Source organism: Pleurodeles waltl, chromosome 2_1, assembly GCF_031143425.1.
Source record: "Pleurodeles waltl isolate 20211129_DDA chromosome 2_1, aPleWal1.hap1.20221129, whole genome shotgun sequence".
Taxonomy (NCBI): Eukaryota; Metazoa; Chordata; class Amphibia; order Caudata; family Salamandridae; genus Pleurodeles; species Pleurodeles waltl.
Genome location: NC_090438.1, coordinates 258,638,453 through 258,782,631, shown reverse-complemented (window position 1 = coordinate 258,782,631; position 144,179 = coordinate 258,638,453). Strand labels below are relative to the sequence as shown.

Sequence of the window (144,179 nt, the reverse complement as noted above, 5' to 3'; positions counted from 1 at the left end):
TCCATTGCACGGGTGCTGGCAGACATGGCTAACATTATGAGGGAGGCAGTCTTACAACAGTGGGCCCCTGCCACTAGCCAGACATTTGAACTGCCTTCTACCGCTGCTGCCGCTAGTGGACAGGAGGCCCCTCCACAGGACCAACAGGCCACCAGCACCCCTCCCCTGCAGAAGGAAAACCACCCTGCAAATGTTCCCTGTGATCCAGGCAAAAGCCAGAGACTATTCCCAAGACCCCCGCCAGGAAATGCGACTCTCCTGATTGTCACCCTTGTGTCCCACTCTGTCACCCTGTTCATCTTGAACTGCCATTGCTCCCCTTCCTATGTCCCCATGGACAATGCACATGTGCTACAAATAGACTGGAACTCTGCCCTGGACTTTCCTTCATCATCACCTCATCCCAAGGCACTTGCCCCACTCCTCCTTATCACTTCAGTAAATACCCTTTGAACAAATATGTATGGAGTATGTCAAATGATTTAAGTATGTATTCGTTTAACTAGGTTCAAAAATTGTAATTCAACTGTACAGTGTTGTTCACATAGGATAGACCTATAGTTGGCTACAGTGATCACACCACGAGCAATAGTGGGGCACAAACATCTGCAAAAAGATTTGCCAAAGGGTACAGTGAGAATGCAAAGAAGTGTGAAATAACAGCCTGCCAGTGACAAAGTGAAACAAAAAAATGTCAATGAAATATAAAGTAACACTGTCTTACTTATATGTCATTGGACGTATTGTCAAATCACTGTAGTTCTGTTGTCCTCATCCTCATCCTCTGCCTCCTCATCCCCACTGTCCACAGGGTCCACTGCTGCCACACAGCCATCTCCAGCCTCCTCCTCCTGCAGAAAAGGCACATGGCGTCTCAAGGCAAGCTTGTGCATCATGCAGCATGCCACGATTATTTGGCAGACCTTCTTGGGTGATTAGCACAGGGATCCACCTGTTAGATGGAGGCACCAAAACCTGGCCTTCAGGAGGCCAGAGGTACGTTCAATAATCCTTCTTTTTCGCCCATGTACCTCATTGCAATGGTCCTCTGCCCTTGTTCTGGGATTTAGCCACACACTATCCCCTATGGCCCACACCATACCCATAGACCAACATCCACTGGGTGGAAACTATGGCTCACCTATTAGCCAGACCCGGTGCCTCTGTAGTTGGCCCATCACATTTGGAATGCTGCTATTCCTCAGGATAAAGCATCATGCACTGACCCAGGATACTTAGCATTGACATGGGAGATGTACTGGTCTGCCAGGCACACCATCTGGACATTCATGAAGTAAAAATTTCTGAACACCTGTTCAGTTTGCCGGGGGGAGGGGACAAATGCAATATGTGTTCCATCAATTGCCCCAATGATGTCCCATTGCATAGAAGTCAGCCTTCACAGTGGCCAAATCCTCCACCTGGGGGAAAACAATGTAGCTGCACATGTGTTTAATCCGGGCAGACGAGACTCTGGTCAGCACTATTGAGAAAATTGGCTGTGACATTCCTGCTGCAAAGCCCACTGTCACTTGGAAAGAACCCGTCACCAGGAAATGGAGCACTGATAGCACTTGCACAAGTGGGGTGACGGATAGCAGATATCAGGTCTGGCTTCAATTGAGCACACAGCTCTGTGATTGTGGCCCTGTCAAGTCTATAGGTGAGGATGATGTGCCTGTCCTCCACTGTTGCCAAGTCCACCAGGGGTCTGTACACAGGGTATGTCTCCATCTCCTATGCATCCACAGCCGTAGCAATCTATGGGGCAAAAGAGTGGGAGCCGGTCACAAACTGTACATTGTAGCCTCACAGTACAATGTATGATGTCCATTTTTAATGTATATGTTGCATTTGTCCTGTATGTCCTATTGTGCACTGTGATGCAGTTATAATTCAGGGCCTGCCCTCCCCCCCTGAAATGACATCCGCTTGTCCTGTGTGGAGGGACAGGTGGAAGTGAGGTAATTCTGCTGATATTGTGTGCCGTTGCGGGAGGTGGTCTTGAACAGCCGTGCAACTTCTCATTGGAAATTATTGGCCCCTATTGGGTACAGTGGCCAATGGTGATGTATGCCGGCAGTGACAATATGCACCTCCACGGACGTGAATGCCATTTTTTGTCTCGTCATTCACTTGCTACATGACCTTCAACAGGAGATGACCTACACTGCATGCGCTGCTGTGACCTGTGTCTGGAATCTACCATAGCTCGTGTGACTGGGGAAAGGGCCCTGCCTTGACCTCAGCGGAGTTGGAGAGACTGGTGGATGGGGTCCTACCCCAGTACCGACTGCTGTATGGGCCTCCAGACCAACAGGTGAGTACACTGTGTGCACGATGCATGGAGCATGAATGCATGGAGTGGTGTGTGTGAAGGCCTCGTGTAGGGAGGGGTGGTGCATGGCCCTGGGCGGTGGACAGGTTGTGTGCTGGGCCCTGTGTGTGCAAATGGCAATGGGAAGGGGCATGGTGGGCCATGAGTGTAACAGGCAGGACGGTCTACTAAATACCTTTCCCTGTGTGTATTTCTCTGCAGGTCAGCGCCCATCAAAAGAAGGGTATATGGTGTGCCATCGCCAAGGACGTGCTGACCCTGGGGGTCTACGGCAGGTGGAGCACCAACTGTCGGAAATGGTGGGAGGACCTGAGACGCTGGGCACGGAAGACAGCAGAGGCCCAGCTGGGGATGGCCTCCCAATGAGGAAGGGGTGCCTGTCGAACCCTGACCCCCCTGATGGCCCGCATACTGGCGGTGGCCTATCTGGAGCTTGATCGGGGCGCTTGAGGGCATCACAGCACCCACAAGGGGGTGAGTAAAGTCCCCATCACTACGAATTACGCATGGTAGGGGGGTACCCAGGTAGGGGATGTGTGTTTGTGGGTTCCCTTAGGCCATTCCTGGCATTGTAGAGTAGGTCTCATGTTGGGGAGGGTTCAGAAGTGATAATCCTGCTACCTAGCTTGGAGGCATCCACTACTGGGCAGGGCTGTGTGGGTCCCAGGTGTGCTGCAGTTGGCGCTATGTGTCCATGCCCATGCCCTGGTGCCACGCATTATTACTGGTAGTACATTGCATAGTGTTTAGGCCTGTACCCTGTGTGTGAGTGTGCTGTGTATACCAACTGTGGTGTTGGTGCAGCCATTGACCAAATGTATGCTTTGTCTCTCCTCCCCTTTTTGTTTTATCACCATGTCCCTATGTGCATTAGCATTATCTGGCGGAGAAGCAGAGGCACCGGCAATGGGGGGAGCTGCATCCCACAGGACCCAGGAGGCAGAGGCCACAGACGTTGAGGGCACCAGTGGGACAGAGGACGAGGGGAGCACCACTGCAGAGACTGGAGGGGACAGTTAGGACACAGATACCTCCTCCGATGGGAGCTCCCTGGTGGTGGCGGACGATTCTGTGACCACCCCAGCTACAGGTACAGCCGCCACCCCGTACTGGCACCGCCCTCCAAGCAGCCCCTCAGTGAGTTGCCCGTGCCCGCTTACCCAGGAGGGTGGGCATCACCTTCACCCCAGGCACCTCAGGCCCTGCCCCAGTGAGCTCTGCTGCCCTGAGTGAGGAGTCTATTGACCTCCTGTGATCCATCTCTGTATGCCAGTCAACCATTGTAAATGCCATCCAGGGGCTGGCAGCCCAAATGCAACAGACAAATGCATTTCTGGAGAGCATTCACACTGGCTTGACAGCCCAACAGAGATCAATCCAGGATCGGGCCTCCTCTCTGATGGCAGCCATTGTTCCTTTTTCCACCCTCCAACTTCCTCTTCCCAGTCCCATTCTCCTCAACCCCAACCTATCCCAAACACACAGGCAGACATGCATGCACATAGGACAACACAGGAGTGGCACAGTCAAACTCAAACACCACAAATCATCCCACAAACACCATCCAGATACAGACATACCAACATCCACTGCCTCCACTGTGTCCCCCTCCTCTTCCTCCTCCACCTCCTTCCCAGTTCCGTCTACACTCACACCTGCATGCACTACATCGTCATCCACTACCAACATCACCACCACACCTAGCAGAACACACACCTCACTTGCAGACACCACTACAACAACCATGCAGATGTCTCCTGTGTCCTTTCTCACTGTGTCTGTCCCACCCCCCAAGGTACACAAACGCAATCACTCAGACACCCAACAGCCATCCACCTCACAACAGCATCCCGCTCATGCACCTGCACCCAAATACAGTAGACAGATATATCCTAGAACCACTCCCTTTTCCTCCACTCCCAAACCTTCTCCCTCTTCCAGCCCCAGTGTCCCTAAGAAGCTTTTCCTCTCCACCATTGACCTCTTTCCTACCCCTCCCCCCATCCTTCACTACTTGCCAGGGTAGCAATAACCCAAGTAAGCACCTCAGCCACCCAGTCCACGGGCCCAGTATTCTCTACACCCACTTGTAGTAGGAAAGGATCCAGGGCACCAGCCAGCCTAAAAAAAAGTGTGCCTGCCCCAGCTGTTAGCAAGGGCAAGGAGGCTGCCACAAGTGCTGCCAGGAAGGGCAAGGAGCCTGTTCCATGTGCTGCCAGAAAGGACAAGGAGGCTGCCACAAGTGCTGCCAGGAAGGGCAAGGAGGCTGCCCCAAGTGCTGCCAGGAAGGACAAGGAGGCTGCCACATGGGCTGCCAGGAAGGGCAAGGATCCTGCCCCAAGTGCTGCCCGGGAGGGCAAGGAGCCTGCCACAAGTGCTGCCAGGAAGGGCAAGGGGCCTGCACCAGCAGGCAGGAAGGACAAGTGGCCTGTTGAAGGGACTCACTCGGAGACCACACCACCAACCATGGTTGTGCAGCCGTCCGAGGCTGCAGGGGATGGGCTGGAGCCTCCCCCACCACTACAGGCAGCAGCACCACCACCACCAGAAGTAGGCAGCCGTCTGAGGCTGCAGAGGATGGGCTGGAGCATCCCCCCACTCCTACCAGCAGCAGCAGCACCACCAGCAGTGGGCAGCCATCCAAGGCTGCAGGGGATGAGCTGGAACCTCCCCCCACCAGCAGCTGCAGCATCAGCAGCATCACCACTGATCAGCCATCACTGCCGGCGAACAGTCTTTAGTCCTGCCTCCATGGGCTGTTGTGCGGCCTGTCCCCTGCAAATCCTGTGGGAATGACACCCAGCTGAGAGACTGTGACCTTGCACTCCCCAGGATCTAAGGCACAGGGTAAGATGCCCCCTCCAGAACCAGTGGGTATGGCACTCACTCACCCCATCCTAAGCTGGATCAAGAGCACAGGGCACAATACCCCATCCAGAACCAGTGGGTATGGCACCCACTACTCCCATCCTCAGCAGGATCCAAAGCACAGGGAACAATGCCCCCTCCAGAACCAGTGGGTATAGCACCCACTCACCCCATCCTCACCAGGATCAGTGGGTATGGCACCCACTCACTCCATCCTCACAAGGATTCAAAGCACAGAGCACAATGCCCCCCCAGAACCAGTGGGTATGGCACCCACTCACCCCATCCTCACCAGGATCTGAAGCAAGGGCATGTTGCCCCCTCTAGAGCATGTGGGCAAGTCACCCACTTGAGAGACTGTGGCCTTGCACCCCCCAGGACCAAGCACAGGGCATGTTTCCCCCTCCAAGACCAGTGGTGTTGTTCCATCTGCCAGCTGAGGTGCCCCCCGTTCCCCATCCCCCTGAGGTGCCTGCCTATTTTCCAACTGATGCCCCTGCAGTGTTCTCTCCGTGTTGCTGCAGGAGACAAATGGGGCCTTGGACTTTGTCATGTGGCCCTGTGGCCCACGTGCAATGAGGACTGGGTCGTGTCCCTTGAACTGTACATATGTATACACCATTAGGCTGTATTTTCTTATTTCTACTATATTTATATTATTACACTCACATTCATCTATTCCTGTTGTCCTTGCATTATTCCTGAAGGGTACGGGGTAAATATGTTTTCTTTCTGCATCAGATTGTGTGTTTGGTGGGGGTTAGGGTGTGTGTGCTGCGTGTGTGTCAATCTCTTTTTCCTCCCCCCCTATGTGCTAGGCGGCTGTACTCACTGTGGTCATGTTCGTCATCATTGGTGTTCGTGGTGGAGCAGGACGTAGAAGATCATTGGAAAGATCTGCAGCTTGGGCTCCATGGCAACGTGGTTGTTCCCCGTGTCTCCAATGGTGAGTCCTTTCCCTTCTGTGCAGTGTTTCCACCAGGCTTTGGATGTCGTTGGTACTGCCCCAGAAAAGGTGGCGGATTGAGTTGTCTTAATACGGTGGGTGGAACATTGGCTTCCGCCTGCCTGTAGCTGGTTACAGCCCTGGTGGCTGTTGTTTCTGCCCTGGCGGTCGGTGTGGTAAAGTGACTGTCTATCTGAGTTCTCACCACCATGGTCATAATTTGGCGGTAATTAGTGCCAGACTGTTGGCGGTATTTCCGCCACTTTATCACTGACTGCCAGGGCTGTAATGAGGGCCTAAGTCTACTCCCACTTGCTGGGAGTGGAGTTTTCATCTCTTTCTCTACCTGTCATGCCGGCAGAGAAAGAGGTGAAAAGATTTCTCCTGCATGCAGGGAGCTGCATTTTCAGCAGATCCCTGCGTACAGGAGCAATGCTGGCTCCCACAGGAAGTGGAGAGCCGGATGGGACCATAGGGGCCTTGAGACTCTCCCCTTGGTCTCCCTCGAGGAGTAGTGGGTGACCTAGGTTGGGCCATGCCACCCTTGAGAGCATGGCTGGGCCCTGGGGCCAAAATCAGCCTAGGTAGGGGGGAAGAGTGGCCCCCCACTCCTTTGAAAAATAAAAAATGGCCAAGGGATGTGGTGGTCCCTGGGGCACGGGTGGTCTGACCGCCCGACCTAAGTATTTTTAATTAATTGTCCAATAGAGGTGATGGTCCTCAAGGCCTTGGGGGGTGTCTGTGTGGCCACCCAAGAATGTATTTAAGGTAGCCCCGGGGAGGTAGTGGACCCCAAGGCCCAGGGGGATCAGTGTGGCACCCCCATATAATTATTTAATGTAGATCTGAGGAAGTGGTGGTCCCCAGGGCCTGGGGGGATCAGGGTAGCCCCCCTAAAAATGATCTTTTGTAGCCCTGGGAAGCTGTTTGTCCCTGGGGCCCAGGGGGTTATGCACGGCCCCCTAATTATTTTTTATTTCATGCCCCAGGGAAGGCAGTGCATGGAATGGGGTTGAGGCAGTATAGGGGGTTGGCTGCAGGGTCTGGCAGCATGCCAGGCCCTGGAGGGAATTCCCACTCTGCATACCCACAGGACATGCGTGGCACTGATTTGGTGGTTACAGAGGGTTGGTTACAGGGCCTGCCCACAGTACAAGCCCTGCAGCCAACCCCCACCATGCATGGCTGATTGCTGTGCATGGCGAGGGTTTGGGTGTTTATAGGAGGTTGGCCGCAGGACCTGGACAAAGGCCAACTGTAGGAGGCTGGCCCTTTATGTAGTCTGCAAAGCTAGGTGAGAAGGACTGGACTTGCATCTCTCTTCAACCGACAACCAAGAGTGATTACAGCTAGTTTGCTGGCCAACTGATCTTAAGTCTCAGGGACAAGACAGGCTTCCAACAAGCCTACCTCTGTATCTGGACTTTGCTGTCTGTGAGTTTTCCCTGCCAAGTGGTGCGAGCCCAGTCCTCAACCCTTGGAAGTGGGCCTGAGATGCCTACCAGCAGAACCAATGCATCTCCTCTGCTGAGTGATGCATCCCTGAGCAGAACTGATGCATCTCCTCTATGGATGGGCACATCTTCCAGCAGGACTGAGATATCACAACTGCTGTGTGGATTGGACCCATCATAAAAGACCCTCATCGTCACTTTATAGCTCATCTTGGGTCTGACTCATCACCTTTGGATCCCCTGCTGTGTGATGTTTTCCGGAGAAGATCCTTGCATCTATCATGGACACAGCCATGATGAAAAACATTCCCATCACACTTCACTACTCCAGAATTGACTCATGCTCCGACTCGCTTCACATCTCCTACACCAGCCTTCATAGTGCAAGCCCCTTTGAAGGGATCCTCGACATTGATACAACAAGACCTCGCACCTCAGCCTTGCTGCATCTCAGAACTGATGCATTTGCTCAGCTGTGCGAAGCATCTTCCACACGGATCCATGTAACGCTCTACAAACCAGGATTAATGGTACTTTTATTCAGTGGGCATAACTGGGTCCCTGAAGCAGGCCCGTGCTCCATCATGGTTGGCCTGAACTTGTGACTTTGTACCGGTTCTACACAACCAGATATCCACAGTTTGCGCTTTACAACTTTTTGTGCTATTTTTACCTAAAACTTTACAATTAAGTATCTCCAGTTCTACTGAGTGGATTTTTGTTGTTCTGGTCCTGTTTTCTTTATTAATATCTGTTCAATGTTTCTAACTCTGTTGTGGGCTCCTTTTGTGGGCTGCAGTTTCACTGTGTTACTATTTTTAGTGCTACACAAATACTTTAGACATTGCTTCTAAGTTACCCCTGACTGTTCTGTGTCAAGCTATCAGGGGGCTGAGCACAGGTTAATTTGGGGTTTGCTTGTGCCTTACTCTGACAAGGATTATGATTGCTGCTTTACCAAGGCTCAAACCCCAGTCAACCAACAAGCCAGTTTCTTACACACACTAACTCGAGTGTCAGTATCTCATCCATGGCGTTTTAATGCCTGAAAGGTGGTTTGATGCAAAGTGCTCAAAAACCCCTAGGGATCTGGACCGTGCTCTGAAACAGGTCCCCAAAGTTAAAGGTATAGTTAGAGCCTGTAGGGTGAACTACAAACCAGCAATCACTGAAAGGAAGAATATTAAAAGGAGGGAAGCCTGGGAAAAGTTGCATGCTGCAACAAATAGTAAGGACACCCGGCTTTTTTGGAAAGTGGTAAATGTGCCCTACTTTCCTAATACCCATAATAGCTCCATTGATGTGGTTATCACTCCAAGAATGTGGGTGTAACACTTTTCAAAGTTTTATGGGAGTGACCTGGGTGAGGTCAGCTCTATGGCCACATTTGAACAATGCTATACCCAGGTAGGCACGAGGTTGCTAAGTGCCTTGCTAGGTGAGGTACATTCTGCAGTCAGTGCCCTGAGACCCTCACGGGTGAATAGTGGACTTTACAAATTCCCTGATTGATCCCTGATTGATTGCCTTGGAGAAGAGTGTGCAAGGAACAAGACCCCAGGGCCAGATATGGTGCCCGCTGACATCTTTCTGGGATAATCCCAGTCATTGGGTGCCAGTTTTGACTAATTTATTGAGCTCTGCGATTGTGAATGGACCCCCTAAATCTTGGTCCAATGCAACTATTGTGCCTATATATAAGAAAGGCAACAGGGCAGACCTGTGTTGTTGTCACCCTATCTCACTCATTGATTCCACAAGTAAAATCTTGGGAAGAGTACTGCTGACCAGGCTTGAATCGTGGGTAATGGAGCAAAGCCGTCTTTCTGAGGACACGTATAGCTTCAGGAAAGGATTGGGTACGGTGGAACAGTGCTTTAACTTGCACCTGATTATTAGTAAATACACTTTGATCAAGAAAAGGCGATTGCACCTTGGGTTCATGGACTTAACATCTGCATTTTTTTGGGAGGACAGGGACAAGTTGTGGGCCAAAATGTTAGCAATGGGTATTGATGAATCATTGGTCTTTTCTCTCGCCAAGTTACATGAGGATGTAATGGGTTGCGTCAGATATGTTGTGGATGGGAAGTGTACAGACCCTTTTAAGATGACAAGTGGAGTGAGGCCATGGTGAGTGCTTGGCCCATTTTTATTTTGTCTCTACATGAATGATTTAGATAAAGGTCTGAACGAGGTGGAAACAGATTCACCAACAGTAGGCGTTAAGAATGTATCTGCTCTTCTTTCTGATGATGACTGTGTACTGATGCTGAGGACAGGGTTTGGGCTCCAAAAGCTTTTAAATAAATGTGTACACTTCATGGGTAACCTGGGCCTAAAGATAAACTCAACCAAGTCTCATGTGATGGTTGTGGACGATGCCCATATGAGCCTGAAATTGTATCACATTTAGGGAGAAAAACTAGAAGTGGTCCATACATTTACGTAACTAGGTCTCCCTTTTGACAGTAAGCGTAATTGGTCACACCTAACTGACACCAGGTCCCTAAGACTTGTGCAGACCATGGAGGGTCTCTTTAAGTTTTCAAGGAACCTGGGTCTAGGATCCTGGACACTTTGTTTGCCATCTATAAGGCATGATGTTGTTCAGCAGTTACCTACAGGGTTGATGTGTGGGGCTATAGGGACGTGTTAAAAAGCAGGCAAAAAAAAATGTCTTCCTGAGGAGGCTACTCTCAGTTCCTAATTGTGTCCCAGGTCTTCTATGTCAAATAGAGCTAGGCATTTCCTCTCTGCAGGACCGTATTGGGCTAGCACCAGTAATGCTGTGGCGCTCACTTTGCACTAAGGATGAGACCTTCCTCAATCGGGAAATAGTGCAAGATTGTTTACTTGTAGAACAAGTCTGTAGGATTCCTTCAGTTAGATACAGGAAGGGTCTCTTGGTAGCTCTGGGCAGAGATGAGTGGTTTATTTCACCAACAAGCCTGGCATTGGTATCTAGACGGCAGCTGAAGCAGGATTTTTTTAGCTTGTTTCAGCACACAGAATGCCAGCTATGAGGCAAGAGGAGGGTTGAGGAGTTTCTACCGTTGGTCACTACGGAGGGTATTAAGCCTTACCTGCGATTTCCATTGGCGCCCTATCAAATGTACTACCTTATTAGATTTAATTTGGGTATAGCTCACTTCTTAGTTGCCTACGTGAGTAAAATGCATTCGGAGCCTGCTCTTGACCCCGTCCCTGTGACTCCGTTTCCCCTCACTTTCTGCTGCACTTTATCTTTTTCTGCACTTTATATTCAGTCCCCAGGTTAAAGTTTTTAGTACCGATATTGCAATGTTTGAAAATTAACAGGTGTAGACGTGCTTTATTTTACCTACAGCTTTTACAGTCTGACTATATATGTATGAGCATTTATAAGTTCATCTCTGCTGGTGTGAGACTGAGAGGCATGCTGGGGAAGTAATTGTTTTTTGACCATTTATATATGAAGTGCTTGATGATTTTCTAATTGGTTTTATGTCTTTTAGTATTTTTACTTTCTATGTCATTTATGGTTTTCTAACTGAGTAAAGAGTTGTTTGACTTGACTAGAAAAGGAAGGATAGATTTAGGACTTCACAACTGTGGAAACAGTTGCCCACCACTTTACCTTTATGATGCTCACTGACTTAGTGTTCAGCGAGGTCGTCATGTGCAGAGCATCAACAACTCCCATGACTTTCCTTCTGAAGATGAAGATTTTTTTTTTTTTTAATGTTGACTTTAATCTCATTGTTATGCGTCCAGCTCTTGATATTAGTTCAGAATCCTTGCAGTCAAACAAGGTTGGCACAAGTTCTGGCTACCTGGATGTACATTTGGGTAGCATGGATATAGAACTGCACCTTCACATCAGAGATATGAACCACATTGTCATGCAAATACTGAACAAGACTGGGGATGAAGGGCACTTGGATGGCTCCATAATCTAGAATTTAGGTGGAGGACAGAAAAGGGCCTAGTTGCATTTGACCTTGTAAATTTGGACAAGTAAAGATTGCGCAAATAAACAGTGTTACAGCTCAAAATACTTTCGCATTTGAACCACTTTTCAACTGTGGCTAGAACAGAACATGACCATCTTGTTTGCACAGTATATTCAAGTCAGTAGACAGAGCGCACTGAGTAATGAAGCAATATGCGCTTCTGAGCTAATTACAGGAGAGTGCCTGTGCACACTTTTATTTTTAAGTGTACAAATCCCAGAAACGCTCCCACACAATAAAGATGTAGGTAATAGGTGGACCTTAGGCTAATTCATTGCAGGTTGTAGGGATGTGCAATTTGAAATACTCAGTGGTTTTCTAATGTTTTTAATATCTATTATGTCTGCTGAAATGACTACATTTCCATCATTTTGTTACACAAAGCATAATGCCTCATCGTGTTTCCTTTTACCATTTTTAAATTTGGTTGGGGTGTCGATATTTAACTTGATATTTTATGTTTTGTATATTGTGTATGTTTTTAAATAATTGAAGCATTAAAATATTGTCAATCAATTACCTCACTGTTGGTCCAAACATATAAGTAGCTTCTCTATGATCATGAGTGAAATGGAAGAAAATCAGTCATGAGTCATACATTGAACATCAACATGAAATAGTCAGAAATGAACACAAAAACGTCTTCTTTGACAACATCAAAGTCTAGTGACATATAACATTCACTATACAATATGCCTGCTCTCAGATCACTCTCAAAGCATCTTAAAGAAACTGGTACTGTAAAATTCCTGAAAGTCTCTATTACTTGTATTAGAGTGGTTTTCAAGTTTGCTTGCATGTGCCTTAGCGTATGAATCCTTTCTCGGCTACTACCTCACTACTTCCTCAGAATTCTATTTAGACTGCCGTCCATAAACAAAGTAGTCCTGCAGTAACTTTCGTCTGGTTTCAACGAGTCCACTCACTGCCTACCTGCACTGGCAGAGATTTAAGAGTATAGCACACCCTAGTAGAAATCTACTTCACAGCTATTATTGAGGTAAATAATTTCTGGTGTTTAACCTTGGTATCATATCTGGAAGCGAAGGAGGGCATTGCAATTAGTCTATGTGAAGCACATAATCACATATAAATGGGAGTCAGATTCATAAGACCACTTCCAAATGGTCATGTGGTTCATAGTTTATCTTTTCATTGGAGTCCATCTGAGACATTGTGGCTAGTCATTCATCGTAAGTTGGGATATTAGACGGTTGTCAGTGTTTAAATACACACACCTTGGCCATGCCAGTCTCCTCGTTAGCCTTATTTTCAGGTGTCAGGAGACCCCAGATGATCAGCAATTACAGTCAGTATTGCCAGCCTGGCATATGAAACCATGGATGAGGTCACCAGCCTAATGTAATGACCTCTATCGACACGCCTAGTATGCAAGTTATTCCAGAGCAAGACCAGAGTGCATGTAGGAGATACCAGTACATCTGGAAGTATTGCTAACTCAAGGATTCACTAAGGAGACCTGCCCTTTAGAGTTCAGCCAGCATCCAGGATCAACTCTGTAGAATTTTTAAAATAATTTGACTTTATTAATTTTGCCCTTAAACCTAATGCATGAATTCAGACAACTGTGATGGGCCTTCTCTCTTATAGTCATGTAATGTCACCTGCCACTTCAAAGGTAATGACTCTTTTAGTGGTTTATGTAAGAAGCTGGCTCTTTATATAGTATACTGAAATTAGGTATATTGTGCGAAGAGTTCAGAGGCTTCCTTACTAGTGGGATTGTTCTAGCAATCCCAAGGTAGTGTGGTCGAGCAGCCTCAGGCTTTTTAGAGAGGTGTCTTAGACATTTACCGTAGACACACAGTCAATAAAGTGAGGCTCACAACTCAATAAGGAGAGCCAAACCATTTTACAAAAATAACAAGTATCTTTATATATGTTAAGGCACCAGAATCAATCTGATTATGTAAGTACATTTTGCAATAGAGATTATTATAAGTTTTAAAAGTTGACAGTGCAATTTTCTAAAGCTGCTATGTTATCATATGGAGGAAGAACAAATATAGCAAACAGGTACTCAACAGTGACTTACAGGACCAATCTTTCAGGATTAAGGTGAGTAGGGGCAGGGTCCTGGGTTACACCTACAGGTCACCTCAGGTGGCACTGGGGCGACCGGGTGCAGAGATGTAGTTCAGGATGGGCTGCCTCATTGAAGCCAATGGGGATCGATCCTGTCATAAAGGCACTGCAGTCAGAGACTAGGGGACCAGTCGGGTGAATCAACAAGAGGTTCAAATCTTGAAATGTTCAAGGATAAGGTGATATCTTAGGTTCTCTTCTCCTGAGGCCAGGACAGGACAGGTGCAGGGGTCTCCTTAGGCGTTGTGTCTTTGTCACTGGATCAGTCGCGTAGAGGGAAGCCTACAGAGAGAGGCTACAGGCTTCGAATGGAGGTCCAATCTGAGCAAGTGGGCTCAGGTTTCACAAGGCTGGAATACAGTGGGACACCCTTGGTTCTCTTCTCCTCGGTCCAGGGCAGGTGGGTGCAGAGGTGGCCTGAGTCATCAAGTCTTTGTCTCCAGGTTATTCATGGTAGGGGGGCCTGCAAATAGAGGCTGTAGGTGTCAGTGTGAAGGCTGTAGTGGGGAAACCCACAATGGCCTTTGCTCTGGAGAGGCTGGAGACCATGCTGGCACCATTGGCCCACTTCAACTCAGGCTAGGGGGCACGGGTGCAGTAGTGCTGCCTGGTGTCAGGTTTTGGCGGTCTAGAGTCCTTTTCAGGGTTTCTTGGGAGCCTGCAAGGATCCAGGGGAGAAGCCATGTTATTCCATGGAAGTTCTTTATGCTGTGGTGAAGGCTGGAAGTCTTTTCAGGCTTTTGGAAGTTTCAGCAGCTGGAGGACGAGGTGTCTTTCTCGCAATTGTCAAAGTCAGCAGGCAGGATGCAGGGTTGGTGCTGAGTCAAGCATTGATCTTCACTTCTTGTCTTTTGCATCTCTGGAGTGTCCTTCTTCTTCAGGGTAGCAGGATCTGATTTCATAGTGCCAGGGACCCCTTAAATACAGAATCTAGGGGAGTGTAGGAGAGTAGCTAATGGACCATTCACGAACCCCTCCTATATGACCACTTCTTGTGGGAAGTGGGCATAACCCTGTCCCAGAGTTCCTAATTCTGCCAACACCAAGATCGCAGATTTCTAAATGTTGTGTCCACATTTGGCAGCTCACTTTAGGGGTGAGACTGACCTGAGGGGTGGACATACTTCTCTGACTACTAATTGTCCCACCTCTCCAGGTGCCAAATTGGCCCTGGGGCAAGGGGGATGGCATCTCCCTTCTGAAGGAAGCCAAATCTGCATACCAAGGGTGGTGAGCTTCTTTGAAGCCCCCTGCCTTGGAATGTAGATTTGCAGGTCATCCTATTAGGAGGGATGTATTAACACCCCTGCCAAGGCAGACTTTGTTCCTCTCTGCCCGAGAGTGAAGACTCTCACCTTTGGGTGTCATAAACCTGTCTGTTGGTGGCAGGCTACTTAAAACTGGTCAGCCAGTGCACGGGTAGAAGGTAGTTTTTCAGGGGTTACCTCTAAGGTGTCCTCTGGGTGCATGTATGAATAAATAAATCGCTAGTTTATTAATACGAGATGTCTGATACCAAACATCCCTATTTTCAGTGAAGCCATCATGTAGCTGGCCATTGTCCAGCATGTGTATTTAAAATGGCTTCCCTGTTCACTCACCATGTCTACGAATTGACAAAGATGTAACCAGGGAATATCTGCTCTTGCAGATATGTCCTCACATGTAATATCATGTGCCCTGCCTTAGGGCTGTTAGTCCTGCTGTAGGAGCAACTTCCCTATATCGCATGCATTGTTAAGGGACATGGCACACAGGCTGTATACCATGTTGTGTTTTCCCTTTTAGCTGAACCAAGACATGCAGCCTGCAATAACAGCCTGCCTGCACTAGGTGAGGGGTCCCTGAGGGTAGCACAATACATGCTGCAGCCCTTGAGGAGCCTCTTGGTACCCATGACCTGGGAGCAAGGGGTACCATGTACTGGGGATTTACAGGGGTGTCAAAGGTATGGCCAATTGGGGAACATTTGCACAGTTTTAGGAAAACCGATCTGGCACTGGGGACCTGAGTAGCAGGAACCCAGTGCACTTTCAGTCAAAATGTTGTCAAATACCAGGCAAACAGTGGGGGTGACTGTGTCAAAAAGGGCACTTTCCTACAGTATATGGAAAGTGTGAGGTATGAGGGTCCTAGACAATCATGGGCCAAATTTTTATCTTTTGAGAGCAAACTTCCAAGCAATCAGAGTGAAGCAGATGTTTGGCTCATGTCAGAATGTGACAAGTGGGGGGGCCTCTTACCTTTACATGCCAGCCCTGCATGATGCGCTCCTCCCAGACTCCTGAGCATGCATGTTTTCATTAGCACAAGAAGATGGAAGGGTGAAATTAGTAAGGGCATTGTTTGAACAGAAGCCTTTTGTTTCAGAAAGACACTTTTTGCAAAACACCTGAGCAAAGGTAAGAAGGATTGCATTTCATATGGGACGCTGAGGAGACATGCCAGTGGTTGTGGCCATCTTGAATAACTAGAATATTAGCTCCTCGTTGTCCATAGCATCCCTGGTAGGCAATCATGATACATACCTAGTGCTTGGTGTTAGAATCTCTGACAACTGTTCTTGTGTGAGGTCAACGAAAAACATCTTGGAACTAAAGAACCATCTTAGGATACAGACTTACAGTTGTGTGTTTTCACAAAGGAGTGATCATTAGGATTATGAACTCTTGAACGCTTAATTGTTTTCAGAAGTAGGCATTCATTAGAATCACAAGCTGTTTGCATGTGTTTATTTCATAAGGAGATACGCATACATGTGTGGATATGGTATTTCTATAGGCTATACGTAGCCAAAAGGCAGCAGAGTAATGTACAGGGTTAACACAAACTATTGCTCTAAATAATCCACATGTAGTCTTCCATGTGATTTTTAAATAATTTGTATTGCAAATTGCAGCTGAATTCTTTTGACACAGATTTATTGTTGCATGGAAATATGATAGCAATACTAGTACATTTATGATTACCAGGGGTATATACAAAAAAAGCAATGATAATGAATGCTTTTCATGATAGTTTTTCACTTATCGCATTGAGAATAAACAACTCTTGGAACGTTAGTTCCTAATAATGAAGGTGGATCCCCTGAGAAAACAACTTATTGGAACCATGTGTGTTGTTCACTGTTACTATAGCCACCTTAGTCATATTTCAGCTCAAAAGAAAGTTGCAATTACTGAGAGTGGAAATACAGAGAATGTCCGCAAGTATCTCATATCGAATATCTGAAGTAAAATCCAAAGACCACAGTGTAGTCAGGCTAAAGGGTTTTCTTTTACTTCTAGACATCAACACTCTTACGTTGCACACTAGATACAAAGGCTGTATTATCAAAAGAACCCAGTGGTGCACCAAGCATGCACATTCCTCATTGTCCAGGCCTCTCTCAAACCTATACAATAGTAATATAAGTTTAGCTGTCAGCTTGGCGAAGAGTGGAAGCCACAATCAGTCCTGTCTGGTTTGGCTTGCCAAGTTTGTGCATCTTGCCAGGTTTGTTAGAGTATGTAGTGATTTGGCTAGATAGACATGTCAGACGAGGATATGTGCAACAATTCCCTTTATAGGTTGACTGAGAGGGGTTGAGATTGTGGTAGCACGTCCACTATGTGTGAGACTTTTCTAGTAATAGGATTCTTTGTTAGTTAATTGGAGAGCACCTGAATCAGTGCTCGGTCTTTGCCACCTTAAATAGATCAAAGAAAAGTTGTGCCTGTATCATTCTGAGGCATATGAGCAGATACATAATGATGCGAGCGGGAACAGCGGCTGCATCAATACTTCTTTTTTTCCGTCTTTTTTTTTTTTTTTTTTTGCCACATCATCAGACACAGCATTGGCAAAGCCAACAAGTCCAAAAGGTGAGACTTATTGGTTTTGCTAATGCTTTTTATTCTTGGACCCTGCAAAAGCAGTAAGTTGGAAGATCACATTTAATGTGATAGGACAATAGAAGCTGAAAGAAATCTGAACAATGAAGAATTAGATTCAGAAAAGTCTAATACCCCAAAAAATGTACTTCTTGCACAGTGGCTAAGCAACAGAGATGTCTTCAAGCATGAGAAACATGATCCTTTCTCTTTAGGTGGCAGATGATATGCACCGATGCATTTGTGGACTCACTGTAGTTTTATCGCTCCATACTCAAGGAGACACAAAGAGAGCCCACTACAATAATCAAGGTTATACAGCACACATACTGACACAATGTAGCATCTTGTTCCCAGACTCTTCTTATAAGAATCTGCAGTGCATAGAAGCAGTTACTACTGATGTGGGTTACTTGTGCAATAAATATTGGAACTTAATTCAAAATTACACCTGCGGTTGCATTTTCATTGTTATGAAATTAATGTAATAATGTGCAGAATTAACATGTAGGCCTCCTAAGAAAAATAAACACTTTTAAATTGAAATGTAAAACGTACTAGACAGCCATAGATACATGTATTAGTCATGAATAGCTGAATCAGCATTTACTGACAAACTTACTCAGTCCATGAATGTGAAATGCTATGTTTTCCGACCTTCTCATAGGCATATTATACATGATGTATTAATTGAATAAAATGTTGTTTAACCATGCAAATGCTTCCAATCACACAAAGAACATTGTGGAACACTGAAAAGGCCATCTAACGTTTAGTGAGGTAATATATACTTTAAAATGAAATTTTAAAATAAGCTTTGAAATAAAATTTTCAGATGCAATTGAATTTTGAGGAGCAGCTGTAAAACGAATTAGTATATTGGTAAAAATGTGTTTTATCTTTTAAAAACATGGACCGCTGCTGATATATGAATAAAGTAGTTATTTAGAAAGTCACACATGAGTGTTCCCATATGCAATATATATTTTTCTGAACAAAAGGTTGTATCATACAATGTGCAAAATAGGGAAACGTAGTGATAGGAAGTGGCTGAGATCACTTGATGTTATTAAGGCCTGGTGAGAAGATGAAGGAGTGTTCTTGTTCCCAAGAAGACAATAAAAGACATTAAGGAATGGAGAAGCAACATGTTGCAAATGTTTAGATTATACTGCCTATAATAGAGCATGTTCCTAGAGCAGGTCATGACTCTTTTTCATAGGCTACTTTCGCTGCCCAAAATTATGCTGCTCATGCAGAGACTCTAATGTGTTTCTTGAACCTCTTTGAACTTTTTATGGGTTCTGACTGACACCTTTTTCTCTGCCCCCCTAACCACCCTCATTGTTAGAATAGGGAGTCTTGCCTTTATGGAACACACTTTATCATTGATTATGAATTATTGACTGATTATTTTTGAAAATTGCCTAAACTGATGATTTATATTGATGAATTTGATACTAATTCAATAAAGATGAGCTACTAGAGTTTTGATTAATAAAACGTTTGAACTAAAAGAAATTGAACTGTGATGATAAACTAACTTGTGAACAGCTCTTAATCAATCTCTTCTAATGCCATTGATCCATTGTCTTACAGGCTGGGTTTTCCCCCTGATGAGTTGGTAAGACTTTCTCATGAACTGATTATTTAGAGAGGGCTCAGTGCTCCAGCACACCCAAGAATTTAATATTCTGTAATCTCAGCATTCTCTGATCTTCTCCTGAAATACAATTTCAGGTCTACTGGTATTCAGATTATGAAAATGTTGTCCCATCCACTGATGGACAGCTGCAGGAAAATTGTGAAGATTAGCCAGAGAGGCTGAAGCTTGGTTGTCTAATTGGTTGATGATTGTGTTATTATTAATGTAAGGGAGGACTGAGCAACCAAATAGCTTAATGATGTTCAAAAGAAGGTTGCCCTAAATAGTGGAAAGCATAATAGAGGGAAATCTATGTGATGCTCCCAATGAAACATGAGAGATTTTGAAGAGAAAATAGCTCATTTTGACTGAATGGGAGTGATCTTAAAAAATGGTGTGAAATCTCACCACATTCAGATGGGGTAGTGAAAAAGAATGACCCACTGTGTTAAGAAGTGATTTAAGTAATTGAATTATATGATGACATGTTTCATGTGTTTACCATTGCATTTCAGATATATTAATTTATAGGCCTCAAGAGATTAGGTGAATTGATTTGAACCCTGGTCCCCAGGTTCCTAGGTCTGAAGGTTAGCCACAATACTACATACATCAAATAAAAATGTACATTTAGATCTACAGGAATATATTGGGCATCACTAGTGCACATAAGCCAATGAAGATATATTTGTCAAAGAGGTATTCAGGCAAGTGGCCAACCAGTGAATGTATGCACACTATTCCAAAGCCCACAAAGATGCTGCCTTTTATTCTACTGCTCTTGTGATCAGCATCTATTGGTTCCACACCTTACTTTTATTAAAAGCAATTAGAACATTGGAATGTTGAGATCTCCATGAAAGATAAAGGAGCAGCAGTGGTCTATCTGAAGTGGTTTAGACAAGCTGCTCTCAACATTTCAGTGTCAATATACAGCCTCTGCCTTTCTCTTTCCCCTGCCATTTGAAAATATATTGATTCGGCAGAGGAAATACAAAGCCAAAGGCCATGAAGAATGATACCTGCAGCCTTCACTCTTCCCTTCAACTGTAGCTCAGTTTTACTAGGGTTTCAGAAGGAGGGAGTGGTGAATGATGCTCAGCTACTGGGTCTCCCTGGCTTCGCTGTCCTACAAAAAGTAGTTTAGTCAAGCTGGAGGAAACCAAGGGCTGACCTAATCTCCCTTTCACAGCCCTTGCGGTAAATGTTCAACAGCTAACAGCCATGGTCCTGTGCATGGCTTTAACTGTAGAACATTCACAGCAAGAGCTGAAGGCTTCAGACTCGAATGGGATTTCGACCCCCTCAAGCTCCAAGAGTCCTTTGTTTTTCTAAATATGACATTCTGCCACCATGGGGCGGAAGTTTCTAATAGCTTTGTAGCACGCCACAGCTGGGCTATATAAGCCATTAAAGGCCAGCTCACTTTTGTTAAAGGCACTCCCCTTCAGCCTGGGCATTTGACGCTGGAGTGAGCCTTTAAAGGATGGCGTAACCCACTACAGTGGACTATAAAGCTATATTATTTGAATGTCTCTTGATACACTTCCTTTATTCTCTCTCTCTCAGTTTCAAATCCCCTTCTTCAGTTTGAGAACCAGTTTTGCAACTGAATGAATTTATACATCCACTCATTTACTTATAAAAGTAATATCTCAATGCAAATACCCAAACTAATGTTCTGGAATCTGGTTTTTATCCACTCCGTAAACTAACAATGGCATTCCTAGATATCAGAGAAAAATCTGGTTCCTCATAACTTTTTGTCCACATAAGCTACCCACGCCAAATTTGCATCCTTTTTTCCAACATCCTAGGGATTCTACAGGTACCCAGACTTTGTGGGTTACCCTGAAGAAGATCAAGAAATTAGCCAAAATACAGCAAACATTTTGGTGGTCATTACAACCCTGGCGGTCGGTGTTAAAGTGGCGGTAAAAATAATTGAACTAAGACCGTGGCGGAAACCGCCAACATAGACAGTCACTTTAACACTCCGACCGCCACGGCGGTACAAACAAACAGCATAGCAGTCACCGCCAACAGACAGGCAGAGGACAATGTACTGCCCACAGAATTACAACCCACCAATCCACCACCTTTTCCGGGGCGGATTCACCGCAAACAAAAACACGGCAGAAACAGGACTTCGAAGGAAAACTCTCACCTCTGCACACCCCACGAGGAACCAGGACGCCATGGAACCAGAGCTCCAGATTTCTAGAGCCTTTGTCTTCCTGCTCCTCTACCAGGAGCACGAACGCCGGCAGTGAAGACCACGGTGAGTACTGCAATTATGACACAGGGAAGGGTGGAGGGAAAAAACAGTGACACACACACGCAACACCCCCACCCTCACCGGTCGAAATATTGTGATATATTCAATTACTTACATCCAAAATATTTACAAATATATACATTTATACTATATACAACTAAATACACTAAGAACACAAGTCCAAGGGAGTCCACCATCATAGTCCGTGGATCACTGGGCCCAAAGGCATGGACAAGGCCCACACAAGATACTCGAACAATACGGAGAGAACACTGCAGGGGCATCAGATAGAAATAAAACAGGCACCTCAGGGGGAAGAGAAAGGGTGGGCACCTCAGCCGGTTGAGTGCACAATGCCAAATCCACGAGGGGGTCCCATGCCCACTGTTCAATCCTGGGGAGTGCAAAGCCACAGTCTCTAAAGTCTCTACAGTGGGTGGTTTGCCCACTGCCATATCCTGGGGAGTACAAAGCCACAGTCTCTCAAGTCTCTACAGTGGGTGGTTTGCCCACTGCTTTATCATGGGGAGTGAAAAGCCACAGTCTCTCAAGTCTCTACAGTGGGTGGTTTGCCCACTGCCATATCCTGGGGAGTGCAAAGCCACAGTCTCTCAAGTCTCTACAGTCGATGGGTTGCCCACTGTTCAATCCTGGGGAGGACAAAGTCACAGTCTCTCAAGTCTCTACAGTGGGTGGTTTGCCCACTGCTATATCCTGGGGAGTGCAAAGCCACAGTCTCTCAAGTGGATGTCAATCTCCACTGGTTCAGGAGAGGGCCTTGTGCCCAGAGTGCTTCATCCTGCCAAGGACTGAGGTAGTGGATAACAGTCTCCAGTGGTTCTGGAGGGGGCTTTGTGCCCAGAGTGCTTCATCCTGCCAAGGACTGAGGTAGTGGATAATAGTCTCCACTGGTTCTGGAGGGGGCCTTGTGCCCAGAGTGCTTCATCCTGCCAAGGACTGAGGTAGGGGATAACAGTCTCCACTGGTTCTGGAGGGGGCTTTGTGCCCAGAGGGCTTCATCCTGCCAAGGACAGAGGTAGTGGATAACAGTCTCCACTGGCTCTGGAGGAGCTTCATCCTGCTCGTGGCGGCCTCAGTAGCGTCAGAGCTTTTGGCGCTCATGGGCCTGCAGTGCTTGTGGCGGCGGTGTCCTTGGCAGCGGTGCTTGTGGCGGCGGTGTCTTTGGCAGTGGTGCTTGTGGAGGCGGTGTCTTTGGCAGCGGTGCTTGTGGCGGCGGTGTCCTTGGCAGCGGTGCTTGTGGCAGCGGTGTCCTTGGCAGCGGTTCAGCTGCTGGCGGTCCTGTCTGTGGCAGTGGGGCCGGTCGCCTCCTGGGCAACGGGGCTGCTGCTGGTGGTCCTGTCTGTGGCAGTGGGGCTGCTGGTGGTCGCCTCTGCAACGGGGCTGCTGCTGGCGGTCCTGTCTGGGGCAGTGGGGCTGCTGGTGGTCGCCTCCTGGGCTGTGTGGTTGCTGGCGGTCGCCTCCTGGGCAGCGGGGCTGCTGCTGGCGGTCCTGTCTGGGGCTGTGTGGCTGCTGGCGGTCACCTCCTGGGCAGCGGGGCTGCTGCTGGCGGTCCTGTCTGGGGCAGTGTGGCTGCTGGCGGTTGCCTCTTGGGCAGCGGAGCTGCTGCTGGCGGTCCTGTCTGGGGCAGTATGGCTGCTGGCGGTCGCCTCCTGGGCAACGGGGCTGCTGCTGGCGATCCTGTCTGGGTCAGTGTGTCTGCTGGCGGTCGCCTCCTGGGCAGCGGGGCTGCTGCTGGCTGTCCTGTCTGGGGGAGTGGGGCTGCTGGCGGTCGCCTCCTGGGCAGCGGGGCTGATGGCGGTCTTCTCCGCCGTGCTGATCTTCCCAGACTTGCTGGTTTTCTTGTGCCCCTTCCCCACCTTGTAAGGTGTTGCAGCTGACTCCACAATCCCAACTGTACCCCTGTGAGCCGCTTTGGTGGCTGGTGTCTTCCCCCTCTCCCGCCAGGCACTGGCCAACTTTTGATGCATGACAGGTGGGGGACTGTCCGTGCTGTGGCTCCTTGCCACACTGCCTGCCCTGCTTCCTGGTGCACTCCATAATCCGGTGACTACTGGCCGATGTTGTGACTGAGGTGCTAGGCTGGGGCCTGGAGAGTCGGGCCCTAGGAGACTGACGGGGTGGGGTAGGTGAGGGAAAGAGGTCAAGGGTGGACAGGAAAAGTTTCTTAGGAACACTGGGACGGGTAGATGGAGGGGGTTTGGGAGTGGAGGAAGAGTAAGTGGTCGTAGGAGGTGTAGGTTTGCTCACTTTGGGTGAAGGTGCATGGGCTGGAGGCTGTCGTGAGGTGGATGGCTGTTGGGTGGGTGTGTGGCTGCGTTTGTGTACCTTGGGAGGTGGCCTCACATACACACTGGGAGAGGACACAGGGGATGTGTGAATGGTAGTGGGGGTGGTGACTGCACGTGAGCGGGGTGTGGTGGTGGGTGTGCTGGTGATGGATGTAGTGGCTGAAGATGTAGTGCATGCAGGTGTGAGTGGAGACGAGACAGGGAGGGATGAGGGAGACGAGGAGGAGGAGGACACAGTGGAGGCAGTGGATGTTGGTATGTCTGCATGTGTCTGATGCTTGCATGAGTGCCTGTGGGATGTGTGGTGCTTATGTTTGCCTGAGCTTCCTTTGTGTGTTGAGGTGTGTGCATGCTGGTCTGATGGTGTGCTTGGGATAGGCTGAGGTACAAGGGTGTGGGTCTGGGTGGAGGAAGTTGGAGGGGGGAGGATAGAGACAGGGACAATGGCTGCCATCAGTGCTGATAACAGAGTCTGAAAAGCTCGCTGAAGGGCTGTCTGACCAGAATGAATGCCCTCCAGGAATGCATTGGTTTGTTGCAACTGCCTCTCTACACCCTGGATGGCATTCAAAATGGTAGACTGCCCAACAGTGAGGGACCTGAGGAGGTCAATGGCCTCCTCACTGAGGGCAGCAGGGGTGACAGGGGCAGGGGATGAGGTGCCTGGGGCAAAGGTGATGCCCACCCTCCTGGGTGAGCGGGCACGGGGCAAAGGCTGAGGGGCTGCTGGGAAGGGGGTGCTGGAGGGGGGGTGGCGGCTGTACCTGTAGATGCAGGGGGTACAGATTGGCCCGCCACCACAAGGGAGCTCCCATCAGAGGAGGAGTCCGTATGTCAGCTTCTGTCCCCGCAGTGGAGCTCCCCTCGCCCTCTGTCCCACTGGTGAATTTGGAGACCGTAGTCTCGCCCTCCAGGGCCATGTGGGATGCAGCTCCCTCCTGCTCCGGTGCCTCTGCTCCGCCTGATGATGCTAATGCACACAAGTACAGGGAGACCACAAAAAGGGTGGGGGAAGACAGAAGAAAGACATGTTGAGTGCATGCAATACCGCTACCGTTGGTGGACACAGCAGACACAGAAGCCCCCGCCCCTATGCCGCACACTTGGGGTCCACTATTCAATCCCTGGGACATGGCTTACAAGGCTATGACCGATTTCTGCACACATGGAAGTCACAGGAGCCTGACTAGGTGTAGTTGGCACTGTACCCAGGTGGGGTGGGGTGCCACAGGGTCTGCCTGAAAAAGGGGACTTAACTAGCAAACTCACCCTGGCCTAGGGAAACCCACAGCCCACCTCCCCCACCCAGACACCTACAATCCGCGCTGAATCAGCTGATTGAGAGTGTACTCACCCCCTTGTTGCTGCTGTGATGCCCTCAAGCGCCCATTCAACTCCGGGTACGCCACCGCCAGGATCCTGAACATCAGGGGGGTCATGGTGCGACGGGCACCCCTCCTACATTGGGAGGCCATCCCCAGCTGGGCCTCCGCCTTCTTATTGCTCCAGCGGCGAATGTCCTCCCATCTTTTCCGGCAGTGGGTGCTCCATCTGTTTTAGACCCCCAGGGTCCGGACGTCCTTGGCGATGGCACGCCAAATATCCTTCTTCTGGTGGGCTCTGACCTACAGGAATAGTGGAGGGGAAAAGGAGAAGTTATTACCAACTGCACCATCACAGTAATTGTCCCACATCCCTACCCTTGCCATGTGGCACATGCACTCACCGTCGTTTAATGCACGCCTCATTCCCCCCCCATCTTTCATCCACACCACTCCACACAGGCATTGCCCATACAGCTTGCTCCCAGTGTACTTACCTGTTTGTCTGAAGGACCGTAGAGTAGCGTGTACTGGGGGAGGACCCCATCCACGAGTTTCTCCAACTCCTCCGTGCTGAAGGCAGGGGCCCTTTCCTCAGACGCACGAGCCATTGTCTCTTCCAAACTGAGGTCACAGCAGCACTTGCAGTGTAGGTCCTCTCCTGTCGAAGATCAGGTATCGAGTGATTGAACAGATAGAAAATGGTGGTCACGTCCGCGGCGGTGCGTACCGTCACTGCCAGCATACATCGTCATTGCCTCCTGGGACCCATAGGGTCCAATGTTGACCAATGCAGAATTGCGCCGCGGTCTTCGACCGCCTACCGCGACGGTGTACAACGCCAGCGCAGTTACCTCATATCCCATTGTCCCACTTCACAGGTCAGGCAGTCGCCATTTCAGGGGCCCACATGGCTTTATTTTTAACTGCGTCACACATACCTAGGCCTTGGCTCAACACTCAAACAGGCCAAATTTTGTTTTATGAATAGTTTTCTGAGTAAGCTGTGTTTACGTACCTCGGGGTTGGTTGACTCTCTGCTCGCTGTTCTCATCCATAGGCACCGTCCGCTGGGGCATGTGAGGAGATGGCGGCATCCTCCGCTGTACAGACCGCTGGTGGACCTGTCGACAATGGAGGAAAGACATGTGATCATCAGGCTTGATCGTGCCACAATCCTGGAACTGTGTGCCCAGTTGGAGCCAGACCTTATGTCAGCTATCCGCCATCCCACAGGAATCCCCCCTCAAGTGCAGGTGCTGTCAGTACTCCATTTCCTTGCAAGTGGGTCATTTCAAACAACAGTGGCCATAGCATCAGGGATGTCCCAGCCTATGTTTTCCAACGTGTTGTCCAGAGTGTTGTCTGTCCTGCTGAAACACATGCAGAGCTACATCGTTTTCCCTGAGGTGGAGGATTTGCCTACAGTGAAAGGTGACTTCTATGCCCTGGGACATATCCCCAACATCATAGGTGCCATTGATGGGACACATGTGGCCTTGGCCCCCCCGCAGGAGTGAACAGGTGTACAGAAACCGGAAGAGTTACCATTCGATGAATGTGCAGATGGTGTGTTTGGCAGACCAGTACATCTCCCATGTTAATGCCAAATTCCCTGGCTCAGTGCATGACGCTTACATCCTGCGGAATAGCAGCATCCCTTATGTGATGGGGCAACTCCAGAGGCACCGTGTGTGGCTATTAGGTGAGCACGTGGAACCAATTCAGTGGGAATAGTTGTCTGGGTCTGGGGATATCCCTCAGAGTTAGTGTGTGTCTAACAGTTGTCCTTCGCCATTTGCAGGTGACTCTGGTTACCCCAACCTGTCATGGCTACTGACCCCAGTGAGGAATCCCAGGACAAGGGCAGAGGATCCCTACAATGAGGCCCATGTGCGAACTAGGAGGATTATAGAGCGGACCTTCGACCTCCTGAAGGCCAGGTTCCGGTGCCTCCATATGACAGGTGGTTCCCTATTCTACTCACTAAAGAAGGTGTGCCAGATCATCGTGGCCTGATGTATGCTTCAAAACCTGGCTTTGCGACAACAGGTGCCTTTTCTGCAGGAGGATGGTCCAGATGGAGGTGTTGTGGCAGCTGTGGAGCCTGTGGACAGTGAAGATGAGGAAGCAGAAGAAAAGGACATCAACAACAGGAACTCGGAGATCCAGTAATACTTTCCGTGAGACACAGGTAAGAAGACAAACCTGCCTGCTACATGTACTATAACACTACTACCTCTCTACTGTCTGTCCTTTTCACCCAGTGTATGGTCACTCAGTTTTATTTTCCCTTATGATTTCACAGATGTTGGTCCCACTGTGTGACATCTGCTTTGTTTCCTCATGAACTAGAGCTGTGTGACATAGGTATGTTGACATTACATTTTAAAGAGCATTTTGTTACTGTAATTGCTAATACACTAATTCGAAATCACAGACAGACTCCAGATTGCTTTGTGCTTTAAGGGTGTTTATTTAAGTGCTCAATATTGGAGGGGGTTGTAAAATGGTGAAGGGTGATGGTGGGGGAATGTCCATGGCAGAGTCCAAGCTAATAGTCTCACAGGTGCATTGTCCAAAGGGGCATAGGATGTGGAGCTGGGGCAGTTTAAGGATGGACAGGGTGACAAGGTGGGACAAAAGGATGACAATCATGGTGGTCTCATTTCTTGGCGGGGGTCTTAGCATCATTCTCTGTCTTTGTCCTGGATCTCAGGGACTGTTTGCTGGGTGGTTCTCCATCTGCAGGGGGTGGGGTGCTGGTGTGGTGGTCCTGTCCACTAGCACCGGCGGAGTTGGTGGGCAGTTCATCATCCAGGCTAGTGTCAGGGGCCCCTTGTTGTGCCACAGTGTCCCTCCTGGTGTTGAGGACTTCCTTCAGCACCCCTACGATGGTGCCCCAGGTGGAACTGATGGATTTGAGTTCCTCCCTGAAGCACAAATACTGTTCCTCCTGCAGCCGCTGGGTCTCCTGAAACTTGGCCAGTACCGTTGCCATCGTCTCCTGGGAATGATGGTAGGCTCCCATGATGTTGGAGAGGGCCTCGTGGAGAGTGGGTTCCCTGGGCCTGTCCTCCCCCTGTCGCACAGCAGCCCTCCCAGTTCCCCTGTTTCCCTGGGCCTCTGTCCCCTGAACCGTGTGCCCACTGCCACTGCCCCAAGGTCCCTGTTGTTGTTGGGGTGGCGGGTTAGCCTGTGTTCCCTGTAGTGGTGGACACACTGCTGATTGACGTGTCCTGGGGACAGAGGTATGGGCCCGCTGGGTGGGTGCTGTGCAGGTGTTTCCAGAGGGGGGAAGCTCTGTGGTGGCCTGTGATTGTGTCAGGGAAACCGACTGTCCCGAGGTCCCAGATGGGACAGCTGGTCGTCTAGATCCAGTTGGACAGAGCTGCTGTTATCACTGTGGACCTCTTCTGTTGGTGTTGTGGACATGTCTGGACCCTCCTGTCCGGTGACGTTGGGTAGGGGTCCTGCAGGGGTGTAAAAGCATGATTAATGCATCTGTGTGTGCCATGGTGTGCAATGGGTGGATGACCGTGTACCCCAGTGCTTGCATTCCTGTGTGGGACCTTGTGTGATGATGGTTTAGGGGGGTGTATGGGTATGTGCAGTGGCCGTGCTTTGGTGATGGGTGTCCATGCTTTGGTGTTGCATGCAGGGCTTGGTGTTGGGATGGGTGGTTTGTGATATTGGGACATTTGTGAGGAGTTGGAGTGATGGGTGAGGGCGAGGGTGGGGGTATGTGATGGCATGCAGGTAGGGCGGGGGATGTAATAGTAAAGATTTGACTTACCAGAGTCCATTCCTCCAGCTACTCCTGCGAGGCCCTCAGGATGCAGAATAGCCAAGAATGGCTCCTCCCATGTTGTTAGTTGTGGGGGAGGAGGTGGGGGTCCGCCGCCAGTCCTCTGAACCGCAAGGTGGTGTCTTGAGACCACGGAACGCACCTTCCCCCGTAGGTCGTTCCACCTCTTCCTGATGTCATCCCTATTTCTTGGGTGCTGTCCCACTTCATTGACCCTGTCCACTATTCTTCGCCATAGCTCCATCTTCCTAGCTATGGAGGTGTGCTGCACCTGTGCTCCGAATAGCTGTGGCTCTACCCGGATGATTTCCTCCATCATGACCCTGAGCTCCTCCTCAGAGAACCTGGGGTGTCTTTGCCGTGCCATGGGGTGGTGTGGGTGATGTGTGGGTTGGTATGTGTTGTGATGTGTGGGGTGATATTTAGTGGTGTGTTTTGTGAGGTGCGTGGATGTTATGTGGGTGATGGTGTTGAGTGCCTGTGGATGCTTGTTTGTAGATTGTGGTGTCTATCTCTGGCCTTCTTTCTGAATTTTTGGTCGTAAGGGTTTGTGGGTGATTTGGGTGTGTGTTTTATATTGTATTGGGTGTGTGGGAGTGGTGTGTGTATGTGTATCAGGTGTGTGTAATTGGAATTGTCCAATGTGGTAGTGTTTTGTAAATGTTTGTGTATTTTGAGCGCCGCAGTGTGTACCGCCAATGGAATACCGCGGATGAAAGACCGCCGCGTGGATTCGTGGGTCGTGATAGTGTGGGCGTATTCCTGTTGGCGTGACGTTGGATGTTATGTTTTCACCAGTTGATCACTGACCTTTGGTGTGGCGGACTTGTGTGGGTGTCTAAATTTTGGCAGATGCTGAGCTGTGGGTCATAATGATCGGAATGGAATTCCGCAGCCGCTGCGGCGTGTTGGCGGTCTTCTGCACAACAGCTTTTACTGCCAATGTTGTAATGACCCCATTTGTTTTTGTGGGAAAAAAGGGCTGCAGAAGGCTTGTGTTTTTTTCCCTGAAAATGGCATCAACATAAGGTTTGTGGTGCTAAAATCACCATCTTCCCAGCTTTCAGGAACAGGAATATTTGAATCAAAAAACCAACTTTTTCAACACAATGTTGGCATTTTACTGGGACATACCACATTTTTACTATTTTTTGTGCTTTCAGCCTCCTTCCAATTAGTGACAGAAATGGGTATGAAACCCATGCTGGTTCCCAGACAGCTAAACATTTCTGAAAAGTAGACAAAATTCTTAATTCAGCAAGGGGTAATTTGTGTAAATCCTTTTTTCCTTCAGAAAATAACAGCTCAATTAAAACAAATTGAAGTTGAGGTAAAAAAAACAGCCATTTTTATCTATGTTTTACTCTGTAACTTTTTCATGCAATGTCAGAGTTTTGAAAGCAATATACTGTTACGTCTGCTGGGCTCTTCTGGTTGCAGGGATTTATAGGGCTTGTAGGTTTATCAAGAACCCTAGGTACCCAGAGCCAATAAAAGAGCTGTACCTTGCAATGGGGTTTCATTCTATACCGGATATACAGCAATTCATTTGCTGAAATATAAAGAGTGAAAAATAGGTATCAAGAAAACCTTTGTATTTCCAAAATGGGCACAAGATAAGGTGTTGAGAAGCAGTGGTTATTTGCACATCTCTGAATTACAGGGTGCCAATACTAGCATGTGAATTACAGGGCATTTCTCAAATAGATGTCTTATCTACATATTGTCTTACATTTGGAAGGAAAAAATGTAGAGAAATACAAGGGGCAATAACACTTGTTTTGCTATTCTGTGTTCCCCCAAGTCTCCTGATAAATATGGTACCTCACTTGCGTGAGAAGGCCTAATGATTGTGACAGGAAATGTAACATGGACACATCACATTTCTACTTTGACATCTGACGTGTTTTTTGCAAAGTGCCTAGCTGTAGATTTTGGCCTCTAGCTCAGCTGGCACCTATGGAAACCTACCAAACCTGTGAATTTTTTAAAACTAGACACCTAGGGGAATCCAAGATGGGGTGACTTGTGGGGCTCTCACCAGGTTCTGTTAAACTGAATCCTTTGCAAACCTCAACATTTGGCCAAAAAAACACTTTTTCCTCACATTTCAGTGACAGAGAGTTCTGGAATCTGAGAGGAGCCACAAATTTCCTTCCACCCAGTGTTCCCCCAAGTCTCCTGATAAAAATGGTACCTCACTTGTGTGGGTAGGCCTAGCTCCTGCGACAGGAAATGCCCCAAAACATATCATGGACACATCACATTTTCCCAAAGAATACAGAGCTGGTTTTTGGAAAGTGCCTAGCTGTGGATTTTGGCCTCTAGCTCAGCCGGCACCTAAGGAAACCTTCCAAACTTGTGCATTTTAATTTAAAACTAATCCAAGATGGGTTGACTTGTGGGGCTCTAATCAGGTTCTGTTGCCCAGAATCCTTTGCAAACCTCAAAAAAATTTCTCACATATCAGTGATCTGGAATCTGAGAGGAGCCACATATTTCCTTCCACCCAGCATTCCCCCAAGACTCCTGATAAAAATGGTACCTCACATGTGTGGGTAGGCCTAGTGCCTGTGAAAGGAAATGCCCCCAAAACACATCAAATTTATCAAATACAAAACTACTTGTTTTTGCGGGGGCACCTGTGTTTTTTATCCTGGGCTCAGTAGCCATCTAGGGAAACCTACCAAACCTAGACATTTCTGAAAACTAAACACCCCAGGGAGTCCAGGGAGGTTTAACTTGCGTGGATCCCCCAAAGTTTGCTTACCCAGAATCCTCAGCAGACCTCAAATTTAGCAAAAAAAACCTAATTTTCCCACATTTCTGAGTGAGATCACTGCACCGGGACATATTTCCTATCGCCCAATGTTCCCCTCAGTTTCCCGGTAAAAATGATACCTCACTTGTGTAGGTGTGCCAATTGCCTGTGACGAGGAACAGCCAAAAACATGTTGAAATTGAGGGGGAACCAAAGTGGGTTCAAAAGGGCAGTTTGGAAAAAAAACAATTTTAGGCTGACAAGTGAAGCACAATTTTAATCAGTATAGATGAGACAATTCTGGATGGTAGAAATTTTGTGGATCCCTGCAGATTCCAGAAGGTTCCATCACAAAAATGTGGGAAAATGTGTGATTTCCAGCAAAGTTGGAATTTTGCAGGTCATTGTGGGTAAGAAAATGGTGTGGGGAGTATGTGAAGCACACCAACCTGGAATCACCCAGATATTTAGTTTTCAGATGTGTCTAGGTGTTGTGGATTTTTCTACATGGCAGCATCCCAAAGTCCAAAAAGTGCATCCCTCACCATTCCAAGTGGGATGATTTTGCGAGTTAGCCAAGCTCTCATGGCCCAAATGTAAACCCAAAACCTAAAACAATCAAATGTCGTCTTGCTTGCCGTGGGATAAGATGATTTAGTGTGCGGGGGGAGAGCTGAAAGACTGTAACCCCCTTCAGTTGAGGTGGGGGCATAACTAAGCCCATACTGGTTGGTAGCCACCACCCCACTTTTTTTTAAATTCCCTGGCATCTAGTAGAGTTTCTACCCCCCCGGGCTGTGGATCAGGGGTAATTGTCCCATCTTCCCACTGGTGGGCAGAACAACTTTGGCCACATTTATGCGGGGGTGGGGGTATGGCCATACCCCCACCCTCCTATTTTGGAAAAAAAAATCTTCCCTGGTCTCTGGTGGGCTTTCTCCCCTTCCAAAAATAGGCCGATCTGCCCCCAAGGGGGGGCAGAGATGGCCAACAGTAATGTGCCCCTATGTGGAGCGACCCTTGCCCAAGGGGCTGCTCCCCCAAACAAAACCCACACATACACAGACACCAATCCCTGGTGCCTAAGTGTTTTATGCCCCCAGGGGGCAGATCGGCCTAATGGAAATAGGCCGATCTGCCCCCAAGAGTGGCAGAAATTACCTAAAATACATTTCTGCCCCCAAGGGAGCGACCATTGCCTAAGGGGTCACTCCCCTTGCGTGAAATTGGTGCAAAAAAAAAAAACACCGGTGCCTAGAGGTTTCTGGCCCTGTTGGGGGCAGATCGGCCTAATAAAAATAGGCCTATCTGCCCCCAATGGGGGCATAAATGTCCTAAAATAAATCCCCCCCAGGGGAACGACCCTTGCCTAAGGGGTCGCTCCCCTTGCGTAAAATTGATGCAAAAAAAAAAATTCTAGGTCTAGTGGTTTCTGCCCCCCTTGGGGGCAGATTGGCTTAACAAAAATAGACCGATCTGCCCCCAAGGGAGGCAGAAATAGCATAAAGACAATTTGCCCCCCAGGGGAGCGACCCTTGCCTAAGGGGTCTCTCCCCACATATTAAAAAAAAAAAAAAAAATCCCTGGTGTCTAGGGTTTTCTGCCCCCCCCCCCCGGGGGCAGATTAGCCTAATTACAATAGGCCAATCTGCCCCCAAGGGGGGGGTCAGAAATGGCCTAAATACAATTTGCCCCCCAGGGGAGCGACCGTTGCCTAAGGGGTCGCTCCCCATATATAAAAAGAAAATTAAACATAAAAAAATATATCGCTGGTGTCTAGGGGACATTTCTGCTGCCTGCATCATGATCGGGCAGCAGAAATGCTGAGAAAGACATCAAAGGAAAGGCCTTTCCTTCCCTTTGATGCCTTTCTCGGCCCCTCCACGTGATCGGAGGAGAAATGCAAAAGTATTTCTCCTCTGTTCAGCTTCCAGTGCGGAGGGGCAGGCCTCTGATGAGGTCAGCGTGCGATTGCCCTCTGATGTCATCAGACACCACGTGAGTGGAAGGGGAAGCGATTCCCCTTTCATCCCTGCCCAGGGGAGTGGGATGCCAGGCCCCCGGGGGGAGCGCTAGCGCTTCTCCGTGGGCCTCTAGCTGGACATAACAGTTACGTCCTGGGCACCCGAGCAGTGCTGCCCAGAATGTAACCGTTACATCCTGGGCACCCGAGGGGGTTAAAAAAGGAATAACTCCATACTAGCCTACCTCCAAAAAGCGCACCCTTTCACTGGCCCAAAGTCAGAGACTAATTTCTTTTACCACACGCAAGATTAAAAAAAACAGGGTTGATCTTTGAACACAAGTTTTCCTTCAGTCCTTATAGAGAAGCGATCATTGCAAAAACACTATTTTAAGATAAGTGAAGGACATTTCTAGTGGTGCTGCAATCATCATCCTTATGGAAATCTGTGTCTCATGTGCCATTTTCAATCACTTCATCCTTTTGTTTAGTCTCAGGCAGAGACTTTCCTCGTTTTTGACTTCCTCTTTTCAATATTCCATGCAGCATTATTCACAGAGCTTCAAATTAAACCTAAACAGTGTTTATTAAGCATGGCTGGTCACCTTTGAGGGTATCTAAGAGGACCCTGTGAAAGGTGGGATCAGTTGAATAGCCAGGTCTTAAGTTTTTCCCTGAATTCATGCAGTGAGGTTGAAGTCCATAGGTGGAGAAGGAGTTTGTTCAAGGTTTTTGTGGCAAGGTAGGAGAAGGAACGTCCTCCACTGTCGCTACGGTGGACCTGGGGGGTGCAAGCGAGGGAGAGGGGGTTAGAGTGCAGGTGTATGGAGGGTTGGTAGACATTGGAAGGTGGTTGATGTATGCTGGTCCCAGGATGTGAAGAGCCTTGTCTGTGTGGGTCGGCATATTCAAATGACATATTTTCCAGATTGGGAGCAAGTGGAGCTTTTTGAGGTAATGGGTGATGTGGGTCTGATTTGGGAGGTTGAGGGTGAGCCTTGCCTCTGCATTCTGCATGGTCTGTAGTATTTTCAGGAGGTGAGAGGTGATATCTAGGTAGAGTGTGATACCGTAGTCCAGTCAGCCGGTGACAACAACTTGAGTGAAGGATCGTCTGATGTTGACGGGAAGCCATTTCAAGATCTTATGGGGCATGTCAAGGGTGAAGACGCAGGCGGAGATGACTGTGTTGATCTGGTTTCTCATGGTGAGCTTGCTGTCAAGGATGATTCGAAGGTTGCAGGCATGGTCTGTTGGCAGAGGTGAGTGCCCTAGGTATGAGTGCCATCAGAAGTCACTCCATGGGGAGGTATTGTTCCTGAAGATCAGTACTTTCATTTTGGCTGTGTTACGTTTAAGGCAGTTGTCTTTCATTCACTCAGCAACACTGGTCATACACCTGTGGAATTCGGTCCTGGTGGTTGCTGTGTCTTCTGAGAGAGATATGATGAGCTGGGTTTCATCTTTGTAGAAATTGAAGTTTAGTCCACGGGTTCTGACGATGACGGTTAAGTGTGGGAGGCTGGCCTGGTGTGTGGTGGGTACCTCTTGCACTTACACCTTATACCAGGTCCAGTTACCTCTTATTAGTGAAGTGTAGGCCATGTCTAGAAGCCAGGCTCTCTAGAGGCACCTGTGGATGAGCAGGCAAGGCTTATCTAGGAGACATGCAAAGCTCATGCAATACCACTGTAGTCACACAGTACTCACACAAATGAAAGAAATTACCCAGTGTTACAAAAATAAAGGCACTTTATTTTGGTGAAACAAATACCAAAAATACCATAGAGACTATAGTCCCTTAGGAGGTAGGTAATACACAAATTATATACATTAGTATGCAGACATAGGCATAAAATGGTTAGGAAACAGTGCAAATACTGAAAATCACAATAGTTAGAAATGGGCCTAGGGGGAGCACAAACTATATACTAAGAAAGTGGAATGCAAAAGTCTGTCCCTCACAAAGGCAAGTGTAGAGTGTAGAGGGGAGCTTGGAGTACTAGAAAACCCCAAAGGTAAGTACCAGAACCCAACCGGGTGCCCAGAAAAGGAGGAGTAAATCACAGTAACTTTCAGAGAACACACACAGAAACAAGAAGAATTATGCAAAACCCAGAAGAGACTGCAAGACACCAACAGTGGATTCCTGGACAAGAAGACCTGTGGAAGAAAGGGACCAAGTCCAAGAAGCACAGAAGAGTCCAGGAAGAGCAGGAGCCCCCCGTAACCTGGATGAAGGTACAAAAGGAGAACCACTGGTGAAGAAGAAAAGTCAGCACTGCACCCAAAAAGACGAAGTTGGATTCCTGGAGGGTGTAAGTGATGTCCCACGCCAGATTGAGGATTGCAGTTGGGTTTGTGTAGTCAGAGTTTGTCAACAAGCCTTTGCACATGCAAAGCTCATGGTTAGCGGTAAATAGAGCTGCCCTGGACCAGGAAGAACCAGGTGGACTCTATCCAGAAGGGGGAATCAGAGGGGACCATTAGCAAGTCAGAGAGCCCACAGAAGACCAGGCATTGCACACAGGAGTCCCACAGCCCTGGGACAAGGTAGGTAGGTAAACAAATACTTTATTAGTTAATAAAAACCATAAAAACATATGTAAGAAATACAATTACAGATATCAGTTGACCCAGAAAGTGTGCAAACAATAAAATGTAGACAGAAAATAAAAAGAGGGAAACATAACCTATTGTTCTAAGAGAGCCTAATCACAACCATCCCTATGAGGACGTATAGCGTCCTATTGTCTACAGGTACATTCAAGATTAACAAAACGCTTACATTGCCAATACCTATTGTCAATAGGATGGATTCTGATGTTATGTGACTGAACAATTCCCTTCTTTGCAGAAGGGGTGCTAGATAAGCTTGCTGGAGCTGCCCAGCCAGAAAAAAAGTCTCAGAAACTGTATTAATCTGATATTTACCTTTTCATTGCTTGGGTCGAGACCTGTCATGACAGCTGACCTAGAGGACCCGACTCCTAGGGTATTAAACTCTCTTCTCAGTAATTCCCTTCTTTGAGTTCCCATTGTTGGGAAAATGCAGACCACATGGAGTAGTGTCTCCCTAGTTTGATGACACAGTCTGCAGGCCTGTGAATGCATCCCTGCCTCTCTTTTCCATTTCAGTAGGAGATCAAGCATTGATAGATCTCCCAACCTCATCCATACGAGGGTCTGCTTAGTTTTTCGGGCTAATGAGGAGGACATGATAGGAGATTCCTTAACCAACGCGTATGAATCAAAGACCAACCATCCATGAGATTGATTCGATAGGGCCTCTATGTCTTCTAACCGGCTTAAGATTTTAGCTGATTTGTTAACTCCTTTTCTAAAAGCTGGCGCCGGTAATGAGCTGCCCCACAGATCACCCAACTCCAGACGTGCTATGCTATTTTCCCAGTAATCCTTAAAAATCTTATTGCCCCTTTCAAGATTGATTTCCTGCCAGACTAGATTTGCAAGAGTCCCTGTGTGTGCTAAATGTAATTTATAGCAGCTATTAACAAATGCTGCCAGTCTTGCTAATGATTGCTTTGTTAGCGAGAACTCTAGTCTGACTTGGGGCGGGGAGGCTGATCTAGGTAGTTGGAAGACTTGTTTATATGATTTCACTAATAACTGGCCACCTCCGCCCTCCTCATTATTTCTGTCCCATATGCAAGGGTCGGAAGTAATTTCACTCTCATAACCATGGTCTTTGGTTTTAAGGGCTGCCCAAGGATGGACTTTGCCAAATTGCTGAATGCCCGGTTTAGGGTTTGTGCTTTCTCCCTTATTACTTCTTTGTGGGCTGCAAATGTGCCTTTAGAGCCAATCCTGACCCCTAGGTATGTGTATGCTACTTCTTCCTCAATATGCTGTCCATTCAAATACCACTTTCGGCGTAAGGTGGTTTTCGATTAAGGGGGATAGCCAATCCTGACTTCTAGGTATGTGTATGCTACTTCTTACTCAATATGCTGTCCATTCAAATACCACTTTCGGTGTAAGGTGGTTTCCGATTAAAGGGGATTATTTTGGATTGCCCATAATTTATTTCTAATTCATTAACCAGCGCATATCCTCCTAAATAATTCAAAAGTTTCTGTAAGCCTACTCTAGAATTAGAAGGTCATCAGCATGAAGCAGGTCATCAACATGAAGTAGGTTGGATATTTGGTAACCCCCTAAGCTTGGTGGGTGGGCTGGCTTCTTGTCCAGGGCTGGAGATAGATCTGCTATGTACAGATTGAAAAGGAGCGGGGATAGTACACAGCCCTGATTCAGACCAACAGTGGTTTTGGTAGGCCTGGATAGATAAGAGACGTCTCCCAATTTGATTTTAACCCAAGTGTTAGAGTAGAGCATGATAATGGCATATAATAACTTCCCTGGTATTCCCTACTGCTGTAGTTTTATCCATAATTTATCTCTGGGGACACAGTCAAATGCAGCTTTAAAATCCACAAAACACATATAAAGGGGCGTCCTTGCAGCCTTTGCTCTATTGATTACCAAGCTTAATGCCATGAGGTTTGTTAGCGTGCCCTGTTTTTTTGCAAAACCTGTTTGGTTGATAGGGAGCCTTCCTTTATCCATGGCCCACTTGTAGGTGCTGCAGGATTCCTATGGAAAAATATTTTAAGTCAGCATCCAGAAAGGCGATTAGACGATACTTGGAAGGTAAGGAAGCCTTCCCTCCCTCATAAATAAGGTGGATTATCGAGCCCTTCCAGCTATCTGGGGCCAGGCCTGTTGCTAGTATATAGTTGAACATTATGGCGAAGAAGGCAGGAGTGTTTTTATTATTATCTTAGTTATTTCAAAAGAACTAAATGTAATAGGCTCCTCAGGCTCCCTATTATGCTCAGTCATTTCCAATTGGGCTGGGCTGGTGTCTGTCGGGATATTTCTTTAAAATGAGATTTCAAGTATCCTACCCATACCACCTCTGTGATGTTTGCGTTGTTCTGGGCACTGAGGCCTTTCTCAATATTGTTAATCAAGCTCCAGAATCGCTGGAGTTTGCCAGTGTTGATGCATAATATAATTTTGCCCATAATGTTTCTGCTTAGATCATTTAGAGAGCCAAATGTCTCTCTTTACTAGTTTCCTTTCTTACCATAAAGTTTTTAAAATTAATTTGTCAGTCGGATATTTCTGTAATTGTCTCTGCAGCCTATTCACTCCCGATTTCCTCAATCTTATTGCCCGTGGCATGAGTATAATGTTTCTATGCCCCAGGTATGCCCCCCTAAACCTGCCCCTCCCTGGAAATTGCTTAGGGAGACTATAGCCCCTTAGGAGGTAGGTAATGCACAAATTATATACACTAATATGCAGAAATAGGCATAAAATGGTTAGAAAACAGTGCAAATATTGAACCTGCCCCTCCCTGGAAATTGCTCAGTGAGGTTTTCTGTGAAGGACCCCCATATGTCAACTACCCTTAATGGATCATTAGCCACATTTTCCAATTTCCCAACAGCTTCCTCTGCTTGGGATGCGACCGAGTCTGAGCTCCATTTTAGTCGCTTTAAGTTTTCAGAATAAAGTTCTCCATTGAGGATGTTTGTTTCTTCCTGGAGAGGCACTTTGCTCCGGATTGTAATAATCTGTGGATTATGGTCACTTTCTGATTGGTAGTGAATTCTAAAGTCCCTCACAAGTTTGAATAGGGGGGCATTTACCAGGGTATAATCTAGGTATGAGAAAACCTTTGACGTGGCTCTTGTCCAGGCCGGAGGTGTGTCTGACGGTAGCCGCCCATTTTAGTGCAAAGAGACCTACTAACTCACAGCTCTTAATTAGCTTCGTACCAACTTTGTCTCTCTTTATCCAGAGTGGTATATTTTGAATGGGCAGTGGAACTGCTAGTTGCAAATGGTTGTTATTTGGAACAGATTAAGATTGAAATCACCAGAGACTAGCCAGTAATCACGATTATACATATTTTTTATGTGGAGCAGATGTTTTAACAGAATGTTGGCTTCCAAATTTTAATTTTTGGGATTAATGTACACATTAATCAGAACCAAAGGATCATGATAATTTTTTTCCAAGCTATCCAGGCGAGACCACAGAATGGGCTGATCTCCCATCTGCCCTCTGGATGTTTTGACCCCAAGCTTAGAGTTGATGTAAATTGACAGACCTCCTTTTATCCTTCCAAACGTGTTGTGTTTCACTGCAGGTATGTAAAACTCCTCATAATCGATTAGAGGATGATTCATACATGCCCATGTTTCTTGCAGCATTATGATGTCAAAGAAGCTCAGGAATTCAATAATCTCTACATCTTCCAGCTTCTACTGAAGGCCCCCTATATTCTAAAAGCCTTGGGAAAAGAAAGTTTCAGAAGAGGCCCATGTAGCACTATGACGAAGGCTCCCACGCTGCTGGAGAACCACTCAGGAAGCTGTGCGTCACAGGATAGAGTGTTGGGGGCCAGAGCTACAAGATGCATGAAGGACTTGGAGGAATGATGCCGACAAGCCTTGGCAGCTGCAAAACACAGTGCATGGGGTATTGTCTTGCGAGGGAAGGCAAGGTCTTACCTCCACTAAAGTGGGACAGCTGGAAGAGAGGACCATTGGGACCACTTCAGTCCACCACCTGTGATGTAGGATCCATGCAGCTCAGCAGAAGAGGGGACCTATGCAGCCGGTTGTTGTTGTTGTTGGTGCCTGCAGAAGCAGGGGAGTGACTCCTTCAGCCCAAGGGAGATTCCTTCACTCTTCTGATGCAGGCTGAAGACGGGCAGTCTCTTCTTCTTCCAGAAGCGGGCTCCAAGATGCTGGACACAATAGAACATGCCGGTGACCTTTGCAGCAAGCAATTCACTCAGCCAGGGTGTAGTTTAAATACCTGCTGCATCCAGCCATACCCAATCTGAGGCATAGGGAACCACACCCAGTCTGAGTCATAGGGATGCTAGGAGGCTTCTTCAACACATGTTCCCAAACAAGCATTGGTCTCTAACAAGCATTAGTTCCAACATGCATTGGTCTCTGCAAACAAGCATTAGTCTCTGTATACAAGTATTGGTCCCTTAAAAGGCAAATGATGAACTCAGAAGTTCTTTACTGGGGCATATCTGGGTTTGCAGGCCCAAGAGTACACCCCTCCCAAGGACCTCCTTATTGGTTTTGGTTTGTTGGGGTATCGATTGTGGAACTGATGAACCAATCGGGGAGAGTGTACGTCTCCTGCCGGTTCTCATAAATGATCTTCCAGCCCATAACCTTTCCAGTCCAATAAATAATAAAGTTTGTTACGTATTCCGTTAGAGTCTAGGATGGCCCTGATCTCATACTCCGGTTGATTATCCACTAGGATTGGAAGAGGTTTTTTGGGGCAATGGTTAGAGTCTGCTACCAATTTTAATAAGGAGTTATAGAACACTGGATGAATTGGCAGAGAAGTGGGAAGTTATAGTTTCACTGCCACCTCATTAATCCTTTTAATGATGGTAAAAGGACCCTCAAACCTTGGATGAAACTTTTGTGTACCTTTCAAATTTAAGTGTTAAACAAACCTTTTGTCCCTCTTCATACTTTGGTCCCTGAACTCTTGTTTTGTCTGCATATATTTTGTATGTTTACTTTGCTAATTTTAGATTCTCTTGCACATTTTTTTGAATGTCACTCAATTGTTGTAAAAAGTCTTGTACAGCGAGAGTTAATAACTGAGGTACTGCACTCAATTCTAACATTCGAGGGTGATATCCATAAGTGCAGTAAAAAGGTGAATATTCAGTCGATACATGGTTTACATCATTATACGCAAATGTGTCTGACCACAAGCACTCAGCCCAATCCACTTCTGAGCTTAAGAGATAACAGCATAAATGTTGTTCCTTATACTGTGTAACTCTTTTGGTTTGTACATCTGATTGTGGATAATGACTTGATGATAGGTAGACATCCACATCCAATTCCTGACAAAGACAATTCCAAAATTTGGACACAAACTGTGAACCTCAGTCAGACATTACTGCCAAAGGAAGACCATGTAAACGGACTATTGATTGTAAGACTACATTTACTAATTGTATAGAGGAATAAAATGTGCCATCTTGGTCAAATGATCTACAACTAGAAGGGTGGTGAACCCAGCTTGAGATTTTTGTAATTCTACTACGAATCTAAAGATGCGCTGTGCCACAGTGTAGGTGGTGTAGGGTCGGGTTGAGACAAGACCCCACCCACTGCTACTTGAGACACATCTGCTTGTACCACAAATAGTTGCATGGGATCCGGGTATCTTAAAGTGGAGGCGGTACTAAACTTTTTTTTCAATTGGTGAAAAGCCTTATCTACCTCTTCTCCCCACTGAAACTTTATTCCTTTACAAAGTATCTTTGTGATGGGAGCTACAATGGTGGAAAAATGATCAATAAAACTCTCTAGAAGTTGGCAAACCCTAGGAAGTTTTGTACTTCTTTGACACTTTGTGGAGCCTTCCACTGAGTGATCGCTTCAACTTTTCCTAGGGTCCATTGGTACACCATTTGGAGTTCAGATATACCTGAGGAATTCTACTTCTTGAATATGGAAACTACACTTTTCTAGTTTTGTGAAGAGATTATTTTGTTGTGAGGCTTGTAAAATGGCCATGACATGAGCCACATGTTCTTCTTAGGAGTTGGAAGAGATCAAAATGTTGTCAATGTAGACAACTTCAAAAACAACTCATGGTGGAGAGAATGCAGAAGTAATCAAACGTTCACCTCTAGTCACAGTTCTGGGTATAATTCTTCAGGTTTTTTTATCTTGCCATGACATTCCAGTTTGGACCTAGCCATATGTAAATCAGTATTGACCCTGTTCCTCATGGGACAGTGCAGCCTGAACTGCCAGGTCAGTTCCTCACTGGACCGAAAGCAAGCATCCTGGGACCATTTTCGTGGCATCACCACTCATCAGCCAGGCTAGCTTGAATCTGGTGACACAGCAAGCACAGGGTCCAACTCTGGGCATAACCTTCTTACGTAGGGTGGCAAATGCAAAAACAACAGATGATGGACAGAATGCAGAACTAATCAAACATTCATCTCCGGTCACAGTTCTGGGTTTAATCTGTCAGTTGTTTGGCTTGCATGCCATTGTAGTTTTAACCCAGCCATATGTAAATCAGTCTTGACCCTGTACCCCATGAGAACAGTCCAACCCGAACAGCCAGGCCAGGTCCTCCCTGGACCAGAAACAAGCATCCTGGGATTGGTTTCAGGGTATCACCACCCCTCATCAGCCAGATTAACTTGAATCTGGTGGCATAGCATGCACAGGATCCAAGTCTGGGCATACCCTTCTTACTTAGGGTGACAAATGCAAAGACAACAGATGATGGACGGAATGCAGAACTAATCCAACATTCACCCCAGTCACAAATCTGAGTTTAATCCATCATTTTTTTTATTGCCATGCCATTCCAGTTTGGACTAAGCCATATGTAAATCAGTCATGACCCTGTTCCCCACAGGAACAGTCCAGCCTGAACTGCCAGGCCAGACTCTCCCTGGATCAGAAACAAGTATCCTGGGACTGGTTGTGGGGTTTCACCTTCCTCATCAGCTGGGCTAGCTTGAATCTGGTTGCATTCAAGCACAGAACACAAGTATGGGCATACCCTTGTCTCTTAGGGCAACAAATGCAAAAACAATAGATGATGGACAGAATACAGAACTAATGAAACATGGGCTAAGCTATATGTAAATCAGTCATGACCCTGGGTTTAATCCATTCCAGTTTGGACCCAGCCAAATGCAAATTAGTCTTGACCCTGTTCCCATGATAACAGTGCAGTCCAAACTGCCAGGCCAGACTCTCCCTGGACCAGAAACAGGCTTCATGGGACCAGCTTCAGGGTATCTTCCTTTCTCACCCAGCCTAACTTGAACCTGGTGGCATAGCAAGCACAGGGCCCATGTCTTGGCATACCCTTCCCGCTTAGGGCGACAAATGCAAAAACAAGAGATGACAGATGGAATGAGGAACTAATCAAACATTCACCCCAGTCACAGATCTGGGTTTAATCCATCGGTTGTTTTGCTTGCCATGCCATTCCAGTTTGGACCCAGCCATATGCAAATCAATCTTGACCCTGGCAGTTCGGGCTGGACTGTTACCATGGGAAACAGGGTCAAGACTGATTTGCAAATGGCTGGGTAAAAACTGAGGTGGCATGGTGAGCAAAAGAACTGATGGATTAAACCCAGATAAGTGACTGGGGGTGAATCTTTGGTTGGTTCTGCATTCCATCCATCATTTGTGTTTGTTTGCTTTTGTCGCTCTTAGTCTACAGGGTATGCCCAGATGTGAGTCCCAAGCTCACTATGCCACTGGCTTCAAGCTAGCCTGGCTGATGAAGGGGGATACCCTGAAACTGGTCCCAGGATGCTTGTTTCTGGTTCAGGGAGGACTGTTCCCATTGGGAGCAGGGTCAAGACTGATTTGCATTTGGCTGGTTCAAAACTGGGGTGGCATGGTGAACAAAAGAACTGATGGATTAAACCCAGATCTGTGACTGGGGGTGAATGTTTGATTGGTTCTGCATTCCATCCATCATTTGTGTTTATTTTCTTTTGTTGCCTTAAGTGTGCCGGTTATGCCCAGACATGGGTTCTGTGCACACTATGCCACTGGATTCAAGCTAGCGTGGCTGATGAAGTGTGATGCTTTGAAACTGGTTCCAGGATGCTTGTTTTTGGTTCAGGGAGGACTTGGTCTTGCAGTTCGGGATGGACTGTTCCCATGGGGAACAGGATCAAGACTGATTTGCATATAGCTGTGCCCAAACTGGGGTGGCATGGTAAGCAAAAAAAAAATCATGTATTAAACCCAGATCTGTGACTGGGGGGTGAATGTTTGGTTGGTTCTGCATTTCATCTGTCATTTGTGTTTGGTTGCTTTTGTCACCCTAAGTGTGCGGAGTATGCCCAGTCGTGGGTCCCGGGGTCACTATGCCACTGGATTCAAGCTAGCCTAGCTGATGAAGTATGAGACTCTGAAACCGGTCCCAGTATGCTTGTTTACAGTCCAGGGAGGATCCGGCCTGGCAGTTTAGGATGGACTGTTCTCATGGGGAACAGGGTCAAGACTGATTTGCATATGGTTGGGTCCAAACTGGGGTGGCATGGTGAGCAAAATAATTAAGGAATCAAACCCAGATCTTTGACTGGAGGTGAATGTTTGATTCGTTCTGCATTCTGTCCATCATTTGTGTTTGTTTGTCAATGTAGAGAACTGCACACTGATCAATAAGAGCACGTAGTGCCTCATTGATGAAATATTGGAAGGCAGCAGGTGCATTGCAGATTTCGAAAGGCATGACCAGGTACTCATATAAGCCAAATTTGGTCCAAAAAGCTGTTTTTCACTCATCACCATCCCGGACTCTCAGAAGATGGTATGCGCCTCCAAATCCAATTTTGTGTTTATGCGTGCATTTTTTACCTGATCTATAAGAGTTTAAATCAAAGGTAACAGATATCTGTTTTTGATTATTATCTTTTTTAAGGCTCTATAATCAATAAAAGACCTAACACAAAATAGTGGCAATAAAGCTGGGGACCTAGAGGTTCTTATAAATCCTATGGCCAACAACTCATCTAAGTATTGACGCAAATGCAAATTTTCCCTTTCTGTTAGAGCGTAAATTCTACTGCAAGGAATTTGTGAACCTGACTGTAAATCTATCCGACAATAAAAGGGATGATGTAGTGGCAATGTAGTGGCCTCCCCTTTATCAAAGACATCTGCAAAATCTTGGTACACTGAAGGTAACTGATGTTCTCCTTTTTCTGCATTGCCTACGCTTAAAGCAAGACCTTTGTCTGGTAGGACTTCTGCCAAACAGTTGTCTTTACAGAACTGAGACTGTAAGGTAGCACTTTTTGTAACCCAGTTTATGGCAGGATTATGTTTTTGCAGCCATGGAATTCTTAATATTTCTTTTAATTGAGGGGCACATATCAAATCGAATTGTATGATTTCACAATCATTGGAGTATAATCACATTCTTAACTCACAAGTAGTTTTGGTAATGGGCATGAGGGCAAAGTGTGACCATCAATAGTTTTAACTACCTCAGGCCTGGTTTTAAGCAGAAGCAGTATCCCAAGTTGTTTTGCAAAGGCAATATCTATGACATTTCTAGTGGCCCCTGAATCTACTGGGACGTTGAGTAAAACTGGGCAGTCTGAAGATAGCCATTCCATCTGTGTAGATATATATAAGTGATGGAATTCTTTTTGGGAGCTAATTTTAGCCACAAAATGGGTGACTTCTGGTCTTTTCACAGCTGAACAACTAGTCTTCACAGTAGTTAGTGTTCTAGTTTCCTTCACACTTTTCACTTTCAGAGCTTTCGTCCACTATGGACTTTTTCTTAGGTTTAACAGTACAATCCTTCAAAAAGTGACCTTTTTTTCCGCAATACAGACATAACCTTTGGTCACGTCTTCGCCTTCATTTTTCTTTAGTAAGTGGGCCCCTAATGGTACCGATTTGCAACAGTTCACCTTCATTAGTTCCTTTGTTGGTGTCTTGTTTCTGATCTCTAACCTCCAACAACCTGTAGTCAGTGCGAACCTTGTCACTCTATTTCTATAACAACCAGTGATCCAATTTGACCACAAAATCAACTAGCTCTCCCGAAGAGACTGGTGGATAAACTATTTGAGTTAAAAGATACTAAAGTTCATCTTTTAACCCTCTATAAAATAAGTACCCCCTCTTCTCTGTTGGCCAATCAGCCTCAGCCACCAGTCTATTAAAAGCAGTTATGTATGTCAACAAATCCCTATTACCTTGCTTTAGTTTGAGTGGTTCTGAGTCTACTGCTTGGATAAATGTATGCTTATCGGAAAAAATATATATATATATATTTTCTGTTTTGATGGCCTGATAGTCATATAATAATGGATGATCCCATTCTACTAAAGAGAATAGACCAAGAGGCAGCATTGCTAGACAAATATGAGAGAACAAATGCCATCTTGCTCATTGGGACAGAGGTTGGTTGACATGAAAAATGAAGGTAACATTGGTTTGAAAATATGGCAAACTTAGCAGGATCCCATGTACAGCACTCTGGGGGGTGCTAATGGCACCTGAATTACTGAGGCATTATTCAGTGATTGTTCTCGAGCAGGCCTCAATTGAAATGTTTGAGGCCTTTCTCCAAGGAACGCGTGTTTACTTAAATGAGGTGGTTTATCTGCGAGTCTGGGCTGAAGGACATCTAACCACTGTGACATTGCCTGGGGTTCGCATTGCAAACTCCCTAGCATGTGTACCAAATCAGTTAGGGAACCCTCTTGAGCCACCATTGTTTCTGGGTGGGAATTTAAACATCGGCTTGCTGTACCGTCAAGCACTGACCTGTTCATCCCACGGAGACACAATATTGACCCAGCTGCTTATTCTCAATTCCACCTAAACATTGCATGCCTCTCACTTAAATACATATGATCGGCACCGCAATGTCCCATGGAAAGGGGATGGATGAGAGAAGGAAAGAGACACTGGAGTCGCAGGGCTGGATCCGGACTCTTAGTGATGGTTCTTGAAGAGCCATTCTTTCCTATGATAAATTACACATCAGTCAAATAACTAATATCTTATAACCCATGTTTACTCTACTGTTAAACTATGATGTGCCAGCTAGGTGTAACATTTGGTGTCCCCTTTCCCGCTTTTGATGGCTCTCCCTCTCTCTAGGAAGTTTAGGGAACAATGTGGATTACCTGTAATTAAATAGGACCCTAGAACCTCCTATACTGTCTATAACTACTCTCAGTGGCATCTCAGATTAGTTCCTCATCACTTTAATTAAGCCTACCTAGATGTTACTTGACTTTCAGTGGATATCTTGCGTGTTTCACCTTGTTGAGATTCCCCAGGAAGCTGACTCACTCGACTCATAGACCTTTACATAGGCAACAATAATAAGAACAAACTCTCAGGAAATCAGGTTTGATAGATATTCATGGGTTAATTATTGTACTGTGATAATATTCCGAGAAACGCAATGCAGTGTTTAAATGACACTGAAAACATAGGGTTAATATAAAGGATTACGGTTCACGTTGTATTACTATGAAAACATAGGGTTAATCAATAGTGTTCAACTTCATGAACAACCGGCTTATCACTGTTACATCGCAGCGTAATTTGGTACATGGCAAAGATAAGCTGGAACTTCATTTAAGCGCCAAACACAGAATGCTCCTCATCACCAGCAACAATTTGAAATAATGCAAATGCCACTTTGAACTCAGCAATAATAACCATATTCACAGTACATCGTACCGCTAACAAAAATAGTAATCTAACATTAAACTCAGCGATAATAAACAGTATATCGTTTTTAAATATAATTGTTCATTACAAACTCTGTTCTTTGGTAAAATGCAAGCAACTACAATAAGTGTCATACCATGACATGCGGGAAACATACCAATGACCTTAAAACCCAAGGATGTGCCCTTTTAGGCATATCACATCCTGTAACATTTGCTTATCATGTTTCAAGTCAACAAGAATCAAGATTTAGCAATAAATGTTCTGAAATTGAGCACAGCGTATTCCCGCCTTTTTAAGGGTTAATTCCCTCGGTCTCATCTTCTTCCAGAAGCAGCCTCCAAGATGCTAGATAGAACAGAACATGAAGATCAAAAGTAGAGGGGCAGAGATTCCTTCTCTGCAGCTGGTGACCTTTACAGCAAGCAATTCACTCAGGTCGGGTGTGGTTTATATAACTGCTGCATCCAGCCACACCTAGTCTGAGTCAAAGGGATGCTGGAGGCTTGTGTAACACGTGTTCCCAAACAAGCATTGGTCTCTAACAACAATCAGTCTCTCTAAACAACCATTGGTCTCTGCAAAGGCAAATGATCAACTCAGACGTTTTTTACTGGAGCATATACTTGTTTGCATGCCGAACAGCTGGCAGCGTTGGTGTCATTGAGGTCATCTAGGTAAAAATGGGGGTCACCGATGGAGATGTAGTGTTTGGAGTCAATGGCCAGCATGACAATGAATTCAGGAATGGTGTCGTAGAAGCTGGGGCAAGGCCCTGGTGGTCAGTAGGTGAGGTTGCCTTTGACGGTGGCTTTGCCATAATTGTGGAGTTGGAAGTTGAAGTGCTCCATGGCCCGGAGTGATGCTGTCCATGGTGGTGGTGCAGTGGATGGTATTTTTGTGGATTATGGCAATTCCACCTCCAGGTTTGTTGATGTGGTCACAGTGTGCAGTTTTGTAGTCTTTGGGTGTTGCTGAGGCGATGTCGAATGTGAATGCTGTTTAGAGTAAGATCTCTGTGAGGAAGATGACATGGGGGTGAGGGAGGGGACGGTGTCCCATATCTCCATTGCATGCTTCCATAGACATCATGCGTTGAGCAGGAGGCAGTAGATTTGGGTAGAGGCGGTCAGATCAGCATGGTGGTGATTCTCTTCATGCATGTGGGTGCTCCAATGTTGCTGGTGCTGTGGCATTTCTGGTATGTGAAAAGTCCTGCTGTGGTTTGAGGGGAGGTGCAGCAGCAGTTGTTGCTGTAGAGTCTGGTGTCCGGTGCTCAGAGTTTTGTAGCTGTGAATCTGTGGGTCACGGGCAGGCCAGGTTTCCTGGCACTGGGCGTGGTCCAGGCACAGATGGGCTTACTTTTAGCATGTCTTTGGCGCACAGGTGCTCTGCAGCCTCCATGAAGTAGGTCTTGTGAATGGGAGGGGTGCAAGGTGGTGGGAAGCGGAAAGAAAACAGTAGGAAAATGTAAGGCGGGCCAACTCTAACAAAGCAGGATCAAGAAATGGGAAAAAAAAGAAACAGAATTAGCAACGGTGGTACAACGGGTTATTAAGATATTAAACAATAGTGATGATAACTAAATAGTGCTACAAAAACAACAACAGTGATAGAAAATGTGTCTATAAAAGATTAAAATAAGGAGGACAACAGTGATTCAAAAACAAGTTTATCGAAAGTAAAATAAGAGGACAACAACAGATTTACAAGGCTAGTAGACAAATAAATACAGTAACAGAGGTGGAAGCAGCAATGCAGGGACACAGAGAGCGTACAATCAGCAGATTCAGGAAGGCCTGCTGATTGTGCAGCAAGGGGGAGCTGGCTCAGGGACCTTGTCTCAGCCTTATTTGCTTGAATGATTAAATAACTTCCTTGGTACCAATGATTATTTTCTTCTATGACTTTTGCTTCTTTCCCTGTGCCAATCACAAATGAGTAATCATCAAGATGACATGATTTCTTTTGGCACCTGGAAGATTGCCAACACTCTTAAACTTAATGCTGCTAAAACATTCTAAGTGGTGATCTTCACCTTCGGTTTAGCCATCAACATGAGTGCTCTTCTATCTAATCCTCCAAGGTATGACCACTCAGATTACTTTTTTGAAATGCTGTATCCCTCCCTTTCTTTGTCAAATCAGCTCACCTGCAAAATCTTCATACAAAATGAATAAGATGATACAGATTCTGCAACTACATAATCAAATAGTGGTAGTGAAAGCAGTTATTTCAACTTGCTCAGACTGTGGTAATACTTTACATCACAGCCTCCCTAAATTTCTGAATTTCAGGCTTACATTCTTGTAAGAAAATGCCGCTTTTTGTATGATCCCCTTCTCCAAGTTTTTGGAATGATGCTGCTGGTTTTTGGACTCAAAAGGTGTACTAACTCCTGCTAAACAGGCCACAGCTTTGATATTTTAATTATGTTTGTATAATTGGCTCATCCACATGTGGCATGAGTTAACTTACTTATAAGTCCCTAGTATATGATACCAAGGGTACCCAGGGCCTGTAAGTTAGAGTGCTCATCATGGACTGCAGCAATTATTGAGTCAGCATGAGTGTGACAAAGCAAGACTCCCAGCCCACCATTTCTGGCTGGCAAGGTGTTTGTTTCCTGCCAACTCAACTTTACCATTTAAGTGTAATGGCTAAGCCTAAACCTTCCTTTCAAATATTTATATTACAAATCTTTGAGACAGCCTTCTGCCTTCATGTGGGGAGGTTTTAATGACTTGCAGGAAGGAACACAAATTGACTGCCATTGGAAGCGATGTGACCTCTTTCTGGCAGGATAGTCAAACCTGGTGTGACCCCAAAAGTTGAGTTTCAAAGTGGAAGCCATCTCTGATGGGAAAATGGTAGGTAAATATGAGAGGTGCTGCTCTTTTGTTTTAACAGATAGGCTGGCATCATTAACAGAGAGGGAAAAGCCATTGTCAGACCATTTTTTTCCAAGGGCGTGTAGCCCCCAGGTAGCCAAAGCTCTAGGATATCTAGAGTGCTCCACACATAAAAGGAGGGTTCTGCAATGTTGGTAGTGAGCAGAATGGTGCATTCTCGGCTAGCTTGTTACCACATCCCCCAAGGACAAGGACCCAGCATAGAAGTGGCATCCCTGGCAACCAGACCTCAGACTGCATCTGAACTGTAGAGAGATCAGGCTACTGTTTCCTGGCCATAGGAATGAGAGGCTGCACCGAAGAATATACTGCACATGTAGCTCTTTGTTTACAGTCCTGACCCTCAAAAGTAGCACCTGTGTCTGCTAGACCTGAGAGAGTCATTCACGTGCAGTATGGTCACCCAGCACTGAACCTATTGCATGTTAAATGCACCCACTGATTTTGCTGTAACTAGAGACCAGTAGACAAGTGCCAACTAGTTTTGTGCTGGACTACATTAGGACTTAATAGGACATCAACCTCTCAGGCCAAAGATGCCCTATCGTGTTTTTGAACCCACGCATTGCCACAGGAAGACCCCCCAACACAGGCTCAGCATCCTTTGGCATCTTCACCATCCTGAATGCCTTGCATCATGGCCCCTTCACTGATCCTTTTTGTGGTATGCACCTAAAGCCTAGAACTGAACTGGAGACTGCTTTTTCTGTGAGGTAACTGTTCTATTGAACCATATTGGTCCCTCTGACTGGCTCCCTGACAGGGGTGGTTGCCACAAGAGTGTCCTTATAGTGGTATTCAAGTTACATGTTGTAGCTAGCCCTAAACTGCGATCTGCAGTAGATTGCAATGATTTATTGCGGTCTGTGAAAAGCTGCAATTTATTTTTTAATCAAAAATTAATATCTCTGAAATCTTCTGATGGAGTTTAATCATTGAAGAGTCCATTTAATGATAAAAATACAATCTACTTTTATAAGTTGGTGTTGGATTTTTATTGTGTGACATTTTCTTCTTCTTCAACTGTTTTTGTACTTTTAAGTGCTTAATACTCGATCCCTTGATAAAGCCTGACTATTCTAAGCAACAGCTCCCCAGGATGGAGCTAAGGTTTTGCAAACAAAACTGACTGAACTTATCAATTTGCAACTTCATTAAATAGCGAATTTGAACAACCACACCATAATAAAAACACGCTTTCCTAACAATTCTCCCAAACTCACCTGATTTTCTTGCATTACTCCTCAGCTGTCATGCTCCCATTGCCAATCTTGTGAAGATTTATTTATTTACTGTGGCTAAGCCTATTGTTGTGAACCTAGCAAACTGAAGGGCATGCTCAGAAAGATTTAGCCCCAAAGGGATCTTGCTGATCACACATCTTTCGGAAAAAAGGAAAAAGGACAGGTGTCTCTCACTCTGATAGGCTTATGTAGATCTCCAATGTTATGAGTTAGGCAACCTTGCTATTGATGTTTTCATTTATAGGGGTTATATATAGATGCATGGACCTTCATCCTAGCTCCTGGAAATAGTAGACACAGGTGTTGGTTTGTTATAAAAAGAGATTATTTTTTATGTACAGTCAGCACACAAGCCTTGTGCATCAAAATGATGTACATTAGTGTAGTAATCTCAGCTATTCTAATATAAAATAGGCTATAAAATAGGCTGAACATTAGAGAAACCCAAAGTATTTCATATCACACATCCATACTATCTGCAGGGAATAGGCGTAAACTCTACACAATACATGTGTCCTTTAAGCAGCACAGCAGTCCTTCTGACAGAGGTTTGGCTCGAGTTCTCAAAATGGTCTAAATACATGGGGTCAGAGCCCCTGTACTTGCACTCACAAATGTTTTTGATCTATGGATGACTTCAGAGGAACCTTTTCAAGTGTACAATAAGCCCCTTTCAATGCAGCCGTGGCTCCAGACATCAATAGGAGGCAAATCAGCCCTTTGTGTGAGCGCAGGACACAACCAGAACAATTGTAAAGTGTGTTCACCTCTCCCTCTCCCAGCCCAGGAAGGATATCAGTATGCAGATGAATGCAGATGTATCCCCTGCACACCCAGCCCTTCTTATGTTGTGGCTGCCTGGAATGTATGCACTAAATGTAGCTGTCACTCAGCCCCAGACGTGGATTAGAGTCAGGCTGCAAAGTAGATAGAGGTAAGAGCATACAAAATGCACACTTTTGAAAAGTGGCATTTCTAAAATAGTAATGTAAAATCCAACTACACCAGTATGCAGGCTTTATCACTACCATTCCAAACATACCAAACATGGCAATGCTACTCCTTCAGGATCAGGAATCATCATTTAAAAGGTGGACTGGGTGGAGTTACTAGAGTTTCACTACGCAGAATTCCATGGAGTGTGAAAAAACTCTGCAAAATCCATCTCGTTCTGTGAGAACGGTCGGAGCTGTGCTTGGCCGAACTTTCGCACTGACTGGTGCGAATAACACAATGCAATCAAAACTTTTTATTTGTAAGAATTTAAAATTAACAAGAATATATTGAATACTAAAATAAATATTACATTTAAAAAAAAAAAAAATGAATATATAGAAATCTTTAATGAGGTGAAATAATTAAGAGTTTTTTAAAGAAATGCTTTTAATTTTATTTTGTTAAAATGCATTGAAATTCAAATATTTCTAAGCCATTTTTCATGATGAAAATTATAATGTAAAAATATTTTTTGAAAATCTTTGATTTGTGTAAATCAAATATGCAAATATAATATATATGCATTTATGATTGAGAAATGTATGTTTTGCTGGTATATTTGTATGTTATTCCTTTATTAAAAAAGAAATTGGCATGAAGAATTAAGTTAAAATTTTAATATGTTTACTCTTTCAGTAAATACTGTTTTTGGGAATATATTTTCTGAAATATATTCATTTGTATTTGCTTAAGAAAAATATTTTTAAAATTGCTTTTGTATATTTTTAATTTTATGATTATTAATGTTGGACTATAATTTTATTTTGTTTTATGGTATTAATATTTTAAACAAATATATAAAATATTAATAGTGATAAAATATTTTTTATATTAATGTTTAATTACGAATGTCAAGTTTTGCAGTTTTGGATAGTGTGTTTTAAAGTATATTTTAGTTTATTTAATAGATTAAAAATTAGGCTTGAATATGGAATATTGATTGTGTGTATACAGGTGTTAGTGTGCAGCACCGTGCATAAAATATATTACATTGTAGTGGAAATAGCAAATGTCTCCCTTTTAAAGTCCACCACCTGATTTTGCATGTAAATAATTTGTGTTATTTAATTATATCAGTCCTATTTAAGATTGGAGTTTTATTTAATGTTTTGACTGATGTAATATTTTAGTATATTCATTTTTCAAAATAATTTGTCATGCTGGTTAAGATTTAGGGCCTGATTTAGATCTTGGATGTGTTACCACCAAGCTACATCAGTGCAGGACCCAAACCATCAAGTCAATGGTGTTCCAACCGCTGTATTAAGATGTATTGTGGCTGAACGGAAGACCGCCATGACAGAGTGTACTACCTCACACCACTTGCATCCCGCAGCAAACGAAGTGGACTCCAATGGTGAATATGCCACCATCGCCGTCTTGATGGGGATATTCCGCAGAGACTATTTGGATAGCAATGGTTGGCTGGCTGTGTATCAGCAGCGGTCCCATGATGGCGGGAGTCTGTTGCGGAATCTGTCTAGTATAGTACTATGGATGCGGCCATTGGTTGGATGTTAGCTGTCCATACCAGTTGTATACTGGACAATTGTGAACACCTGCAAAATTCACTATTAAACACAGTCCATTTTAGATCATTAACCTTTGACATTACACTGCAGCAGACCCTTTGAATGCAGAAATTGCCACACAGAAGCCAGTTGTTTTTCTGTGTTTCTTTCCCTCTGTGTTTTTGTTAATATTACTTTTTTGGATTATTGTTCATCTTTTTGGGCATTAGTTTTTTTCACAATTATTCACTATGGCAGGGAGGAGAAATCAATGTTTTGCAGACGGAGAGTTGTCTGTCATGGTGGATGAGATCATTGGAGTAGAGCCACAATTGTTTGAAGCAGAAGTACAAAATACAACCACATCTCAGAAAAGTGAAATGTGGACCAGAATAGTGAAAAGAGTAAATGCTGTATCAAGCAACCTGTGCACAGAGGAGGATATTAGGAAGAGGTGGTATGACCTTGAGGAAAGAGTGTGTTTCTGACCTTCAAGAGTTACCTGGAGACCCAGAGGATTGGTGGTGGTTCTCCTAACCTCCATTCAACTCTTTCCATGGGAAGAGAAGGTCTTTCAAATCCTGAAAGCTTGACAGGAATTTCTGGTGGAGTGGAATGGAGAGTGGTAAGTTACACTTAGCAATGTCTCAACAATCACAAATGGAGCAATGCCATTCATGTAGATGTTAAGAATGGTTCAACACCCTTAGAAAAACAGATGTACCTATACTTGACTCCACAAAATATTGTGTTTCATACTACTTACTGGCATCATGGTTGTATTGCTGTTTGTGCAATATGTTCAGTGAGATTCTGTGTTGTTCCCCATGCATCATCTCCTGCATTTGCTTAGCCCCTTGCTTTCTGTCATTGTATTTTGTTGTTCTCCCAAAAACAGGTTCTAAACACCATCAATTTGCACATGATTGTATACTGCCTTTAAGTGGTATTTTCACCTATTCAGATCATACCCATATGTGTGTACATGTTGGAAATGTGTTTTTATCTCCACTATAGTTATTGATATAGATATGTGTAACCCACATTTTAACAACTATAGTCTATGGTGTCAACAGATTACTGTAACTACCAGGGTGCCCTGTTTCTGTAGCAGCAAAACAATAGTACAATGTCATGTCGCTCTACTTCCCTTTACTTCCATATGGTCACACATCTCATAAACCTGTGCCTTTGGCAGTCACTGTGTCATGTTATGAATGAAAATGTCAGTTGTTATGTACCCCAAGCATATTGACATCTCCTTATTGCTACACTGAGGTGATGTAAATGCTCACATAATTCATAGGCTTTTAAATCCAAGATTTCATACCATGTGATGGGGCATGCTGAGTAGAAGAAGTATCCACACAAAATTAACTTTGCACTGTCCATATAATGATCAACGTCAGTTTTACTATTATGTTGAACCACAGTTTGTCCAATGTTTTGTTGTCTGCTAGGCCTTGGAATTGTCCAGTACTCTAATATACTCACCACTGTGTTGGCTTGAAGGTCTGGTACATGAAATATACAATTACTGAAACATATTTCATATTTCAGGACATCTCTACAACATCACTGGAGTTTGCATCTGTGGAAATCAGCCTGCATGTGTAAAACAATGAAAATCACACAAATGCCTAATCATTCTATCAGTCTGATTTTACTTCTTTAGGTTGCCGCATTTGTAGCTAACAACACATATGAGGTACAAGGAGATTATAGTTTTCCACTTCTTGTGTCCAAAGGAACATCACACAAGTCTTGTGCCCCCCAGTCCTAACTGTTGTTGAGACAACACCAACACCATCACCAGTTGTGCCAGGACTCAGTGGGATGAGGCATACCACCTCCAAGGCACAGTGTAGTGGGGTAGGCTTCATGGGAGAAAATCAGTGGGCCAGGAAAGTGAGGCTACTGGTGCCTTTGTCAGCCAGACCACCGTAAACGTAGTGCTGGTAAAATTACAGGAGCCCCAAGACTGGATGGGCCAGGGCATCACTGAGCTCAAGGTGATCAAAGAGGTGCGCCAGGAGCTCATGTCACAATAACAAAATTAACTCCCTGACTGTGGTGCTTTTTGACATCTATGACCACATGTGTAGGTCTCTTCCCATACCATCTGCCCTTATCTGTGGTTCTTCTACATGTGGACCAAGTACACCACTGCCAGTCACAGACAGGGAGACACTGCCACAGGATAAGCCTGCTCCTCCCATCCCAGTTCCTGAACCTGTGTCCCCACCTCCTCAGAAGGGACGGTCATCCGGACCACCAGGAGAGGATAGCAAGACCCCTATCACCACCTCCAAGAGACGCAGATCCTAATTTCCTCCAATGTGTGTTTAGCATTCACTCTGTGGACTATTTCAGGGAAACTTATACCTTTCTGAGGACGGTTGTATTTTGTACATTGGTCTCAAAAATGTTTTGGCATCTACCACTATACTTTCTTCCACCATGATAGACTTTTTTTACATTCATATTCCATTATTTCTATTCTTTGTGCAAATAATGTTTTGAACACAAACAACAAGCCTGTTTTTGCATTGATTGTGGCATTTCATTGTTCATGTCTGTCTTCCACCATCATTTTGTCAAATCTTTTGAATAATAATTTGCAAAGGAAAATTATAAATAACAAAGAGGTAATGTGTTACCCATTTCATTTAAACAAAACAAATCAAAACCCCAATGTATTGGTAACATACATATATAGGTAACAAGTCTTACACAAAATCACACCTGAGTTTCACAAACCATAAACTACCTCAATAGTCGGTGCCGTTTAGGGGTGGATGCTCCATGACCTTTTGACACCCTGGAAGAAAGGGAATATTGCGTGGGATAAAATTTAATCGGCAAACTATCATTGATGCACAAATTCAGGTGGAGCCGCACATCCTGCCCTCCCAATCGGAATCCTACATCAATAACACCAACAGTGTAAATCATTGCAGTTACACAATTTGAGGGCACATGACCATTACAGGACACTGTGGCAGTAGCTTGTGCATTTACACAACTCCCATTCAGTGGTATGCTTAAAAAAAGTTCTATCAACTTAGAAGAGAAATATCAACAGCTACTTCCACTGAATACAAATTGAAGATTTAGCTAACATGTTGGACAAACAGTGTGCTATGGCTTGAGATACACATGTGGTTTGAGTAAGTTAACTGGTCCATTTTGAGTGGATCGCACCATGACACAGGAAATATGTCTGATACACTTTCCTGAACTTCCATTCAATCAAGTATAAGTTGTCCGTGTACATGATCTATTCATCCCAAGTGGTTGTATGTCCCAGGATTGGCACACGTTCATTTTTTGCTTCCCACAGCAACATGCAACTGCAAATATCACAACTGTGAAATGTCTAAATGAAGATCATATGGTGAAGGACCCTGAAACATAATAACAAGGAATAATTAATTAATCTACATATTACATTTCACAGCTAGGAAGACACATATACTTGGTACAAGTAAAGTTAATATATGCCAGTAACGACATCAGTCAATATAGGGGAACTGTGATCAACTAACATCTTTGCTTTGGACTTTCCTGAACTGACCATTCCTACCATATTACCATTGCAGACTGATATTTTTCCTATGTCACAAGTTGTTATGACTTTGGAGGGTACAATATGTAAAGGTAAACTTACACTGAGGTGATAAAGTTGTCAATAACATCTTGACATAGGTCAATTCCTTCTTTTTCACTGCTGTAAATCTTCATTGGGCATTTCAACATCCTCACCGGGTAATCTTCACTGCCTCCCTCCTCTCCCATTATTGGGATGTTCAATCGCAGGGCGATGTTGTGGAGCATGCAGTGGGCAACCGGGATTTGGCACACCTTATTGGGTGAGTAAAGGCAGACTCCACTGGTCTTATCCAGGCATCTAAACCTGGACCTGAGGAGCACCAAAGTCTGCTCCACGGGTCTCTGTGTACTTCCATGGGCCTCATTGAAGTGGACTTCCCTTGGCATTGTTGGATTCCCAAGCAGCCCTAACAACCATGGTCTGTTAAGATAAGCTGAGCCTCCTACATGAAAGAAAAATATCAATAGATTATTGTCATATCAAGCCATTGTACCATCCTAAACTAGGATTCAAGTGAATTTTTCTCAAGTCATATTGTACGTATCAACAGGTCAGGCCCTCTCTGGTCCATCTGGGGAAATCTGCAGCAGTATGGTGCTGTTCCGTAGCACAAATTAATCATGTGTTGAACCAGGAAACCAGGCACACACACTTGAGATGTACAAATCCAGTAAGCAGACAACTTGCACATTAATGAAATGGAAGTTCTTCCAATTGTGGTAGACCTATTCACTTGCATATGGTGGCACCAAGGCAATTTGTGCGCTATCTATTGCTCCAACCACATGTGATAGTCCACCCAAAGCATACCATTGTCCCTTTGCAGTGGCCAAATCTTGTTGTTGTGGAAACTGGATGCAGCTGTTGATGTGTCTCATAAAGGAAGCAAGGACTTCTTGTAGCATACCACTGAAAGTTGGTTGAGACATGGCCAAAGATACTGCCACTGAGTATTAAAAAGAGCCAGTGGCCACAAAATGAAGTACTGCCATGACTTTCACTATTGGTGTAATTGCTCTTGTATTACTGTTGAGGCAGGAGCTAAGGCTCCAACTGGTGACGCAAATTCAGAATAATTTGTCTATTTAGCCAAAACGTTTTTATGACAACCTTTTCCTCCATGGTGGCAAAGTCTGGAAAAGGACGAAAGACTTGAGGGCATCATCTTAAACACATGTGTGGGATCAAAGGCCTGCATGAATGTAAAAGAAAATATCAGCTTAATTGGTCACACCATACTTTGATGATCAACACACATCTTAACTCTTGGTAACATTAGGGATTTCATTGTGTAATACATGTACACACATTGTTATCACATTTTTTGAACTTCAAAACTAATTTGTTTATTTTATTTTTTAAATGATGTGCAAATAATACATTTTGAAATGTATTATTTGCATCTAATAGTTTTTTTTTTTTTTCATGGAGGGAACTACAAGTAGATGAGAAACAAATGCATACATGATATAAGAGCAAGCTGGGGATTTTCTAGTCTTTGAGCAAATGTTGTGTGATGAAGTCCATGTCCAATTGAATTTGCAGAGACTCCCTCAAACTGTTGTAAATGTGTTTTCAGCATCATCTGTGCAAGGCAAATGTGACAGCAGTCACATCAGCAAGGAGGAAGCTGGTCACTGTGGCTCGAGTGTGGACACCAGAGACACCAGGGGACACAGTGCCACGAAGGTTGAGGGGACTGGCATGGAGGCCATGAGTAACTCTACATCTTCCTCAGAGGCCTCTAATGAAGACTAGTCCCTAGGGGTGGCAGATCCTGGAGTGGCAGTTATACCTGTGTCATTGCCCGCAACCCACGGTCCTATCTCCACCCACCCTCTTGCTCCCCTTCGGTTGGCCCTACTTGCCCCCCTAAAAGGTTTGGCATCACCTTTTCTGCGGGCACCACCCTCTGCCCTGGTGTCCCAGGCTACACTCAATCAGGAGGCTGTAGATCTTTTGAGAACTACTTCTGTAGGCCAGAACTCACTATTGAATGCCATCCAGGGTCTGGCCAACCAAAATACCCTGATGCTGGTTTACCTGGATGGTATTCATGGTGCCCTGACTGGCCTACAGTGGTCATTCCAGTGTCTGGCGTCATTGAGTGCAGCCTCCCAACCTCCCTAACATTATGCTCAGACTCCCACCCTTCCCCATCCAAAATCCCTCCACCCAGCCCTATCCAAGGACACTCAAACATTTGCATGCACCCACTACAATGGCCACATGCATCACATCCTCACACTGACATATTAAGAAACACAGACATGAGCACACACATGCAGGCACCTCACACCCCACCACCACCACAAGCATACCTACAGGTACCTCAACCATAACACAAACAAACACTCCACCACAAGCACACCTGCTGACACCACACCGACCACTACACCCACACACAACACCAGCCCACCTGCAGTCAGCTCACCCACAACTACACAAACGCAACCACACACACAACCAGCACACTTGCATTCACCACACCCACCACAACACACACATGCTTCTGCACACCCACAGACACCACAACAAGACACACCACCCAGACAATAGACACATGCACATGCACACACATACTGAATACAGATGCCCAAACTCACCCAAATAACAGACAATCAGTAAAAACACAATATAGATCATACATCTCATACACCAGACCTTCAGACACCCAAACCTTCAACAGACACATGCACAACAGCCACTGACACTCCCTCTACTTCCCAACCTAAATGCTCTCTCAGCCACCCTACCCATTTTTCCCAAAGAATCCTTTTTTGTGCTGGCTCTGGCCCCTTTCAGATTCCAAGCCACTCCTTCCACATACCAGGCCACCCCTTCCAAATGTAAATCTACCTCTCCAAAATGTCTTTCTACCTCTTCCACCGTCCAACCCACCCCTTCCACATCCCAAGCCACCCCTTCCATGCCCACCCCTACCCCTCCCAAGCCCACACCTCCTAAACCTGAAGCCACCCCTCCCAAACCGAAACGTAGCCCTCCCAAACCCAAAACGACCCCTGCCAAACCCAAAGACCCAGCCGCCAAAAACATCATTGAGGTGCCTGCTCTCTGTCCCATAGATGCCCCTTCCAGAGGAGGTTTTTTTCTGGCAGTTAATGTAGGAGGCAAGTGATGGGCCTCAAAGCCATTGTGGCCCACATGGGCTAATGCCTTGCTGCATTTATTATAAAGCAATTTTCATGAGTACCTTTGAGTACCTTTACTCTGCCATACATAAAGACTTTTATTTTGAGAATTCCTGGCATTATTTTTTAATTATTATTAATTGTTTGGTGATGATGTTATTTCTCTGTATGTGTGAGCCATGCACTTTCTCTCATTTGTGACACAGGTTGTATACTCTAGTTGTTTTTTAATGCATAAATTAGTGTTGTACATTAGTGATAGACATATTAATTTTGGTGCAAGCAGTCACATTACTGAACACGTACACCAAAATTATATGAGTTTCTGATATTGTAACTGGAGAATGCATGTGTGTTTATTTTGACATGTTGTGTCAATGATATGCTCGTATACACTAGATAGGGAACAAGACACTTTGGGGTTAAATGTCATCTCCTGTTTGTCAAAAATTGCAGAAACCAAGGGGACATGTGACCTTCATAGATCTCTGACATGTTTGCAGTTTAGAGGTAAGATTGGTTTCACATTCTGTGTACACCCCCTTGTAGCATTTTTTATTGCAATTGCTACAGTATCATGGAATTGAGTATTTCCTATTCATGGTTCTATTTATGTATTAGATCTGTTAGTTAGGTGACAATCTTGCACACACTTGTATGGACACATTTTTATTTTGAATTGCTGTGGTTTCGTATAGGTGCCCATTGCCAGGTAGGTAGTTAGTGCCAGATTGGTGGGTACTAGTAATATCTCGATGTGTGTTTTTAAACATTATTCAAAGTATGACACTACAGACATATGCATTGCACGATATTGTGTTGTTGTTTGAAAATCTTTGATAAACAAGCTCGAGTCCAGTACTACTGTACAGCAACAATTCTGAGGATGACAGGCATAACAGTGAATTACCTCTTTTCTGGCGACAATGGGGTTGATTTACTTCTTGGTCCAGGAGCAACAGCAGGAATTGTGTGACTGGGTTCTTGGTGGCAGGAAATGTGGAAACTCAAAAAAAGGTGAGTTTCTCCTTTTATACCTTCCAATCTGCCAGCGCAGTTGTGGAGGTTTAGACGGGACAGTTGCATCAGCAGGAATGCACATCGTTATTGCCTAGGCAGGAAAAGAGGCTGGAGTCCCACGGCCATCCTCTTTTGCATATAGATCAATCAATGCGGGCAGTGACAGCAGATCGTCTGCAGTTTTTCGCCTGTGGGCCCGCAAACATCTAAATATGGAGGATGGACCGTTACGGCAGCGTACAGGTTTTCTGTCAAAAATTTGACTGCAGGACCTTTACCACCAAAATCTAACTCAGCCCCTTAGTTATCAATTTTGGACTTTTGTATGTTACTTTTTATTTCATAGTATACTTTTGGCTATCATTTCTAAGTTATGTATTCCTTTGTTGTATATGCAGAGTTTTACTTTAAATTGTAGCATGTCATACATTCTTTTGGTTTGTTTGCTAAGTTTAGGTGCGAGTTGGGTTACAGATTGCTCCAGTCATAGTTTTTGGCCAGGTTTAAACTTTTTATAATGCTTCTCTGAAGTTAGTAGGTTGGGTTCTGCCAAGTCGGGATTGGAAGGCATTGTGCTGTCCTTCCACTGTTCTGCTTGTTTTGGCTTTCTGTGACAAAGTGCTGTCATTCCACTACAGTATTTGGAATTTGTATTGGCATCTGTGTCCAGAGCGATGCAGTCTGACAACCCAAGTGTCTCTGAATTAATCAACTGGCAGCTTAGTTTGTCTTTATTTTGTTGGTAGAAAGGCCTTCTACTATTAAATTTCAGTGTTCAGATGCCTCTGTGACAGGAACATAGGCTAGTACTATTATTTCATTTCAAAGTCAACTTTACTATTTATAGCAAATTCTACTTACACTTGGTGCCGATTGTTGGAGGTGTCTCCATATGCTTTGATTGAAATGGGAGTAACAGTCTTGGATAGCTGTATGGAGGTAAATTTTAAAATGCCTTAAATCATGGCTTGTTCAAAGTCTATGATTATTTTTGGTGGGTAGTAATTATTTGTTTTATATTTCATGTGGTTTAAGAGTTTGTAGTAAGTGCTACTTTGCTTACTTGGTAGTAGGGCATATCTAAAAGAGATATTTATGTTTTGCAGTTCACCTTTGTGGTGTTTATCAAAATAAAGGTTACAGAGACATTTTTAGTAGCCCTCCCATATCATGAATTAGAATAATATTTGGTACGTTCCCATATCTTATTTTGCATCAATTAACATTTTGGGTTGTAAGTGCAGACCATTTGAGATAGTAATTGCTTTCCTTTCTGGGTTTCCTTCTAGGTAGTTATAGTTAGGACCATGTATCCTCAGGAAAAGCATTTTTGATGTGCCTATGTCTTTGGCGTCATTTGACAAAACTTCACAAAAGTTTCCCCCAAAAAGTGTGGTGGTGATTCTTGTTGTGCCTAGAAGGTTTTGGGGTGATCTGTCAAACGGGGCCCGAGAAAAAGGGTGGGGGGGTTAAAAAAGTGCATTTCCCATGTTAATTCCCATAGTAGTTTTGAACACGACAACAGCCCGAACTGCTAGACAGAATTACACCAAATTTGGCAGAAGGCTAGATTTTGTTCCCCAGATTGTGCCTTTTGTTATCTGGTGTAAATTTGTTCAGTAGTTTTTGAGATATTAATGGGGAAATAAATGTGTATATCTGGACAGAGCCTAAGCACAAATCTCATGGTGAGATCTGATTGGCTGCCAACACTTCAACCAGGAAGTGCTGGCAGACATCTTGGGACCAATATTCATTATAACACCCCAATGAAATCCATTATAGTGAATTGCAGGTTTTGAGGGTCACAAAAACAAGAATGTATAAAGGGTGCTAACAAATTTTTGTTACAATACAAATCATTTGTTGATGGTACCATGCTAGTTATAGGAATTATGGTGTGTTTTAAGGTGATTCTACCCTTCTGAGATTTCATAAATCATGTTTGAGAGAGAACTGTTTTCTCATGATTTTCCCATAGAGGTTATGAAAGGTGCCCCAGAAGCTAAAATGAGATCAAATTTTCTGTAAATTCACCCTATCTTTTTCAGCCATATGAGAATGAAGTCTGACATTTGCAGTAAAACATGTACTTCTAACAGGAGCAGCCTGTCAGTTGATTCCCTTGCATTCTTATGATAAAAGTGTGGCACCCCTAAAGCCATCATCATTGAATCAAAGTGGTAAAGCTTAAAACATTTAGGGGCATATTTACAAGGCCTAGTGCCACCTTGTGCTGCCTAGTATTTTTATGCTAAAGTGGTGTTCAGGAGGCCTTTCTCCCACACCATATTGGCAAAGTGGTACAATGCTTACATAGAAATTATGGTCAGTGTTGTAGAAAGAAAACGTAGGACTCATTTTAAGAGAGCTCTAAAATATCTTCCTGTTCTACTTGTAACAGGAACAATCGAGCAGATGATTCCCTTGAGTTCTACTGCAGCCTCTCAAAGTGTTCTACAGAAGAACTAGAGTGCTAAAAGTCTTACTTATGACAAAAGTGTGACACAACTAAAGTAATCTTAAATGAATCAAATTGGTAAAACTTAAAACATTTAGGGGCATATTTACAAGCCCATAGTGCTACCTTGTGCCGCCCTAGTGTCATTTGTTTTCACGCTAAGGTGGCATTAAGGAGGCCTTTCTCCTGCACCATATTTACAAAGTGGCTTGAATTGCACCACTTTGTAAACTTTTGCACAGCATTATGCCTGCATCAGGCATAATGTATGTAAGGGGGGTGTTCATTCACAGGGAGGCCTAAAAACAATGGCAGATTTCACTGCACCATTTTTTCTATCATTTTTATCGACTGCTTAGAGCAGGCGTTAATGGCCTCCCTGTGCTTTGCTGCACTAGCGTCAATGGTTTTACTGCTAGTGCAGCAAAGTGCCCCAATAGCATAAAAAATGTTGACGCTATTGTCCAAACGACTGCCATAGTGCACCGTATTGTAAATATGGTGCAACCATGGTGTCTTTAACTGTGGTAGGGTTGATGCACCAAAGTAGCGCATTGGGACCGATGCGCCACTTTTTTGTAAATGTCCCCCTCAATTTAGAAAAGAGCAAAATGAAGGGATTCATATTGTCATAGTCATTATGGTTAGTGCTGTAGAAAGAACATTTAGCATGTTTTAACTGAGTTCTCAAATATCAATTTTTTCTATTTCATTAAACATTCTGACATGCGGACTGAAACATGCACTTTCAACACCAGCAGCAGACTTCCAGTTAACTCCCTGTTGACCATCATTCTAATGAGCAACTGGAGTGCTAACATTCTGAATTTATGCCAAAGTGTGCACATGTGAATGCCATCTTGATGAAATTCAAGTGGAAAACTGAAAGCATTTTCTAATAAGGATACCGCAGTAAATAAGGAAGCAAAGTAGCCAGGCCCTGTGTCCAACCTTCCCACCATGCATTGCGATGGGCATCTTACTTAACATTTTTAAAAAAACAGAAATTCACTGAAAAAAACAAAAAGTTACAGGGACGTTGTAGCTAGGAATTAAAAATAAAACAACCTTAGAAATTCACCAGAAAACCAAAGGTTACAGGGATGTTATAGTTAGGTTTAGATTTTACACACAAAACCATAGCACTTCAGCTTCATTATGAGTCTGAGTTTCACCGCCATGAAAAGGCTGGCAGAGAACAGGTGCAAAGGCCACAGGGGGACACCTACCCAGCACTCTTGTAAAGTGTGCTGTCTACTGTGGAGACAGTACGCATTACAAGTGTGCTAGTGCCCACTACAGGCAGCAGCCTTGTCACCTGCTTGATTACAAGTAAGAGACAATACTGCCGCCACCTTCTGTCTGGGCTGACTGGTGGAAACCTTGGTTTCCTCCCACCAGCCCAGCATGAAAGTCATAATGAGGCCGACAGGGAGGTTGTCAGTAAGGCAGCAACCTCCCCGTCGGAAGTTCGGGGAACGGGTCCTCCCATCCACTGAACTCATAATTTGGCCCTGTAAGCAACAGTTTACGATTTGTTCTTAGATCAAAAGGTAACCCCCACAGGTAGAATTTGAAATGGTTGATAGCCCAAAAATAAGCTTCTTTTTCCACTGTAGAGTAATTTATTTCCCTTTCTCCAAGAGTCCTTGATGCAAATGCTATTATTATACTTTCTGCTCCTACACTGATCTGAGAGAGGGAGGTTCCAAGTCCCTTGTTGCTGGCATCCGTGGTTAGTATAACCTTCTTTCTGGTGTCACATTTACCTATAACAGGAATAGGAGCATTGACTATGGCATTTTTTGTCCTCTGGAAGGGATCTGTTTGTTCAGTGCCCCACCCAAATTGTGTACCTTTTTTTTAAGTAGAATTCTCATAGGTTGTACTATGTCTGCCAAATTTTTCACAAATTTGTCATGTATTCCTCTAAGTGCAAGAACGATTTGACCTCTTCTTTGTTTTAAAGGAGAGGAGTGTTTTTAACAGCTTCTACTAGACTTATCTTGGGTTTAATACCGTCACTCGAGATGGTGTGCCACAAATAATCAGCTGAGGTAACTCTAATTTTATATTTCTCTTTCTTTATGGTACAGCCTGCATCACACAGTTTACTCAAAACAACACACAAATTACTATCATGTTCCTGTTTCGTTGACCCATAAATTAGTATCTCATCTTTGGAAACACATAACTTTACAAATTCCTCATAAAAAGTGATGCATTATCCTCTGGAAAGCTTATGCCACAGAGTCCAGTCCAAATGGCATCCTTAAAAACTTATACATGCCAAATGGAGTGGTGAATGAGGTTAACAGTTGGGAGTCAGGGTACAGTGCAACCTTATGATACTCAGAGGAAAGGTGGAGCACACTGAAATACTTTGCATCAACATTGAGATTTAGGCCCATATTTATACTTTTTGATGCACAACTGCGCCAACGCAGTTGTTCGTCAAAAATTTTACCGCCGGCTAACGCCATTCCAACACGCCATGCGGGCGCCTTATTAATGGAATGACGTTAGCCGGCGCTGCGGACTGGTGTGCGTAAAAAAAAATGACTCACACCAGGCAGCGCCGGCGTATGGGAAAATGGGGGTTGTGCATCAAAAAACAGTGCAAGTCAGGTCTGAGGCAAAATTCAGGCCTCAAACCGGATTTGCACCATTTTTTTTTACACCCAACCTCCATTGACATGACTCCTGTCTTAGCAAAGACAGGAGTCATGCCCCCTTGCCCAATGGCCATGCCCAGGGAACTTATGTCCCCTGGGCATGGTCATTGGGCATAGTGGCATGTAGGGGGGGCCAAATCAGGCCCCCCTATGCCACAAAAAAGAATCGGAAACAAATACTTACCCGAACTTACCTTTACTTCCCTGGGATGGGTCCCTCCATCCTTGGGTGTCCTCCTGGGGTGGACAAGGGTGGCAGGGGGTGTCCCTGGGGGCAGGGGAGGGCACCTCTGGGCTCCTTCCGAGCCCACAGGTCCCTTAACGCCTGCCCTGACCCAGGCGTTAAAAAACGGCGCCCATCAGGCTGTGAGCCGATTTTTAAGGCCTGCCCCCTCCTGTGCGTCAAAATGACGTCAGAGTATAAATAAGGGGCACAGGCCTTAAAGTCATTTTTTGGAAGGGAACGCCTACCTTGCATATAATTAACGCAAGGCTGGTTCCCCCTTCCAAAAAATGACGCACATGGTGGAATTTTGACGCCCGCGGGGTCGGACGTCAAAGTATAAATATGGGGCAGGGTTTGCGCAGATTGTTCGTCAAAAATTTTGACGCGCATTTGGCGCAAACAGAGTATAAATATGCCCCACTTTGTTTGCAAAGGTGGACGTTTACAAACCAGAGCCTTTGGTTTCATGAAGATACAATACAGTGAAAACAACAAGAAGAGGCAACACCATCAATGCACTACCAAGCCTCTACATACAGTAACAATACATTACCTTCAGTAACAAACACTTACAGATTTCTTCAAAATCATGGCATGAGAACAGGATGACAAAGTTCACGGATACGTCTCTCGCAGGAACATTTTGAAATATGGATTGGAGCCTCTGACGCTCCCAGGGTAAACTCAGAACATTATTGGAGTTTTAGATATCGGAAGATTACACTCAAAACATAGGTTGGAGTTATTGGCACTCCCAAGACTACACTAGGAACATAGGTTGGAGTTACTGGCACCCCCAAGGCTACATCCGGAACATAGGTTGGAGTTACTGGCACTCCCAAGGATACACTCAGAACATAGGTTGGAGATAGAGGGAGTTCCAATGTATGCTAGAAACACAGATTGAAGTTTACAGGATTCATGCAAATATCAATCGCTCTTAAGGAACATTCTTCTTGCCATTTCTGTTCATCAGAAAAACACAAAATTAAGGGCCTTATTACGAGTCTGGCGGTCAACACACTGCCAGACTCGTAGCAACGGTTTTGGTGGTCCGACAGCACATTCCGAGGTTGGCAGGCAGCCCTGCCAATCTACTGCCATCCCCACCAGGATCTCGATCCCGATGGGATGAAGGCGGTGTAGGTTGTAGTCAGCAAGGGTGGCACTGAACCTTGTTCTCCACCAGCCTTTTCAGGATGGTTCCACCGCCATGAAAAAGCTGGAGGAGAACAAGTGCAGAGTGTCATGGGGGCACAGGAGGGCTCCTGCACTGCTCATGCCCATGGGCTGGTGGGCAGAAACCAAGGTTCCTGCCCATCAGCCGAGTGGGAAAGATGTGACACCTTTGACAGCAGCTCATAACAGAGCTGGAGGCAATGCTGCTGTATGCAGGGGACACCAGCACCCTCCAATTGCCCACTATCTGCAAAGCTGACAGTACGCATTTCAAGGGTTTTGGGCAGGGGGCCCCATGCACTTATTCTCCGCCAGCCTTTTCAAGCCTTTTCATGTTTATGGAACCACCATGAAAAGGCTGGTGGAGAGCAAGATTGTAATCAGCAGGGCAGCGCTGATGTCAGCGCTGCCCTGCCTGATGACAACCTGCGCCACTGTCATCCCATGAGGATCAGAGATCCTGGCAGGGATGGCGGTAGGTTGACGGTTCTTTCAGCCAACCATGTAATGTGGTGGTCGGACTGCCACAATGAGTCTGGCGGTCTCTTGACTGCCAGATTCGTAATAAGGCCCTAAACCTCTAGTCATCGTGTAATAGCAGTTCAAGCACCAAGGTTGTAGGGAGGGTCTGGCATAAGAACAAACAAGGAATGCTGGAGGAAAATCGCAGAGAAGGGACTTTAAACAAGTCTATAGTCTTGAAGATGCTGAGACTCAGGCATGCTTACAACTATAAGAGGGTTAGTGCACACTAATCTAATGGGAAAGTACTTAGCCTTGTCTAGCACTTTAACTGGAATCCAAAGACGACAGGAGGCTTGGTGCAAGAAGCTCAAGAGGAGGTGGAATCGTAGATCATGAAGGAAGACAAGAGAAGTGTCACAGAAGCCTGGGTCAGAGGATCATCAGGAATAGTTGGAATACTACAGCTCTGGAAGTTTTGGGCAACTCTATCAGGCTCTTACTTTTTTTGCAGGAGTGAAAGAGGCACGATGAATGTTCCCTGCATCCCTTCGGGTCAAGCAGATGTAATGTTATTTATATTTGACCACCAACTCCACTTTGACCACTGACTTCATTTTGTGCTTAGCTTCAGGTGCCATCATTTTTCTCTTTCTTTATGATACGGCCTGCATCACACAGTTTACTCAAAGCTTGTTTTCCACACTGAACGTGTTTTCGCTCTTCTCATCAGAGCAAGGAACATAATGTCTGGGAATGTTTTCAGCGGAGAAAGGTACAGCTCTGCCTCAGGAAAGTACATTGGGACCTGGCCAGTTCTTTTGCATGTTTTCGATGCAGACCAAGTACAGCCAGCATTTGAAGTCAATAACAGAAGGGAGGGGGAGGTTACTAGAATCTTCGTCTCAAGTTAATTTATGATATATAAAGAGGAGAAAACTTATCACTGACACAGAGGAGCTAGTTTCGGGAGTGGACACACTGCCCAATAAGATGCCATTAGGGAAGTTCTCCTGTCTCAGCAGTTCAGGGTCCCGTGGCTTGATTCTGGCAAGGATTACGAAGGATTCAACCGTCATGGTGATGCATTCTAACTTTTAATTATTTAGCTTATATAAATGTTTATGCTTTGTTCTTTCTCTGTAATTATTCTTGTATATACACATGCTCTATTCACTTGAGTTAAATGCCTATTTTCATATATTTGTGTGGTTTTATTTCATATCTGGGGAATGCCTTAATAAACACATTATTCAAACTAAGAGTGCTGCATTCCTTGGCATTGTTTCCTCTTAGTTTAAAGAAAAGATAACAGCAGACTAAGTAGATAATGATCGGGCCTGACCTACTGGGATGAATGGACAATAGCTGATGGACACCAGACTGCATACTTTGTAAGGTGAACTATTAATGTTATGCAATAGATTCTTTGATTTACCTAATATCCCTTCCTCCTTTTTAACAGGTGAGATTAAGTACTCAGGTTCTGTTCGCTGGTTCAACAATCACAAAAAGTTACAATTTTAATTCTCCTACTAACACACATGCATAGAAGCATATACTTGTGAGTACTGGTGCAGTTTTGCTAACTTGTACCTAAACATATTTAGCAAATGTCGAGAAATACTGCTTCCCCTATTCCAATAACAATAAACATAATACATCTTGTTAGAAATGGGGTTTCTGGTTGGCTACAGTATGCACCTAAGCAAGGCAGAATCCACCCACTCTAGTAAGGGCGAGGGGGATACAGACCCAGGATAACCCCTGGTCACCCCTCGGTAGCTTTGGCACAGGTAGTCAAGCCTAACCCGGAAGCAATGTGTAAAGTGATTGCACAACACACAACACACGTGACACACTATCCCCACCACAAAGGAAACACAACACCAAGTTATGTAAAAATAAACTGCATTGCACAAAACAACATAAGACCACACTTAACAAGTATCATTAATACCCTGCTACACAAGCAGTTGTCAGAGCATTACTCAGATGCTATTACTCTATGAAAACCAACAGTAGTCATAATAAAACACATAGGTTAATGGTTGTCCTGCAACATAAGTAGTAGTCACATTTTTATTGGCACCAACATTGCACTTAGAATAATAAACCCAGTAGCATGAATGCCAAGGCATAATCATGGATGCAGTCATAAGGAGCTACAACTCCATATTGCATATGGCATAAAACATTAATCCCCTACTGCATATGTTATCACAAAACACTCTCTCCCCAATGCTGGTATTGTAGCTCCTGAATGGCACTTAGTAGAACACCGTAACAGGGGAAAATAAGTTAGGGCAAATCATAGTACACCACATACCAGGGTCGTGAGATGGAAAAACATATCAAGAAGATGCTTCACTTTCGGTGCTCCTCTCAGCACCTTCTCATGGAGGATACAACATGTTTTGCGCTTCTATTAAGGGTTAAACGGTGAGGGAACAATGGCAATGCACCCAACACAGGAGCTCCAGCGCTACTATCACCATAAATACGGTAAAGAAAAGGCTCAGCAGCGACGGAACCTTCATCAAGGATTCCTTTCCTGTCCTGCCAGCTTTACAGTCAGTGCCCCTAAATAAATGCTGCCAAGGAGAAGGGGATGGGGAGAGCCACATACCCCTACACACTGCCCACAGACAGGGAGACCCTCTGGGAACTATCTCTACCCGTAGGGAGAGTCGTCTCTCTTCCACTCTCGTAGTACCTGTGGGAGAGTCAGTTCTCTCCCTTCCCACTCGGGACCCTGCAGCGCAGCGCAGGCCACTCCTCCACAGGGGTTGCAGACCCTGTTGTTAACCTCTCGGGGCTCGCACAGAATACCACAGTTCCCCACTTCTTCTCATGGGGTCCGGCTCGGTCAGTCCGGGGCCGCAGTGTTGAATGGGGCAAAAGGTGGTGCCTGCTTGTTCCGCGGGGGCCCTACAGAGTGTGTGCCTTATTGCACAGAATAAACACTTCAGTCAGCCACAATAGTCCTTATTCCATCCCCCCTATGAAGAGAGAAAACAACTTGGTGCTCTTGATGGGGCTGCAGAGAGAGACCACGCTTCGGGGGAGAGTACATGGTGGCACTCACCAGGCTCTATGCTGCAGAAAGCCCCAGCGCTCCAGTAAAAGTAGCTTGCAGAGGAACAGGGGATTGGTAGGGGGAGCACACACTCCCCAGCCCCTGGAGAACAACTGGGGGGACTCAGGGCAGAACGGTAAGCAGTAAGCCAGCAACATAAGGGTCCTGTGAACAAAGTAGCAGTCTCTATTGTGACCTAGCAGGCCACAGGTCAGCACAACATCAGGATAGTGCTAACAGTAGTTCCTTCCTGGCATACAGTTCCTTCCAACAGAATCTGATGCAGGTCCACGCAGTGTTTCAAATCTAAAAAGTGCTCTCCCCATGTTGGGGAAAGACCCTGTACTTATACTCATTTTGCGCAGTCTCCACAAAAAGGGATAGAAGGGAATCCAACCACTCCTAACAGGTGCTAGGACATCCCATCTCTCCTCCAGCACAGGTTCCAGACAACATTGGGGGGAAAATGAGCCCTTTGTGTGAGGCCAGGGCACAGCCTTTACAAATGAAGGTGTGCCCCACCTCTCCCTCTCTCAGTCCAGGAAGACCAGTCAATATGTAGATGCCTCTCTGTAACACACCCACCCTCTGTGTACAGGCTGTCTGAAAAGAATGCACAACGCCCAGCTGTCACTCTGCCCCTGATGTGGATCGGAGTCGATCTGCAAAACACCAGCGTCAGAAGCACAGACAAATGCCCATTTTTCTAGAAGTGGCATTTCTATAATGGTAATAAAAAATCCACCTACCCAGTAAGCATTTCTCGCTACCATTACAACCATACCAAACATGCCTATGCTACCCCTCATAGATCAGACAATACCACCTAGATATAAGGTAGGGAATTTCTAATGCAATCCTATGAGAAGGCGGCACTCATAAAGAAAGCAAATAGGCTTTTTGTCACTACCAGGACACCAGGACAGGCAACACAACTAGGCACATGTCCTGCCTTTTACAGACACAGCACCCTGCCCATAGGGCTAGCAAGGGCCTACCTTACGGGTGACTTAAATGTAGTAGAAGGGAAGTTCTAGGCCTGGCAAGTAAATTTACATGTCAGGTCCCTGTGGCAGTAAACTGTGTTCACAGGCCCTGCGCTAGCAGGTTTGAAAGGCTACTTCTGTGGGTGGCACAAGCAGCGCTACATTTAATTTACAGACCCTGGGTATAGGGATACCACTGTACAAGGGACGTACAGGTAGATTAAATGTGCCAATCAGGTGTAAGCTAATCATACCAAGATTACAAGGGAGAGCACATGTACTTTAGCACTGACCAGCAGTGGTAAAGTGCATGGAGTCCTAACATCAAGAAAAAGGGTCAGAAAAAATAAGAGTAGGAAGGCAGATGGTTTTGGGATGACCCTGTAAAAATGGCTAGGTCCTATACATCTCATTCAGAGTCCATTAGGAAACAACATATATACATCTCATTCAGAGTCCATGAATAAGCAACATAGACAAATTATTACAGGTAAATATTACTTGTATGAACCTTAATTCTCAGGATCCTTTAAATATGATCCCAGTACCATCCACTGAAATAACGATTACTATTGTCTTGTTCATAATTAAGTTTATAAAAAAATTTTTTTTCACATCTGACTCTTTCCCCCTTGTTATGTTTTTTAGGTAGTTGAAGAATCAAGGAAAATTCATCACAACAGCAATGTCAACAATTTTCATAAGATGAGTATCAAAAATGTTCCAGAAGCGCAGCAAGCACAATACTGCCGAAGAGTATGCAGGTTTCTCCAATATGTTTTTTCTTCTTCTTGTTGCAGCGATGAGTCACCAACGCAAAGGAAAGGAGCAATGAAACTCAGTGGCTAGGGTGAGCCCGATGCCAACACCATCAAGAGAGATGAATGTTGGAATGAGGATGGCCAGATGGGGAGTAGAACGTGGAAGAGCAGGTAGGCACACCACAGAGACATGGACCGCCAAACAAGGAGCAGGACCCGAAAAACAGGTGAGTGAAATACAGACAGGGAACTTCCAGAATGACAAGCAGTCTTTCAGGGTGCAGTGCGCAGCCTGAAAAGGCTACGCACTACACCTATGAGAGGGACTGGGCAGTCAGAGCGCTGTACAGGAGTCGCTGCCCGAAAGACTCAGGAGGTGAATGTAGGGACGATGCTTACACAAGACTGGATCGAGGTCAAGCATTGATGCATGTTCAGAGGGGGTATTTATGCTGGAAGAAAAGAGTGTTCCAGAAGAAACGTATACCACACGGAAGCATGGAATATTGCAATGAACCTGGGGAAGATCACGTGTTACATACAACAGATATGAGTTCTTGTAGGTGGCAGACGCAAACGTAATTAGAAACAATTAAAAAAAATAATGGAACCCCAAGTGCATGATAGTACAGTTCAATGGGTCACAGTGGGAGCGTAAATTAAAGACACATGATAATCTGCAGCTTCAAAACAGACTAAACTTACTTAGCAACATAACAGGAGGCTTCCTGGGAGGGGAATCATGAAGTGCTCGAGACAGGAAGGTGCCACAAGGGAAGGATGACTTGGAGTGCTTGGGACAGGGAACCACCACTAGGGAAGGGTAACATGAGCCCGACAAGTAAAACCCACAGCACATAGGGCACAGAGTCATGAGACTGAGCATACATTCATCAGTATCACACCTTTTTCTACTCGCCTGTCCAATTCTTTCTTCAGCAGTTCCCTCATAAGCAATGGAACAGATCTGGCTTTATGTACTACAGGCATTACATCTGTTTGCAGCTTAATTTTGTGCATGACACCTCTTAATAGACTGAAGTTGTCTGAAAATACCTCTGGGAATTTGTCACATGCACCCAAATTCACTATTGATCTATCCACTAGCATAACCTGTACCTTAGTATCGTGGTCTAATTTGATACCTAGATCCTTCTGGTGTTTTCATCCCAAAATACTGGACCCTCTTTCAGCAATATATATCTTACCTACAGAATGTCTATCTTTAAATGTGATGTGCATTTTTATCATACCGACCAAGGGAATGGGGTCTTTATTGTACCTCCCGGGTTTGACATCGGAAGTTTCTAAGACACATTTTTTATCTACCATTTTCTCTGGTAATGTCTTCTTATCAATTTGAGTAAATTGAGAACAAGGCTCAGTGAAAGCTGTTAACTCCATTTAACAATATGTCACATGTGGGGTTCGGCAACTTGCCCTCAGACTTCATACTGACTTGGAAAATAAGTTGTTCACTACCATGATGTTTTTCTTCCTCTGCATTTTTAAACATGTGCACCTCGTTTTCCACTCCCATACATACTTTTGCAAAATGGCCTTCTCAGTTGCATTTCCTACACAAGGCACATCGAGCAGGATATTTGGGACTGTTGCAAGATGGTTGCTGTATCCACATCTGAAACAATTCAGTTTGTTGACTTTCTGTACTGTAGGTTGTGCTGACTAAGTTTCTTTTACCTTGTACACATTTTGGTATCAATTAATTTATTTACGTCATTATTCATTCTCTGAGCATCCCCTAACCATTTTATTTCTCTTACACATATTTCTGTGTGTTTCATCATCTTGGCAATGTTTACCACTTCAGAAAGAGAAGGGTTCCGGGACAGTAGTTTGTCTTGCACCTTTTGATCGTAGGTACACCTTACCAATTGATCAATGATTAAAGAGTTTGTGAGTGCACCGAAAGCGCATGTGGTTGAGAGCCCTTTTTACATGGCAATACAGGTCACAATTTTCTTACCTTTAACCTGTGCTCTATTAAATAATTTGTGTCTCTCTAGCACTACATTGCTAGATTCCTTAAAATAACTTCACAACTTATCTAGGGTAGATTTGTACACATCTTCATTTTTCTCCCCACTAGTCTCTTCAGAATCATGTTCAACAATGTCTTTGTATACTTTTCTGCCTTGAACCCCCAAGTTATGCAATAACGTATTGTTTGCACACAGGTGAGAATTTCTCTTCCCCTATTGCTATCAACTATGAGTTGAAAATCTGTAGCCATCTGTGTCACAGAACATGTGGCTACCCAATTTCATTTAAAAACAGGGGAGGCTGATTCATCCTATCTGCTGCCATGGTGTCATTGTTAGAACCTACCACAGAGTTTGACCCCAAGAATTGAAAGGTATTGCACAAATGTATAACACACACAATTAACCCAAAACCTTTCACAAGCCAACTAAATATTGCTCCCCAAAATTGCCCTCAATGAAATCAATCAATACAATAATTTCCTAAGCACTTTGCCCAATGATGAGCTCGCATAACTCCATAGATAATAAGGTTATTGAAGAGAATTTGTTCATGCAGGTGCATTAATATGTTATTTTGAGCCACGCGGGGCTAGCTAAATAAAGTACTCAATAAGTCACAATCAAGAAGAGTAGCTCAGCACACCAGAACGTGACAGTCCTGTTGATATATAGCTCACCCCAAAAATGAAGGGTTAACAGAAGATTTCTGGAGTCACTGATGCTAGCAGGTATTGTACAGAGACTCCAACGAAGTGTAGCACAATCCGGCACATCATCCGATATGGCGAAGACTCCAATGAAGTGCAAAAACACCCAGCACGACTTCCATTATGATGGATCCTTGGGAGGACTAGAGCGTGAAAAAAATCTGGATGTTTTATGGAGGCAGATGGAGCCACTTATCTGGCAGCCAAGGCGGGGGAATTCCAACCACCTTAAAGATGACACCGCCCCAGAAGAAGAGGGGTTTTCCGGCCCTGATGCAGCAACGTAGGTCAGCCATGCCAGAATTGGAAGTGTCTGTCTACGATCATTCGTCTGAACTAATCTCTGGCCAGTACCAGACACTTAGATTAGAGTGCAGCAGAAGTCTGTGTGGAAATGGTTACCAGCAGGAGAAAATCTTTACACTAACTAGAATGTGTCACCCTACTCAAATGCCAACCCAAAACACTTCCAAGAGTGAATTAGCACCACGCTTCTGGAAACAAATCCTCAGCAGCAGCAGTCCCTGTGGGCCGAAAGATCCTTGGTAGGATCTTCTCGGTCACCGGACTGTGTCACCATATACCGCTGCCAAAATTGGAGCGCATTAAAAAGTAATTACTGACACACAGCTGGAAGCAATACCTGGAAGGCTCAAAAGCGAGAATACTTGTAGGGGTTGAGATACTACGCTTCCCCTTTGTATTTGTGTTCCATCCTCGTCGCCAAAATATTATAAAGAAGAATGACAATGGCGTACACGAGTAGAACATCTATTCCGTAACACAGAATATCCACAGCTCGCCTTTACATGCTCCTGATTCCTTCATCATTTCCTGTTCCCTCACACTAACATTCTAACATGAGTTCTTGCCAACATTCTATCAGAAGATTTCATAACGGAAGGAAGGATGGGGGGAGAAAGAAAGGAAAAAAAGTGGTTGTGGAACAAAGGCATAATTTAACAACAACATGAGTCATATAGATAAATAGAAATACAGATATCACAACAACTACACAAGGGCCAATGGACCATAACAAAACAACTAGATAACAGGAAGTAGAAAGTGTCTGTAGTTGAGATCGAAACATGAGACACGTAAGTGGTGGTAAATTAATGGGGATAAGACTTTCAATATTGATTAGATGTTAATGCTGAGATTTTGGGTAATGTGCTTCCACAGATGCAAGCAACCCTGCTTCTTGGAACCTTGTTTAGCTATATAAAACAGTGAGGTCGCCCTGGTTAGCTTGAGTTATAAAAGCAGTCACTGACTAGTGGCGGCTATGCTGTCCTCAAGAACAGAAGGAAAATTGATGCGAATATGTAATAGATACATATAGATCTCCATCATGTTTGTTAGTGTTTTGCTGAGGCGAAACTCCCTTTATCCCAAGGATGTGTGTGTGTCAACACAGAAAGGGATAGTTAACTCGGCTGGGAATAAACTTTGTAGTTAGCTATGTAGCCTCATTCATTCATTTGCTTAGTGAAATTATGAATAAATAAAGACGCCCGAAAATAGCTGACCAGGCATGGCCATCATTTTAAGAAAACGTCAGGCATAGGTTTGTATGAGTTATGTGTAATAAGGATCGTGGCTTAATACTAGTTCTCAGAGCTCCGGGGTGTCTAGCCTCACAAAAGAAACCTACATCACAATTCAGCACTAATTAGTGGATGTTTATTGGTTCTCTCACCTGAAAGGCCATGGATTTAATGAGTGTGGGATTAGAATTATCCTCCCTCTCCAGTGATCACTCTAAATCAGGGGATTAAACAACACAATAGCAAACTAGTAAAGCGGCATTTGCACTGCTGCTTCCTGTATTGCCTGTGCTTTGTAGACGTCCACATGCGAGTGAACTGTTGTTAAGAAAGGAAAAAAATGCTAGAGGCCTTGGATTGCAAATTCGTGAAACTGGTAATTATAATGAGCATTTAAGTTAACAAAGACAAGTACAAACATACACAATGCTATTTTGGAAAATAAAGTGTTCCCATGGCGGTCAAGATTAGCGTATGTCAATATTTCTACGCAGTGTTCCCTAAACGACAGAGCTTTTTGGAACTTAAATTACAATATACACAAGGGTATTTTAACTCTGGATACATTGCGTGCCATTTGCATGGTATTGAATCCAAATATTAAATGCTACAAGGTAATACATTACCAAAGGATGGCTTTTAAACAAAATCATGCTTGCTCCGTGGGTTTATTTGAATCAATTTATACTGAATTTGAAAACAATTGTATGTGTGTATCTATACAGCATTTCTATACACAAAGCTAGCCAAAATGCAACAGAGCGCTGTACATTATCAAAGACAATCATAAACTCTACAAAAGGAGAAGAGAGAAGGTGAACGGTTAATGCATTGCGATGTAGTGTTCTTTAAAAAGGTGAATATTTAACTCATTCCCAAATTGGAGCAGTGTTGGGGCTGTCATAATGGATATGGGGATGTTGTTCTAGATCCTGGGACAACAGATTGAAAAAACCTTCTCTCTTTTCCTTTTTTTTGTTTTGTTGTTCTTCTTAGTCTGTAGTCTGATGGTGCCTTCGATACAGGTATGCCAAAAACCACCGGAGACGAGCTTGTAAGCAGGATAAGCAGGGCTGCTGGTCCTAATGGCTTTGTAATCGATGCAGCTGGTTTTGAAGATGTTGCTGGCTGGAAAGGGGAGCCAATGCAATTCCATCAGGACAGGTGTGATGTGGTCACATTTCATGTTTGTAAACCTCTCTGGTCTCAATAAAAAGGTTTTACTTATTATAATACAGTACACCTCTGGGGATCAGCAGATTCCAGTAAATGACTGGCACCAGAATATTCACTGAAATAATGAATGATTGCGAAACTGATAGGTGATAGATTAATGAGGTTGTAGTTCAATTCAAACTATGCATCACTGACTCCAACTACTTTCATAATATCATAGGTGCTCTCGTTTTTCCTTCATTGTAAAAAATATTGGTGCCATTGTCTCTTCCCTAAACATCATCAGACTTATCAGTATATGTTAATATTTTATTCATGAAAACTAGTCCTCTGATTTTACATGTTTTCTTTCCACTGTACTTTAACATGGAATTATCTCTTCTCAGGGACTTTATTGACGAGTGGCACCTGTTGATCTTTGAAAGTGGTGGGGTCTAATGCCTGCCCTGAATTCCTAAGAGCAAATGAGGTCCACTCCATATTGGAGAGTTTGGTTTGGGAGGTTCTCTCCCAAGAGAATTTTGAAAAACAAAATTATAGAAATAGTGCATTCTAAAGCATAATTGCAACATAAATGTGTTAAAAAAAACATAAGTCCTGGAAGAACTTTCATGGTGTGCCAGTGTAATCTAACTCTCCTGTGGTGAGCATCGTGGAACTTCATGACATCGTGTGTTTATGATGGCAGGGAGTTCCATGTTCCCTTGTTGGCAGTTATTCAGTCTGTGCCCCTTGTACATGGATGTTGTTGCTGTTGCTCCAATAAAAATATAAAAGAATATATTCAGAGACTTCATCCTTTCAATGTGATGACGACGATTAAAGGAGTGTCCAAGGACTCCATTATGGACTGAATATGCACTCAGCATCGTCTTTCGTTCAGCCTGTGGTGAGTGTTTAGCAGGTGGATTTCAGCGCAGTTAGTTTCCCACTCAACTGCGTTTTTTTTATTGTTCCAGTTTTTTAGGGGCACAGAGTTTTCTGTTTTTGACGCACAACTTTTTGGTAGGTGAAGTACATACTGCTAGTGCGCAGTTCCCTCGCGCTGCTGGCAGTTTTCTTTTACTGTGTTCTGTTGAACATGCTGTCCTCGCGCAGGTTTTCTTTTACATTATTTCCACACTTTACTCCATGCGCGTAAGGATTACAGCCTACCTTGATGAAGGTGTGCATCTTCGGTGTTCCAGCAGCATAATCAGCAACAGTGCACTGAGCAAAAGGCAGTCTACCTTGATGAAGGTTCGCATGGTTTCTGCCTTCTTCTGTGTTTTCTGGCAGCGTCTTTAGCAACATAGAAAACAGATTGATCCCTGTAAACAGATTGTCAGCAACATAGAAAACGGACTGCTTCTTAAAAACAGATCGGCCATCTTAGTTTGGGACTTGTGTCATTTACAGGATGTGTTTATACATTGGTTTTTCATCATTTTAACAAAGCGTGTTGTTTGAACATTTTTTTTTTTTTGGTTTCTCTTCTTTTCCAGCAGAGTTGTAGTTGCACCAAGAACAATACATATCTATAATTAAAAAAAAAAAGAAAAGAAGAGACATAGGCCCTCATTCTGATATTGGCGGGCGGCGGTCGCCGCCCGCCAATATCTGGCCGCCGAATGACCGCTCCGCGGTCAAAAGACCGCGGCGGCCATTCCAACTTTCCCGCTGGGCCGGCGGGCGCCCTCCAAAAGAGCTCCCGCCGGCCCAGCGGGAAAGCCCCTGCAACAATGAAGCCGGCTCCGAATGGAGCCGGCGGAGTTGCAGGGGTGCGACGGGTGCAGTGGCACCCGTCGCGATTTTCACTGTCTGCTAAGCAGACAGTGAAAATCTTTGTGGGGCCCTGTTAGGGGGCCCCTGCACTGCCCATGCCAGTGGGCCCATGACACCCGTTCCCGCCATCCTGTTCCTGGCTGTAAAAACCGCCAGGAACAGGCTAGCGGGAAGGGGTCGGAATCCCCCTGGGCCAGGGGAAAACCGGCGGGAAACCACCGGTTCCCCTTATCTGACCGCGGCTTTACCGCCGCGGTCAGAATGGCCCTGGAAGCACCGCCAGCCTGTTGGCGGTGCTTCCGTGGTCCCCGGCCCTGGCGGTTTGAAAACGCCAAGGTCGGAATGACCACCATAGTATTTTTTTTACACATGAATTTTTTTTCTTTTATTTTTTTTCGAGTACTTTTCTTTGTGAGTACTTTTCATAAGGCAGAACGTTTCACCTCCAGCGCCTTTTATGCAAGATCCTGGAGAGCCCATTTTGGAATGGAAACTGTGGCTACGCTCTTTTAAAGCTAATCTAGGAGCCATTGATGGTCATAAGTACAGACCTGAAAGAAAAAAAGTTTAACGTACTACTATTTGGGAGTTGAAGGACAAAACATTTTTGATCACTTACCAGCGTATGAATTAGGCGAAGAAGAAGAACTGGATGAATTTGAATTGGCAATTGCTCAGTTGGACAAGTATTTCACGAAAACAAAGAAAATTGTAGTCCACTGATATAAATTCTTCATGAGGTCACAAAATCCTAATGAATGTATTGACACTTATATAACAGCACTGAAAGTTTTAGCACCCAAGTGTGAGTTTGAGAATTTCACATCTCAATTTATTAGAGACCAACTAGTAGCTAGATGTCATTCTAAAAGGATTCAAGAGAAATTGTTAACATGTAAAGAGCTATTGACATTGTGAAAAGTATTGAGTGTTCTTTAGAAGATGCTAAACAATTAGAGGTATCTTTGTCTAATACTACAATTTCTGGAGCGGTGACCAGTGTTCAGGGTAGTGATAACAGGAAACAATTGCTCTCTGAAAAGAAACAAAATGCATCTTCTGGTACAAGGAACACTAATCAATTCAAGTACAATCAAATAATAATTTGTTACAGATGCGGTTCGTCAAGTCACGTTTCTTCTTTTAAGAACTGTCTAGCGACAAGTCAATTGTGTAGAAGCTGTGGTAAAATGGGACATTTCTCTAGGGTCTGCAGGAGCGCTAAGAAGAATAATGTTCATTGTGTGCTCAACAAAGATGTGGACAATGGTTGTCCAGATCGTGACAACAATGAATATGTATTAGCAGTCTAAGAAGTGACAACACCGACTAATAAAGTGGTGGTGGATCCTGACATTGATGTGACAATAGAAGGAGTGATTGTTAAACTTTTGGTGGATACTGGAGCTCATATCACAACTGTGTCACAAGAGAAGTTTCATGAATTCTGGGCTTTCAAAACTCTTCTTCCCCCTGATGTCTCTACTGTCGCATTTGAAGGGAGCAAAATTGATTTGATTGGTTATTTCTGGGCGTCATTGGGTATTCTGGGTGAAACTATTGAGGGAAAAGTTTATGTAGCAAAAAAGGGCATCAATGTTTTGGGTTTGATTCAACAAGATGAATTCAATTTGATTATCAAATCTGGAAGGGATAAACTGGTTCTATTGAAAGAAGTAGTGCAAATTCTGTTCAGACTGCACTAACAACGTGTAATGGGCCACAGAAATTAAAAAAGTTATATCAAGAACATTTAGGAAAAATAACCAATTTCACACACACAATAAAGCTGAAACATAATGCAGTTCCTGTGAAACACAAATTGAGAAATGTACCTTTGAGCATATGAACAGACTTATCCAAATTATTGAAAAATATGTGTGAGCAAGGTGTAATAGAGAAGGTGGAAGCAACTTTGTTGTTGTCTCCCATTGTTCTAGCTAAGAAAAGAACGGGAGACCTTAGGATGTGTGTGGATTTAAGAAGTTTAAATGAGGCAATTTGGGTGGATAGTTTCCCCTTACCAAGGATTGATGACCTGATCACGAAAGTAGGGTCCTCTAGCTGGTTCACAAAGCTTGACTTAAAGTCTCCTTAACATCAAGTAGAATTAGGTGTTGATTCCAGACATTTAACGGCTTTCATCACTCCTGATGGAACTTTTCAGTTTTGCAGGCTACTTTTCGGCCTCGCCTCAGCAGCTGCTGTTTTTCAGAGACTCATGTCGGACATGTTCATTGACAATACTAATGTAGTAGTTTTTCAGGATGACATTTTGGTTTTTGCTGATAGTGAAACGGCACATGATAAAATTCTGGAGGGTGTACTTAGCACGCTAGAAAATAGAGGGGTGACTTTGAGTGAAGGTAAATATATTTTCAAAACCAGAGAAATCAAGTATCTAGGTCATGTTCTATCAGAACAAGGTATAAAACCAAGACCTAGTTTGGGAAAAAGTATTTTGGAAGCTCCTGCTCCAAGAACGAAGGAACAATTATTGTCCTTTCTTGGTTTATGTGAGTTTTATGCCAATTGTTTGAAATTTTTTGCAAAGAATACTGAGGCCCTCATTCCAACCCTGGCGGTCTGGGCGGAGGGCAGCGGAAGCACCGCCAACAGGCTGGCGGTGCTTCCTGGGCTATTGTGACCGCGGCGGTAAAGCCGCGGTCAGAAAAGGGGAACCAGCGGTTTCCCGCCGGTTTTCCCCTGGCCCAGGGAATCCTCCATGGTGGCGCTGCTTGCAGCGCCGCCATGGGGATTCTGACCCCCTTCCCGCCAGCCTGTTTCTGGCGGTTTTCACCGCCAGAACCAGGATGGCGGGAACGGGTGTCGTGGGGCCCCTGGGGGCCCCTGCACTGCCCATGCCACTGGCAATCGCCGCCCGCCGCGGTCAGAATGACCACCTGAATGTTTTAGATCTATGTTAAAAAGGAATGCCATGTTTGTTTGGTCAGATGAATGTAACAAGATGTTTGAGCTGATCAAACAACAAATTGTCAAAACTTCAGCTTTACAGCACTTTTCAGAGGTGAAGAGCACTATTGTGACAGTGGATGCATGTGAATATGGTTTGGGTGCCATGTTATCACAACCGTCGATTGAAGGAAGTGAGAGTACCATAGGGTTTGCTTCAAGAACTTTGCAGCAGGTTGAGCGTAAGTACTTAGTAATTGAAAAAATAACTTTTGGCTTGTTTGGAGTGTTGAGAAGTTTAAACAGTATTTATGGGGTAGACATTTTGTTTTGAAAATGGATCATCGTCCTCCGGTAGAAATCTTATCAGGTAAGAAAATGAAACGCTCCACTGCTCGCATTGCAAGACTGTCGGCTCAATTATTAGAGTTTAATTTTTCCGTAGAGTATATTCCTGGAGGGAAAAATTGTAGAGCGGATTCTTTGTCTAGATTGCCCATTGTAGATGAAGAAGAACAAGATTGGGAAACGGAGATTGAGGAATGCTTTGTTGCATGTGTCACTGAAAGTGAGGTTTTCCTGGGTAAAGCGAGATGGATTAATTTAGCAAAGGAAGATAAGTTGTTATGTGAAGTGATGTGTTTGATTAAGTCTGGTTGGCCAAAAGAGAAGAATTTGTCTCCAGAGTTACATACATTTTGGAAAGTATCTGAAGAGTTGTCTATTGAAGGAGATAAATTATTTAGAGGCAACAAGCTTATTCCTCCAGAGTGTTTCAGGAAAGATTTAATTGCTAAAACTCATTCTGGCCATTTGGGTGCTACCATTACTAAGAGAAAGTTAAGATCTGATTTTTGGTGGCTTAGAATGGATATTGAGGAGTATGTCAGAAATTGCACAAGATGCAGTAGCAGTGATAAGGTTTTGTTCACTGAGAGTGTCACTGACTCGTTTGTTCCCACACCAGCTAAAGCTTGGCAAAAAATTGGTATTGATTTTCTTGGTCCTTATCAGATATTATCACCTAACATGAGATATTTTGTTGTGATGATTAATCATTTGTCGAGATGGGTTGAAGTAGAACCTGTGAGGTATCCCACCACGCAATGTGTCATTCAATGTCTTCAGAAAGTTTTTGTTCATGAAGGATTTCTGGAACAAATATTAACGGACAATGGAGTTCAATTTGTCTCAGATGAAATGCTTCAGTTTTTAGTCAAATGTGGCATTAAACATGTAAGGACTCCTCTTTATCATCCACAAAGTAATGGAATGGAAGAACATTTTAATCGTGTGCTAGTTGATTGTATTCAAGCCATGTACAGGAGTAATATGTCTGTGGAACAAGCCATCAATTAACTTATTTGGTCTTATCGTACCACACCACATGTTGCTACTGGCAAAAGCCCTTTTGAACTTATGAGAGGGAGAATAGCGTCCACTGAGTTATGTCCTTTTTGGGTGGTTAAATCATTTCATGAGTAATTTGAAAGAAATCTGGCAAGAGGCAAAAAACAATTCCAATAATGTGAGTAGAGCAAAGTTAAGTGGGGTTCACAGAAATGGTGGAGCAATCCTTGACCCTCGGGTAGGTCGCTTCCCCGCCGCTGCAGCTCCACCTGCCCAGGCCCCTGCCACGCCTTGCTAGGGTGTTCAGGTATTTCAGGTTCTTCTCTTGACCTTTGACTGTTTCTTGCCATTTCTCTTTTGCTCTTTGCTTTCCACTGTTTCCTGCCATTTCTCTTTTGCTCTTTGCTTTCCACTGTTTCCTGCCATCTCTCTTTTGCTCTTTGCTTTCCACTGTTTCTTGCCATTTCCCTTTTGCTCTTTGCTTTCCACTGTTTCTTTTTCTTTTGCTGTGCGCTTTCCCGCTTTTTCCCGCTTTTCCCGCTTTTTCCTGCCGCTGCCACCCGTGCGGCCCGCCCCCCCTGCTCCCATTCGCTGTCCTCCCTACCGCCTCCTGCCTCCCAGCTGACCCCTCCTCCCCCCTTCCCTCTTATGGCAGCCCCTGCGCGGCAGAGACAGCGACCCTTGACCCTCGGGTAGGTCGCTTCCCCGCAGCTGCAGCTCCTCCTGCCCAGGCCCCTGCCACGCCTTGCTAGGGTGTTCAGGTATTTCAGGTATTTCAGGTTCTTCTCTTGACCTTCAACTGTTTCTTGCCATTTCTCTTTTGCTCTTTGCTTTCCACTGTTTCCTGCCATTTCTCTTTTGCTCTTTGCTTTCCACTGTTTCCTTCCATTTCTATTTTGCTCTTTGTTTTCCACTGTTTCTTGCCATTTCCCTTTTGCTCTTTGCTTTCCACTGTTTCTTTTTCTTTTGCTGTGCGCTTTCCCGCTTTTTCCCGCTTTTTCCGCTTTTTCCCACCGCTGCCACCCGTGCGGCCCGCCCCCCCCCTGCTCCCATTCGCTGTCCTCCCTCCCTCCTCCTGCCTCCCAGCTGACCCCACCTCCCCCTTCCCTCTTATGGGGGCCGCTAGGTGTCCGCGCCGCTGGCGCGCCAAAGGCAAGCCCGTCTGCGCCTGTACGCGCCTGGACTGCGCCCAGCGCCAGAACCCCTGGCCCCCACCGCGCTCAAAACACCCAACTAAGATACGACGCTGCCTCTCTCAATGCCCTCAACCCCGGACGAACAGCCACCTGCTACCAAGCCAGCCCTAAACGTACTCATGGACCCTTCACCTGTCAATCCTGCAAGTACACATTCCACCGAGCCTGCAGACCTCCCACCGGCCATCGCACCAACAACCACCTCAAGTGCACCCTTCTCAACACACGCTCCGTCCACAAGCAGGCCATCGAACTATGGGACCTCCTGGACACAACAGCACCAGACGTCTCCTTCATCACAGAAACCTGGATGAACGCCTCCTCGGCTCCTGACATCGCCATAGCCATCCCCGACGGCTACAAGATCGCCCGGAAGGACCACATCAACCAAACCGGTGGAGGAATCGCCATCATCTACAGGAACTCCATCAACATCACGACCACCACCGAAGACACCCCCCTCGCCGCTGAACATGTACACTTCCAGATCCACACCGACCCCAGAACCACCCTCAGAGGAACTCTCGTCTACAAGCCCCCAGGCCCACGCGCAAAATTCAGCGAAACCATCAGCCCGCACGCCCTAGCCTCTCCAGACTACATCCTCCTCGGGGACCTGAACTTCCACCTGGAGAAAAAAAACAACAACAACACCGCCACCCTGCTCGACAACCTCGCCAACCTCGGACTCAAGCAACTGGTGAACACCCCCACCCACACCGCTGGCCACACGCTCAACCCCATCTTCTCCGCCAGCAACCACATATCCTTCAGCCACTCCTCTGAACTACACTGGACCGACCACAGATGCGTCCACTTCACCTTCAAACGGGAGACCCACCACCATCGCACACAACAAATCCCCCGCAGACACTGGAGCAAAATCTTCACAGAGCAGCTCCTCTCAACTCTGAACCAAAACCCACCAGCCATCACCACTGACGCCAACAACGCAGCCCTCAGCCTCACACAGTGGATCACCAACTGTGCCGAAAACCTCGCTCCACTTAAAAGCCACCCAAGCGGGACCAGCATCAGGAAACCCCAGTGGTTCACGGACGCCCTCAAAGAATCCAAGAAATCCTGCCGTACCCTCGAAAAAACCTGGTGCAGAGAACGCACCACAGAACACATGTCAGCCCTCTAGATCGCCACCCGTGAACACCACCAGCTGATCCGCTCCACCAAAAGGACATCATTCAAAGAGCGACTAGACAACAACACCCACAACAGCAAAGAACTCTTCAACATCCTCAAAGAGCTCTCCAACCCCAGCGCCAGCTCCAACGTCATCACGCCCTCACAAGAACTCTGCAACTCCCTCGCTAAGTTCTTCCACCGAAAGATCGCAGACCTACACGACAGCTTTGGACCCCAGACCCTGCCGCCCACCACCGAACCAACAGCCCCCACCACTACACTCAACGCCTGGACCCCCATCAGCTCTGAGGAGACCATAATCACCATGAACACCATCCACTCCGGCTCCCCCTCGGACCCTTGCCCCCATCACATCTTCAACAAAGCCGACTCCATCATCGCCCCCTATCTCCGGAGCATCATCAACAGCTCATTCTCATCTGCCACCTTCCCCGAGAGCTGGAAACACGCGGAAGTCAACGCCCTCCTGAAAAAACCCACGGCTGACCCCAATGACCTGAAGAACGTCCGCCCCATCTCTCTTCTCCCCTTCCCGGCCAAGGTCATCGAGAAGACCGTCAACAAGCAGCTGACCAATTTTCTTGAAGCTAACAACTCGCTCGACCCTTCCCAATCAGGATTTCGGGCCAACCACAGCACAGAAACCGCCCTCATCGCAGTCACCGATGACATCAGAACTCTGATGGACAACGGAGAAACAACCGCCGTCATCCTCCTGGACCTCTCGGCTGCCTTCGACACGTGTGCCATTGCACCCTAATAACCCGCCTCCGCTCCACTGGAATCCTAGGACAGGCCCTTGACTGGATCATCTTGTTCCTCTCCGACAGAACCCAAAGAGTCTACCTCCCACCCTTCTGCTCAGAACCTACCGAGATCATCTGCGGCGTACCCCAAGGTTCCTCGCTCAGCCCAACCGTCTTCAATATCTACATGAGCCCCCTCGCCGACATCGCACGCAAACACAACATAAACATCATCTCCTACGCTGACGATACCCAGCTGATACTCTCCCTCACCAAAGACCCAACCACCGCCAAAATTAACCTACAGGAAGGAATGAAAGACGTCGCAGAATGGATGAAGCTCAGCCGCCTAAAGCTGAACTCAGACAAGACGGAGGTCCTCATCCTCAGACAATCCCCTTCCGTCTGGGACGACTCCTGGTGGCCCACGGCTCTGGGCACCGCACCAACCCCCTTAGACCACGCACACAACCTCGGATTCATCCTGGACCCCCTCCTCACTATGACCAAGCAAGTCAACGCCGTCTCGTCATCATGCTTCAACACTCTACGCATGCTCCGAAAAATCTTCTGATGGATCCCCGCCGAAACCAGAAAGACAGTTACCCATGCCCTCGTCACAAGCCGTCTGGACTACGGAAACACCCTATACGCAGGGACCACCGCAAAGCTACAGAAACGTCTCCAACGCATACAGAACGCCTCCGCACGCCTCATCCTCGACATCCCTCGCCACAGCCACATATCTGCCCACCTGAAACACCCGCACTGGCTCCCTGTCAACAAGAGGATCACCTTCAGGCTCCTCACCCACGCACACAAAGCTCTCCACAACACGGGCCCCGAATACCTCAACAGCTGCCTCTCGTTCTACACGCCCACCCGTCAGCTTCGCTCAGCCAGCCTCGCCCTCGCCACAGTCCCACGTATCCACAGAACCACCGCAGGAGGAAAATCCTTCACCTACCTGGCAGCCAAAGAATGGAACTCCCTACCCGCACACCTAAGAACTACCCAGGACCATCTCGCCTTCAGGAAGCACCTCAAGACATGGCTTTTCGAGCAGCAGTAACCCCCCCCCAGCGCCTTGAGACCCTCTCGGGTGAGTAGCGCGCTCTATAAATGCATTGATTGATTGATTGATTGGAAGGTTAAAGGTGGGTGATTGGGTAAGGGTGAAGAACCCTGTTTTAGTAAGGAATGTTTTGTCCAGGTTCAAGGATTCGCAACAAATCTGTGACATACATAAGAATGCTGTGAAATTGTCTGATGGGAGTTGGTGGAGCACTTCCCACATTGCGCTAGATCCAAGTGTATAGGCACAGTTTGGTAGTACTAAATCTGTTGAGAAAACTGTGAAAGAGTTGGATGAAAATGAAATATACAAATATAGGAGAAGCGCAAGAGTATATTTTAAGCCAAAACGGTTTCAAGATTTTGTTGTCTTAAGTGTGTAGGTATAATTGTTTTCATTTATTTGTGTTTTCATTAAGAGTTTCTTACAATGAGTTTTTATTGTTTTTGTATTAATGTTTTCTCAGTTTTATTATTGGAAATGTTGTTAATTTTAATCTTATGCATAGTATAATGTATTTGGTGTAATTTGTTTTCTTGTTTAAAGAGGGTAGAAATGTGGTGAGCTGCGTGGAACTTCATGACATCTTGTGTTTATGATGTCAGGGAGTTCCATGTTCCGTTTTTGGCAGTTATTCGCTCTGTACCCCTTGTACATGGATGTTGTTGCTGTTGCTCCAATAACAATATAAAAGAATGTATTCGGAGAATTCATCCTTTCAACTCCCCAACAGTTGATTCTATTTAATTAATTAAAAACATGAGCTATGGGTGACCCCCATTTGTCACGTGTGCCCCCTTATCTCAAGAATTACCTACAATAATCCAGTGCAACAATTTTGCCAATAATGCCATCCATATGCAATGGGTGAACAATTTGTCAAAATTACTCTATAATGCCAAATCCAGCATTTTGTCACAATTGCCTCCTCCTCAATTTCCCATTGCTGTCCTCACTTATGTCCAATAATTACTTCCAATATGCCAGTACCAGCATTTTTCCACATATGTCCCATAGATTACAAATTACCTCTAATATGCCAGTATTTTGCCTCAGTTATTCACATATCAGCACACTCACTTATTAATGTTCCTTCCCTCACAGTCACTTATTCATTCTCATTCTCTCACTTCATTCACTAACACTCACCATCACTCTCCTCACACTTGCACTAACTTACACTCATTCATTCTCACTCAGTTTCACTTATTCTTACTGTGAGAAAATGTCCCATTTGTTTGGCCACCCCCATTTTTGTGCTGAATTTTATCGTTGTTTTCTAGACTCTTAACACTGGGGCTCTGCCTTCCAGTTCCGAGTGTATGTGTTCAGACCCCAAAATGTAAAAATTGGCTAAATTCTGAATGGCACATTTAAATCTACTGTAAGGCTATAGTTCAGGGTGCATAAATTAGGCCCTTGTGCGGAAATGAGAAGCACAAAAATTATGTCACAATTTATCAATTGCATATTTATCAAATATTACCCATTACAAAGTTTACTCTTCTCAATTCAAGACTGTAGTCACAAACATTTATCTTGGGTCCATCAAGGTCTTCCAAAGAAAACAGCTTTAGTCTTCTTGAGTAGACAATGTTTTTATTTTTTATTCTTGGGTCTTCCTAACATAGTAAAGCTCAGCTCTTAGATTTCACTGAGGCTTTAAAAAATATGTATACCCAAAGTCGCATTTAAAACTATGCACAATTACACCCTAGACAATTAAAAGACTTATACATATATTCATCCAAGCAGTGAAACACAATCTTACCACCTTTGTCATTCCTCTAACACCCGTTTTCCTTGGATTTCTAATAATACCTTAAAACCTCCAACACAATTTCAAAGTCATCATCATAATTTGTGGTATGTTACAAATAATTTTGAATTGTAAAAAGTAACACATCTTAAATATCTTGCCACTTCATTCTAACATACATAGAGGACCAGCTAATATCAAATTCATTCTGACAGTTAATCCTATTATGTGTGAATTAACACTGAAAAAAACACAGACTTATACTGTTGGACCTGGTCATTTTGCAGGTTTACCCCAAACATTTTGCCTTCCTTCTCCTATCTGATCCTCCTTCCCTTTATCACTGCTAATCAGTGCTAAAGTGCATAAGTTTTCTCCCCTAAAACATGGTACTATTGGCATACACCTGTTTGGCATATTTGCTTTAGCTGTAAGCCCCTTGTAAAGTGGTATATCAGATTTTATTTCTGTGCTTGCTCTCGAGCGCCACAATATTCTCAGGCTGCAAGCGAGTGCATGCAAGATTTTGTGTCCGTGGCAGTGCCAATAAACTGTCGCCTATGAATACACCATGAGTAGATTTTCTACTTGAGAAGGAGCTAGATCTACTGAAATAGAGGTTTTTCAAGTGGATTTTCTTCCCTAACGGACCATTCAAGTTGTTTTTCAGTGCAAGAAGCCTTTTTCTTTTTTCTTTTCACTTTTTTTACAGTTTTTTTCCCAACACGAAGGCAGTAGATAGAGACTCAAACTTCCTGTTCCTGTCCACCAGGCTCCTCCCAGTGCTTTGGCCATCTCCTGGTCACATTCGCTTGGATTTCAAGGTAGAAGGATGACTCTTTTTGTCTGCTGAATATATACCTTTTGATTTAGGGACTTTGTTTTTGTGATATCACACAAGTAAGTTCAAAACTATTGTATAAGACTATTGTTTGCTTAATATAGCATGCACCGGTTTTTCTTTTACTTTTATTTGAGTTTTAAATGCAATTGTGGCGGGTGGCCTGTAGTTTAAGTAGAGGCCTACTTTTTTTTTTTGCATTTCCTTTTTCATCTTTTGTAAAAGAAATATTTTGCACAGTTCAGTACCTTTTTTCCATGTTTGTTACATGAGCAATATTAATTGATTTTACTATGTGGCCTAGACTTTCAACTGGCAATCTAGCCAGTAAGCCCACTGCTAGTCACAAAGTACATGAAAGAAATGTTTCTGTGGTATTTATTTTTAACTTCATTTAGAGCAGAGATGGCAATGGATTATATTAAAAATGTTGGCTATTGTTTGTATTTCATTAATTACTGCAAAATGTGTACATGTGGGATAATATTTGTAGTCATAGGAGAATGTGCAGTTTTTATATTTTGGTATTTTGCATTGCTGAATTAATGGTAGTCTTTGCTACACTGTTACCACCATGCCTCCTTTTTCCAGCCAGTTTGTGTGTGTGTGTGTGTGTGTGTGTGTTTGTCATTGGCAACCATTTGTCTTTGTTCTCCATGCCATCTGGCCAGAGGGCATTCTGTGTAGTCTGTCTGCATCCTTGCTCGCTGTTGTTGTTTGACCATGTGGCTGGCAGCCATTCTGTGCATCTAGCCAGTGTGTCTTTGCCATAGGTTTGTATGTGTTCTTTGTTCCCCATGCCTCATTGCTCACTGTTGTTTGACCATGTGGCTGGCAGCTATTCTGTACATTTAGCCAGTGTGCCTTTGCCATAGGCTTGCATGTGTTCTTTGTTCCCATGCCTCCTTGCTTGTTGTTGTTGTGTGACCATGTGGCTGGCAGACATTTCGTCCATCCAGCCAGTGTGGCTTTGCCATAGGCTTGTATGTGCTCTTTGTACCACATGCCTCCTTGCTCCCTGTTGTTGTTTGACCATGTGGCTGGCAGCCTTTTTGTGCATACAGCCAGTGTGTCTTTGCTATGGCTTGCATGTGTTATTTGTTTTTCATGCCTCCTTGCTTGCTGTTGTTGCTCTACCATGTAGCTGCCAGTCATTTTGTGCATCCAGCCAGTGTGTTTTTGTCATAGACTTTCATGTGTTCTTTGTTCCCAATGCCTCCTTGCTCACTGTTGTTGTTTGAGCATGTGGCTGGTAGCCATTTTGTACGTCCAGCCAGTATGCCTTTGCCATAGGCTTGCATGGATGAATGTGATATCAGTTTAATAAAAAGCTTGAGGATCATTGTAGTACATGTATATTATTAATATGAGCAGTGCTTATATTACATCTATTTTTTAGAAATGTTTATTTTGTGCCTCCTTGCCTCACAATAGGTTTCTTCTCATCCTCCTATACAAACATTACAGTTATTTGTTTTTTTATTTTAATTGTTAATTTTATTTTTTTAATTTTATTTTAATGTTTTATTTTAATGTTAGATGTTTTATTTTGATCTTTTTATTTTATTTTTTTAATTATTACATTTTTAAGGTTTTTGCTTCGATCGATCAATCCATCCATCACAGGCACACAGCACAACAACAGCATTCAGTTTTTTTTAGGTATAATTTATTTTCCTCCTGGAAATGGTGCAGTGCACTGTAGACACATGAGCATCTTTCTTTTTTTTAAATGATTATTCATTCAATTTCCCCCTAGAACACATTTCCTGTCGTAGGCACACACTCACTTTTACAAAAAAAAAAAAAATTACATTTATCCATGCACTTCTCTGACTGCCACGAGTGTCTTCTTTAGAAAAGATGGTCATAAATCAAAGAGCTATATCTGTATGCTATATTATCCTGTCTGGAAATTAAAGTTTATGGCATGGTGGTGTGGTTTCACTTTATAGTGATTAATTTATTATTACCTAAGTAACCAACTACACTAATATTGCTTTTGTCTATACTAATTAAAATTGAAACAATTCCACGTTTCACTAAATGTTTTTCTTGCTTACTTGCTTTTAGGTGCACAAGAGAAGAAGAGACATCACCCACAGTGCTGCCAAACAGAAGGCCTGTACAATGACGTCAGTCCTCCAATCTCTTCTGCTTGTGCCTTTGAGTGCCAATGACAACTGAGAGCGTTAAGATGGCACAAAGAAAGTTGCTCCAAAGAAAGTGGTTAGTGAGAAGAAGCAGCTTTCCACCAGTGGCGTGCCAACCACAATCTTTTTTGGTAGATGTGTGCCTGCTACACGAGCCTTCGGGGAGGAACCTGGGAGCAACACTCCCACATCAACCGCACCACCCTATCCTAAGCCCAAGACCACGTCTGTCAGTGAGGCACCCACTGCAATCATGGCAACACCAATCAGCAGTGAGGCTGAATTGGATTTGTTCCTTTTGCATAGTAGTACCCGGTTATTTCAGGAAACAGAGCAAAGTGGACAGCAGCTGCAGCCAGCAATAGTAGATCTTCCTAAAGTTGGGGCAGAACAGGAGGTTGAGCGTCCTGCGAAGCAAGAAGCTCTTCTTTTAGAATCACTGGCTCCCAGATCTCCAGCAAGGAATAGGAAGGGTGCCACTCAACCATCTTTTCCAAGCATCTCTTCTGATGATCATGACAGAGACATGGAGTGGACCCCGGCAGACTCTGGGAGACACCAGGAGAGGCAAGGGAAAATAAATGTTTCTGAAAGCCTTAGAATTATGGAAGGGGAAGATGAGGAGGATGACAACGACGAGCCAGTCATTGTGGAAGCTGGCACAGAAGAGTCCGACATTACTATTCAACCCGCTCCTAGGGATGTGGCACAGGTAGCACCACCAGCTCCCATATTGGAAAAGCCTCAGCTGAGGCCTGCACCAACCTCTACCTCAGGAGAAATATGCACTGAACGGCAATGAATGACACACACACCTACCTCCAGTTCTTCTTCAGGCATTGGCACTGGCCCACTCAGAAAGTACTATTCCCCAGTTTAGGACGTTTTATGATTAATAAATAACATTGCAGCATGCTCCATTTGGCACACAAGTTTTGTCGACGTAACCCTGGTTCACATCATGGTACTGAAGGCCAAACGTCCCATATGAAAAAACCTCATGCATTGTGGTGAGAGGAGCACCTCAAAAAATTGCTGAACGTTGTTGTGGTGGTGAAGGTGAGGAGAGCTGGGAAACGTGAGCTACACATCCAATCACATTGGGGGGTGATGATGAGGAAGAAGAGGGTGATATCCTTATGCACAGCAGCTCTGTCTCCAGCAGTACACCAGGATCACCCACCTCAGTGAACGCACAGCGGCACAAGAAGACTCAGAGTCAGATGGAGACACCACAGCATGCAGTGACTGCCCCACGATGCCCATTGAGTCTACCACCACCTAATTCTCAAACTTAGCCTGCATCAGTGGCCCCAGAAAAGAAAAAAAGTCAGGCTACTATTATAGGCATGTTTAGGCATGAAGGGCCCTATGACCACAACCACCTAATTGCACGTTGGTACAAGTGGATGCTGGCAAAATTTGAACACTGGGCCTCCTCCCTTTTAATTTTGTGGAATTCTTAGAATTATTTGCAGCTCTGCCCAAAATGGAAGGTTCCAAGTCAGACCTATTGTGTCAGAGCTGCTGTCCCAGCGCTTCATCACAATGTGCTGCAATTGGTTGGACCACTACACCCGATGTCCACACTATCCACCTAGCAGCAGACATCTGAACAAGTTGTCGGGTGACTGATTACATGTGCATCACTGCATGCTGTATCTCTTTTGGGGGGAGAAGCAAAAGCTACATACAGGTCTTGGCCGTGAAGAAAGTTTTAAGAGCTTTTAGTGGCATGCAACAGTAAGCGTGTTCACCATGTAGAAATCACATACAGATGTGAACATCTCAATTGCCATGGATGAGAGCTTAAACTTTCGCTTGGCTTGCAAAGCAAGGCTGCAAAATGACATGATCTCATCCAAAGAGTATATTTGTGCCACACTACTTGATCCATGGTACAAAAAAATTCCACCCACTTTCATTCCTTTCTCTGAAGGGTATGTTTCAAACTATAAGAGGTGGATTGTTGAGCAAACCTGGAAGGAGGATGGCTGGAGCAGCATTCTCAGGGGTAGCATCCCAGAACAGTGGAGAGTCCCACTCTGCTGTTCTGGGGTGCTGCCTTAAACTTACAAAGAGGGCACCCTTGTGTCACAGCAGCTAACACCTGCAACAAGAACATAGGTGTAGGGAGCTGGGTTTTCTGGTTGCCGTACCCCCTACTTCTTGCCTGTTTTTTTAGATGAAACGTTGACTGAAGTGCATGGCTTCCTGTAAACCAGGCACCCAGTGAGGGTGCTCCTTCTCTGAAACAAGACACCTGGTTCCTTGATCTCCAAGTGACCAGGCCCTTTAGCCCCCTATAAGTCCCTAGTAAATGGTACCGCTGGTACCTAGGGTATGGGTGCTGAAGATGGCCCTTCATAGCTGCATCACAATTTGTGCTATTCTGAGTGACTCAGCGCCAACCTTATGCAGACTTCCATTGCAGGCTGTGTAACAAGGTGCTTCTAAAATTGAAATCATGACTTAGCACACAGCCTGTGTGCCATGTACCCCTAACACCGCATGATATATATTTAAGAGACCCCTCTGGCAGGCCTTCCAATCCTAAGGCACGGTGCATTATATTACATGTAAGGGCATATCTGCATGAGCAGGTATGCCCAAGCTATATCTTTGTTGATTCTTAGACATAATATGTGACCAGAGAAGCCATTTTATATGCATGTGCTGGACACTGGACACTACGAGTTTCCCAGCTACATGATGGCTTCTCTGAATATATGGATCTAAGATTAATAAATCCTCACTGATGCCAGTGAGGTATTTAATAACTGCACCCAGAGGGCACCTTAGAGGTGCCCCCTGAAAACCTATCAGCTACTAGTGGGTTGACTGAGTGGTTCAGCCACCACAGATGCGTTTCTGCCCCCCCCCCCCCAAGGTGAAAGCCAGTGCTCTTGAGGGCCAGAGACAAAAGCCTGCACTGGGAAGGATTGTTCTCATCTCACTCAGACAGGATGGACATTCCAAGGTAGGTAGCCTCAAAGCCCTAGCTGCCTTTTTAATGTGACCCAGGTCCCTCCAGATGGTGGAGATGACTGCCTCCCCAGTTCTGATCCCATTCTTAGCAGCAGCACAGGTGCAAACATTTGCAGACTAGGAGGTGTGCCCACTTCATGCCAGTCCCACACCTAAGGTGAACTAGCTGAAGTGGACACTACTTTTTAAATTCCCCCATCTTATTTAGAAGAAATTAGACCACTAGGGATAGGGTTATGCCTACTTCCCAGCTGAACTGTAATGCCTAAATTGAGCATTTAGGTGGCCCCCTGAACCCTAGAACTCAGATCCTGATGACCTAAGAAGATGAGGATAAAGAAGATTTGCACCCGCAGAGGAGGAAAAGAAGATGCAGCTGACCACACCGGACTGCCTGCTGACCACAAAGGACTCTGCCCAAGAATCCAACTTGCCCTGCCTTCAATAAAGACTGAAGTCTCCCATGAGCAGTGGACCTGCTCTGCAACAAAAAACTTAAAGGAAAAGACTCTGCATCCCCTTGGACACAACAGACCCGGAACTTGAAGTGACCACTGCACCCGATGTCCAAGACCCGAGGTGAAGCCAACCAACAGTGCCAATGCGGTCCCCCAGCTACCCAGAGACTGAGTCCAGTGTGGTATCACCCATATTAGACTTACCTGAGGTGCCTGCAGCCTCTGCATGCAGGCCCCTACTCCCGCAGCCTTGTGATGAGAGAAAACTCGACACCTGTAGCAACCACTGCACCCATTACCCATGAACCCATCTGAGGTGGGTCACTGGTGCCAACGAAGTCTCCTGGCTCCTAAGGACTCAAGTCCACCCTGGATCCACCCCTACGGGACTCCCCGATAATACCTGGAGCCTCAACACGCAGTACCCCATGACCAAGAGTGCTCTTGGATGAGAAAACCTGACACCTAAGGACACCCCTGCATCTGTCACCCCTGGCCTTGGAGAAAGGATCAAAGATGCACCTATGTCCCCGAGCACTCCAATCCTACTAACTACCTGCTGGTTGTCCCTGACTGGCTTCCTAGCCAGAGCCTGCAGCCTGTTTGTCATGAGGTCCAATCCCGCAGAGGCATTGGGCACCTGACGCCTTACTGTACCCCTGCACCTGGCCACCCCAGTGATGTCCGGTGTGACCTGTTGGTGCAGTACATATTTGTGCCCAGTACTTACCTTTGCTCCCTGAACTCGACCTCATAAGTCGTTGTTTACCCTGTGTTTGCTAAACATTGTTTTCCTCAATAGAACAACAGTGAGAGAACTCTGAAAATTGCACTAAGTGCTGATTTCTGAAACCGCAAAGTATTTATGCTTAAAGGTCTACTTACCTGATTACTAAGGTCTTGGGTTTTAAACACATATAAAAAGGATTTGTCATTGTTCTAAATTAGTCTCAGATTTATTCTTTGAGTATGTGTCTCATTTATTGCCTTTGTGAGTGCAACAAATGCTTAGCACTACCCTCTGATAAGCCTAGCTGCTCTCCCACACTACCAAAAATAGAGTATTAGTCTTATCTACTTTTTCCTCTGCAAACCAATTGTGGATCTGCTGGACTGTCTGCATGGTGTACTTCTTTTAAGTGCACCATAAAGAGAGCCAGCTTCCAAAACTACCAGCAACAACAACAATTGGACTCAACCTCTGCATTGGCTTGGTTTCAAGTGGCAGGTCTGAAGCCCAGTGCAGAGGCAATAGCAAAAGAGGTCGAGCAAGTGGCAGCACCATTGACCATTCAGAGGATGTTCCAAGAGTGTCTGGATGACCCAAAAGAGGTCTAGGTTGATCCTTATTGTAGTGGTATGGGAAGATCCACCAATGGCCAGAGCTCAGCAGGCAGGCAATAAAGTATCTGACTTGTAGGCAGGGCGACTGCTGAGCATGTGTTCAGTGAAGCTGGTGCAGTTATTACAGTGAGAAGGACCAGTCTCTTACCTCAAAATGTGGAGAAATTGACAGTGATCAAAATGAACCAACATTTTATACCACACGATTACAATGTTCCTGAAACGGCACAGGATAAGGCAAATGATTGTCAGAATCAAGTGTGTTGGCTGACCAACTTCTGGGTGAACTACCTGAGTTTGAGGACAAACCTTACTGCCTGGACTGAGTATACCAGTGCCACCAAAGAACTTTTTCATTATTTCTCATTGAACTTCTTTCTTTGCATATCAATGTAACTAGGGGAATATTATGTTTGTGTCAGCTGCCCCACCATGTTTTAGGAACATATATGGCTGGATTAGAGTAGGACCAGTGTGCAATGAAGAATTCTCCAAAATTCCTTAATGACATTGGAGATAATGCCTTCCTCACTCTCATTCCTATCCTTTTTTGCATCACTTAGCAGGGTTGCCCCAGAAGATCATTGATTAACAAGAGTGCCCATACCAAATTCCAATGTGTTGCCTGTGTCAATGATATAGTTGTGTACCTAACATACCCATGCCTGGACTGAAAGAGGTAACTAAAACTATTGCAACAATGAGTGAGAGTTGGTGAGTGATGATTGATGATTATGGGGAGACAGACAGTGAGGGAGGGTGTTCAATAGAGGTAAAATAGATTTTGATGAATTGCAATGTTTGGTGCCTTATGGGTGATCATCTTTCCTGAAGGTGATTGGCCTTTACAAACTTACTTAGTAAAAAAGTTACCTCTACGGTCCACTCCTTTATCCTGGTGCTCCAGAGGCCAGACAAGTCACTTAATTTAACAAAAGCAAATCTTTATAAAGTACTGAATTCTGTTTTTCTAATTGTTCTTCAACATCAGTGCTCTACAGGTCTATTTGTCTTAGGTAGGGACTGGGATGGAGTTTTTGTAGTCCGGAGGAGGATGGAAGGAATCAGGGCGTGACTACCTCTTCAACAGCCAAAAGAAGGAAGTTATCAACTTCAAAGGGAAACCATGACTCTGAGGTCTAGTACTAAGCTATGTGGAATGGAGAGAGGTGTATTGATTTGGGAATTGCTGCTGAATATGTGTTTTGCACTGGTGGCAAAAGTGAAACTCCACGTCCTTTTGTTTTTAGGTCTGCTTCTTCTTGGCACACTCCTCATTAAGCCTACCTTCCTTCTGTCATTCTCCTTGACTCTGCACTACAGTTTCTGTTTTATAATCCACAGGCCTTCTCCTCTCCTGCATGAAAAAAGTGAAAGCTGAGCTCAACACTTGAAAGCTGAGCTCAACACTCATTCTTACCTATTGGACCAGTTCAGACAGGCACCCAATAGTGACAGACATTTCCAAGTTGAATTCAGATTGTTAGAAATGTTGGCAGTCAGTGTACACCCTGTCCAAGTAAGGACCTTCACTCTAGTCAAGGGAAAAGAAATACAAAGCTCAGACAGCCCCTCCTCACCCCCTTGGTAGCTTGTCACAGAGGCAATGTGCAAGCATTTGCACAGACATACAGTAACACAGTGAAAACGCCACAAAAGGACTCCACACCAGTTTAAACAAATATCTAAATCAAATAAGACCACATTGACAAAAAATCAACATACATGTTAGACCTGACAGCCTTAGGGTGGTCACCCCTAACTTTTTGCCTGCCTCCCTCCACTTTTGAGATACTGTTTATGCTGCTTTTAAGACTCTGCACACTTTACCACTGCTAACCAGTGCTATAGTGAATATGCTCTCTCCCTTTCAACATGGTAATATTGGATCATACCCAATTGGGCTATTTAATTTACTTATAAGTCCTTAGTAGAGTGCAGTATATGTGCCCAGGGCCTGTAGATTTAATGCTCCTGGTGGGCCTGCAGCACTGATTGTGCCACCCACTTCAGTAGCCCCTTGCAAGGCCTGTGTGTGTAGTTTCACTGCCAATTCGACTTGGCATTTAAAAGTACTTGCCAAGCCTAAAACTCCTGTTTTCTCCATATAAGTCACCTCTAAGGTGTGCCCTGGTTAACCCCTAGGGCAGCGTGCTGTGTAGGCAAAAGGCAGGACATGTACCTATGTAGTTTACATGTCCTGGCTGTGTAACACTCATACATTTGTTTTTACACTGCTGTGAGGCCTGCTCCCTTCATAGGCTAAAATTGGGGCTGCCCTCATACATTGTTTGTGTGGTAGCTGCTGATCTGAAAGGAGTATGAAGGCCATATTTAGTATGGCCAGAATGGTAGTACAAAATCCTGCTGACTGGTGAAGTTGGATTTGATATTACTATTTTAGAAATGCCACTTTTAGAAAGTGAGCATTTCTCTGCACTAAATCTTTCTGTGCCTTACAATCCACGTCTGGCTGGGCTTAGTTGACAACCCCCTTGTGCATTCACTCAGACACATCCAAAACACAGGATACTCAGCCTCACTTGCACACATCTACATTTGAATGGGTCTTCCTGAGCTGGGAGGGTGGAGGGCCTGACGCTTGCAATTCAAAGGACCGTAACCTGCCCTCACACAAAGGACTGCCACACCCCCTACTGGGATCCTGGCAGACAGCATTGAACTGAAAGGGGACCTTGTGCACTTCTAAGCCACTCTTTGAAGTCTCTCCCACTTCAAAGGTGAATTTGGGTAGTTAAACAGGGCCTCTGCCTCTACCAACTCAGACACTTACTGGAGAAGAGAACCTGAACCAGAACCTGCATCCTGCCAAGAAGACCTTCCTGGCTGCTCAAAGGACTCACCCGTCTGCTTTCTGTGAAGGACTGCTGCCTTGCTGTTGCCCTGCCACCTTGCTGCTCTCTGGCTGTGGTGAAGAAGTGCTCTCCAAGGGCTTGGATAGAGCTTGCCTCCTGTTCCCTGAAGTCTCGGGACCAAAAAGACTCCTTGTGGGCCGAAATTCAACTCACAGCCTGTACCGTGGTGGAAATTTCACTGCACACCGAACTGGAACTGCGCAGCCCGACTACGCAATGAGAAGATCGACGCAGCGCCAGTGTAGCAACTGGAAATTCGATGGATGGCCTTACCGGATTGACACACAGCCGAGCCAGAACGATGCAGCCCGACTTACAGAGAAGAATCGATGCAGCACCTGCCGTGCGGTAGAAAATTTGATGCAATGCCTACTGGATCGACACAGCTCCTGTGCCTTTGTCCTAGCAGTGCCGGAAATCCATGCATCGTCCCCGGGGCATCTGAAAACCCCACAACCCGAAGAGGATCCATGACTGACCACCGGAGATCGACACACAGCCGTCCCTGCGTAAAAACTAAATGACGCATCGCCGTATACGGCCCAAGAAATTGACGCACACACCTTTGTTTCCACGCATCTCCTCCTCGGCAGTTCTTTGAGGAGATTTTTCATTCAAACCAGGTACATTTTGCTTGAAAGAGACTTTTGTTTGCTTTAAAAAACTTAAGACACTTTAGATCACTTTTCAGTGATATCTCAACATTTACTTATTGCATTTTAATCGTTTTGACCTTCATTTATCCAGATAAATATTATATATTTTTCTAAACACTGTGTGGTGTGTTTTTGTGGTGCTATATTGTGTTATTGTATGATTTATTGCACAAATACTTTACACATTGCCTTCTAAGTTAAGCCTGACTGCTCAGTGCCAAGCTACCAGAGGGTGGGCCCAGGATAATTTGGATTGTGTTTGACTTACCCTGACTAGAGTGAGGATCCTTGCTTGGACAGGGGGTAACCTGATTGCCAACCAAAGACCCCATTTCTAACAATACACATGTAAAGATACCAGATTTTAAAGTAAACAGGGTCTCAATCCATAAGAATCAGTGATGCATTGTTTTAGGACAAAGTACCTGGTATGCATAAAAAATAAAGCTGCAGGGGTGAGGGTGCGTTAGAAAAGCGATGTGTCAATTCCTTACTCACAAGTGAGGACATGCCTTGATTCTTTCTCCACCGGATAAGCGATGAGTCGACTCCTTCCTCTCAGGAAGGGGATGTGCTGAGTTCCGGACGAGCAGCCTGTGGTCCGTGCAGTGATTCTGAAGATTTGTCTCTAAGGGATGATGCTTGGAAAATCCAGATGCACTGCAATGATGTATCCACACTGAGTTGGCGATGTGTCAATTTCAGTGGCACTGCATTGATTTTTCTGCCACTCAGCTCCGGTGCGTGAATTTTTTCTCTCAGGTTTTACCAGCTTCTCCTTCCAAGGGCCTAGAGACTGGATGCGACACTACTTGGCAAGTCTTGGGTCTCAGCAAGAGAGCCCAGGTGCTGGCAGATGAAGTCTATGATGTCCCTGAGACTTCTTTATAGGAGGCAAGCTCAGTTCAAGCCCTTGGAGAAAATTCATAAGCAGGATACACAACAAAGTCCAGTCTTTGTCCTCTCTAAGGCAGAAGCAGCTACTGCAGGCCATCCCAGCAAAGCACACACAGCAAAAGGGCAATACTCCTCCACACAGCTTGTCTACACTGCAGAGGATCCTCTTGATCCAGCAGTGTTCTAAAATTGTGGCATCAGAAGTCCAATACTTATACTGATTTCTGTCTTTGAAGTAGGCAAATTTCAAAGGAAAGTCTTTGTAGTGCACAAGACCCTGCCTCTTCCTTGCCCTGCCACAGCCACACTCTAGGGGGATTGGAGACTGTATTTTGTGTGGTCAGGCACAGCCCTTTCACATGCAGGTGACAGCTCCTCCCTCCCGCAATAACCCAGGAGGACTCACCAGGATATGCAGGACACACCTCAACTCCCTTTGTGTTACTGTCAAGAGTGACTTTACAAACAGCCCAACTGTCAATCTGACCCACATGTGGATTCCACAGCCAAGCAGAGGCACAGAATGGTTAAGCAATAAAATGTCCACTTTCTAAAAGTGGCATTTTCAAACAGACAATCTAAACAACAACTTTACCAAAATATGTATTTATAAATTGTGAGTTCAGAGACCCCAAACTCCAAATCTCCATCTGCTCCCAATGGGAAAGTGTACTTAAAAGTTACTTCAAAGCAATCCCCATGTTAACCTATGGGAGCGATAGGCCTTGCTATAGTGAAAAATGAATATGGCAGTATTTCACTATCAGGATACGTGCAACACATCAATACATGTCCTACCTTCTAAATACATTGCACCTTTGGTCCTACCCTAGGGGTGACTTACTTGTGATAAAAGGGAAGGTTTGGGCCTGGCAAGTGAGTAGACTTACAATGTTGAATTGGCAGTTGAAAACTGTACACCCGGGCACTGCAATGGCAGGTATGAGATATGTTTATGGGGCCACTCATGTGAGTGGCACAATCAATGCTGCAGGTCCACTAGTATTTGATTTACAGGCCCTGGGCAAACATGGTGCACTATACTAGGACCTTACCAGTAAATAAAATATACCAATCATGGATACCCAATCACAGTCACAATTTACACAGGGAGCACTTGCACTTCAGCACTGGTCAGCAGTGGTAAAGTGCCCAGAGTACCAAAAACAGTAAACACAAAAACAGGCACACAAGTAAAACCTACAGGAAGCAGCAGCAAAAGGATATGGAACACAGCACCAAGGATGCCAGGTCTAACACAGATGCACCACCCAATTTGGCAATATAGTATCATTTTTCTTTTAACACTTATATTTGTAGAACTGGGTTGGTTTAATTAACTTCTCCAACATTAGATTTTTTCAAACCTAGAAGGCAGAGCATTTAGATATCTAATAATCTGGGTCTCTGGTGAAGGAGGACTGTTTGCAATGTATTTAACTGAACTGTGTCATACTCATTCCTTAGTTTCCTTCTATAACAGATTGATGATGATGATAATGATGATGTGCTGTTCATCGCCCTGATTAATATTGTTCTTATGTTGCATTTGTCTTTGTCACACCTTTCCCCAAATTCCCTTTCCCATCCATTCATCAAACCCCTAACCATCCTCCCCTGGGGCATGTGATATTTTTGGAGGTGTGTCTTAATTCACACAATATAGATCACACATTTTATTTTATTTTTCAAATCTTGTTTTTTTTATTTATATCCACGTTTAGGGTTTCAACACAATATTTACGAAATGGTGATGGAAAACCCGGGTGAAACGTAAAGCAGGATCATAACCAACATGGACTACTAAAGGTTTATCGAAAACAAAAAGTAATACACTTTATCTTGCAAACTCCAAGCATAACTCGGGAAATCAACAGTTCCTAATACTGAGAGGCCATCAACTTCACCATGCAAAGTTGTGCAATTTCTGTTTAAAAGTGTTTTCGTTGGCTGGGCACTGTAAATCGTGCATCACCAGGCAAAGTTGTGCAGTTTCTCTTTAAAAAGTGTTTTCATTGGTTGGGCATTGTAATTATCAACAGAATGCAAGCACCCTACGTGTAAATGTAGAAAACATTTAGAATTGTAGAATTCAATGCCTGAAAGTAAACTTTTCGCCTTTTATTCCACACAACTGTGAAATGAGGAATAGTGATTAAGGAGTACAACATTAAAAGGGATGCCCTGACGAAATAAGGGGTGGCCGGGAGTAAGACACCTCCATCTTTGCTGTGTTACAGTTTGTTGGCGTAAATGAGCAGCATTAATAAAGTCCAAGGGGAAAAACCGCGCACCAACTTATAAGCGTTTAGTCCCAATGACCTGTTATCACTCAGAACACACCAGACCTAACATAAATAAGATCAACAAAGCTTCACTTGTAGCTAATATACTTCTTGCTCTAAACTGAAGTATTTAAACTACTCTTCGAAAATGTACTTTTTTCTGCTGGACTCATTTTTTTCTAGTCATCGGGTAATGTGGTCAACTTTCAGCTCCAATGCTGCCACCGTCTCTTGTATTCTGTTCAATTGTTCCTGGAGCTCTTTACAGCAGCAAATACCCATTTCACCTGTAACTGAAAAGTTCTCATTTACCAACTTGCTGCGTAATGCCAGGCCTTCCCGGACCAGGTAATCAGCTATGTTTATCATGCCCTGATGGTCCTGCATTTCCATGGTCACTCTGTGGATATCGTCACAAACCCTTAATACTTTGATTGTGACATCCTTATCAAGAACCAAACGTTTGAAGCGTTCCACTGCACTTAAAGACAATTCAGCAGTATGAGGTATTAATCCTTCAAGAGAGCATTGGATGATCTGTAAAGGAAGCTCTAACAAGCTTGCTTTAATTGGTAGCAGTCGTGAGAACTGAAGGTTTTCTACAATTCCATAATCTACATATGCCACCTTCACTGTGGATCCAAACAATTCCAACACTATGGCAAGGTACCAGTGATTGTTACCTGTGTATCTGGCACAGCATACGTCGCCAATATTTGGCGTATAGTTCTGATTTTTCTGACTGCTGCAATATTCAGCCAATTCAATCATTGTCCACTGAAGCTTCTCTTTATCAACTCGATTGTCTTTCAGCTGAACATAAAACATGCTGGGGTTTTCCACTTTTAAGACATAGACCAGAGTTGCTTCATTGATGGGTAGTTCTATCGATTTCCAGTAATAAGTCGAACATTTTTCAGAAACATCATTTTTATCATCAAAATTAATTTTATGAGCTACTTCTTCAGTTGGTAATTCATCAACTTTGGAAGCACTCAGCAGTTCCATGGCTAATGTATTGTGCTGTTTCTGGTTAGGTGGCATGTAACTTCCATTGTCTGATCCTTTCCGGGTACGCGTGTCCGAATTACTACTTAGTTCTCTTTGTTCTGGCATCTGTCCCGCAGGAGGCATATTTGTTTCAGTGCCATATTCCCCTTTCCCAGTTTGCTCTCTCGTTGGTATTATGTGATATTTGTCTTGCCCCCTACCAGGCATTTTGTCAAATTGAACTCCTTGTTGACTCATTTGTGTTGAGTCAAAATGACTGTGCAGATCTGCCTTTGTCAATTGATCAATGTTATTTAATTGTTCTATAAGACTTGGCATATCACATTTATCACTTAGTACAGTTTGTTGGGTCTTCTCACATACAACAGTTGATTCTCTCATTCGCAATCCACCTGCTTTGTTAGTATTTTTTAATGCCAGATGTTGACTAACAAGAACGTGGCTAATGATTTGTGGAGGATCTTGACTGCAGTCTATGAGTTCAACTCCGACACCGTCTTCAGTGATACAAAGAGGAAGGGCCTGAAGCTTGATCCCAGACACACACATTTGCATCTTCGCAGTGGCTTCTGAAGTCCAATGTTTATTGACTGGTTTAATATCTGACAAGCAGCACCGAATTCCCTGAAAGGGAAGCTTCAAAAACTTGGGCAAAATGGCACGCAATTTATCCATGTCCACTGTCTCAACATTCCCGTAATCTACAAAGTGCACTTTCGCTTTCTTGCCTTCAATAACTTCCTTCACCAAACCTCGATACCAATGCCCATCTCCTGAAAAAAAGGCACAGCAGACATCATCCTTTGCTAAATTAGAGATGTTGTTTGGTACTGTCTGGCAATGTTCAGCCAGCATCTTGTTCATTTTATTTAGAGCGTACAAATCTTCTTCTCTGTAGATCTGGCAATAGAATTCACCAGGATTATACAGCGAGCACACTGTCACTTCTGTTTGCTTATTTAGAGTAAGCTCAGCCCAAATCCAGTCCTTCTTTGCAACCTGGGCACATTTTTGCTTCACAACTTCACTTGTGTGATTGTCTAGAACAGTTGTCTGACATTCTCCATCTGTATAACTTGCATGACCAGTCTCCAAAAGATATGCTGCAATATTTACAACTGGGTTTGATGTTTCATCAATCAGCTCCACCAGAGACATGCTTTCAATCTTCTTCACAACTTTCACAGTGATAATCTTATTAGCTACTTTTTCCTTCATCGCAGAAATAGCTTTTGATGTCCAGGTACCTTTTGGTGGCTTCACACCCGCTAATGAGCACTTAATAGTCTGCCAACGCAGCTCCTGAAACACTGGAAGTATAGGGCGAAGTTGAGAAACTGGAAGGATTTCAAAGTTACCATAGTCCACGTAACCGACCAATACTCTGTCTTTAGAAATGGAACGAATGACGGAGGCTCTATACCACTGGTTGTCTTCTGTAAACTGGGCACAGCAGAAATCCCCCACAGATGTTGAAAAATTCTCACAAGAAGGAGCTGTGGTATAGTGTGCACTTAAGGCTGCCTGAAGCTCAGCAAGCTTTCGAGCATCTTGCAACTGCTGACAGAAAAAGTCTTCCGGAGTCTGCACTTCAGTCACAGCTGCTGGGAAAATGTCCCCCACAGACAGCGAGATAAGTTTGGCTCTTGGTACATTGTCAGGTAAAAGTGTCCTTATTTTTCTTGCATCTGGCTTTTCACGGTTGTTCACACAGGATGTCTCCAAAAGGGGAGCTTGCAGTTGAGTTTGAGTGCCTTGACGGTGAGTGCTGTCAACGTTTCACTTAGGATCCCTCTCCTGGCGACGAACATGTAGGCGATGATCATCTCTACAATGACACTGTCTTTGATGTATCATTCTTAAGATCAATTTGTTTGCAGCCATATCCCTTCTCAACAAGAAGGTCCCCTAGGGATTTTCCAATGCTAGTGATCATAACATCCATTGTCCAGCGCTCAGTCCCCCGTTGCATGTCGACAACTTTGCAAGTACAGTACTGTCCCAGCAGTTGTTGCCCAATTGTAGAATTTCATTCCTGTGTCCAAACTTCTTGCACAGGAACAACGTCTGCCAAAGCACACTGAATAGCAGCAGGAGGGTGGAGTCCAACATTAATGTGTAGGGGATAAATGCTGTCCAGTGAAGCTTCTTCTTCATTTCCAAAGTCTATAAATAGTAGTTGTGATTGTTTTAACGCAATATCCACATCCCGAACCACCACTCGACACCAGCACTGATCAACAGAATATTTTGCAACACAGACTTCTCCTTTAACTGGATTATAACCTTCACTGGCAGTCACGCTGTTGTACATTGATTTTAGAGTAAGCGAAACATTGCTCAGATGTTCTGCAACTTCGGCAGAGTAAATCTGCACAAAAAAATCACTGGGGCTCTTGAATCCCAGAACAGTACGCTGGATCTCTGTTCCCTTTTTTAGGTCAATGCTCTGCAAATCTGTCAGCATTATTCTCTTCCTGCTTTCAGACTCAATTCTGTGATCACTCAAAAGGGAAGGGGATTCCTGTGTACAAGAAAACCTTCTTAAGATTCTGATGGCCCCCGGCTTCTGCTGTTAACTTTGAGGGATCTTCTGTCTTATTTTTAATCGGCTTGCACACATTGCTATGCGTTGCCCAATCTTTTTTCTGACAGGTTTCGCAGCAATAAAAGGCCTGTTTACACTGTCCACATCTTCGCGATCCATGCAACCCACAATAATGACAATTGGTTGACCGAGATGGCAGCGCAAACATTTTCGGATCACAGCTCACGGAAAAGAGATTTTCAGAGTTACTCAGAAGCTTGGCCTCCTTGATAATTGCTGCATGACCTGGATTACTGTGCAAAGCAGTGGCATCATCTCTTAAGCTTTCACCTTTTACATTTTCCAATGATTTACCTAGCAAAGGCCCCTTGTTCATCTTCGAGACAACTTGACACTCTTTGCCCCCGTTTGTGACTTTACCACTGTCCTTTGGACTACAATCCCGAGACTTCGATTCAGTATTGGAAAAATACTGTTTGGTTTGTTCACAAAGATAAAAGTTCTTATTTAAATGTCCAATAGAAGCACCTGCAACTTCAGATCTTGACGAAAAGTTTGCATAAGTTCGGGGGCTCCTTAGAGATTCATGGGGGATCCCCTTTTCTCGTTTTTGATTTCCAGGAAAAGGCAGATTCATTCTTAACACATTGCCACTGAAATTGTTCTCCATGTGACCCTCCTAAAGCCAAGGCGAGTCCTCCGTTAATAGTCATACACCGCACTTATCATCCGGGCCCCTTCCACGGATCACTTGGAACGCTGGACCCGCAGGCGAATGAGCCCAACGTCCACGGTCCGCACGAACTACGGAAGCTCGCGCTGCCTCGCCCGGCCGGCGGAGGGCCAATATAGATCACACACTTGATGTGGCGGATATGGTTAAATGTGACACCAACTTAATGCTAGATCTTCTATTACCCAAGCAATAGTCCACACCAGCCCCACTTATCCAACCATGCATAATTAAGAATGTCATTCCTCCATGTCAACATTATCATTGAGTCCTTTGTTATGCATAAATGAAATGCTTAACCTTGTCGTCTACAGAGTATCGACTTTGAGTACATTATTCCTAACTTGAGGGTTTCATAACTTTGTTTTCAAATTTCATGCTCACTATTGCTCAGAGTAATTTACTATTGCTAAGTTTCTTTATAATATGTGGTATTCTTTGAAGTGTCATGGTGGTAGTAGTGTGCCCTCAGTCTTTCTGAAGCTATAATATAAATGTATATGTATAACCTACTAACTCTTGGTTTTTCTTTAAATTTAGTTGCCTGTGATCTTTTTGATTAATCTTACAGTTGTATATCACCTATATGAGAGAGGGTCCTCACTGTGATGGCCTCCCTGTTAGCACACTACCACTACCATAAAGAAGGCACCTTGCGAAGCCCTCCAGTAAGGTTTTAGATGATTGAAAGATGGAGCAGCTGCCAGCCACCACTTCATCTATTCATGTAACTATGGGGTGAAGTGAGCTACTTTACTTAGCATGTAACTAATTTCTACTTCAGATAAGATAAGTAATTGTTCATCTTTGTTTTTGTAGGCCATATAGGGAATTGCAGCATAACCTCCTAACTGGCATGCACCATGAGAAATATAGATTAAAAAGGCAGGATGCATGGAAAGGCATCTGTGCAAAGTTAAAGTGGAACACAAAAAAGTCAGTCATAAAGTAGATTAAAAGGATTTCCCCTTTATTAACATATACATTATAAAATATGAATCCCACCCTCTCCCTCACAACATGCCCACTCCTCTCCCACAACAATATCTATCCCCATCCCTAAACAATGTCCAAAATAAATACATAAATGTCCAACCCCAACATATTGCAATGAACATACCTGTGTAAGGCTTATTTTGCAAGAACAAAACATGTTCCTTATATAAACACCTTGTAGGACAAAGGGCATCAGAGAGGGCCTGGTAAGGAGACTGGAGGTCTAACCTTGTACTAAGGTAATGAGGGTGGTGTATGCTTCTCATTGACACTGCACAGATAGATTGGGCTAGATAGAAGCTAGAGAATATGCATTAGGTAGGAATTATATATTCATGTTCATTGCAATATGCTGGGGTTGTTCATCTTTACATCACTGATATGCACAATCTAGATTTTGTTATTCCAAGAGTCCAAAGATAGAAAAAAATGCCCTGCCCAAATTCCCACCCTCTCAACCTACAACAAATCCCTCCCACCAAAATGCAAAATTAACAAATGGGCTAGTAGAGGGCATGTTCTATAAGGGTCTCCAGGTGTTGAATCCGGGCCTCTGGGCATGCTATTCTATGGCCCAAGTGTGCCAGCACATGCAGCATGTGGCGATGGTGTAGCCGGTTTGAAAGGGGGGGCGGTATGGGGATGGGCAGCTGGAAGCCGCCAGTGGCACTGGTGTGGCCTTGAGGTTGAAGGTGCAGGCGGTTGGCTGGGGAATCGGGCCCAGGAGCAGAGGTGCGGTTTGTCAATTTTAGCTCCTTGCCTGTGTAGAGTATTTGGCTTAGCTTATGCTTGGGGCCTGTGCCATTTCACCCAGATAATATGCTCTGTTTCTATGTATTCGATTTTGTTCATTTTAGCACAGCTTGTTCAGTGGTAATGTTTTTATTTTCATAATCAGTTGCAATTCTGCATGAACTTCACTATCAGTGTTATGCATGACATATTTTCATTGTGTTTTTCTGGTTAGGATTGACAAGAACAGAATGTGAAGAACACAGGACAATATTTTGTATTGCCACCACAAGATTGAGCAAACAGTCTAACACCTAGATACATAATGTGTCAGGCTTATTTTGCAAGAAGAAAACATGTTTCTTATATAAACACCTTGTAGGACAAAGGGCATCAGAGAGGGCCTGGTAAGGAGATGGGCGGTCTGACCTTGTACTAAGGTAATGGGTATGCGTCTCATTGACGCTGCCCAGACAGATTGGGCTAGACAGAGGCTAGAGAATATGTGTTAGGTAGAAATTATATATTCATGTTCATTGCAATATGTTGGGGTTGTTCATCTTTACATCTCTGATATGCACAACAATTTTGTTATTCCTCATTGTCATAATCATTGCAGTTCATGTATTTATCGTAGATTGTAGCCTTTTTAATAAATGTATTGAAAACTAACAAGTATCTTTTTTTTGCCTCTATGTGTGTAAAAACTTGAATTTAGAAAGTAAAGGGTAAGGGTTGTTCACCACGATTTCGCTGAAGGCTCTTCAGAGTTGCTTGCGCTAGGCTGCCACAAATCACTTGGGGTTTGGGTGTGGTGCTGCTAGAGAGCTGGGAGGGTTGGGTTGACAGCTACTAACTAGTGTGGGAATGACTCAGTCACCTACAAGCAGAGGTGCTGCTGCACCAAATCCAGCAGTCTCATTGAAATACAAGAGTCCTTATGACAGGGGCATGTGCCTGGCCCTCCTCATCCACCAGCCGCTGGTACTGTGCCTTGGTGGCCTCCAGCCTCTGCTGTCGGAGCCAGGCCATGATCTCCTGCCAGGTGGGTAGTGGTAGTGGGCCAACAGGAGTAGCTATCTCAAGAAAGAAAAAAAAAATTGTAAAAAATTCTCTGTGCATACACTTGTTTTTTTAAAGTTATATAGTGGTACAGTATAAGTACATTGCTGGTCTCTTAGGGCCGTTGGATTTTTTGATGTGGTTAGGAAAGTCAGCCACAGGAACATGTTTTAACAACACATGCCTCACATAAATACACTGGCTGACTGAAAGTAGACAGCATACGTTTAAAAAAAGAGTGTTTTTTTTCTTGTAAAGGCATTCCTAAAACAATTAAACCACACAGACACTTTGTGTGGAAAAAGAAAGAGTAACTCTGTATAATGAGTAAGGCATCATGTACTATGGAGTTCAGGTGTTCTATTCTTTTTGTGCTAAATGACTGGAACCGTGCTAGCTAGCACATTGGATACAAATGTTCTACTCTTTGCAGTCTGCAGCTGGGGCAGCTGCAATGGACAAAAAATTACATTTGATTCCAATGGCCCTGTTCTTCTCCAAATGCCTTTCAATCTTACCTTGACTCCAAAGAGGCAGATGATTGATATATCACACACGTCATGTATAACATGCGGATAATAGATATTCTGTATGCCGTAAGTAAACAATGGGAAAAATTATGCATTGCAGTACAGGGATAGGAGCGGAATATATACATTTTATTGGGCACATTTATCACACAGAGTATCTCATTTGCAAAACATTAAAATACTTAGGCCCTCGTTATGACATTGGCGGTAAGTACCGCTTACCACCATGCTGACTGCCAGCAACATACCGCCGCTGCAGCAGATTGCCACCACCAATATTATGACCCACACATAGCAAACGGTCACTTTACAGCCACACACACAAGTCCGCCAGCCCAAAGGTCAGTGATAAACTGGCGGTAGCAAAATCCACACCATTACGCAGAACTAAGCCCACAACATTATGACCCATCCCATCCACCGTATGAACCACCGTGGCGGACATTCAATGACGATAAACCATTGGCGGTACATACCGCTGCGCTCAAAATACACACAACCTAACAAAACAACACCACATTGGACAATTTGAATAACACACCTGACACACATACACACACCATACCCATACACTCACACCACTATAAAACACCCACCCACAATACCTGCAACCCTTTAGGAATACAAACAAGTGCCACAAGAGAGATAGTAAGACCACAGACAAGACCACAGACACACACCACCTATACACCATCTACGCACCTTACATCACACATCCCAACACAGCCCCCAAACACCCTCACTCACACCACTCACATTACACCCATCGCACCGCAACAACACCCCAGGTTCTCTGAGGAGGAGACAAGGGTCATGGTGGAGGAAATCGTCCGGGTAGAGCCACAGCTATTCGGATCACAGGTGCAGCAGATGTCCATTGCTAGGAAGAGGGAGCTATGATGCAGAATCATGGACAGGGTCAATGCCGTGGGATAGCACCAAAGAACAAGGGATGACATCAGGTAGAGGTGGAACAACCTATGGGGTAAGGTGTGTTCTGTGGCAGCAAGACACCAAATAGCCATACAGAGGACTGGCAGTGGACCCCCACCTCCTCCCCCACAACTAACAACATGGGAGGAGTAAATCTTGGCAATCATGCATCCCGAGGGCCTGGCAGGAGTAGGAGGAGGACTGGACTCTGGTAAGTCAACTCTTTACTACTATCACCCCCCCCTACCGGCATGCCATCACATACCCCCACCCTTACTCTCATTCCCATCACTCCACCACCTCCCACATACCCCAACATCACAATCAACCCCTCCCAATACCAAGCCCTGCATGTAACACCAATGCACGGACCCCCATCACAGACCTGCATGGACACCAATCACTAAAGCATGCACATTAGAGAGAATCACCTAGCCCACAAAATAACTACTCACACAAGGCAAAGCTGCCAGGGCAATAACAACCATAGAGGGCAACACGCCCATGCACAAGAATACACACACAGAAACAACAAGACTGCCTTCACATCCCCACAGGTCCCCCACCCAACATCACCGGAAAGGAGGTGCAAGCAACATGCAGTCCACCCCAGAAGAGGCCCACAGTGATGACTGCAGCTCTCGATGCCTGGATCTGGATGACCAACCTGGTCCATCAGGGATCTCTGGACAGCCAGTAACCCAGGCACAGTCCAATATCACCACGGAGCCTCCCCCCTCAGGAAACACCAGCACATTACCCATCCATCGGGCCCATACCTCGGTCCCCAGGAAACATCAATCAGCAGTGTGTCCACCACTACAAGGACCCCAGGGTACCCCACAAACCCAGGACAATCAGGGTCCTGGGGTCAGTGTCAATGGGCACACGGTTCAGGGGACAGAGGCACAGGACAACAGGGAAGATAGGAGGACTGCTGTGTGACAGGGGGAGGACAGGCCTAGGGAACTGACTATCCACTAGGCACTCAGCAATATCCTGGGAGCATACCACCATTCCCAGGAGACGATGGGCCAGATACTGGACAAGTTGCAGGAGACCCAGAGGCTGCAGATGGGACAGCATCTGGGATCATTGCAGGGGTGCTGGCAGACATGGCCAACACAATGAGGGAGGCAGTGGCACACCACAGGGCCCCTGACACTAGCCAAACCGATGAACAGCCTTCCACCTCCGCAGCCACTTGTGGACAGGAGGCTCCACCACAGGAACAACAAGCCATCAGCACCCCTCCCCCTGCAGAAGGAGAACCACCCCACAAACGGTCCCTGCGATCCAGGCAGAAGCCAGAGAACATTGCCAAGACCCTGCCAGAAAATAAGACTCTCCTAATTGTCACCCTTGTGTCACACTTTGTCACCCTGTCCACCTTGAACTGCCATTGCTCCACTTCCTTTGCCCCCTTGGACAATGCTCCTGTGATACAAATAGACTGGACTCTATCCTGGACTTCCCTCCACCGTCACCCAAGCCCATTGCAAATCCCCCTCTAATCATTAGCACTTAAATAAACACCATTTGAATAAATACAAGTATGGAGTCTGTCAAATGATTTAACCATGTATTCATTTAACAAGCTTTAAACACCACAATATAACTGCACAGTAATGTAAACATAGGAATTACCTGTAGTTGGCTGCAGTCAATACACCAGGAACTATAGTGGGGCACAAATATCTGCAAATAGAGATGCCAAAGGCTACAGTGAGTGGCCATAGAAGTGGGAAAATCAGCCTGCCAGTGACAATGTCAAACACAAAACTGTCAATGTAAAGTGAAATTACAGTGTCTTACCTGCATTTCATTGGAAGTATTGTCGTATTATTGCACTTCTATTGTCCTCATCCTCTGCCTCCTCATCTTCACTGTCCATAGGGTCCACTGCGCCACACGCCCATCTCCAGCCTCATCCTCCTGCAGAAAAGGCACCTAGCAACGTAAGGCGAGGATGTGCAACATACAGCATGCCACGATGGTCTGACACATGTTCTTGGGTGGGTATTACAGGGATCCACCTGTGAGAAGGAGGAAACGAAACCTGGCCTCAGGAGGGTGAATGTCCTTTCTATTATTCTTAAGTTCGCCCATGTGCCTCATTGTAACATTCCTCTGCCCTTGTCCTGGGATTCCTCACAGGGGTCAGTAGCCATGAGAGGTTGTGGTAACCAGAGTCACCTGCAAATAGCGAGGGACAACCGTTAGCCAGACACTAACCCTTAGGGTCCACACCATACCCATACACCAACATCCACTGGGTGGGGACCAGGGCTCAGCTATTAGCCACACACAGTGCCTCTGGAGTTGAGCCATCACATATGGGATGCTGCTATTCCTCAGGATAAAGGCATCATGCACAGACCCAGGATAATTTGCATTGATGCGGGAGATGTACTGGTCCGCCAGGCACACTCATGGAGTGAAAGCTCTTTCGATTTCTGAACACCTGTTCATTTCTCCGGGGGGTGGGGGAGACAAATTCAATATGTGTACCATCAATAGCCCCAATTATGTTGGGGATATGTCCCATTGCATAGAAATCAGCTTTCACTGTGACCAAATCCTCCACCTGGGGGAAAACAATGTAGCTGCTCATGCGTTTAATCAGGGCAGACAACACTCTGTTCAGCACTATTGAGGAGATTGGCTGAGACATTCCTCCTGGCAAGCCCACTGTCACTTGGAAGGAGCCAGTTGCCAGGAAATGGAGCACAGATAGGACAAGATGGGGGATCCCGGTGGGCTGACTAATAGCAGATATCAGGTCAGGTTCCAATTGGGCACACAGCTCTGTGATTGTGGTGCTGTCCAGTCTATAGGTGAGGATAAGGTGCCTATCATCCATTGTAGGCAAGTCCACCAGGGGCCTGTACATGGGGGGATGTTTCCATCTCCTATTCATCTGCAGCAGTTGCAATCTAGGGGGCAAATGGTGAGCAGTTGGTCAGTATTCCATATTTACAAACACTACACTGCATTGCATATTGTGACTGTTACAGTATATTGTTGTAGAGGCTTGCCTATGTGTACTGTGACGCAGTTAGGTGCCATGGCCTGCCCCCCCTGAAATGGAGTCAGCCTGTCTTGTATGGAGGGACACGTGGAAATTAGGTAATTCCGCTGATGTTGTGCTCCGTTGTGGGAGGCGATCAAGAAACACCGAGCAACTCCTCATTGGATACCATTGGGCCCTATGGGTTACAGTGGCCAATGGTGATGTACATCAGAGGTGACGGTACACACCACCATGGACGTGACTGCCATTTTCATCTGTTCACTCACTTGGTACCTGACTTTCAACAGGAGAGGACTTACACTGCAACTGCTGCTGCGACCTGTGTCTGGAACCTACCATGGCTCGTGTCACTGGGGAAAGGGCCCCTGCCCTCACCACTGTGGAGTTGGAGTGACTGGTGGATGGGGTTCTACCCAGGTACCGAATGCTGTGTGGGCCTCCAGACCAACAGGTGAGTTCACTGTGAGCAGGATGCGTGGGGCATGAATGGATGGAGTGCTGTGTGTGAGGGCCTCATGTAGTGGGGGGTTGGTGGAAGGAACCTGTGCAGCATGCTGCATGTATGGTGGGTAAGGGTATGTGAGGGCTATGGTGGGCCATGAGTGTAACAGGCAGGATGGTCTTACTGATACCTACGTGTATTTCCGTGCAGGTCAGCGCCCATCAAAATAAGGGTATATGGCGTGCCATCATCAAGGACGTGTGGACCCTGGGGGTCTACGGCAGGCGGAGCACCCACTGTTGCAAATGGTCAGAGGACCTGAGACGCTGGACACACAAGACCGCGGAGGCCCAGCTGGGGATGGCCTCCCAATGAGGAAGGGGTGCCCGTCAAACCCTGACCCCCCCGATGGCCTGCATTTTTGCGGTGGCCTATCCGGAGCTGGATGGGTGCTTGGGGGCATCACAGCAGCCACAAAGGGGTGAGTACAGTGCCCCAATATACTACTTGCGTGTGGTGGGGTGGCATCCATGTGGGGGATGTGGGCCTGTGGGTGCCCCTAGGCCAGGCCGGACAGTGCAGGGTAGGGCCCATGTTGGGCTGGTTCTGATGTCAACCTCCTTCAACCAAGCTATTAGGCCTGCACTTCTGGGCAGGTGTCTGTGTGTCTCAGGTATGCTGCATTTGGGGTTAGGTATCCCTGTCCATGGGCGGGTGACTAGCATTGTCACTGTTAGTGCATTGCCTAGTGCGTAGGGCTCTTCCTTGTGTGTGTGTGTGTGTGTAATGTACACCAACGGTGGTGTTGTTGCGGCCATTGACCAAGGGTATCCTTTGTCTCTCGCCCGCCCTTTTTTCTTGTCACCTTGTCCTTATGTGCATTAGTATCATCTGGCGGAGGAGCAGAGGCACCGGCGACGGGGAGAGCTGCATCCCACTAGGCCCAGGAGGCTCAATCCACTGATGGTGAGGGCTCCAGTGGGACAGAGGGCAAGGGGAGCACCACTGCAGAGACTGGAGGGGACAGTTCTGAAAGTGATACCTCCTCCGATGGTAGCTCCCTGGTAGCGGCGGACACATCTGTGCCCACCCCAACTACAGGTACAGCTACCACCACCCGTACCAGCACTGCCCTCCCAGCAGCCCCTCAGTGTGTTTCCAGTGCCCGCTCCCCCTGGAGCGTGGCCATCTCCTTTGCCCCAGGCACCTCAGGCCCTGCTCCTGTTAGCCCTGCTGCCCTGAGTGAGGAGGCTATTGACCTCCTGCAATCCATCTCTGTTGGGCAGTCAACCATTGTGAATGCCATCCAGGGGCTGGCAGCCCATTTGCAACAAACAAAAGCATTCCTGGAGGGCATTCACTCTGGCATGGTGGCCCAACAGAGATCAATCCAGGCTCTGGCATCCTCCCTGAAGGCTGACATTGTCCTTGTTTCTAGCCTCCCCCCAACCTCCTCTGCCCAATCCCATTCCCCTCAACCCCAACCTATCCCAAGCACACAGGCAGACCAGCATGCACGCAAGACAACCCACAGGAGTGGTTCAGGCAAACACAAGCACCACACATCATCCAACAGGCACTCACACAAACAGCATCCAGATGCAGACATACCAACATCCACTGCCTCCACTGTGTCCCCCTCCTCCTCATCCACCTCCCTCCCAGTAGCATCTACACTCACACCTGCATGCATTACATCCTCATCCACCACCACCACGCCTATCACTACATGCCCCTCACTGGCAGTCACCACCCCCACATCCATGCGCATGTCCCCTGTGTCCTCTCCCACTCGGTCTGTGCCCCCTCCTCCCAAAGTACTCAAACGCAAGCACTCAGACACCCAACAGCCGTCCACCTCACAACAGCATCCAGCCCATGCACCTGCACCCAAACACAGCAGACAGACACCTCCTACAACCACTTCCTCCACTCCAAAACCTCCACCCTCTTCCTGCCCAATGTCCCTAAGAAGCTTTTCCTCTCCACTCTTGACCTCTTCCCTACCACTCCCCCCATCCTTTTCGTCAGGCCAGGATGGTCAGAACCCAGCAAGCACCTCAGCCACCCAGTCCAAGGCCACAGGAGTGTCATCAGCTACTGCAGGTGGGAGAGAATCCCGGGCACCAGGCAGCAACACTGACCATGTTCTTCTTCGCCGGCGTTTGTGTTTATAATGCAGGAAATGGTAGACGAGCATGGGAAATATGTGTAACTCAGGCTCCATGGCATCATGGTTGTTCCCTGAGTATCCAGAGGTGAGTCCTTTGACTTCTCTCTTCTGTTTCCACTGTGCTTTTGATGTCTTTGGTACCGCCCCGGAAAAGGTGGTGGATTGGTGTGTCATAATTGTGTGGGTGGTACATTGTCTTCCGCCTGGCTGTTGGCGGTTACCACCATGGTGCTTGTTGCTATCGCCATGGTGGTCGGTGTGTTAAAGTGGCTGTCTGTCTGAGTGGTTTCTGCCGTGGTCCTAATTCCATTTTTGTTACCGCCGGCCTGTTGGCAGTATTACCGCTGCTTTATCACCGACCGCCAGTTTTTTTTTTAATGTTTATGGTAGGACGGGACAGAACTTGTGAATGAATAAAGGAGAGTGGTTTCTAGGAGGTGACTGAGTGGGCAATGGGAGGGAAGGAAAATACACCTTGTTTTCGTTTTGGTTTGCAATCCATTGAAAGCTTTGTAAATGCCACATTACCAGAAGCATGTGTACATTGCACAGCCAACACTGAAGTGCCAGATTGAACCATGCTGCAGTTAGGTGGGGTCATGCCATTGGTAGGGAGGTCATGGATGATGATGGTGGGATCTGTCTCACTTAGCAAATACAGTGGGTATAATAGTAATTGCAATAACCAAGTGAAGGAAGTTGGCTCTGTATATACTATCTCAAAGTGAAAGATAGTGTGCACAGAGTCCAAGGGTTCCCCTTAGAGGTTGATAGTGGCAAAATTAGATAATACTAATGCTCTATTTTGTGGTAGTGTGGTCGAGCAGTAGGCTTATCAGAGGGTAGTGTTAAGCACTCAAAACGTAACTCCAGGCCAATAGGTTTTTATAAAGAAAGATATATTTTCTTCATTTATTTTTAGAACCACAAGATTCAAATTTTAGGTAAGTACATAAATTGTAAGGTACTTTACACAATTAAGTATAGAACTTTGATTTAAAACAGTAGTACACACAGTTTTGGTAAAAAAGGCAAATAGCTATTTTAAAAGTGGACACAGTGTAAAAATCAACAGTCCCTGGGGTAGGTGAGTAATAGTTAGTTTTTCAAGTAAGTGAAGTGCTTACACAGTCAGTCTCCTTGGCATAGGCAGCAAACCGTTGGGGGTTCAAGGCAACCCCCAAAACCACTGCACCAGCAACACAGGGCCGGTCAGGTGCAGAGGTCAAAGGAGGACCCAAAACACATAGGCGCCTACGGAGAACAGGGGTGCTGTGGTTCCAGTCTGCTGGCAGGTAAGTACCTGCATCCTCGGAGAGCAAGCCAGGGAGGTTTTGTAGAGCACTGGGAGGGGCACACACAAGCACAAAAAACACACCCTCAGCAGCACAGGGGCGGCCGGGTACAGTGTGCAAAGTAGGCATCAGGCTTTGTATTGAAAACAATAGAGGGACCCCGGGGTCACTCTGGTGATGCAGGCAGGGCACAGGGGGAGCTTCTCGGGCCAGCCACTGACTGGGCTAGTATGAGGGCTGCCTGCTGGTCACTCCTGCACTGGTAGGTGGTTCATCTCAGTCCTGGGGGCTGTGGGTGCAGTGCTTGGTCCAAGCATCGGGTTCCTTTGTTTCCAGGCAGTCGCGGTCAGGGGGAGCCTCTGGATCCTCTATGCAGGCGTCGCTGTGGGGGTGCAGGGAGGTTGACTCAGGGTGTCCACATCATTGGAGCCACCTGGGATTCCTCTCTGCAGTATTGGTTTCTCCAAACTCAAGCCGGGGGTGTCAGGTGCAGCGTGTGAAGACTCACGCTTCTGGCAAGAAGTGAGAGTCTCTTTAAAGTTGGTTTCTAGTTGCTGTTTTGTCGTTGTTTCTGGACAGAGCCACTGTCCTCGGGACGTTCTTGGTCCTTTAGGTGCAGGTCAGTCCTCTGAGTCCTCAGAGGTCACTGGTCCCGCTGGATGCATTGCTGTGCAGGTTCTTTGAGACTGGAGAAAGGCCAGTAGAGCTGGGGCCAAGCCAGTTGTCGTCTCCGTCATCTCTGTGGGGCTTTCAGATCAGCAGTCCTTCTTCTTCTTGTACGTGGCAGGAATCTGATTGCCTGGGTTCAGGGTCGCCCCTAAATACTCAATTTAGGGGCGTGTTTACGTCTGGGGGGAAGTAGCCAATGGCTACTGTCCTGGAGGGTGGCTACACCCTCTTTGTGCCTCCTCCCTGAGGGGAGGGGGGCACATCCCTAATCCTACTGGGGGAATCCTCCAAAACAAGATGGAGGATTTCTTAAGGTAGGGGTCACCTCAGCTCAGGACACCTTATAGGGGCTGTACTGACTGGTTGGTGACTCCTCCTTGTTTTTCTCATTATCTCCTCCAGACTTGTCGCCAAAGGTTGGGGCTGTGTCTGTGGGGCGGGCATCCCCACTAGCTGGAGTGCCCTCGGGCATTGTAACATGAAGCCTGAGCCTTTGAGACTCACTGCTAGGTGTTACAGTTCCTGCAGAGGGAGGTGAGAAGCATCTCCACCCAGTGTAGGCTTTGTTTCTGGCCTCAGAGAGCACAAAGGCTCTCACCCCATTGGGTCAAAAACTCGTGTCAGTGGCAGGCTGGCACAGACCAGTCAGTCCTGCAATGGAGAATTGGGTAAAATACAGGGGGCATCTCTAAGATGCCCCCTGTGTGCATTTATTTATAAATCCAGCACTGGCATTGGTGTGGGTTTATTATTCTGAGTAGTTTGATACCAAACTTACCAGTGTTCAGTGTAGCCATTATAGAACTGTGGAGTTTGTTTTGACAAACTCCCAGACCATATACATAATATGACCACACTGTACTTACAGTGTCTAAGAATTGGCTTAGACACTGTAGGGGCATTTTGCTCATGCAGCTATGCCCTCATCTGTGGTATAGTGCACCCTGCCTTAGAGCTTTAAGGCCTGCTAGAGGGGTGACTTACCTATGTCACAGGCAGTATTTTGTGTGCATGGCATCCTGAGGGGAATGCCATGTCGACTTTGCCTTTTTCTCCCCACCAACACACACAATCTGCAATGGCAATGTGCATGTGTTAGGTGAGAGGTCCCTTAGGGTGGCACAACACATGCTGCAGCCCTTAGGGACTTTCCCTGGTCACAGGGCCCTTGGTACCACTGGTACATTTTACAAGGGACGTATCTGTGTACCAGGGGTATGCCAATTGGGGAAACAATGGTAAATTTTTAGTGAAAGAACACTGACTTCTTAGTCAAGTCAGCATCAATATCAGGCAAAAAGTAGGGGGTAACTGCAACAGGGAGCCATTTTCCTACACCAAGCAATAGTGACTTATTAGAGCCCATCTGCCGCAGAGATTCCCCCTTCAGGTGCTGGCAGTGCTGAAACCCGCAGGGTGTGAGGTTTGCTTCACTGGTGCAGCCTCTACCTTACCCGTGCTCTGCCATGGTGCTGGGTGGAAATAAAAAAAAAGACAGGAAGAAAGAAAAGGAATAAAGGAATAAATTGGGGGAAAACAAAAAAGGGAAAAAAAGTCACAGAAAATAGAAAAGCAATTAAAATGACAAATTGCAACAATTTCATAATTAATAAATAATCTTACAAAAAAACAAATAAAAGGTAATAAACATAATTAAACACACTACAATAAATTACATACAATATTACATATGCTGATACTTTGTAAATCATTTTTTACAACAATATTAAAAATAACTCTTAAAACAATATTCTTACCTTCGATATTCATGTTGATGATATTTTTGACAGCCCGATATTCTTGACACAATATTTTTGTATTACAATACTTTTTATTAAATATTTTGTCCAAACACCAAGAAAAGCACCACTTTACATAAAAGCTGTGGCTGGAGAGAATCATGAGAACCACATTTGAAAGTGACCCACGCTTAATTGGTTCTGAAACATGATACAGTGGATTTACATCTCCTCCCTTAAAATTGTGTATAAAAGTGGGAACCAAACTACCCCACTTGCTATCAGTCCCAGTCTTTTTGTACAAAGAAAGGGAACAATCCTCTAAGCATTCAAATACCTACTGTGTAACTGCTGCTTGTACCTTCCATGCATCGAGTCTCCCAAAGGTGAGTTGAATTCAACACTTTCTGCTGGAAGAAATGAGGGTCTCCATGCAGCAACTAAAAACATGCCTGACTTTTGAGAGTGGGAAGGAGTGTGCCTAGTCCTGCAGAAGGAGGCATTGTCCAGGAGGAGAAACCCAGTGTGTTCCTGGCATTCCAAGCATCCATAGGAAGCTGATACCGCAAGAGAGCAATCCAGGAGTGAGTGTGCCACAAAAGAGTCCCCCGGGATTGTCTGCACAGTTTTTGAGGATCTGGGAATAAAACTTTGCCAGAACAAGTGATTCTGTGGCACCCAGCACCCAGTCATGGGGCAAATGATTGTTGCCTATTTTTCTGCAGTTGAGAAGAAGGTGATCAAATCCCCACTGCTGCAGCAAGCCCACATTGCCCAGAGGCTGCAACTGCTCCCCAGATAACAGCAGAGATGTCTCGACCTAGAGTCTTCAGGTTTTTAAGAAGAGTGTCAGTCTGCAGATGGACCCTGGATCACCAGTTTCCTAAATATTAGTGCTTCTCTGTTCACCCACCTTCCATAGACAAACCTGTGAAAAGATCTCTTTATTTGATTTTATTGTATCAGCCAAAAAAAATCCTTACAATCAATTAGAGTAAAATATAAAAATAGTCTGTCACAACAATATCTACATAAATGCAAGGACATAGTGTCCATAAAGTGTTCCATGGTACAATATAACTAATGAAATAATCTTATCCTTTAATAAAATATATGCTAATAAAGTACTACATTTATATCTTAAGAACACAGAAACATAGTAAATGAAAACATTACAATGCAACACTAATTGTTGTTTGCAGACCAAAGTGGGACAAGCACAATAAAATAGAATCCAGAGCACCACCTGCCATAAAGTGCTTTTAATCATAAAGTGCCAAGTACCATAAACAATAAGACTGGTTTAAAATGCAGTGCATACATTTGAAACAGAAATGTATAAGTATAGTTATTAATCTAACCAACTATAAAATCTTATACAAGAGTACCCCTTGAGACTCATTCCCTAACAATGTGATCAACTTGATTTCCTAGTTATCTTAATGGATACTTATGTGTACTGGCGCACATGGCCTTTGCAATGCAACAACTCCTACAAGACAGGTTTAGTATATTAAACTGTTATAGCATCACTTTGTTTGCTAGCCATCATCTGGGAACATACTTTGTAAACCAGAAGCTCATGGACTTGGGATGCGTAAGTGGGACTAAGTAAAAAAATAATACATACATTCATATGTAATAATCAACAAGTCAGCTGTAAGGTACTTATACAGTGATTCTATTTTTAGCTCACTCCAACAAAGTTAGAGGATTCTAAAAGTGTCCGTCCATTGCAGGTGGCTCCAAGAACAACAGGCCATGTTGTTGCAGTCATTTGATCTTCTATAATGATTTTTGCCATTACAAAGCTGTTTCAATAGTGTCACTAAAAGCTATACTATTTTTAGCTTCATATAAATCTCAGAGCACAATCTCTGATGTCTAAGATTTAGATGCTCCAATCAGTTGTTAAATGCCCAACTAATTTCCCCACAAAACGACTGAAACATTGCAAAAAATGCCCTGTCTGTCTACTCTATTACATAGAGCAATTGCATCTGTTATATTGTTTACCCCTAAATTACTCAAAAAGAGGATAGAGCCACTCACTTTGGATGGTAATACATTTTGTACAAAAGAGTAGCAGGTGAGTCATAGGCGGTCATTCTGACCGCGGCGGGCGGCGGTCAGAATAGCCCAGGAAGCACCGCCAGCCTGTTGGCGGTGCTTCCGCTGCCCTCCGCCCTGGCGGTCAACCGCCAGGGTTGGAATGAGGGCCATAGTGTCTTTCCCTCTACAGAAAAGCTAAATAGTGATTCTTCCTCTCTTAGCCATTTTGTTTTAATAAAAGATGACCCTTTTAGGATTATGCTATATTTAAATAATATCTATACCCGCATTCTTTGTTCAGGCTGTATTTTAACTAGGTAGTCTTTATACACTACCTCAGTCCTAGACTGCTGGGTCACGCACTCCCAAACTTAGCGTCTTATACTAATGCAAAATAATGCTCTTTAACTATGTTTGTGGTATCTGATACCACCTACCCAGGATCTTCCCAGAGAGTCTGTAGCCATTTCCTTATATGTGCAGACCAAGGTTCCATCCCTTGTCACCACTCTTGCTCACTTCCTCTATATTTTAAAAAAAGAATTTGGCCTTTCTGTTCCTAATTAGCCTAATTCAATATAGGACAGTCTTGAATCTTGCTTGATGTGTAATAGTAACTATATCCAGTTCTGCAAAGATGGGGATCATGGGTGTACCACAACCTATCCTCAACAATGATCTAAAAATGTTATTTGCAGCTTCCTGGAGCTTCTCTAGTTTCTCTTATCAATGTATCTTGTCACCATATGAGGCAGCCACTACCACCGTCCATTTATACATTTTGTGAGGAGTTGGGTGTACTGTATGGTATGGCTGGGAAGCCCTACCACGTAGTACACTCTGTCAGAGTCACCAGATCCTCGGGGTCTGTGCACGTTCCCAACACGTCCACCACTGAACAGCTCCAAGACTCTGATAGATAAATCACAGAGACTGAGAGAGTTCAAGAGGGGAAGAGGGGATTAGGAAGGTAACAGCTGGGAAGGAGACCTGTAGTAAGAAAAAGGTTAGAACACACAATATGAAAATTATATCTCCTAAAATCAATACTAGACTATGATTCTAAGCCTAGTCACTCTGAAAACATGAACAATCTAAGAGTTAAGTTTAAAATGACTAAGTTTCAAGATGGCCGGATACCTGTAAGAGAATCAAGATGAATTAAATGAAAACTTTCTTATTCAAGTACTTTCCTTTACATGAGAATCAGAAAAAACATTCTGACTAAATTTTAAACGAGTCTTATAAATCCTGTTTTGAGAATGTATACTAGGACCATACAATATTGCATCTAGAAACTCTGTCCTTCTACTGTATGTACTTTTAAAATGTTTCAACACAAATTGCGCATATTGCAGGTATATATATATATATATATATATAGTAAACACCATAAAAGGATTGTGCACCATGAATAACACAATATGGATTCAGGAAACAAATCACCTAACTTGTCAACTCGAATATTACATAATAAATATCTTAGAATAGTGGCATACAATAAACAACATGAAATAAACTTGAGGAGAGAATCGTGCGTCTTGCCGATTCGAGTGTCACCATTTAAAATACAAAGAAATGGTAGCATGCAATGAATATCAAAGTCAAATCATCATTAATCGAATTGCGCGTCTTGCCGATTCGTAAAACACGATGTAAATGTCAAGAAATAACAGCTCACAATAAATAACAAGATCAAAGTACAATGAAACGAATTGCGCTTCTTTTGCTGATTCTTAAGCCACCATGTAAATGTCAAGAAATGGTAGCGCGCAATGAACAACAAAGTTAAATCCTCATGAAACGAGTTGCGCATCTTGCCAATTCGTAAAACATCATGTAAATGTCAAGAAATAGTAGCGCACAAGTAATCTGTTACTCATTTTAGAATTAAACCAAGAATATGAAAATTCTCAATAACGGTGTTGGAACAGTCCAACCACCGTCTTACCGCCTGGAACAATGATCACCAATGAAGGATGATGGGCAGAAGACTGGAAGATCCAAATAGGCTGCCAGGACAGGAGCTCAGGAAGAAGCTGCTGCTCTGCACTGGGACCTCTGAATAGTGAGCACTGGGAGTTGGGCTGGCTCTCTTTTATAGAGTCTTGGCCCAGCCCAGAACCACGCCCAGGCATGTTGCAGGGAAAGTCTCTTGAAGGCCCTGGTAAGGGGCCACACCCTAAAACACTCTGAAAACCTGCAGCAATACATTGCAAAGGAACAGTATTTGTAAGCATATTAAAAATAAGTTTTCAGGATTGAACTCTGCAATGCAAAAGGTTAAACCACAACATATCAGCACAATGCATAAATTACGTTGTTTTGAGAGTGCTGGGTTTTTGCATTTTTGTCGCCAATAGAGCGCGTACTGCTCTGGTGTTGACAGTACTCCCCTCTCCCAGACACGCTCTAGGGCCTGGTTTCCTTGGATTAAGATGATGAAAGCGTCTCACAAGTACTGGAGCATGAACATCAGATGCGGAAACCCATGAGTTACTTTCAGGACAATAACCTTTCCATGAGATTAAGTACCATAGATTAGGCCCTCTCAGTTTAGAATCCAACACTTTCTTGACTTCGTATTCTTCTTCCCCTTGTACTAGAACAGGAGCTGGATGAGGGTGGACCTTTTGGACTGCCTTTTTCAAGAGGGAAGTGTGGAACACTGGATGAATCTGTAAGGATCTGGGCAATTGTAGTTTATAGGTCACCGGATTGATTTGCTGAAGGACAGTGTTAGAAATGGGGTTTCTGGTTGGCTAGGGTATGTACCTCAGCCAGGCAGAACTTACCCACTCTAGTCAGGGCAAGGGAGTTACACGTCCAAGATAACCCCTGCTCACCCCCTTGGTAGCTTGGCACGAGCAGTCAGGCTTAACCCGGAGGCAATGCGTAAAGCGTTTGCACAACACACACATACATGTGACGCAATATCCCCACCACAAAGGAAACACAACACCAGATTATATGAAAATACACTGTATTGTACACAACGTAATTATTAGACCAACATCACATAACAGTACTATCCTGCTACCTTAGCAGTTGTCAGAACGTTACACATTAGTTACTCTGCAAACTAGCAGTAGTCACACATAACACACAGGTTACTCAATATTCTGCAACATAAGCAGTAGTCAGGAAACACGTTATTACATTAGAACACTTGTCATAAGGATATCATAAAACACCCATAGTAGGAACATTAGAAAACCTATGGCAAGTGAGGGAAACATATTAGCAAGTCATGCCCATAAAAGGAACATGTGCACACATATGTAAAATCATCATAGTACAGGCAGGTAATATAACACAATTAAGAAAGTCTGTAGAAAGAACTTTAAATCATAATTATATTTGTCCATTTAAAAGTACCTGGGAATGATGAAGCAGGCCCTTCTGTGCCTGAAACGACTAATGGGGCCCCCGGCGCTCTTCTGCGCAAAACGGGGGCCTCCCTAGACTTGGCAGATAGAGAGGGGCAGCACGCACCCTCTCTGATTCCTGGCCGGGCCCCTTCTGGGACCCGGGATCATTGGGGGGCCCCCTGGGCCTCCACCGGCCCTCTCCAGGGGGGGCCCAAGTCAGGGAAATCCTTGAAGGTGGAGGGGGGCGCCTCGCACCCCCTCCTGGGTGAAACGCGGGCCCCACCGGGGACCCGCTAACTCCTGGGGTCTCCCGGGGCCTATACTGGCCCTCGCACCGGGGAGACTCCCAGTTATAATGCTACTGGCCCACGAGGGGGCCAACAAAAGAGCCGGTGGCCAGGGCGAGCCTCCAGTGAGGCTGCCGCCCGGCCCGAAATGGCAGGAGAGTCCTCCGGGACTCCTGCAAGGGAGGAGAGGCGTCCTCCTCTCCCTCTGCCTCCGGGACTCCTGTGAGGGAGGGAGAGGCGTCCTCCTCTCCCTCGGATGACGTTGCGGCCCCAGGTGGGGCCTGCTGGTGCCCCGGGGGCGCTCCACAAAGCGCGCGTCCCCCGGGAGCACGATAGGAGCGTGATAGCTCCTTCCTTTACTCCGTGCAGTGCCCCGGGGGCACTAAAGTCAGCGCGATCCTCGCGATTTAAACAGACAGCCCTACCCGGGCTGCGGCGGTGATTTTCTTTGTAGCCGAAACGCGCTCCAGACAGCGCGAGGGCACCATTAAAAGCCCGGGCTGCGGCGGTGATTTCCTGTAGTCCAAGAAAAGCGCTTTTAAAGCGCGATAGCACCGCAGCAACTTCAACCCTGAAAAATAATGCCTTTTTCTCTTAAAGCATCCTGGGCAAGGATGTAAAAGATCGTTGCAGGGGTCAGGGGCCACAGCACCCTGCCCCTGGGAACAACTAAACAAGAAGGAGCACAGGGCTGGTGGGCCCAGCTACAGGCCAGCACAAGGGGTGCAGATGGTGGCAGTTCCTCCTAGTGACCAGGCAGGTCACAGGTTAGCACAGCAGCAGCAGTCCATGGCGGTTTCCTGGTGAGTCCATTCATCAGCGTTCTGTGTCCAGTTTCAAGTTCCAAGGATGTTCAAATTGTGGGGAAAATTCCCCTGTACTTATAGTCAGTTCTTACAGTGTTTTACAGTGGTAGGGAGAGGAGGTTCCAGCCAGTTACAACTGGTTCTGGGAGTGCCCCCTCTCTCCTTTCAGCACAGGCTCCAAACATCAGTGGGGGGTTAACGACCCTATTGTGTGAGGCCAGGGCACAGCCTTTACAAATGTAGGTGTGCCCCGCCTCTCCCTTCTCTCAGCCCAGGAAGACTATTCAGTATGTAGATGCACCTCAGTGACACCTCCACCCTCCCTGTGTACAGGCTGTCTGAAAAGTATGCACAAAGCCCCAACTGTCACTCTGCCCAGACGTGGATTGGAGTCAAGCTGCAAAACACCAGAATCATAAGCACAGATAAATGCGCACTTTCTAGAAGTGGCATTTCTGTGATAGTAATAAAAAATACACCCACACCAGTAAGCAGTATTTATTATCACCATCACAACCATACCAAACACGCCTACGCTAGCCCTCATAAATCAGACAATACCCCTACACATAAGGCAGGGCATTTCTAATGCAATCCTATGAGAAGGCAGCACTCACAGCAGTGAGACACCAAGTTAGGCTGTTTGTCACTACCAGGACAGGCCATGCAATATGGCACATGTCCTGCCTTTCTACATACATGGCACCCTGCCCACAGGGCGTACTTTAGGGGTGACTTACATGTAGTAAAAGGGGAGTTCTGGGCCTGGCAAGTAAATTTAGATGCCAGGTCCCTGTGGCAGAAAACTGCGCACACAGGCCCTGCGCTAGCAGGCCTGAGACAGGTTTGAAAGTCTACTTCAGTGGGTGGCGCAAGCAGCGCTGCAGGCCCACTAGTAGTATTTAATTTACAGGCCCTGGGTATAGAGATACCACTGTACAAGGGACTTATAGGTAAATTAAATATGCCAATCAGGTATAAGCCAATCATACCAACTTTAGATGGGAGAGCACCTGCACTTTAACACTGGTCAGCAGTGATAAAGTGCTCAGAGTCCTAGAGCCAACAGCGAAAGGTCAGAAAAACCAGGAGGAAGGAGGCAAAAAGACTAGGGATGACCATGCGTATGGCCAAAAGTCCAACAGACAGTATAAGGACCTATGAATTTGGGGTTAAACATGTGCTTCTTCTTGAAGTCTATGGGGGTCATTACAACATTGGCGGTAAAAGGTGCTTACTGCGTGCAGAAGACCGCCAATACACCGCCGTGGCCGCGGAATTCCACCACAGCTATTATGACCCACATCTCGGAATCAGCCGAAATTCAGATACCCACACAAGTCCGCCACAACAAAGGTCAGTGATAAACTGGCGAAAACAAAACCTCCACCGTCACACCAACAGAAACACGCCCATGCTATCACGACCCACAAATCCACGTGGCAGTCTTTCAACTGCGGTATTCCATTGGCGGTATACACCGCCGTGCTCAAAATACACACACATCTCCAAAACACCGCCACATTGGAGAATTCAAAATACACACACCTGATACACATACAAACACCACTCCCACACACCCAACACAATATAAAACACACACCCACATCACCCACAAACCCCTACGACCAAAAACTGAAGACGAAGGCGACAGACAGAGACTACAGCAATAGACAACCCCACCACACAGAGGCACACAACACCATCACCCATACAACATCCACGCTCAAAACACCCCACACCACCACACATCACCACACTCATCAACACATACACCACCCCACACATCACCTACACCACCCCATGTCACGCCAAAGACACCCCAGGTTTTCCGAGGAGGAGCTCAGGGTCATGGTGGAGGAAATCTTACGGATAGAGCCACAGCTATTTGGAGCACAGGTGCAGCACACCTCCATAGCCAGGAAGATGGAGCTATGGCGAAGAATCGTCGACAGGGTCAACGCTGTGGGACAGCATCCAAGAAATCGGGAGGACATCAGGAAGAGGTGGAACGACCTACGGGGGAAGGTGCGTTCCATGGTCTCCAGGCACAACATCACGGTTCAGCGGACTGGCGGCAGACCCCCACCTCCTCCCCCACAACTAACAACATGGGAGGAGCAGGTCTTGACCATCATGCATCCAGAGGGCCTCGGAGGAGTGGGTGGAGGAATGGACACTGGTAAGTCAAATCTTAACTATCATATCCCCCACCCTACCTGCATGCTAGCACACACCCCCACCCTCACCCCCTCCCCTATCACTACAACTCCTCACTAATGTACTAATAACACAAACCACACATCCCAACACCAAGCCCTGCATGACCCAACTAAGCGTGGACTCCCATCACTAAAGCATGGCCACTGCACATATCCATAACAACCCCGCAACCATCATCACACTATTCCCCACACAGGAATGCTTGCACTTGGGGCACACGCACACCGACCCATTGCACACCATGACACACACACATGCAATAATCATGCTCTTATACCCCTGCAGGACCACTACGTAACGTCACCACACAGGAGGGTCCAGACATCTCCACTCCACCCACAGAAGAGGCCCACAGTGACGACAGCAGCTCTGGCCAACTGGATCCAGATGACCAGCCCGGACCATCGTGGGCCTCGGGACAGTCGGGTCCCCTTGCACAGGCACAGCCCAACACTGACCTTCCACCCTCTGGTAACACCAGCACAGCACCCACCCAGCGGGCCCATACCTCCGTACCCAGGACACGTCAATCAGCTCTGTGTCCACCACTACAGGGAACCCAGGATAACCCACCACCCCAACAAAAACAGGGACCTGGGTGCAGTGGTATTGGGCACACGGTCCAGGGGACGGAGGCACAGGAACACAGGGGAACTGGGAGGGCTGCTATGCGACAGGGGACAGACAGGCCAAGGGAACCCACTCTCCACGAGGCCCTCTCCTCCATCATGGGAGCATACCACCACTCCCAGGAGACGATGGCTACGGTCCTGGCCAAGTTTCAGGAGACCCAGCGCCTGCAGGACAAACAGTATTTGGGGTTCAGGGAGGAGCTCAGAACCATCAGCTCCGCCCTGGGCACCATCGTAGGGGTGCTGAAGGGCATACAAAAGACCATGAGGGACACCATGGCACTCCAAGGGGCCCCTGACACTAGCCTGGACGATGAACTGCCCACCACCTCCGCCGGCGCTAGTGGACAGGACGCCCCGCCACAGGACCACCACACCAGCACCCCACCCCCTGCAGACGGAGAACCACCACGCAAGCGGTCCCTGAGATCCAGGAACAGGACAGAGCAAGATGGCAAGACCCCCGCCAGGAAATGAGACCACCCTGATTGTCATCCCACTGTCTCACTTTGTTACCCTGTCCAGATTGGAACTGCCCCAGCTCCACTTCCTATGCCCATATGGGCAGTGCACCTGTGAGACTAATAGACTGGACTCAGCCATGGACATTCCTCATCCATCACCCATCACCATTTTGCCACCCCTCCAATAATTAGCACTTCAATAAACACCCTTGAACCACAAAACAATCTGGAGTCAGTCTGTGATTTTGAAAATGTGTATTAGCAATGACAGTGACAAAATGCGTTTTCAAATGTAATGCCAACATACCTATATCACACATCACAAGTCCATGAAGGATGCAAGCAGATGACACACGTTGGTAACCACACCTGTGAAACCGTAATGGAAATGTACAACTCAGTTACCAAATACTGCTTCGAATTGACAAACAGGATAGAGGTAGAAGTGTGAAAGTGAATGTAATAGTGAAAAAATTGTTCTCACCTGTGTGCCACTGGAAATATTGCTTTATGACTGACTCCCTATTGTCTATGTCTTCTTCCTCAGCTTCCTCCTCATCACTGTCCACAGGCTCCACAGCTGCCACAACACCGTCATCTGGACCATCCTCCTTCAGAAAAGGCACCTGGCGTCGCAAAGCAAGATTGTGAAGCATCGAGCAGGCGATGATGATCTGGCACACCTTCCTTGGTGAGTAGAATAGTGAACCACCTGTCATATGGAGGCACCTGAACCTGGCCTTCAGGAGGCTGAAGGTGCATTCGATCACCCTCCTAGTCTGCCCATGGGCCTTATTGTAGCGTTTCTCTGCCCTGGTCCTGGGATTCTTCACTGGGGTCAATAGCCATGACAGGTTGGGGTAACCAGAGTCTCCTAATAGCCACACACGGTGCCTCTGGAGTTGACCCATCACATAACGGATGCTGCTATTCCGCAGGATGTAGGCGTCCTGCACAGAGCCAGGGAACATAGCATTTACCTGGGAGATGTACTGGTCTGCCAAACATATCATCTGCACATTCATGGAATGATAACTCTTCCGGTTCCTGTACACCTGTTCACTCCTGCGTGGGGGGACCAAAGCTACATGGGTGCCATCAATAGCACCTATGATGTTGGGGGTATGTCCCAGGGCATAGAAGTCACCTTTAACTGTAGCCAAATCCTCCACCTGAGGGAAAACTATGTAGCTCCTCACGTGTTTCAGCAGGGCAGACAACACTCTGGACAACACGTTGGAAAACATAGGCTGGGACATCCCTGATGCCATGGCCACTGTTGTTTGAAATGATCCACTTGCAAGGAAATGGAGCACTGATAGCACCTGCACTTCAGGGGGTATTCCTGTGGGATGGTGGATTGGTGAGATCAGGTCTGGCTCCAACTGGGTACACAGTTCCTGGATTGTGGCACGGTTAAACCTGTAGGTGATGATCAAATGTCGCTCCTCCATTGTTAACAGGTCCACCAGCGGTCGGTACACCGGAGGATTCCGCCATCTCCTCAAATGTCCCAGCTGACGGTGCCTAAGAAGGACAACAGCGACCACAGAGTCAACAAATTCTCAGGTATGTACCCACAGCTACACAGAACACGACACCAAATACAAAACTCTTCCTGTATGTGTGTCGAGTGAAGGCCTAGGTATGTGTGACGCAGTAGTAAATAAACCCATGTGGGCCCCTGAAATGGCGGCTGCCTGACCTCTAAAGTGGGACAATGGGATGTGAGGTATCTGCGCTGGCGTTGTACACCGTCGTGGTAGGCGGTCGTAGACCGCGGCGCAATACTGCATTGGTTAACATTGGACCCTATGGGTCCCAGGAGCCAATGATGAAGTGCGCCGGCGGTGAGGATACGCACCGCCATGGATGTGACCGCCATTTTCTATTTGTTCAATCACTCGATAACTGATCTTCGACAGGAGAGGACCTACACTGCAAGTGCTGCTGTGACCTCGGTCTGGAAGAGACAATGGCTGCTGCGTCTGGGGAAAGGGCCCCTGCCGTCACTGCTCAGGAGTTGGAGAAGCTCGTGGACGGGGCCCTCCCCCAGTACACGCTACTCTACGGTCCTCCAGACCAACAGGTAAGTACACAGGGAGCACGTTGTATGGGCTATGCTGGGTGGAGAGGGCTGGATGTCAGAAGGAAGGGGGCAGAGTTCTGCGACCATGAAGGACTGTGAATGCATGTGCCACATGGCAAGGGTAGGGATGGGGGCCACTCCCTTCGACGGTGCAGTTGGTAATGACTTCTCTTCTTCCCCTGTACATGTCATGTAGGTCAGCGCCCACCAGAAGAAGGACATTTGGCGTGCCATCGCCAAGGACGTACGGACCCTGAGGGTCCACCAGAGACGGGGCACCCACTGCCGGAAAAGATGGGAGGACATTCTCCGCTGGACCAAGAAGACGGCGGAGGCTCAGCTGGGGATGGCCTCCCAACGTGGGAGGGGTGCCCGTCGCACCATGACCCCCCTGATGTTCCGGATCCTGGCTGTGGCCTACCCTGAGTTGGATGGGCGCTTGAGGGCATCACAGCAGACACAAGGGGGTGAGTACACTCTCATTCTCATGACTTTGCGCGCAGTGGAGGGGTCTTGGTGGGGGAGGAGGGCTGTGGGTTTCCCTAGGCCAGGGCGAGTTACGTAGGCTAGGACCCTTCGTAAGGCATGGCCCTGTGGCCCTCCACCCCACCTCTGTAGAGTGCCAAGTACAGGTATACATACCCCTGTCTCATCTATGTGGACAGATGACACTCATAGCCATGTAGGCCATATCCCAGGAATTGCATCTGTAGAGGCCAAGAGCACGGCGTAGTGCAGGGGGCTGCTGTGTCTGTATTATCCGCCAACGGTAGCGGTAAGCCATGCACTCAACCTGTCTTTCTTCTGTTGCCCCCCCCCCACTTTTTGTGCTCTCCCTGTTCGTTTGTGCATCAGCATCATCAGGCGGAGGTACAGTGGCACCGGAGCATGAGGGAGCTGCATCCCACATGGCCATGGAGGGCCACACCACAGACTCTGAATACACCAGTGGAACGGAGGGCGAGGGGAGCTTCACGTCGGCCACCGGATCAGCAAACAGCGACACGGACTGGTTCGCCGATGGGAGCTCCCTTGTGGTGGCGGCACCATCTATGCCCCCCACTTCTACAGGTACAGCCGCCACCCCCCCTACCAGCACCGCCCTCCCAGCAGCCCCTCAGCCTTCGCTCCGTGCCCGCTCACCCAGGAGGGTGGGCGTCACCTTCGCCCCAGGCACCTCAGCCCCTGCCCCTGTCACCTCTGCTGCCCTCAGTGAGGAGGCCATTGACCTCCTCAGGTCACTCACTGTTGGGCAGTCTACCATTGTGAATGCCATCCAGGGTGTAGAAAGGGAGTTGCAACACACTAATGCATTCCTGGAGGGCATTCATTCTGGTCAGGCTGCCCATCATCGAACCCTGCAATCTCTGGCCTCAGCACTGATGGCAGCCATTGTCCCTGTGTCTAGCCTCCCCCCTCCAACTTCCTCCACCCAGACCTAATCCCCTGTACCCCAGCCTATCCCAACCACACCATCAGACAAGCATGCACACACCTCAACACACAAAAGTAGCTCAGGCAAACATAGGCACCACACAACCCACAGGCACTCACACAAGCATCACCCATATACAGACACAGCAACATCCACCTCCTCCACTGTGTCCCCCTCCTCGTCGTTTCCCTCCTCCCTTCCAGTGTCGTCTACACTCTCACCTGCATGCACTACATCTACAGGCACTAGGACTCGCACCAGAACACCCAGCACCACACCCGCTCACCTGCACTCACCACCCCCACTACCATTTACACGTCCCCTGTGTCCACTCCCAGTGTGTCTGTGATGCCCCCTCCCAAAGTACACAAACGTGGGCACCCACACACCCAACATCCATCCACCTCATGACAGCCTCCAGTACCTGCACCTGCACCCAAATCACCTAAAGTTACACCTCCTACAACCACCTCCTCTTCCTCCACTCCCAGACCCCCTCCAGCTACCCATCCCAGTGTTCGTCAGAAACTCTTCCTCAGCAACGTTGACCTCTTTCCCACCACCCCCACCCCTCCAATTCATAGGTCCCGTAGTAGCACCTCAGCACAAAAAAAGTCCGGTACCAGTGGTGCGTGTTAAAGGTGTGTGGAGTGCACCGGCCACCAGGGCAGCCAGTGTGACACGGAGCCAAAGCACTGCCAGTCCACCCCCTGTAAATCACCTTGAGTTGGAAAGTGGCCGACGGGAGAGGGGGAAGACTCCTGCCGGCAAAACAGCTCACAAGGGTCCCGGGGGGAGTGCCGAGTCAGCTGTGACTCCTCCCAAGGTGGTGAAGGGGCAGAAGAAGTCTCCAAAGCCTTGTAAGAGCAGCACGGCGGAGAAGGCCGCCATCCTCCCCGCCAACAGGGACGCCACCGCCAGCACTGTCATCACTGGTCCGGAGACCGCCGCCAGAGTCAGTGCCCTGGAGGGCAGCACTGTCGTCACTGGTCCGGAGACCACCGCCAGAGTCAGTGACATGGAGGGCAGCACTGTCATCACTGGTCCGGAGACCACCACCAGAGTCAGTGCCCTGGAGGGCAGCAGTATTGTCACTGGTCCGGAGACCACCGCCAGAGTCAGTGCCCTGGAGGGCACCACTATCGTCACTGGTCCGGAGACCACCGCCAGAGTCAGTGCCCTGGAGGGCAGCACTGTCGTCACTGGTCCGGAGACCACCGCCAGAGTCAGTGCCGCCCTGGAGGGCAGCAGTATCGTCACTCGTCCGGAGACCACCGCCAGAGTCAGTGACCTGGAGGGCCCCGGCAGCCACAGCCCCACTGGGCACAGAGGGACCATCATGTCACACACCGCTGCACAGGTCAGAGACAGCAAAGGCAAGCACCGCTGAACAGGGCAAAGACCGCCATGGCAAAGCACCGCTGAACAGGTCCGAAACAGCAAAGGCAAGCACCGCTGAACAGGGCAAAGACCGCCATGGTCAAGACCGCTGAACAGGGCAAAGACCTCCATGGCAAAGCACCGCTAAACAGGTCAGAGACAGCAAAGGCAAGCACTGCTGAACAGGGCAAAGACCGCCATGGTGAAGACCGCTGAACAGGGCAAAGACCGCCAAATCAAGCATCGTTAGCCCATGTGCAGCTGGGACAGTGACGGAACTGGGACCGTCACGGGGAGTGTGATGCACTCTGGGCACCATTCCCCCTCCAGAACCAGTGGAGACCTGCATCCACTCCGTCTGTCCTGCACAGGATGAAGCACTCTGGGCACCAGTCCCCCTCCAGAACCAGTGGAGACCTGCATCCACTCTGTCTGTCCTTCACAGGATGAAGTACTCTGGGCACCAGTCCCCCTCCAGAACCAGTGGAGACCTGCATCCACTCTGTCTGTCCTTCACAGGATGAAACACTCTGGGCACCAGTCCCCCTCCAGAACCAGAGGAGACTGTTATCCACTTGAGAGACTGTGGCTTTGCACTCCCCAGGATGGTAGAGTGGGCAAACCACCCACTGTAGAGACTTGAGAGACTGTGGCTTTGCACTCCCCAGGATAAAGCAGTGGGCAAACCACCCACTGGAGTGGCTTGAGAGACTGTGGCTTTGCACTCCCCAGGATAAAGCAGTGGGCAAACCACCCACTGGAGTGACTTGAGAGACTGTGGCTTTGCACTCCCCAGGATAAAGCAGTGGGCAGCACACCCACTGGAGAGACTTGAGAGACTGTGGCTTTGCACTCCCCAGGATAAAGCAGTGGGCAAACCACCCACTGGAGTGACTTGAGAGACTGTGGCTTTGCACTCCCCAGGATGGTACAGTGGGCAACCCACCCACTGGAGAGACTTGAGAGACTGTGGCTTTGCACTCCCCAGGATAAAGCAGTGGGCAAACCACCCACTGGAGTGACTTGAGAGACTGTGGCTTTGCACTCCCCAGGATAAAGCAGTGGGCAAACCATCCACTGGAGTGACTTGAGAGACTGTGGCTTTTCACTCCCCAGGATAAAGCAGTGGGCAACCTACCCACTGGAGAGACTTGAGAGACTGTGGCTTTGCACTCCCCAGGATAAAGCAGTGGGCAAACCAGCCACTGGAGTGACTTGCGAGACTGTGGCTTTGCACTCCCCAGGATGGTACAGTGGGCAACCCACCCACTGGAGAGACTTGAGAGACTGTGGCTTTGCACTCCCCAAGATGGTCCAGTGGGCAAGCCACCCACTGTAGAGACTTGAGAAACTGTGGCTTTGCACTCCCCAGGATACATCAATGGGCATGGAGTCCCGTTGTGGATCTGGCATGGTGCTGTAATCCGGCTGAGGCGCCCCCCCTTTCCCTTCCCCCTGAGGTGCCTGTTGTATTTCTATCTGATGCCCCTGCAGTGTTCTCTCCGTTTGTGGACAGGTATCTAGTGTGGGCCTCGCTCATGCGTTGTGGGCCCAGTGGTCCACGGACATTGATATGTGCATACCTGCAGTACTAATCGTGATGTATGATTTTCAAATGTTTATATATATCTGTATATATTTGGTTACTGTATTTTGATACATTACAATGTTTGAACTGATTTCCTTTTGTCTTTGCATTCTTCCGGGGGGGTTGTGGGTTGTTACTGTGCTGTTTGGAAATGCATTGGTGTGTGTGTTGTAGTGGGTGAGGGTCGGGTTGGGGGTGGGGGTGTTGCGTGTGTGTGTCCCTGACTTTTGCCTCCTCTTCCCCTATGTCGTAGGTGCAGTACTCACCGTTGTCTTCGGCGCCTACATTGCTGGTGTTCGTAGAGGAACAGGAAGACAAGCGCAGGGAGTATTTGTAGTTCGGGCTCCAATGTGGCCTCCTTCCTCGTGGAGTGTGTTGAGGTGAGCGTTTTCCCATTGCAAAAGCTGTTTCTGCCGTGTTTTTATCCACGTGAATCCGCCCCGGAAAAGGTGGCGGATTGGCGGGTTGTGATACTGTGGGCGGTACATTGTCTTCCGCCTGTCTGTTGGCGGTGACTGCCGCGCTGCTTGTCTGTACCGCCGTGTCGGTCGGAGTGTTAAAGTGGCTGTCTATGTTGGCGGTTTCCGCCACGGTCATAATTCCCTTTTTTTGTCCGCCGGCCTGTTTGCGGTATTACCGCAGCTTTAACACCGTCCGCCAGGGTTGTAATGACCCCCTATATGTTTTGTGGAAAGCCACACTTTGTCACCTGGTTGATATTGCAGTCCCTCACAATGTTTCTTGTCATAATGCCTTTTATATTTTTGTTTGGCTTTTTCTAAATGCTGTTGAATCAGTTTCTGGGTTTGATGTAAATGCTGAATGGTTTCTGGCACAGCTGGAGTAAGAGAACTTTCTTGAGGAATTGTGATGGGCAAGGTGTCAGGATGATAGCCAAATAAACCAAAAAAGGGTGTAACGCCAATAGAAGTGTGGAATGAGTTATTGTAAGCTAACTCAGCTAACCAGAGCATAGATGTCCAAGAATGAAGTGCCTTTTCAGCGTAGGCACGTAGGTATTGTTTCAAAGTCTGATTTAGTCTCTCCGTTTGGCCATCTGTTTGAGGATGGTGACTAATAGATAGCGTAGATGTCACTTGGAGTGTTTTACACCATGTCTTCCAGAAATTGGAGGAAAATTGTGACCCCTGATCGGAGAGGATAACCTTTGCCAGTCCATGATAACGAACCACTCTGTTCAGTAAAATAGTTGCCAATTCACTAGAAGTGGGCAATTTTTTACAGACGATGAAATGTCCATATTTCGGGAAACTATCTACTACCACCAGAATTACTGAATGCTGATGAACCACTGGCAGACCGGTAATAAAGTCTAAAGAAATGTGCTCCCATGGACGACTTGGGGTTGAAAGTGGATGTAACAACCCTTTTGGTTTTGAATGACTTGTTTTAATGCAAGCACAAACTTCACAGTTGTTTACCATTGCTTTTACATCTTTTGTTAGGGTAGGCCACCAAAAATAGCGTTGGATCAGTTCAAGAGTTTTAGGAGTACCTGGGTGACCTGCCGTAGGTATAACATGCAACCAATGAAACACTATCTTGCGAAGTTTGGTGGTGGGTACGAACAAACGAGCATCATGAAAGGGTAAACCTTACTTGATTGACCTTTTGGGATCTGCTTGGGCCCATGTTTGCCATTTTTCAACAGTGAAAGAGTTGCAAATTTCTTCAAAGAAATCTTCAGTTTTTATGATACATAGAACCTTGTCTGGACCAATAATAGCTCTGGAGGCTTGAAATCCAGGCAACGTGGTAGACTCTTGACGGGACAAGGCGTCAGCCTTGCGATTATCTTTACCAAGCCGGAAGGTTACTACAAAATCAAATTCGGCAAAAAAAAGCATCCAGCGTAATTGCCGAGGGGTCAAAAGTCTGGCGGAACTCATGAATTGAAGATTACGATGATCAGTATATACTGTGACAGTGTATTTGGCAAACAACAAATGATGTCTCCATTATTTAAAGGCGTCACGAATCGCCAGAAGATATTTTTCAGCAATGACATAGTTCTGTTCGGCTTCGTTCAACTTCCGAGACATATAAGCTACAGGATGAAGTTGACCAGTGTCTTTATTTTGTTGTGATAAGACGGCTCCTATTACTACATCTGAAGCATCAGCTTCCACTATGAAAGGTTGATTCGCATCAGGATGAGTCAAGACTGGGGCAGTGGAGAAAGCTTCCTTCAAAGTCGAGAAGGCTTGATCAGCTTCTGGGGACCATACAAACTTTTCTTTCTTTCTTAGTAGCTTAGTGATTGGAGCCACTGTCTGGGAGAAATGATTTATGAACCTCCGGTAAAAATTTGAAAACCCCAGGAAACATTGTACATCACGAACAGTCTTTGGGGTGGGCCAATCTGATATGGCTTTTACTTTCTTTTCTGCCATCACCATACCTTGTGGGGTAAGAATAAACCCTAAAAACTCAACTGTGGTAACATGAAACTCACACTTGGTTAGTTTGCTATATAAATGGTGTTTTCAAAGGGCTGCAAGAATTTTCTTGACATGTTGGACATGTTTTTTTTATTGTCTGAGTAGATCAAAATGTCATCGATGTAGACTATGGCAAATATGTCGAGGTACTCTCTAAGAACGTCATTGAAGAAAAATTGAAATGCTGCTGGAGCATTACACAGACCAAAAGGCATGATGGTGTATTAAAAAAGGCCATATCTTGTCTTGAACGCTGTTTTCCATTCGTCACCCTCTCTCATTCTGACCAAATGATAAGCACCTCGAAGGTCAAGCTTCGTGTAGATTTTTGCTCTCTTTACTTGTTCCAATAAGACCGGAATTAGGGGTAAAGGATATTTATTCTTGATGGTGACTTTGTTCATACCCCTATAGTCGATGCAAGATCGAAGTTCTCCATTAGCTTTTAGAACAAAAAACAAAGGCGAAGCTGCAGGAGACTTAGAGGGGCGAATGAAGCCATTCTCCAAAAATGTATCTAGGTATTTTTGTTAATGTTGATTTTCATGTTCTGACAGGGCATATACATGACAGTTGGGAAGTATCGCACCTGGGGCTAGATTAATTTGACAGTCATAAGATCTATGAGGAGGTAGAGTCTCTGCTCCTTTCTCATCAAATACATCTTTGTAAGATGAATACTGTTTGGGAAGCTGAATTTCTTTCTCCGCGGCAGTAGCTATGTAAGAGTTGCAAACTTTTGGTACATGAATCTTTTGGAGACATTGTTCGTTACATAGCGCAGATGAGAACCTGATTTTTCGTTCTGCCCAATTGATCTCCAGATTGTGATGAATTAACCATGGCAAGCCGTGGATAATCCCATATTGGGGAGCATGGATCACGTCAAGGATGATTTTCTCTTTATGTTTCTTTCTTTGATTCTTATCTTCACAAATCATCGACAAGGAGATAGTCTGAAGAGTTACCGGACCTCCAGTCAAGAGTTTTCCATCAACTGCCTGGATGATTTCTGGGGTCTTCTTTTCAATACATGGAATCCCCCATGCACGAACCAATTGGACATCAACAAAGTTCCCAGTAGCCCCAGAATCGACTAGAGCTTTTTTGAAATAGATCTTTTTCTTGACCTGAACTCTTATTTCCAGTTTAAGATGTCTAGATTGTGAAGGGTCCACAGTGACACCCAAGAGCAACCATTCCCTGCATCTTGGGTGTTTTAGTTTTCTAACTCGACTGGTGCATTGGCTGCGACCTTCTGAACTGGACCTTGCTTGTTCTTTGGTTTGATTGGACAATCTTTGGCAAAATGACCTTTCGCCCACAATAAAGACATTGTCCATTTTTTCTGCGTAG

At 45.7% G+C, this 144,179-nt stretch overlaps 1 pseudogene; it reads right to left on the bottom strand.

Annotated features, from left to right (window-relative positions):
• Window positions 1-106,271: 106,271 nt before the first annotated feature.
• LOC138259591 (tudor domain-containing protein 1 pseudogene) lies at window positions 106,272-110,423 on the bottom strand (annotated as a pseudogene).
• Window positions 110,424-144,179: the final 33,756 nt, after the last annotated feature.